At 45.4% G+C, this 144179-nt stretch overlaps 3 protein-coding genes across 3 annotated transcripts in view; all 3 read left to right on the forward strand.

Annotated features, from left to right (window-relative positions):
* Nucleotides 1-5511: 5511 nt before the first annotated feature.
* LOC309830539 (O-acyltransferase like protein-like) lies at nucleotides 5512-69370 on the forward strand (the record flags this gene model as incomplete). Its single annotated transcript, XM_082667132.1, is given in 21 exon segments — nucleotides 5512-5652; nucleotides 5657-5663; nucleotides 22099-22238; nucleotides 23755-23833; nucleotides 33623-33764; nucleotides 35300-35526; nucleotides 39551-39661; nucleotides 39664-39675; nucleotides 39678-39728; nucleotides 40612-40714; nucleotides 48468-48504; nucleotides 48508-48569; nucleotides 54435-54600; nucleotides 56029-56108; nucleotides 60533-60646; nucleotides 63590-63641; nucleotides 64272-64381; nucleotides 64383-64444; nucleotides 68795-68875; nucleotides 68878-68936; nucleotides 69245-69370. Coding segments are annotated over 21 exon segments (1962 nt in total).
* A 22294-nt stretch (nucleotides 69371-91664) lies between these two features.
* SEC11C (SEC11 homolog C, signal peptidase complex subunit) lies at nucleotides 91665-106605 on the forward strand. The gene is made up of 6 exons (XM_082667908.1): nucleotides 91665-91840; nucleotides 98967-99076; nucleotides 101096-101245; nucleotides 103416-103535; nucleotides 105505-105562; nucleotides 106405-106605. Exons 1-6 carry the CDS (start codon nucleotides 91754-91756, stop codon nucleotides 106456-106458), a joined length of 579 nt encoding a protein of 192 aa, XP_082524034.1. The 5' UTR covers nucleotides 91665-91753; the 3' UTR covers nucleotides 106459-106605.
* A 33714-nt stretch (nucleotides 106606-140319) lies between these two features.
* The window catches only part of GRP (gastrin releasing peptide), a gene marked incomplete at both ends in the record, with an annotated part of 10617 nt that continues 6757 nt past the window's right edge, over nucleotides 140320-144179 (forward strand). Inside the window, 1 exon segment of the mRNA XM_082668245.1 lies at nucleotides 140320-140458. Within this exon segment, the coding sequence (XP_082524371.1) occupies nucleotides 140320-140458 (139 nt within the window).

A 144179-nucleotide genomic window follows, 5' to 3' on the forward strand; every position in this document is an offset into this window, starting at 1 on the left:
GTTAGTTTCCTTAAAAACTTGGCTTCTGCTTTTGCACAATGCAGTCTTTGCTTAAATGGATCCTTGAACCTTCTTGTTTGACTTTCTTTTTGCAGTGAGGAACCTCACATCCCTACAGAGTTAATCGTAAACCTTTGGGATATGACAATGTAAACTTATTTCTCTGCAAAGAGCCTCTTCTCCTGCTGCTAGAAGCCTCTGGACTAGCCAGTTGTAATTTTGTAGTCACCATTACTCCCAAAGCACTGATTCTGAACAGCCCAGTCTCGGTCCACATGTTTTGGGTGTAAGGCCGAATTTGAGACTTGGCTACTGTCAGTCTTCCCTAGCTAGTTTCCAAATTAAATTTATGAGGTTAATTTTGACTCAGAAAGCAACACTATTTATACTGTTTCACAGTATTTAAAGGAACTGATTATTTAATTTGCTTTGCTTTTTATCATAAGCTGCTATCCTTGAGCTTTTCTTATAGTTATAAGTGTAAATTACACTACCACGGCAAGTCTGTTTCTAAGCGCACTCCTTTGCAAGGTGATATTTTTATCTAGAGGCAGTCTATAATTAGAGTTCACCCTATCACACCTCCAACTCAGTTCCAGAAGGTGTGGGTTTAGCCTAAGAGTAATTGTCTGACCTTCAGGTCGAGTCAAGTTTAATTGGATCGGTTATTTCTGGAGAAGAAACATCATCTATTTTTTGAAAAAAACAAGGAAGGCAGAGATCCACTGACTGGAGAGAATGGTGTGAGGTTGATGTGAGTCAGAAAAAAGCAGAGTCGTATGTGTCAAAGGGAATGGCCCTGTCTTGGAAAGGGTAGAAGACACATCTCTAAGTAGGGGTGATGGACATTTATCTTGACTTTGTCAGTTCAGTATCTGATCCCTTTCTGGGGTTGGGAATCTACCATTGTATGAATCTCTGAGGGACGGATCTTGCCTCCTACTCCCGAAACCAGAAGGTCACTCTGCCTGACCCCCAGCAGCCTAACCTTAGGCATGGGATGACCAATACTTGGTCCAAATGATGCTCCTGCTTTGACTCTTGAGCGGGTGATACAACAAAGTAGGGACAGTTTAAATGTACTCATTCAGGTGGCACGGGGGCGATGGTCATGGTGATTGCAGATGGAGAATTACACAGAGCATTGCTTTTGTTGGTCGGTCAGGGCAAAGGAAGAACCAAGATCTGGAAGAAAAGAATGTAGACATTCCTCGGAATCTCTGCTAGTTGGGAACCAGTCTGCCTTCCGGGAACCACTGATCATCTTGGACCCAGGGGTGCCATTGTGGTGGGACATTTAGAAGCTTAATCCTTTCCTTCCCTCTTAATAAGACACCATCCAAGCAACATGACGATATCAATTATTTTATTCTAATATTTTATTGAAGTATAGTTGATTTACAGTGTTGTGTTAATTTCTGCTGTAGAGCAAAGTGATTCAGTTATACATATATACCTTCTTTTCATATTATTTTCCTTCATGGTTTAGCACAGGATATTGATATTGAGTATAGTTCCCTGTGCTATAGGGACAAGTAGCACCTTGCTGTTTATGCATCCTATGTCTACTAGTTTGCATCTGCTAATCCCAAACTCCCAATCCTTCCCTCCCGCACCCCTCCTCCTCCCATCACAGGACATGGTACTTGCTGATCCCTCTGCCTGGACTGCCTGCCCCTGTGGTTATTCCCACGGGGGCCTTTCCCCTTCCTTCAGCTTGGCTCTGAAGTCACCTGCTCAGAGGGATCTCCGGGTCACCTCCCTCAAAGTGCCCACGCCCACCAACAGCACACACCCGCTTCGACACTCTCCGTTTCTTTACCCGCGTTTTATTTTTCTTCCCAGCGCTAATCCCTCCTGCCACTGTATGCTGATTTGTTAACCCTGTGCCATCCTCTGGATGAAACATTCCAAGCTGCTCCATGAACTCTTGCCTGCTTTCTCATCCGCGTTCACCATCTCCTCTCATGGCAAGAGGCGTTTTTTGAAAATTTTGCAACCTGGGAGCAGCAGATATTAGTTTTCCCATCAGGTTGACCCTTACTCTTGTCAGCAAAGACAAATCCTTGTTTTCTCAAGTCCATTGCCAAATGATGAGAGGCCAAATGCTCTTTCCTTTTCTGTGGAGCTAGTTACTTGAATAAAATGACTGTGGCATTAATAACAGCATAAGCCAGTGATTGCCACTGCCTCGGGAAATGATAGAGGCTTGCTTTCAGGAAAGGAAGGCGTTACTTATTTTCATGTCCTATTTTTATGCCCAGCTCATTGCCTTGTGGAAAACAGGTGCTTAAAATGTCTTCATAAAACAGCTGAATCTCTTTGAAACTTGATTAGTCATAATTTTATTCCTTAAGGGTTGGGACAAACATTACAAGGATCTTGAAAAGTAGGATTCTCTTTTTCCTTTTTATTTAGGTGGAATTTAAAAAATCATTTAGGTGGTTTTTATTACTAATGATTAAAATGTGGATATGTGTTCCGCTCATTATATTTTGCCCCCAGTTGACAAAAGATGGAGTACTTCATACTGAATTCTAACAGCAATTTCATATTTTCAATAACTACACAATATCAACAACTGACTTGGAAATCAATCTAGGTTTCAGGGATTTTTCTGTTTAAGCATTCTTAAATATTCAAAGTACCTAAACCTCCGGTACTTTCACCCCTCCCCCTTCTTCACCTTTTTTTAACTTTGAAAGAGAGTTAAGCACAGGAGATACATACGGAATGGAGACCTTAAACACTGACTAATGTTTGTCTATCACTCTAACGTAATACTAGGAAACAACTGAGGTAGGCTGATTATGTGTTTTTATGAATTTACAAATGGGGAAAGTGAAGAGCTTAAACCCTGGTTTCTGGGGCCAAATTAGGTCCCTTTATTTTTATTTATTTATTTTTATTTATTTTTTTTTGCGGTACGCGGGCCTCTCACTGCTGTGGCCTCTCCCGTTGCGGAGCAGAGGCTCCGGACGCGCAGGCTCAGCGGCCATGGCTCACGGGCCCAGTCGCTCCGCGGCATGTGGGATCTTCCCGGACCGGGGCACGAACCCGTATCCCCTGCATCGGCAGGCGGACTCTCAACCACTGCGCCACCAGGGAAGCCCTAGGTCCCTTTTTTAATCCAAGTTGTTGCTTTCTCTGTGTAGTTCCAGATTGGATGTTATGCTTCATTTTTTGCACTGAAATTTCAGCTTCTACTTCAATTTAAGAACAGTCTCCCTGGTGCACAGTAACAACCAATGTATTCATGGCAGAAAATAATTTTGAAGGTAGACTCAGAGGGTTTCAAGGTCAGAGAAGACCTTAAAGGTAATTTTTATACAGACCCTTTGATGCTGAATCTTGTCTTTAACACTCTCATCCAGTGCTCAGCCACAATTTGGATACCTCCAAGGTTGGAGACCTCTATACCCCTGGAAAGAGCCCAGTTCATCTTTGGGTAGTTTTGAAGAGAAAGCTCTTTATTGTTTCAAAACCGTCCCTTTGTAACGTGGATCTAATGATCTGTCTTTTTCAAGGAGCTATTCACCAGTAGCATTGTAACTGTTTCAGCTTGTGTGCCTGAATCTTTTTCTTTAGGGCAATAGCAATAACAAAGAGTAATAATAAATCGCCAGTGTTTGTTACGGGTCTGCTATAGGTCAGACCCTGCAAGGCCCCCTTGTGTATACACTATCTGGGTGTCTGGTATATATATTATCATCTGCCATGTGTGTAGTAGGCATTTTGAATATAAGGAGAATAACAGCTAATTGTTTCGAGTATTTATGGTAAGCCAGATACTGGCAGTACTTTAAATATGTTAATTAAATCACACAGCAATTCCAAGAGGTAGAGGCTACTTGTTTTCCTAATTTTCCAGATGCAGTAACTGAGGCAGTGAGATTTCCCTGGGTCACACAGGAAGTGTCAGCTTTGGGTCTTAGCTATTATATGAATTGCCTCTCAGAAAAGCACAAAAGGTTAAAAAGGGCACACTGCCTGCCCAGATGGAGCATCTAGGCTGTAGGAGAGAGGGAAACAGAAAACAGATGCCTTCAGTGTGAGGAGATAAAGAGAATATGCCAGGCGAGTGGGGAGTACAGAGAACAGACACCTATTCTGACCCAAGGGGAAGTCCAGGAGGGCTTCCTGGACGAGAAGGCTTAGAAGAATAAGTAGGCTAGTAATGCTCAGGAGGAGGTGAGCTGGGTGAAGAGCACTGGGACAGAGGGCACAGCAGGAACAAAAGAACAGAGGTGAGAGACAGTGGAGTGTGTACAAGGAAGTGTGCTCTGGTCTGAATATTTGTGTCCCCCTAAAATCCAGATGTTGAAATCCTAACCCCTAAAGATGATAATAGGAGGTGGGGCCTTGGGGAAGTGATTAGGTCTTAAGGGTGGACCCCTCATGAATGGGATGGTTCTAACCAGTTCATGTCCTGTACTCCACGGCTGAAGGTTGTGCCCTGCCCCCTTCCCTGCCGTCGCATGAGGACACAGAAGGTGCTGGCTAAGACAGCAGGAGGAACTTTACCAGAGCAGCAACTTCATCTTGACTTCCCAGTCTCCAGAACTGTGAGCCCTAAGTTTCTGTTGTTTATAAGACACCCAGTCTGTGGTATTTTGTGATAGCAGCCCCAATGGACTCAGACAAAGGGTAGGGGTCTGGGAGGCTAGAGGCTGCTGTGAAGCTAGGAAGTACAACTGAGTCACAGTGGACGTTTTCCATCAGTGTAAACAAAATTTGCATCACATTTGAATTGTAATTAGCGAGGTTATTATTTAAGGGCAGGCTTTCTGGGAAGAAAATATTTACACCATGAGAAATCCAGATCCACACATTTTATGTTTTTTTAAAGTAGATGAACGCAGTTGCCACCGTCTTTTGTCAGCACCATTTGCTTCCCAGGACATGTGTCCTAAGCTCCCACAAGAGGACGGGTGTGTTTATTTGTCCTACCGCAAAGCCGTCTCTTTCCATGGGGGAGTTCATCACTCCCACGTGTGGCTTCCAAGTCCGGCAAACACATAAACAGATGAATACAAAGCCCAGGTGATGACGTAGAAGTCCTTCTTTGCTTATCATTTATCTGAATGTTATATAGGTTGGATTCACACTCATTCTCAGATAAAAACCAAATATTGCCACTTAACATCCTCGGTATATTTATTTTTTAAACCCAGAGGTATATACAAGACATCTAACTAGAGAAAATCTAGTTTTATCCATGTTAGCTGGAAATGTTAATCTGCATAACTAAAGGAAGCCAGGTGGTCAGCGGCCCTCACATCCACAGCACGATTTTGCTCAACAATAACAAGTTGTATACGAATCCGTTTCCATGGCTTGTTCATTGCAGCCGCTTTGCAGGTGGCGGAGGAGTCGCAGCCTGTCTCTGCATGTTAAGGGGTGAGAATGTCACATTTCCCCACCACACATTATAGACTAGTGTTTCATACATTTGAGGCTCTTTGTCTAAGAGGGGAGTTGTATCCTGACAGGTTAAGATCCTGACCAAAGATGGTCCTAACCTTACTATTTTGTCTTCTCTCTTTTCAGTTTCAACTGCCTTTTGTTTTTCCTGCAGGAAACATTTCTCTCAAGTGCCTGCAGGACACTGATGAATTCCTTTCTGATCTGAATTCAGTGGAACCCAAAGAATATGCTCAATAGTAGTTTTTTCCTAACCCGTTGGGTAGGTGGACACAGGGCAGACAGGTTTGGGCTGGGGGCTAGAAAAAGTCCTGAGAATTAAAAAACCCAGAACCAAATAGGAAAGAGAAGATGATCCTCAATTTATAAATTTCTCCAGGAATCAAGGAGGGAGGAGGAATTTTTATTGCAGAAGGCAATAGCGGGGGTGGTATTCTAGCCAGAAGGAATCTCGTGAGGACCCATCTCTTAATAAGACGAGGATTACTTGTAAACTGTATGATTTACTGTGTCTACTATTCTGAAGTTGATGACATTTCACTGTCATATAGGGGATGGCTTGGTTTATTTCTTTTTCTAGACATTTAGTCTGCTTTTGGTAAAGAATTGCTTCATTATTCAGGAAACAGGTCTTGCCCATTATATGTTGGATAGTAGATTCTGAGGAGTGTTCTGGTGACTGCATTGGCTCAAGCTGGAAGAAGTTCAATGGTAGCCAGGCCTCTTTGCGCGTGGTAGGGGTGGACCTCAGGCTGCTGTAATTATTTTTGTTAGTTTCCCCAAATTATTTTCACAAATAAAGGGACATATATTGCTATCTTCCTGAAGGAAAGGGGCAGGCAATCAGATTCATTTTCAGTGGGATAACCTCTCTAGGAGAATGATTCACTGTTGATGCTGATGTAAACCACTAACAAGGAAAAATGTAAAAACTCGCTCTTTCCAAAGCCAGAAACACTATCATAGCAATTTCCATTTCTGTTTTGTACGCATGACTAGTTTATTTTGTATTGGAAAACCTTTAGTACCATAATATACATTATAAAGAGAAAACAAAAGTTTTGATCTCATATTGAGTCATTCAAAATGGCACGTGGTTTGAAGCAAGTGCTGTTCTACACTGAATTATATGTCCTGATAGTTAATGAAACGGTGGGAGATATGAATCCAGTGGATTCAATAACCACCTTCAAGTTGTATTTTGGAATTGATTACGTTTTGCTACAACATTTGGTGTTGTTTGACAGGGAACATTCTGACAAACCCAGGGCAAATAAGCTGGCCAAGAAAATCCAGAAGGGTGCAATGATTTCTGGTGATGCGGTGGTGGTACCTACCGTCATCATTAGTCACAGCCTTTTTGATGCTTTATTTGTCTTATAAGTTACTCTAGTCATGTACCAACGATGTTTCATCTGTAGGCATCTGAAAGTTGAAATTCTTTTTTTTTTTCAGTTAAAAATATTTCCCTGTGTTGAATGGTCCAAGAAAGAATTGAATGATGTACATAAGTGGATAGATGACAATAACTTAATTTAACAGATGAATACTACTATCTAGTGTTTTAACTGATTTTCTTTCTGACGCACCCCAAAAACACTTGACATCGTTGCTTTGACATTTTGCCTGAGACTTTTTTTTTTTTTTTTTCGGTACGCGGGCCTCTCACTGTTGTGACCTCTCCCGTTGCGGCACAGGCTCCGGACGCGCAGGCTCAGCCGCCATGGCTCACGGGCCCAGCCGCTCCGCGGCATGTGGGATCTTCCCGGACCGGGGCACGAACCCATGTCCCCTGCATCGGCAGGCAGACTCTCAACCACTGCGCCACCAGGGAAGCCCCTGCCTGAGACTTTTGAGCGCAGAATGTAGTTCTGACCTTTGCTCTCAGCATGGTTTTCCTGGCAGTCATGTGGATGCAAAACTATGAGTCGATATTTAGAGAGTACTTTACATGGCAGGTACTGTCCCCAGCCCTATGCAAGAGTTGTCTCCCTTAGGCCTAATGCACCCCACCACCATGGGGAGGGTGTTATCATCACCTCTATTTTATAAACGAACCACGAAGTTGTAAAGTATCTTGCCGAAATAAGTGGCGCAGCTAGGATTTCAACCCAGATCATCTGATTCCCGAGCCTGCATTTTCAATCACTGCCTAAAGAAGCAGCCACCAGAGAAACAAGACCAAAGAAATAGTCATCAGCAAAAAAAGGAACGAAGCAGAGATACATGTATCGATACGGAGGGAATGTACTTAAGTAACATCAAGAGGAAAAAGTTGTAGAAGAATATGTACAGTATGTAAAGTTTAAAAGATGCAAATTGCGGTGCCCCGCCTCTTTGGGAGACGTATGTATGTAGTACAAATGGAAAGAAATTCATGAGAATGATAACCTCCAAATTCAGTTAGAGGTTGCCTTGCAGTGGGCATGGCGAGGGTGCAGATGTAATTGGGGACCCACCGGATCTCAAACGATGGGTCGAGTTGTGTTTTCTTTAAACTGGGTGATTGAAACATAGGTGTATCTTACTGTTTCTCTTTATGCCTTTTTAAGATATGAAATGTTGCATAATATTGTTTCAAAACTCCATCCCCAATCCAAAACACGGAGATGACAATAGGAGAACCTCTGAATATGGGTGGGGTCTGAGGAATAAAGTGGAGAGAAAGTGTTCTTGAAATTCAGGCTGACATGTTTTTCCACAAGGGAATTGGCATCGTTGCAGCTCAGGAGCAGGGAGAGAGCCTGATATTAGAGCCTGAGACAGACACTCGGTCTGGCAGTGGGAGGACGGATTAAGCAGCATAGAGCTTATGAGAAGGAAGAGTATAGTAATACACCTCCAAAGTGAAGTTTCCGTGCGTCCTTCCCACCATCCTTCTGCATTCACTGTCACGCCCACCATCTTAACGGGAACAGAATCCATCAAACAGTATTTGTGTGCTTTAATCTTGCCACGCTCTTGGGTCCCTGTCTGATTTTATCCCTTCTTTCATTGCTGAAGTCCTCAGGCCAGTGTTCTGGCCCCTCTGCTTCTTTTTATTTCATTTTTTTGCAGTACGTGGGCCTCTCACTGTTGTGGTCTCTCCCGTTGCGGAGCACAGGCTCCGGACGCGCAGGCTCAGCGGCCATGGCTCACGGGCCCAGCCGCTCCGCGCCATGTGGGATCCTCCGGGACCGGGGCATGAACTCGTGTCCCCTGCATCGGCAGGCGGACTCTCAACCACTGCGCCACCAGGGAAGTCCTGGCGCCTCTGCTTCTGATTTTGTTTTTGTTTTGTTTTTACACTCCATAATCCACAGAAATCTACACTGAATCCCTTATTACATATAAAAATTGCAGCCTAAAAGATCTCTGTAACCAAGTAGATACAACTTACATTATCAAGAAGAGAAAAATTAGATTGAAAACTATTGAGCATCTAGAAAATAAAATATTATGAACTAAAAATAATGCCTTTGAAAAATATTTAATGGTACGGAAGATAATCTTAGTATATTATTAAGGAAAACAATCAGGATACAAAACAATATGTATAATATAATACCTTTTTTGGAAAACATATAGAGATAACTCTGTGTATATGTGTGTGTGTATATGTAATATATATATTTATACATAAACATATATTTATAGAGACAGAGAGAGAGAGAGGTGCTATGTCTCTTTTGTAGAGAGAGATTGTCTATCTTGTTTTCCTTTGCAAACTCAAAACCTAGCACGGTGCCTGGAACTCAGAGTGTGTATTAGGTGTATACCACATCAATCACATATATATAAATGAATGATTAATAAAAGACTATGAAAACATGCAAAAAAAATCTCTGGCATCCTCCCTCCTGATTAACCATTTTTTTCTCTCAATTTTCTTTCTCCTTGACCACTGTGGTATTCACTTCCTTCTTAAAACTCATCTGTTTCTGATTCAGGGATGGTCCTTCCTGATGGGAATCCTTCTTCTCTCTCCTGCCCTTTCTCTCTCTACCTGATCGCCTGTACCTTCCCACCTGTTCCTTTCCTCATTGTACATTTCTTGTAAACGAATCACATTTTAGAGACAAGGTGTTGCCCACAGACGTCGTGTTGGGCTGGCAGTCCTGATGCCTGGGCTCTCATCCTGTTGAGGCCGATAGTCAGCTGTGCGGTTGGCTCTACCCAAGCCATGTCACTTTGCTGAACAAGTTTCCTCACCTATGAAGTGGAGAGGCTGTGTTTCCCAAAGTCTGAAAATCTACAGCAGCTTAAAACATGTTCTAATTCCTGCACCCACCAATCTGCTCCAGCCGGGGTTAAACGTTCAATCTGGTTGTCCAACACAGTGACTTTTAAGGGTTGAATCACATAAATTAACAGTTGAGTAAATTATGTTAAGAGCAAAAGGAATGAATACCCCAAATTCACCACTTCCTAACTGTTGTATGCACTTGACCATCATCTGTACTCTTGAACTGAGTCTGTGTGGTGGAAATGTATTGCTGTGCTACCGCACATCATCCTTTAAGCTCAAGTTCAGGGATCAGGCTGGGAGCTTGAAGTCTGCTGTGGTAGAAGTGTATTCACCACACAAGTCAGCAGTCACTGTAGGTCAGGGCTTGATGTTTTGTTGACTATCTAGGCTTCAGAAGTTGATGGAGAAAATGTTACAAATTAAAATAAAACTTAAACGTGTTATGTCTACAGCCTTTGCATTATAAATAGCACCCAAAAACTGTTATTCAGCAAAAACATTGCTCACATCATGGACACATGAGTGAAGTTCTGACATATATCTTTCTGGCTTCACATCCGTATTACTCATTAAGGTGGACAAAAAATATCACCCAACATTTATGTGGGGATGACACTCACTGGTGTCATAGGTAAAATCATAGGTTGGCTACAGATATGAGAGTTTGGCAAAAACTAGTGAACGCATTCTGTGAGAATCAGTTGGCTATATATGGAATTTATAACAAGGAATATTATTGATTTAATTATTATTTGTAATCTGTGCGTGTTATGGGCTGAATTGCATTCCTCCCAAATTCATATGTTGAGGACTTAATCCCAGTACTTCAGAATGTGACTGTACTTGGAGACAGGGTCGTTAAGGAGATAAGTAATGTGAAATGAGGTCATTGGGATGGGCCCTAATCTAATATGACAGGTGCTTTTATAAGAAGAGATTAGGACACAGACACACTCAGAGGGAAGGCCAAGTGAAGGTGCAGAGAAGGTATCCGTCTATAAGCCAAGGAGAGAGGCCTCAGCAGAAACCAACCCTGCCAACACCTTGATCTTGAACTTTTAGCCTCCATGACTGTGAGGAAATATATTTCTGTTGTTTAAGCCACCCAGTCTGTGGTATTTTGTAATGGTAGCCTGAGCAAAGTAATACACTATGCTATACATTCTTTATATCAGTATAATTTATGGTGTATGTGTGTGTGTATATATGTATATATATATTTTCCCCTCAATTTGGGGAGAGAGCAGATTATTAAACATTTATCTTCACTGCCCGGCTCCACCCCACTGCTAGCAAAACCTATAGGAGCTGGACTTTTTTTTTTTTGGCTGCATTGGGTCTTCATTGCTGTGCACGGGCTTTCTCTAGTTGCAGCGAATGGGGGCTACTCTTCGTTGTGGTACACGGGCTTCTCATTGTGGTGGCTTCTCTTGTTGCAGAGCACAGGCTCTAGGCATGTGGGCTTCAGTAGTTGTGGCATGTGGGCTCAGTAGTTGCGGCATGTGGGCTCAGTAGTTGCAGTGCAAGGGCTCTAGGGCACATGGGCTTCAGTAGTTGTGGTGCACGGGCTCAGTAGTTGTGGCACGCGGGCTGAGTTGCTCCGTGGCATGTGGGATCTTCCCCGACCAGGGCTCGAACCCATGTCCCCTGCATTGGCAGGCAGATTCTTAAGCACTGCGCCACCAGGGAAGTCCCTAGGAGCTGGACTTAAGAATCTGAATTTTAAGGAAGCTTCTTACCTGATTCTGATCATTGTGATGGTCAGCTGAAAATACGGATGTCAGTTTTACTGGTAATTACTGGTGAAAACATACGTCAGACAAGATTCCAAAAGTAGACAAAAAACCCACCCCCCTGTATTAATTTGCTAGGGCTGCTGTAACTAAGTACCACAGACTGAGGGGCTTAAACAAGGGAAATTTATTTTCTCACAGCTCTGGAGGCTGGAAGTTCAAGATCAGGATGCTGGTAGGGTTGGTTTCCTCTGTGACCTCTCTCCTTGGCTTGCAGATGGCCAGTGACCACCTTCTCCCTGGTGTCTCTCTGTGTGTCCAAATATCCTTTTATACAGACACCAGTCAGATTGGATCAGGGCCCACTCTAACAGCCTCATTTTAACCTAAAAACCCCTTTTCGGGACTTCCCTGGTGGTCCAGTGGGTAAGACTCCAAGCTCCCAATGCAGGGGGCCTGGGTTCGATCCCTGGTTGGGGAACTCGATCCCACATGCATGCCACAGCTAAGAGTCCACATGCCACAACTAAGGAGTCCACATGCCACAACTAAGAAGACTGCATGTCACAACTAAAAAGATCCTGCATGCTGCAACTAAGACCCGGTGCAGCCAAAATAAATAAATAAACAAATAAATAAATAAATATTAACCTAATCACCTCCTTTTAAAGGCCCTATCTCCAAATGTAGTCACATTCTGAGGTGCTGGGGGTTAGGGCTTCAACATATGAATATCGGGATGTGGGGAGGTGGGTGTATCAGATCAGCCCATACACCCTGTAAAAGCCCATTTTGGAATTCTAGCCTCTAGAACTATACGATAAATAACATATGTTGTTTTAAGCCACAGAGTTACAACAATCAAAGTTACCTTTTTTTACAGCAGCCACAGGAAACCCATAGACTTGCAGGAAGCTCACTTTGACTAGTGTGGCCACACATCCCGGTGACCCCATTTCTTACAGTTTTTCCTACCCTTTTGTTCTATCTCCACTTTTGGTTCTCCACTTCCAACATCTACTTGTTTTCCTTGCTATGTTTTCAATATTGGACTCCAATATAAAATGGTGAATTTATTTAGTAAATATGTGATCCTTATTAAATATATGTGGAGGTAGGAGTATATCTCTATATCCATATATCCTTTTCAGTTATTCTAATCTGGGAACTGACTGCCTTTGGCTTTATCATATGTGTTCTAGGATAATGATTTCACGTCTCTTGTCTGAATATCTTGTCTCGTTCCATCTTTTCTCTGGAGGAAGAGCACCTGGAAACTAAGAAGGGTGTATGCCCTTCTATGTTGGCAGTTGGTATAAATGTATATAATTTAAAAAGCAGATGACCAGACCACACAATAGAAAAACTATTGAAAAGGGGCTCTGAAGTCATGTTGTGTGTCTTTTGGTCCCATCAGGCATCCGATCAGTTATTTCTTCAGGTCTTTCCATGGCCTACTGTGTTCTCCAATTTCCACCCTCCTGGCGTCCTGTCTCTCCATAAACTTGTCATACCTTCCCCAAGCACATGCCTGCTGCTTCTCTCTAGGCTCGTAGCTTCCCCAGCCACACCTCACAAGCTAGTTAGTAGCATCCTTGGCTTGGATTAGAATCCCCACTCTGAGAGCGTTGCGGGTTGAACTGTGTCCTCCAAAAAGATATGTTGAATCCCGAGCCCCTGGTACCATGGATTTGTGATCCTATTTGGAAATAGGCTCTTTATAGATGTAATCAAGTTAAGATGAGGTCATGCTGGATTTGGAAGAGTCCTAACCCAGTGACTGGTGTCCTTATGAGGGAACTACACACGCAGACACAGAGACACACAGGGAGAATTGATGCGTAATGACTGAGGCAGAGATTGAAGTGATGTGTCTAGAAGCCAAGGAACGCCAAGGACTGCCTGCAACCACCAGGAGCGCGGAGAGAGGAGTGGGCAGACTCTCCTCCAGAAGGAACCAACCCCGCTGACCCCTTGATTTCAGACTTCTAGTCTCCAGAACTGTGGGACAAAAAATTTCTGTTGTTTCAAGCCACCCAGTTGGTGGAAATTTGTTAAGACAGCCCTAGGAAACAAATGCAGGGAGCTGTGGCCTCTCAAAACCACCATCCAGAAGAAAAAAGCATGTGTTTATTATCTGAGACAAAAATAAAAAAGCAAAACAAGCAGTCTCAGGTAGGTCCTGGAATTCATTTTCCTTGCGATGTACCAGGCCCACCCATGGTCATTTCATCAAGTCCAAGCATACCCATTTGTAGCACTGTCTGCAGTGGAGGCCTTTCAGAGGGCATCTATTTATATGGAATTAAAACTTTGCTTAGCATATCGAGGGCCTGATGTTTTCACGTGATGTCTGCATTTTCCTGTACTTTGTTCCTGGGAAGGAGGCGGGTGGAGGGAGGCTTCTGGTTCCCAAGCAGCCTGCAGGGTTTTTCATTTCCTGTTTTCTCTAATCTCCTCACAGTCTTGAAACCTTCCCCAAGCAGCTACTTTTGCTATGAAGCTTTCTTAACCCTTCAAGTCCCTTCTCCCTGGTCCTCATGCCTCAGCCCACCCTGACGGCTGGGTTGCCGAACTTCCTACTCTGATCACTTACTCCCTTGGTTTCATGTTTATCTCTTGAGGTGATTATTTCATGTCGCCTATCTGTGTGTCTCATCCTCTCCCCTGGAAGCCAAGGCCTGTGGTTACACTCCTGGCATAGGAGGTAATCCATAGGTGGCACTCACTGGGCGAGCCAATCACTGGCCCCAGCCCTGCCTTTGTTCTGTGGTCATCAGTGGAGGACTGACCATCTGCATGAGTTGCGTTCTCAGAATGTCACCTCTTTTCCCATCTGGCTGCCAGTCTAGAGGGCATTTTACTCAAGCCCAGCCTCTCCACGGGTGCTGGAGCTAGGGGAAGAAAAGATGCTGAAACCAAGAAAATCTCAGAATAGAGAAAGGGTGACACAAGGGGCTTCACTGAAATTTCTGGGTTAGCTGGATTTCAAATATCCATGTTGTGGTAGGCTGAAACATGGATCCCCAAAGATATCTCATTCTAATCCCTGGAACCTGTGAATATTACCTTATATGGAAGCAAGAGCTATGCAGATATGTTTAAGTTAAAGATTTTGAGATGAGGAGTTTATCCTGGCTTACCCAGATGGGCCCTAAATGCAATCACATGTATCCTTAGAAGATGGAGGCAGAGGTGGAGGGAGATTTGACATACAGAGGAGAAGGTGACGTGACCACAGAGGCAGAGATCGGAGCGATGCGGCCACAAGCCAAGGGATGCAGGCAGCCACCAGAAGCTGGAAGAGGCAAAGGACGGACTTTCCCCTGAAGCCTCCAGAGGGAGCACAGCCCTGCTCACACCTTGATTTTGACTCAGTGACACACCTTGATTTTGACTCAGTGCTACTGATTTTGGACTTCTGGCCTCCAAAACTGTGAGAGAGTAAATTTCTGTGCCACCAAGTTTGTGGTAATTTGTAATAGCAGTCACAGGAAACTAATACACATACTATTCTCGTTCTTGAAGTCCAAGATTAATAGTTGGTCAGATGCAAGGGGGACTGCCAAGAGGTGTTTGTGAAGAGCCTGCTTCAGGAACCTGGATATCAAATTGACAGCACATTCCGATCTTTTATCCACAAGGAGACCACTGACAACTGATGCTTAGCATTTAATGTGTATCCAACGCAGGGCAAGGACTGTTCAATTCTAGTTTAAAAAAATCTGCAGTGTAACACAGCCATCTGGTAGGTGCTTAATAAATATTTGCTGTCAATGCTGAAGATGATCACTGCTTACAGGATTTGTTTGTGGCTCAGCATTCTAGAAGCTTCTGGTGGCTTCACCTTCCTGATGTAAGTGCATCCATATTTTAAAATTTAAGACCATTGACCAAGGCCTCTCTTTCGTTCGTTTAAACCCAGAAATTAATCAATTCTGCATTTTAATATCCGCATATCGTTGCCAAGAAAGAAAATGTGTCTGCTAATTAGCTCGGCAGAATTGAAACAAATTGTTTTTAATCTTTTGGAAATGAAAACTTGGAACAACTGCCATGCAATTTGAAGTAACAGGTGGGCTTAATCATTAGCTTATTCTATCCTTCCCTCCCGTGACAATCACAATGTATTTAGATTTGGACAGTGCCCATGGCCTGGCATCTCAGGTTCTTAACAGACACTAATTAAGGATAAGGCAGGAAAAGAACAACCTGTCCATTCGATTTCATAACCAGAAAGGAAGCAAATGCAACTGAAAATCTGCACAGCATACAGAATAACCTCAGGTAGAAAACCCTAAATCCAATCCATTTACAAAGCAAAACACCAATTGGAAAGAGAACTAGCGTTTAATCTTCTCAAGTGAAGAATTAGGTGTCTCTCTACATTTGTCCTTCAGGGATTTATCCAAGGGTCAAGAAAGGCTCTTATAGTCCCAGATCCTTAAACTTTAGGCTATCAAGTTTGGAATACTCAGTGATGGAGAAGGGCATTTGGAAATCATGCAGTCTATTTATAATAAATGCATCCAGTTTTGTTTCTGACACACAGAGGACCTTACAATACATTTGTGGAGCTGGATTTGGGGCATTTGCACTTAGTTTTTTCAAAATTTAATTCGGTTAACTCAGCAAATGTTTATTGACCTCCTCCTCTGAAATATCTACTGATGAAGACACAGCCCCTCCCTCACAGGGGAGACAGGCCAACAGCTACAGGCCTTCTAGTCTGATACACTAAGCTAGAGTCTGGGCTGCTTCCTGGGCAGACCATCTTTCAGCCCAGACTCAAAGGATGATTCAGCATTTGCCAGGCAGACAGGAAGGAGGGACATTCCAGGCAGAAAGACAGACAAGTGCGGGCCTGGTGCGTTCTGTAAAATGGAGCAGAGGAAATGGCCATGGGTGTGGGACGATGAAACTACAGGCAGGTCTGGTCACGAAAGGCCTTTTAAACCGAGCTTGGAGTCTGGAATTAATCTGAAAGAGCACAGCACTCAAGGCTAGCGGCACATAGCATCTCCTGGGAACATTTCAAAAACAATTAATGCCCAGGCCTCACCCCTGACCAATTAAGTCATTCTTTGTGAGGGTGGAGCCTGGGCTTTAGTGTTTTTTAAAAATTGCCCCAGGTGATTCTAATGTCTGCCCAGGATTGAAAATCCCCTCTCTAGATAGGAGATCTGCAAAGGTTTCCTCTAAAGAACCAGATAGTAAATATTTTCAGTTTTGTGGGCCCTACAGCCTCTGTTGCAACTACTCAACCTTGCCTGTATTAGTAAAGCAGCATTGACAATATGTAAACAAATGAGATGGCTGTATTCCAATAAAACTACTTACAAAAATAGCAGGGCCATAGTTTGCCAACTCCTACTCTAGAGGATGGAACGAGTATCTTTGAAGAATTTTTGAAAATATTGATTTAAAAATTCTGTTCATATTTTATTGTTTATACACTATATTTGTTAAATATGTGATTCTATTCTCATTGTAAAAGTATGGAAACAGGGCTTCCCTGGTGGCGCAGTGGTTGAGAGTCTGCCTGCCGATGCAGGGGACACAGGTTCGTGCCCTGGTCCGGGAAGATCCCACATGCCACGGGGTGGCTGGGCCCGTGAGCCATGGCCGCTGAGCCTGCGCGTCCGGAGCCTGTGCTCCACAACGGGAGAGGCCACAGCAGTGAGAGGCCCGCGTACCGCAAACAAACAAACAAGAAGAATGGAAACAATACAGACAAATCTCAAGTCTTTCTTGTTCACTCATTCAATTCTTAGTCCCCTTTCTGGATAACAGCTGTTTAGCAATAGGTGTGTATCCTTCTAGAACTTTCTCCATGCATTTTTGTTCATCTATATCTACCAGAAAGATATTGTTTTGTTTTGTAAAATTGAAAAATATATTTATTGTTCTTAATCTTTTTTTTTTTCCATGTTACAGTGTCTTGGAGCATTTCCCACAGCAGCAAATATAGATCTATCTCATTTTAGTTGTTGCCTATGAACATTTAACTTTTTCCTGCTGAACGATTTGAAACTACTGACATTAAACTGTTTTTGCCCCATAAAATGGATCTTTCATGTGGTTCAACCTAACAGTTTGTGTCCATTTTTCTGCTTTTACAAGCATTAATGCCACAAGCATCTGGCAGTTCTCTGCTCATATGTGTTTCCCTGGAGCAGATTCTGAGATGGTGAATTGCTGGGCCACTGGGGATACGGTTAGAAAGGAACCTTCGGTTAAACCACAGACAACAACCCTGACAACCTTCAGCAAAAAGGGGAGTTTATCGGCAGACGATGGGCAGCTCACAGAAGGGAGAGAAAGGCCTGCTAGGCTTGAAACTGGTCACTGGACCAGTGAGGTCCAAACAGCCTCCACAGTGGTGCACGTTCTACAGCCTCTGAGGAAACCACCTGTGGATGAATGAAGCCCAAGCTTCTCTTCAGGCCTTGACTCACTCCACACTAGTCGTGGGACCTCATGTCACAGGGACAGGAGGGCAGCGCAGGAGTGGCCTCCAGGGCTCCCATCAGCTTCCATAATGAGAGGACACAGCACCTTGATATTTTTTCAAGACTCCATGCAGTTGGAAAGTGACAATTTTCTAAAAGAAAATTTAGTTGCTGTTAGGAAGGAGATTAGCTCCCAGGAGGCCGGATTGAGAGAACTATTTCTTCATATTCTTACCAACATTCAGTTTTATCAACCTTCTAAATTTTTACCAATCAGATGGCTAGAAAAACTTGGTGTCTAATTGTGGTTTCTTGGTGAGACTGAACAACTTTCTTATATTTATTGGTCACTTGGATTTCCTTCTCCAAGAGTTGCCTGTTCATATCCTTAGCAGGTTTTAAATCAGTTTCTTTGACTTTTTAAAAATTACTGATTCGTGTTTGTTTTGGGTTTTTCTTCTTTTGGCCACACCGCACAGCTTGTGGGATCTTAGTTTCCCGACCAGAGATCGAACCTGGGCCCACAGCAGTAAAAGTGCCAAGTCTTAAACACTGGACCGCTAGAGAAGTCCCCCCAAATTACTGATTTGTAAATCAACCATACTCCAATATAAATGCAAAAAAATAATGAAAAAAATAAAAATAAAAATGACTGATTTGTAAGGGCTTTTTATATGATCAGAATACAATTCTTTATCCGAGTTATTAATACAGTAAATATGACCTCTCCCTTAAGAGTTACGTTTTAACTTTGTTCATGGTGCCTTGGAAGCGTTGTAAGGAGAGGAGGGATGTGGTCAGTCTTGTGACTCAGGCAGTTTAGCTTAAAAGTTGAGCGCTGGCTACAAGTCACTGTGGATACCAGCTCTAAGGTTCTGGGTGTGGTCAGAGCCAAGGAGGGTCACATTCACGGGAGGGAAAAGGGGAAAGTAAGTTTCGCTCATCACAGCAATAACCTGGAATACGTGGAAGCATAAAAATGAGGCCATTGATAACAGACACCCACTGGGTGAGCCCAAGTGGCCAGAGCAGCAGAACTTGCCAGAAGAGGAGAGGGTTCATGGTGAAAGTCAGTTTACCCTGGGCAGCTCAGCAAGGACCATTTGCCCAATTATGGCCAGAAGGTTTTCAAAATAACATACTACTTTCTTTTCTTTCTTTTTTTTTTTTTTTTTTTTTTGCGGTACGCGGACCTTTCACTGTTGTGGCCTCTCCCGTTGCGGAGCACAGGCTCCGGACGCGCAGGCTCAGCGGCCATGGCTCACGGGCCCAGCCGCTCCGCGGCATGTGGGATCTTCCCGGACCGGGGCACGAACCCGTGTCCCCTGCATGGGCAGGCGGACTCTCAAACACTGCACCACCAGGGAAGCCCAACATATCACTTTCTTAAAGAGCACTCATGTAAGCAAACTGCAGTTCCTTCAACCTGATTTCTACATCACACCTTGGGAACACAATTATTAGTAAAGACAGAGACAGAAAGGCAAGAGGAGCTGTATAATTTTCCCAGCTGTATTTGGGCTTTCCTCCCCACTCACTCTAAGGAAGATCATTATCTTTAGCTATACATAAGAACCGACATACCAAACTGACAAACAAAAACAGGGTCTTTTTGTATATCTTAGAGGGCAAGAAGTTATGGGTTCAGGTTAAAATGGGTTTGAACACACAGCTCTGATCCTTATTAGCTGCTTTGAATACTCAGCTCTGATTCTTGCTAGCAATTAAAAAGAGGTAGATTTGTATTGCTGTGTATATTACTTATCATCTCTGTGCTTCGGTTTTCTTACTTGTTCTATCACTCAATAATGATGTGACCCTGGGCGAGTGACTTGACCTCCCTATGCCTCAGAAATTAACATTGGTACGTGTGTGTGTATAGCTCTATGTCATTTTAGCACATGTGTAGATTTGTGTAACTCATACCACGATCAAGGCCATAACTATCCATCACCACATCCCTCTTGTTCCTGCTTTATAGACGTATGCAGCCCCTTCCCCCCACCATCACTAACCCTTGGCAAACAGTTATAATTACAGTAAATTTGACTGTAACTTTGATTCCAAAACTAGAAAAGGAAAAAAAAATAGTGGTCTAAAGATTAGAAAGAAAGAAATAAGAAGGTAGAACTATTAAGAAAGTTCAGCAAATTCTCCAGATACCAGAACAAATTACAAAAATCGATAGCATTTTTCCACACCAGCAACAGTCAGTTGGAAAATAAAATTGAAAATAAAACACTGAGGAAAATAGCCAACTCTACACTACCTAGGAATTGTTTACGTAATCTGTGTTAAGATTATCAAGGAAAAATATAAAGTTATAAATAAGGACACAAAAGAAGATTTTAGTAAATTGCATGACATCCAATGATAGCTTGATACAACAATGATGTCAATTTCCCCCATATAACCTATAAATAAATTTGAAGCGATTTCAATCAGTATTCTAGTTGGATGTTTTGAGGAACTCAATAAACTTTTTCTGAGATTTTCTGCAATTTCTAAAAATTTTCTGAAATTTTCTGAATATGAATTTTCTGGATACGAATTTTCTGAAATTTGAATGATTAACAGTCCACAAATATTAACTAGCTCAACTTTGAAAAGATGACTAAAGGCTGCATACTTAATATACCTCAAATCCGTAATAATAAAAACCATAGGGTTCTGGTATTAGAATCAGACTGGCTTCGTAGGCATGTGACCTTTGCAGTCACACTGTGCCCCACACATAAGAGGGCCCCATGCTTCCTTTAGCGTGATTTGGTGTCACCATCTTGAAATGCTTAATTAATTTTTAAACAAGAGGTCCTGCATTTTCATTCTGTATTAGCCCTGCAAATTATGTAGTCAGTCTTGACTAGAACAAAGATTGTTCAAGACTAGAACAAAAATTACAGGCTCAAAAGAACAGATTTCTATCCAAAAAGGAAACCAATAGATAAAGAACTGACAGATAACTGACTGAGAGTAAGTATTTTCGATAACTCAGGTAGAATAGGACCAATATATAGAATGATAAGGAGCTCTTGCAAATCAAGAAAAGAAAATTCATTAAGAAGTGGGCAAAGGATACAAACAGGTACTTTACAAGAAGAGAAAATTTAAATAGCTTAGCTATTTTAAACAAAAATAACCTGACTTATTTGTAATTTGATAGACAAAAATCTAAACAATTGGATATCATTTTATATCCATTAACCACCAAAAATGGGAAAGCTGGACGATGCAAAGAAGAGATAGGAGTCAGCATCCCTGGGGATGTAGATTGGGGCAGTCACTCTGGAGCACAATCCGGTGGGATTTACACAGTATCTGTGTACCTTCTGATCCAGCAAGCCCACTCACAGGTGTGTATATCTGAGCTAAAGCCTCACGTAGGTTTATACAGGGATACGTATGAGGAGTTTGTCCCTGTGTGTTTTTGTGTGTTAGAGGCCATCTATGGGTCCATCACCCGGGGAATAGCTAAGTCTAAGATGGTGATGAGTTATTATACAGAAATCAGAAGCTCTGGACTCGATGAGCACAGTAACACCAGCTCTGAGCTACATATGTGGAAGCAGGAGATCTGAAGCACAAGCCCATTCATATAAATTACAAATACATAAAATAAAAACACCTACAGATGAGACGATATATATCAAACATGGGGGTGGGGGGAATTGGGGGAAGGGAAAGAGAAAGGGAGAGATGAAAAAAGAGGAAAGGAAATGAATTATTTAAAATGAAGGGGAAGAGGACATATACAAGCACAAACTAATAAAATAGGAGCTTTACAGGACCAGGGCTAGAGAGGCGTTAACCGTGGAACTTGATTACTGCCCGCTTTTACTCCCAAGATTAAAAAACAAACAAACAATCAAAAACCTCTCTCCAAAATAAGGTCCTACAAAATTGGATTAAAAAATTTTAAGACATGAGTATTTTCTCCTGGCTGTATGGAGGAGAAAGAAAAGTTACCAAATTTTAGTTACATCTTTTTTACTCCCCCAAAGCATTTATTTTTTAAAAGATTTCAAACACTTCCTTTTTTCAGCAACAGGTCATGTGTGAGAACATACATCATGGTTCTCCTCAGTGAAGAGAGGGGCTGTGGGTGCAGAATGCGGACCCAAGAGTGCCATCTGAATACTTGCCTCTTCTTTTTTCGATCATTTAAATTTTAGAGGTTTAGGAGGTGGAGCTGAATGCCAATAAATTCATTTGAAAGCGACACAAGGAAGCTAAATTTGCCCACTTTTGCTTTGAAATTCAGTGTATGACCCTTTCGGGAAGCTGGGAAGCAATATTTTTAATGGAAATGTGGACAGGCTGGGATCTTCCAGTGAGTGTCTCTCCACCCACGCTCCATCGGGGCGTTTCCAAGGGCAGTCCTGCAAGCTTCACGTCCTGCATGTGAGCGTGGGATCTACACACACACTCTTAAAAGACTGGTGAACATGGGACTCATGATATGAAACCTGATACAACTCCACTGGTTGCTTATCTTCATTGAAAAAACAACAAACTATTAAGATGTTTTGCAAAAATTTAAATTTTAAACAGTTGGTGGAAACTTGCTTGCATGTCCTGAGTATGGGATATTATAGGAGGTAGTTGTCCACAAACCAAACAGGTCTTCAGATGTTCCTCCTACCACATTGCATGGGACAAGACCTCTGGATGACCTTTGTGGGGAATCCAAGGTCAAGTTCCAGCCAATATTCCTGAGCATTAACTCCTGACTCACCATCAGTGTTTGGAATACCAAAGGAAATGGACTTCCCATTACCCATAATCCTTTCCCAGAAACAGAGCTCTGAGACGTGAATCTGAGGTTATCCTAGCAGATGGGTTGGAACTTTTACAAATACATCACTAAATAGGTTGACTGAGGTCACAGGACTCACTATCTTCAAAGCATGTTAATTCTTTTACTTTTGGGGGGAAAAAGCTAGGAACAGCACAGCCTCCTATTAAATACAAAGATATACTTTATGCCTGGCACACAACACTAAGAGAAAATACATTCCTAGTTGGCTAATAACAGTTGTATAAAATAACAATAAGAAAACCAAGCTGTTCGATGTTAATGCTATAAAATGGTCTTACAATTGTTAACCAATGAAGATAGGGAGATTATCACCCAGCTCCATCTGTCACGCTGAAAATTTGACAATGATTGCTTGAGGGTTCATATCCTATTTTCAAAGCAGACTAATGATTTTGATATCAGAGCAAAAGGTGAAACGTACACAATCATGTAAATTATATGCTTAGAAGAAGCATCCCAGCAGTTTTTATTTATAACTTGATCTTTGCTTTATTGGGACCGGCATTCTCATTTTTGGCTTTTTTATTAATAAAATCTTTACTTGGTACATTGTGTCCTGCTACAAAGAAATGACAGGTTGGCAAATTTGTTGAAAATTGTACGAGTTGTTAACTCTTAATGACCTGTAATATAGGAGAGAGATGAACTGGGGCAGACTACCCCACACTAGAGGCTGCTTTTTTTTTTTCTTTTAATTTTTAAAATTTTTTGGCCACACCGTGGGGCATGAGAGATCTTAGTTCCCCAGCCAGGGATCAAACCTGTGCCCCTTGCATTGGGAGCACAGAGTCTTGACCACTGGACTGCCAGGGAAGTCCTGAGGCTGCTTTCTAAATAAGCAGTTACGTTAACCCTTGGAGCATATTTTTATTTAAATATGGGTGCATGTGATGTTCTGTAAGTTGACTTGAAATACTCTGTAATGGAAAAACCATCTCCAAAGAAGTCAGCAAACTTTTCTTCTTTCAATAACTTCTCTTTTCCTTCTCCCAATCTGCTGGATTCATGGGTAGTACAGCAGCAGCCTTACTTAGGAACGATCGTGCATATATTCTATGAATACTAACGTTAAAGAACATTGTGGCATTGTGTTCCCAGGATGGAGCTGACTACAGCGTGAGCGTGTGTGTCCCCAATTCTTGTGCTGAAGAAGATGTGACTGAGATGTCTTGGCTGGGTAGGTGCAATAGAATACCCAGTGAACCTGTTGTCTCAGCATCAAGTTTGAAAACCCCCAGCCCCTTGGAGCCTCTTGGCCATTCTCTTGGGATTGAACCAAACTTTCATCCTGCTAAATCCAATAAACCGAGACTAATAGAGTTTGGGGGTCTTGGGAGTGGGTGGAGAGGAGGAGAAAGACATTAAAGAGAAGGTAGGAGCTGAATCTTTATGTAATAACATTTTTATTTTTTTTTTTTGCGGTACGCGGGCCTCTCACTGTTGTGGCCTCTCCCGTTGTGGAGCACAGGCTCCGGACGCGCAGGCTCAGTGGCCATGGCTCACGGGCCCAGCCGCTCCGCGGCATGTGGGATCCTCCCGGACCGGGGCACGAACCCGTGTCCCCTGTATCGGCAGGCAGACTCTCAACCACTGCGCCACCAGGGAAGCCCTATGTAATAACATTTTAAACTTAATCTTCCCTCACTGCCTTAATCAGCCTCAGCTGCCTGGTTAGGTCTGAAGGAAGGAGCTGGATGGTATCTGGTTTCCATATTGTGAGGGTTCTCTGCTGTGGCCCATGTGTGGAAATCAGTCAGGTGCCAAATCCGGAAAGACGTTCTAAACTGGGATCGTGTGAAGCCAATGTGTTGTGATGGATTAATGCTAAGCGGCCAGCATTTGGTCCTGGTTTGCACCTCCCAGCTGTGTGATCCTGGGCAAATCACTTAATCTCTCCCTGCTCCAGCCTCTTCCTCTGTACAAAGAGGGGTAGACCATGTTGTTCAGTCTGGCCCCAACTCTCTGCAGGCTTACAGTCCCCTTCTGAATTTAGCCAAGTGGAATGAAAACATTTTAGTCCACATGGAAACTGGTTAGATTTCCTCGAAGTCTTTCAAAATTTTCAAAGGAAGAGCTTTAAAGCCTAAAATTTTTGCTGCGAGTGTCTTCTGTACTTATTCTTGTCATCCATCCAAATAAGAACTAACGTGACACATTAAAAGGAAGACATTGTTTCTCTACATACAGAAACTTCCAACACCAAATGTGTGGGTTTCCTCCTCACATTATGAAATTGTGACACCAAGTATCTGGAGGTGGTGCTGACCCCACAAATGAAGGGCTCAGTTTCACATCACTGCTCCCCACTTCAGACACCAATTGTGTAAGTATTGGGTCCTGAGGTTACCCACTACTTCTGTCCGACTTGGCTACAAATCAGGGGCTCCCATGACTCTGATCCTGATTCCCAGGATCCTCTCCTCGGGTTTGATAATTTGCTGTAATGGCTCACAGAACTCAGGCAAACACATGACTTACTATTACTGGCTTATTATAACGAATAAAACTCAGGAATAGCCAAGTGGAAGAGATACAGAGGGCAAGGTATGATGAAAGGGGCAAGAGATTCCACGCCCTCTCAGTGTGTACCACCCTCCCAACACCCCAGTGTGTTCATCAGCCTGGAAGCTCTCTGAACCCCTTTGTTAAGGGTTTTTATGAAGGGTCCATTATGTAGGCATGATTGATTAAATCACCGCCTATTGGTGAGTAACTCAATCCCCAGCCCCTCTCTTCTCCCCAGAGGTTGGGGATGGGTCTGAAACTCCCAACCCTCTAATCACATGGTTGGTTCCTCTGACAACTAGCCCCTCTCCTCCAAGAGTCACGTTATTAGCTTAAACTCAAGTGTGGTTGAAAGGGGCTTATAATGAATAACAACAGATGCTCCTCTCAGCCCTTCACTTGGGAAATTCCAAGGCTTTAGGAGTTCTGTACCAGGAACTGGGGATGAAGACCAAATATATATTTCTTATTATATCACAATATCACACATGGTATTAAAAGCCTCTTTTAAGTGTTGATATTGCAGTTAGTTTTCTTTTTCTTTTTTAATACATTTTTATTTATTTATTTTTGGCTGCGTTGGGTCTTTGTTGCTGCGTGCGGGCTTTCTCTAGATGCGGCGACCGGGGGCTACTCTTTGTTGCGGTGCGCAGGCTTCTCATTGCGGTGGCTTCTCTTGTTGCAGAGCACAGGCTCTAGGCGTGTGGTCTTCAGTAGTTGTGGCGTGTGGGCTCAGTAGTTGCGGCACATGGGCTCAGTAGTTGTGGTGCTCGGGCTTAGTTGCTCCACCACATGTGGGATCTTCCTGGCCTAGGGCTCGAACCCATGTCCCCTGCATTGGCAGGCGGATTCTTAACCTCTGCGCCACCAGGGAAGCCTGCAGTTAGTTTTCAATAACCTTAAATTGTCCTCTGAATTTATGATTATCCCAACAGCTTCAGGTACATTACCTCTCTATCTAAACCAAATATTTCAGGTGGTATTAAAAAGAAAACAAAACAAAACAAAAAAAGAGAAAGCCAGTTGTTATATATCAAATTTAAATTTCAGTTCTTGTTGAATAAGCCATAAATATCCTAGAAACAAAGAAAAACTTGCAGAGTTGTTATTATATTAGCATAGCAAGTGAATAAATGAATCTCTAATGAGTTAACGGTCATTATTATTTAAGAGATTCATCTGTTAGTCTAGTTTTTCTGCCTAATGCTAAGCTTATTAGCTAGAGTTGATATTAGAATAAAATGGAAGGTTGGAAATTATTATCAATACAAAGATATTTTGATGATTTCTCTCTGAGGAATTAGAAAAATAAAGGGCCCTGATTAAGGTGAGCAGAGTTGACTTGGGCAAATGTATTAGTGGAATTTAGTCCTCACTGCCAAGGTGTTTATCCAGCTTCTACACAGAGGCAGCAGATAGCAATGGGAGCATCTGTGCCCAGGGGAAGAGGTCCCCATCTGGAAAGGATTTGTCAGCTAGCCCTTAAAGCTTTTTGATGGGTTGCCAATATTTCCATTACAGATGTGGAGGCAACCAGCTCAGCAGTAGCTGTTTGTGTGGATTTTTTCATCTAGATCACGAGGGTAGGAGTCAACATGAGGGGAAGACTGGCAGAGAAGCCAAGAAGAAATGAGCCTGGTGTAGCAGAGAGAAGGACTATTCTGGGCAGGTCAGAACATACTGATTTTAGGCAAAAAAGTGCATAGCGTGGCTGCCATAGGGTGTTATAAAATTTCAACCAACAGACTTTGAGTTCCTGATAATGAAAATATGGAGCACCAGAGGGTCTAGATAAGATTTGGGTGTGATGATCCCAAACCTAGTCATAGGCTAGTTCCCTAACAAGTCACGTCTGCCTATTTTAGCACCACTTACTGTGTTCTGTTTCCTAGGGTTCTTGTAACAAAATACCACCAACTGGGTGGCTTACAAGCCATCACTCCCATCTGGCCTCCATCATCAGGTCGTGTTCTTCCCTGTGTGTCTCTCTGTGTCCAAATTTCCCTCTTTGTGTAAAGACACCGGTCACACTGGACTTAGGACCTACCCTCACCTAGTAATCAAACCATGGACCTCAGATTGGGACTTGAATACAAGTGCTGGGACTCAAGCCCGGCCAGAACCCAGATTGGGATTTGAACCCATGGTCTTTTAATTGAGATCACGCACCTGGTCGCAGGACTTAATGAAGCTCAGGTTCTTGATGTCTCCTCTCAGAAAGAATTCAGTGAGAGACAAAGTGATAGGTAAGAAGTGGGTTTATTTAGAGAGAAACACACTCCACAGACCGAGTGTGGCCCATCGTGGCCCATCTCAGAGGGTGAGAGGCCCCGAAATATGGGGTCGTTAGTTTTTATGGGCTGGGTAATTTCATAGGCTAATGAGTGGGAAGATTTTTCCAAGTATTTTGGGGAAGGGGTGGAGATTTCCAGGAATTGGGCCTCTGCCCACTTTTTGATCTTTGATGGTCGGCTTCGGAATGTCGTGGCGCTGGTGGGTGTGTCACTTCGATTATGCTAATGTATTACAATATTGTATAATGAGACTTAAGGTCCACTGGAAGTCAAATCTTCTGCCACCTTGGACCTAGTTGGTTCTAACCAGTTTTTGTCATGTCCTATGCCTGTGTCATGTTTTTAAAGGTTGTGCCCTGCCCCCTTCCCTCCTGTTTCATTATGACCTCTTAAAGTTGATTACCTCTGCAAAGACCCTATTTCCAAATAAGGTCACATTGGCAGTGTTACCAAACTCAAGAGTTCCCAGGGTGGCAGCGGGGGTGGAGGAGTGTTAGGGTTTGAAATTTTTGGAGTGGATACAATTCAATCCAGAACACTACCTAATACCTAGCTGCTCATTTGGCTCGGTTATCTGAGGTCCTTTAACCATGACAGGGAGTTGGGAAGGTGGTGACTTAGAGACAGATTAACAGGAGAAAATCAAATTTGATTATGGACATTCTGGGGCTCCAGGAGACTATGGGACAAGTTAGGCCATTGAGGCTTATGTGCCCTCTGAGAGAAGGAGAATCAGGGAGGGGTTTGGGGCTTCAGAGGGAAGGAAGGCAATTTACAGGAAGGTGAAAAAGGACAGGTGTTTGGTAAACAAATGCTTGCTAGGCCCTGCAGAGACAACTGACACAGAGAGGAATTTTAACAGACTTTGCTGGGTTTCTTCCTGTCCACACCCCTAGTTCCTATTATACTATAGTTATCTATGGTGATGATCCCTCTCTGGAACATGTTCCCTATCTACATTCTTCTTGGCAGTTAGGACAAAGGTCAAAGCCTCTTCCTGAGACTTTTGCGCCTTGATTGTCTTTAGCTTGAAATAATCTGCGTGCCAAAGAGACACATTTTGGGGTGGCATGTTTCGCTCCTCTGCGCTGTTCTCTTTCCTATGCTCTGTGAGGCCGACTGCATCTCACTTTGCCTACTATAATTAGAATTAGGAGGTCTAGATAGTGGAACAATGGTGTTAGCACTGCAAGGGCTGATTTCTTGCCCCACTGCTATCTCTCATGGATTTCCCTGAGCACTGATTGAGAAAATGGACCTATTTTAATAAGAATAACTTGAATTACCCCCAGAAGTGCCTTTCCAACTAAGGACTCAAAAGGAACCCAAAACATTTCACAGAATACCATTTTCTGTTCTCAGTTTAATTCCAGAAATATTTATTGAGCACTTTATCTGGCCTTTGTGTGAGACATCACGTGTGTGTGCTGGGGGAGGATCAAAAGGATTGGGAGTTACTCATTTTGGGAAACCTACAATTAGTTAGGAAGAAGCGTCTGTGTGCCTGAGCTGTTGGGAAACACTGTCAGGAAAGAGATGCTCAGGTCTCACATTGAGCGCTGGGGGCAGGCACACTTGGAGAGGAGCTTTGGGGTGAGGGGCAATGGGGGCAGGGAGAGCCATGCTGGGTAAAAAGGAAACATTTATAAGGAGGGCTTGAGCTGGCCTATGGTTTTTTTTTTTTTTTGCGGTACGCAGGCGTCTCACTGTTGTGGCCTCTCCCGTTGCGGAGCACAGGCTCCGGACGCGTAGGCTCAGGGGCCATGGCTCACGGACCCAGCCGCTCCGCGGCATGTGGGATCTTCCTGGACCGGGGCACGAACCCATGTCCCCTGCATCGGCAGGCAGACTCTCAACCACTGCGCCACCAGGGAAGCCTGAGCTGGCCTATGTTAGTGCAGAGGTTGGAGGGTGGGGTGTGCTGAAATCTTGGAAACAGATCATTTATTTGGTTTCAAGCAAAGGTTTCGTATTCCCCTGTGTAGACCTGGAATCTGGTGCACTTAAGGGTGATTGAATGTGCAGGGGCTGCCAGTCGGTTTTATTTACTATGGCAGGACAGAGACTCAGGTATGGGTGCTTCCTCTCAGTGCTCCTGGGACCTGAGGACATTGACTTGGGTCACTTGGTGACATTGGACAAGCCCAGGGAGCCCAACCGTCCTTGTGGAGTCCAATTCTGAGAGTCTTGGCCTGGTTCCCAGCCCAAGTGCTGCCCCACTGAGCATAGCGTTTGGTGAGTCTCTGGGTTAGTTTGCTGGGGCTGCTTTAACAAAGTACCTCAGGCTGGGTGGCTTAGACAACAGAAATTTATTTCTCACATTTTTTGGCAGCTGGAGGTCCTAGATCGAGGTGTCACAGGGCTGGTCTCTCCCGAGGCCTCTCTCCTTGGTGTGCAGACAGCCACCTTCTCGCTGTTTCCTCACGTGGTCTTTCCTCTGCGTGTACACATGAGTGTGTCCAAATTTCCTCTTCACATAAGGACACCAGTCAGATTGGATTAGGGCCCACGTCAATGGAATATTTAACTTTATCACCCCTCTAAAAGAGTCACATTCGGAGGTACTAGGGGGATAGGGTTTCAACATATGAATTTGGGGTGGGAGATTCAATTCAGTCCATAACAGTTTCTTCTCCAAGTCCCTTTGAACTTGATTTTGGACCTCTAGGGTTCAATTATGTTCTATTCATTGTCCTGCTCTTCTGACCCTTAGGCTCCCTGGAGTCTTGTAATCAGCATGAGAGGCACTTTGCAGGAAGGGGGAGTGATGCCTGCAATGCAGCCCTCAGACCTAGCCAAGCAGGGTCCTATCCTGGACTCCATATTTAAGGGACGCCACACTTCTCTGGCCTTCCTCTGGCTGTGTCCTCCCCATGGGATGAGATGCTGCAGGGCCAATGGGACATTGCCCCCCTGGAGCCTGCCCCTTGTCTTCCAGTCCGCACTCTTGAGTGTCTAGGACCTGGGAATTGCAGTGGGGGTGGGCCTAGGGGGTGGAGCTTAGGTTGTCCATACTCCTGCCCATAAGGCAGTTGGTGGTATAGGAACAGAGCATCTGAGGGGAAAATGGGTGGGACCAGAGCTGGGGGGGAGGGGGTGGGATCCTGCAGAAGCCCCCATGTACTCCCGACCCAGGCCCAAGGTAGAAGGGATGAGGCTGAGTGTCTGGGGGACCTAAGCTGATGACGCCTTCAGTGTAACCATGCTTAACCCTTTCTGTGATCTCCCCCAACACATGTACACACACACACACAGACACACACACACTTACAGCACTATTCTGGGTTTTTGGTTGGGTCAGAGCTATTTAGAGGTTTAAAAGTCACTGCCAAACTACAGGATGGTATGGTGATGGAGTGGGGCAGAGCCAGGAATGTCATTTAGTTAGTACACTGCCTGGAATTTCTTTGGGGTTAGGGGGGCAGTGTTCACCCCATGGATGAAGAAGTTATCACCTTCCAGGTTTGCCCGCTTAGCAGTGAGGACCTGGATCTCCCGTGTCCTTCAGAGTCTGGACACTGTTGCCCAACGCTTCAGGTTTCATCCACAGACAAACTGCTGACTGTGCGGACAGGGGATCCTCCGGGATAGCTGAGGTGATGTCTATTCTCACTTGCTTTCATCGGCTTCGGGGCCAGTGAGGCAGTTCCTCTATGATTTAGACGCAGAAAGAGTATGATTTGGGACAACTGGGGTACATTTTCCAGCTGCTGCGAAACCTGTGCTTCTTGAAAAGGGAGGCTTCAGATCTAACAAAAAACACACTTTTAAAAACAAAGGGAGGTGAAGAAAATGGAATCTCGAAGCCCAGAAGTATAGTTTATCATTTTATTCCTAATTCTGTTGTTTTGGACACTTTGTGGCATAGAGGGCCCTTAATTAAAGTAAAAAAAAAAGTTTTTTTCAATAGTGTAGATAAACTACAAAGCGTTTACATCTTGATTTGGGATCTTCCCATGACCTCCAATATGTGCTGTGCAGTTAAAGGGGACAAGGAAGGTTATGGTGGCTGTGGCTTTGCAGGATGTCCACAGACGGTCACCACAGGCAAGGGCTGGGCTTTCCTTTGCAGGCCAGAGAAGCTGGTTTTCTCAGTTCATCCGGAGTCCGCAGGCTGGGGTCCTGATCAACCGGCCAGAGGCTCTTGAGCGGTTCACTGAAAAAACAAAACTCCAGTTGATTCTTTTAAAATTAGAATAGAACTTCAAAGGGGAACAGACTTGTCAGCTTGTCAGTACACTTTTGTTTCAGGGTGAGAGTTTATTGGGGAAATTAAAATATTGAATACTACCAGGAAGTAGCTCGGGGAGCAATTCAAAGTGATTGGAATTGGATAAAGGAATTCTGCGCTGTGTCCCCCGTAGGGATCCCCTGATGGAGCTCCCTTACTCTTGGCCAGCGCTGAGGACCCCCCAACATCTCCTGCTTCTTGTCTCCACCCTTAACAGGTGACAATAAGACTCACAAGGAATCACACATTTTTAACCTTTTAGTGCCCTATTTGGACATTTCAGAAACCCTCTGGTCACACTCATGGGAACAGTGGGTGCTGGAGGTGGAAGGGACATGAGAATATATTGTGTCCAACCCACCCTTCCTCATTACATACATGAGAAAATGAGACCCAGAGGGCTGAAGTGACTTGCCCAGAGTCACACAGCAAGGTGGCTTGAACCCAAAACTCCTGAATGCGAGTCTAGTGGTGTGGTGAGATGAGGTAGCTTGAGGGGATAAAAAGACCACATCCTTCAAGTTCATACAGACCTGGGGTGAGCTCTGGCCCTGCCACTCAGCAGCAATCATAATAAAGACAACCAACGTTTACTGAGCTCTCACTCAAGGCCAGGTACTTTCTGAGTTCTCGCCACATTTCATTTTTATAACAACCCTGTGAAGTAGGTATCTCCATTTTACCAAGGGGGAAACTGAGGCACAGGGCAATTAAACTAACTCACCCATGGTCAGATTGTCAAGGGTGAATGCAGGCTCCCAGACTGCAGATCCTGTATTCTTTTTTTTTTTTTTTTTTTTTTTGCGGTACGCGGGCCTCTCACCGTTGTGGCCTCTCCCGTTGCGGAGCACAGGCTCTGGACGCGCAGGCTCAGTGGCCATGGCTCATGGGCCCAGCCGCTCTGTGGCATGTGGGATCTTCCCGGACCGGGACACGAACCCGCGTCCCCTGCATCGGCAGGCGGACTCTCAACCACTGCGCCACCAGGGAAGCCCCGATCCTGTATTCTTAACCACTACGTTCAAATTCATAAACTTATCTGAGGAGAATTTTCCTTGTCTGTAAAATAAGGTACATAATAGCTCCTTATAGGGATGTTGACAAAGTAGAAATAATGAACAAGACCTGCCTCATAGTAAGTGGGCATTTAATAAACAGCAGTGTTTTTTGTTATTTTATAACCAGTGTTGCTATTTTATTAGACCACGCTGTGCCCCCCATCCTTTGCTGAGATTTTGGAAGTCCCCTGGTCTGGTAAAGTGTGCACCCCAATTAGCAGCAGGAACACCTGGAAACTTGTTAGAAAGGCAAATTCTCTGGCCCCACCCCAGACCTACCGGCTCAGAGCTTGCAGGGAGGGGAGGCGGGAAGCGATCTGTTTACCAGGCCCTTCAGGTAATTCTGAGGCACGCTAAAGCTTGAGACCTCTGCTGCCTAGTCTTAGCACTTGTATCTTTACGAACTATTTCTCGTGGTGACTAATTAACTGTGTCCTAAGTTGGTGCATCTTATCTTCAATATCAGGCAGCACCTTTCCCCAGCTCGTGCCTTCCACCCTATTTTTCCATCTCATGTCGCATATATCTCTCTTGTGGAGACCTGCTCACAGAAAGATTTGAGCCAGCAATGAGGCTTTTGTGGATTGCCATTCCCAGTTCTGAGTGCTGGGAAAAGATGCAGAGCCCGGGCAGGCTGAGGATTCAGGAGACCCGTGGTCCACCTCCAGCTGGGCTAAGAGTTCCTAATTCTGTGAGTTTCTGCACCTTTGAGCTCTAATTTCCCCATGTGTAAATCAGATATATTAAAAGCTAGCTGCCCTTTTTAATGTCAAAGTTTGATTTTGAAATAATAAATATGAAAGCTCTTGGAAAAGCATCAAGTATTTATTACGAAGTAAAGTGTTGCTAATGCAATCTTTTTTTTTTCTTCTTGGTAGATATTTTAAGATTCAGAAATGCTTCATTTCTGGCTCCTTCTCTCCCTGTCTTTACAATAAATTCTTTCTCCTCATCTGGTGGGGGTGTGGCCAGATGTGCTACTGGATTATTCCTCCTGGACATGTCTGTTGCCATGTGTCTGTGAGTACAGGCATCTCAGGTACCGGGCTGGGATGTGCACGTTGGACTGTTTTATCAGCTTTTGCTCACTAGCTACACTTGGCCATTTCATTTTCATTCATTGAATGATGTCTCATCACCATTTACTTTAGTTATTTATTTATTTTAAAGGTGAATTTTAATTTAATTAATTTATTTATTTATTTTGGTTGAGTTGGGTCTTCATTGCTGTGCACGGGCTTTCTCTAGTTGCGGCCAGCGGGGGCTCCTCTTCGTTGCAGTGCGCGGGCTTCTCATTGCGGTGGCTTCTCTTGTTGCAGAGCATGGGCTCTAGGCGCACGGGCTTCAGTAGTTGTGGCTCACAGGCTTAGTTCCTCCGTGGCATGTGGGATCATCCCCGAGCAGGGTTCGAACCCGTGTCCCCTGCATTGGCAGACAGATGGCGCCTCCAGGGAAGTCCACCATTTACTTTAAACAAGAAAATTCAAACGTGTTCCAGAGGGAGCCAGCCACACACAAATGTGATGGGCTTTGGGGATCACTGAGAAATGTATTCCATCCCCAGATATTCCTGTTCCTATCATGTGACACTGAAGATGAATTTCTTTTATTTGAGGCATCGCTTCTTCCCCAAACACCTCAGCAAACTTGCCTGTTAAGTCTTAGTTGCATCTGACACTGTTTCTTAGGACAAACTAATGGCAGTAGGCTTGCTGGCCCAGAGGTCAGATCTTTTATAAGGTGCTTTCCTAAAAACCTCATTATTCTGCCCTCAGTAGGAGATGCCCATGTCTGTTTCGTTATCCTGCCACCAACATCAGAAGCTCCCTTTATGAAAACTGGTGCGGGGCTTCCCTGGTGGCGCAGTGGTTGAGAGTCCGCCTGCCGATGCAGGGGACACGGGTTCGTGCCCCGGTCCAGGAGGATCCCACATGCCGCGGAGCGGCTGGGCCCGTGAGCCATGGCCGCTGAGCCTGCGCGTCCGGAGCCTGTGCTCCGCAACGGGAGAGGCCACAACAGTGAGAGGTCCACGTACTGTAAAAAAAAAACAAAAAAACAAACAAAAAAAACTGGTGCCAATTTGATAGATTCATAAATCGGTTTACTTTACATTTAAAAAAAATTGGTAATAAGGGTTTTTCTTTCTAAGTCTACCTGCTATTCATACTCTTCACTCCCTTTTCTATGTCTGTGTTAGTTGGGTTCTTACTGATTTTTTAAAGTTCGTTCTACAGATGAAGGATATGACTCAGTCATATCAGCTGCAAATCTCTTCCTCAATGTGTTGGTTGCTTTTTGTTTGTTATGATTTTTTTTTTTTTACAATTATAATAAGGACTTTAGTGAAATCCATTCATCTTTGACTTTGTAATTTCTTTCATTATCTTTTCTTAGAAAGCCACTCCTAACCCTTAAGCCTCTTAACGTTTGCCTACATTTCAGTAGGGGGCTGGAGAGGGCTTTTTTCCCCTGGGCTCTTTTCTCTGCATCTTACTGTGGTACTGTGGTGCTGGGGTGAGGTCAGGCTTGGTCACATGTGTGTCATCTCCCTGCAGGTTCCTCACCTTGCTGGGCCTCACCCTTCCTCTGGCTGGAACTGTCTACGTGGCAGCCACCAGGTGGAGGTCAGACCGCAAGGCATCACCCACACACGGAGCACATTCGGCCACTTACGGGAGTCTGCCTTTGAGAGAGCGGGTGAGGAGTGAGCAAAGAAACACAATCCAACGGACTGATTGCCTTGCCCATCCCTCACTGTCAGGAACCCCGAGCAGAGGGAAAAGTAGGTATTTATTATTTCAAGACCGCTCATGAGAGGTGACTTAGATGACGACACTATTAGAAAATAATCCCTGCAGAGCTGGGGTCTAGTGATGCCCGAGGGCTTCTAAAAGCTGGAGTGAAGGTTGGGTCTCTACTCTTCACAGTTCAGTCTTTGTTTAGCATCAGTGTGTTCAGGCGAGGTCGCTGAAAATGCTGCTTTCTTTCTTAGCTACAATTATCCAGTGTGTTTTTGTGCAACTCAGAGTCTAGGTCAGAACAGAGATTGGGTTGCACTATGGTAATCCTCTAAGGGACCATCCCATGAGCACGATGTCTATTTTCAGTGTCACAGCTACACAGATGACTCACAGAACCTTCCTGGCATTCCTGAGGTAAATGATTTACACATAAGCTGAAGCCAGGGGAGTGACTGTGCAAAAAACAGGAGGGGATTACAATGGAAATAGACAACCTGGCACAGCGTAGTGACAGGCTGGGTAGGGATAAGTCACAGCGGGTTGTGATTTAGTTAAAAATCGAGAGCGTTACCTTTATTTCCACCTGCGCATATGGCAAGGCAAATACACACACACATTCTGAAACAACAATAGCCTCACATGCAAGTAATTTTAGAAGATGTGGAATAATTTTTGTCAGAGCCTCTGAGGTCCACGCGATTGTCCTTCCTTTACTCCAACGAGAGGGAAAAAAACAAAACAAAATTTCAGTGACTGGACCAGAAGAATAGGAATATGTGCTCGAGTAGCTGCAGGGAACACATCCAGTGGGGAAGGCACAGTGATGACTTTATCAGATGCTATTTGGATCTTCAGGCAAAAACAAAGACAGCAGCAACATCAACAAAAAACCCCAACAATGAGAAAAACAGCAAAAGCATGTTTGTATAAAGATGATATAATATAAGTGCTGAGAAGGCTTAGAGGTCCCTGTGCAACCTCCTTCCCAAATCGGAAGCCCTCGGAACCCATCGTGATGGGAAGTTTCATCGTCAGGCTTCTGCACGGCGGCAATCCCTGCTGCCCTATAATTTCTACTCTTGGGCCCTGGTTTTTGCCCTCTGGGGTCTCAGAAAATAAATCTACTTACTCTCTTGTTTCTATTACGACCCTGTCAGATGTTGAGGACAGTTTTGATGGGCTCCCCCAAGCCTCAGACCTCTCCATTATTTCTCACCTCACGTGGTTCAAGAACTCTCTATGCTCCCTGGCAGCCATCTAGAAGGTTCCAGGGTGGGCGTGGCAGAAAGAGCATATGCTTAGCAAATCCCAGGCAAACCTGCCTTGGTTTCTAACTCTGCCCTTGGTCAGGTTGTTTGACCTCTAAGAACCTCAGTTTCCACATGTGTAAAATGGGGACATTTCATGGAATTTGTTGAAGGAATTCAATGAGATAATGTGTCCTCACCTTCTCCTAATTCGTTCCTCTTTTCCTTGTTCTTCCAGTTAAACCAGGAGAGGGAGGAATGGATAGGGGCTTTAATTGGTCAAGACCTCTTTCTAGACTGACCTTGCTGAGGTCAACTGGGTTCCGGGGTCCTGCCACATGCTTCTAATTGTCAGCTTGAGGGTGAGCCTACAGTCACCAAAATTCACCATTGCTTATCATTGGGTGAAAGGTTAACCCACAGAGCCTGCATTTTAAGACAAGCTCACAGGCAGACACACCTACTATGGTTCTAGGAATCAGCCCCTGAAACTTTAGGCTCTTCACCCAAAATAAGGCTCTCCCTGATTGGGACACTTAAGGTTGTGTTAACTTTTTCAGCAGCTACATTTAACTGTGGTCTCAAAATGGGGGGTTTCTGTGTTCCATTGCTGTAACAGTTTTTTTTTTTTTGTATTTAATACCATCAGAGTAAAATACCACATTCCTGAATGTTTGGAAATAATCAAGATGGAGAGACCCTTAGGTTCAGCATTTTTTTCTCTCTACTTTTACACTCACCAGGAAGTCAAATCAACATAAGACCACTGTGTCTTCTAGATGTTTAGAGCCAAATAGGGTATTTCGGATTCCTAGTTCTTTATACTCCAAATAATCATTGCATTTGCTTAGAATGGTTTCCTGTTACGTGAGCCTGTTGTTTACTATTTAGATGAGAAAAATACCAGTGAACTTTGAGGACATCTTCATGAAGTAAATAGCTATGGATTTTGGCCCCAGGGCTCTTACTCTGTGGTCTGTTGCTTAAAGTGGGCTCACAGTAATAATCACTGAGAAAATTCAGAAATTCGAAGCACTGTCACACCCATGTTTCTCAAACTTGGGTGAACACTAAAATCACCTGGAGGGCTTGTCACCACACAGATTCCCAGGCCCTGTCCCCTAAGACTCTGATTCTGTAGGTCTGGGGTGGAGCCTGGGACTGTGCATTTCTAACAAGTTCCCAGGGGATGCTGAAGCTTCCGGTCCAGACACCCCCACGCAGGTAACCGCATGCATGGCTTCACCTGACCCTCCCTGTGCTCCTGTGGTTTGTGATACTTTTCATTTACAAATGAGCGAAACGGAACTCAGAAAGGCTGTCTTCTCTATAGGTCAGTTATTTTCAGACGATCTGATAGCTACTGCTAGTTAAGTTCACCCGCAAGTAGAATTTAGATGAAAAAAAAAATAATGACAGCAAAATGTATTCAGTTCTTGCTTGCCAAGTTAGGCATTGGGCCAGATTTTGGACAAATATTGTTCTTGAATCCTTACAACAGCCCTGCCAAAAATGTGCTCGGTTTAAAAGTGAGGGAAGAGGTTCAGAGAGGTAAAGGAATGGGCAGAACTGGGCAAAGCCAGGCCCCGTGACTCTGCTTTGCAGTTTGTGGCTTCTCGGGGAACCGAGGGGAGCCAGGATACGAGGTATAGGACACTGCCGGTTGTGCTGTGACAATGCCAATTCCTGGGGAGAGAAAATTCTTCTAAATGGAAGGGTGCGTTTCGTGCCTTCAGGCAGACACATCTGAGAGCGACGACGCCAATGGAAGAACTCTTCTTTACAGCTGAAACCTCAAAATGCTAGTTAATTATGCTCTTCCATTTAAGAAATTGATTTAGATTTCCAGAGCTTGGTTATAAGCCAGATCTCGATTGTGAATAAGTTTCTATTCTGCAAGGACTTCTTCTGCCCACAATGTTTAAGGCACCCGGCTACGTCCTGGAGAAGAAATGAGTCTCTTGGAGCCGGCTTGAGTTTTGGAGGCTCCCGTTGCACAATTCCAGATACTTAATCGGCTCTCAGGACGAGCCAAGTCAAATTTGTTTTAAATTAAAGGGAATAAATTAAGTAGAAGGGATTCACCCTTCTTAAACAATAGGGCTTAAAAGAGTGAGTGGTAGTAGCTGTGACACTATCTTATTTGTTTTTCACAATAATCCCATGATTATAAGATCTACTTTGCTTCCCATTTTGCAGAGGTGGAAATTTAGGCCAGAGAAGTTAATTCGCTTGCCAGAGGTCACAGAGCTAATATGTGACAGCTAGATTCAGAGCCAGGCGTGTCCAACTAACGATAAGGTCTGCACCCTTACCTTCCGCTCCACCTGCCGCTCTGTTTTCATACCGTGACAGGTAGAGATGTTGTTGGCAAGTGACCCATTCTTGGGAAAGCACTGGGGATGCCATTTCAAGTGACACGCTGGCCTTATGGAGCATGTCATTTCTTAACGATGTCTAAATCTCCCTTGCCTCAACCCTTTGTAAACCAGGACTGGGTCGGGGGGTGGCAGGCGTTGGCATTTTGGGGACCGAGCTCGGGGAGCGTATTCTATACGGGACACTGGGGCACCAACCTCAGGTCAAGACTGTTAGGGAAAGTCAAGGTTCGTAGGGGAGGGAGACGAAGTCCAAAGGTCCACAGATAGATCAAGAGGGGACCACGGAGAACTGAGTTGAGCTTTCCAGGGTCGCAGGGAGGGAGCGTCCGTGTGGCGGCCAGGATCACTCGTTTGTGTCTTTTGCCTCTTGTCTGTGGGGCAGCGTGTGGACTGGTCTGGCTTTCAGGGTGGACAGTGACACCTTTGCTCCCGCCCAGGATTTCTAGGAGCCATGGACCGTGCTCTGAAATGCTTTTCTTGGCAGAAGAATGTGCCGGCCCTCTGGGCCACAGAGATGCCAGGAAGCACGTGCTCTGCCCTGAACGGCCTCTGATAATTGAGTTTCCTCTGTCGTGTCTGGGCACGCCGGTCAGCTGACCGCATGGCTGTCTTTGGGTGTGGAATGCTGAGGAATCTTTACACGAGCCGTCGAGGAAGAGAGGAGCTTTTGTGTAGGGGGATCACGTTGGGCCCTAGGGCGGGAGGCCGCAGCCTTCCACTCGAGCAGCCTTCCTTCTGTTTTAGAGACAGAGCCACGACTTCCCATAAATGCGTTTTCCAGGCCAGTGTCCAGTGGTTGTTTTATCTCCTCTTGGGTGTAAATCAGGCACCTGATGACCAGGTGAATAGTGATCACTGAGTATTGTATTTTCATCGTCCAAAGAGCTGGGTTCCCTCTATCATGATGAATAAATCCAGAAACTTTTTTCTTCTCTCCTGGAAAAATGGGCAAATATAAATAAATATTGGGCACTAGTGTGAAATCAGTGTTTTCTCGACTTTCTTTCTGCTGCTATACTCCTGACGCACTCCCATCAACAGAGTGGAACTCTCTAAGTGGGGACCAAACACACATATCAGAATTGAGGGGAGGGGCCTGCCCGGCGTGGTTTGAAGATCCTCCCGCGAGATCTGAACCAAGAGAAACAGGTGATGCTGCTATAGCCCCAGGGGCGCTGCTGGCCCTGTAGAGGCACAAAGGAGCGCAAAGCCCCGGTTACGATTAGCTACCTCAGACAGCATCTCTCTCTCTTTTCTTTTTAACTTTTTATTTTATATTGGAGTATAGCTGATTGAAGTATTTGTTGTTGTTGTTTGTTTGTTTGTTTTTCACCATCTCTTATTCCCAAGTTCTCCTCTTAAGTGAATTACGGGGATGCATAAAACCCTCTCAATACAACTGAAAGCTAAAGATGTTCTTCTTGCTTCTTCTGAAAAGATAAATCACACGATTTTCTTCCGTTAGATAAAAAGGTATTGCTTTTTATGTCTGTTACAGATAATGTGCTTGAATGGAAAGCCAGAGTCCTTAAAACTCCATTGTACCTTGATTCTCGGAGTGGCCCATTCTATCTCGGCGTCGACACAGTTTTCCTGATCAGGTAAAATGGTGTTTTCTCTGCTGTAGTGCTTGTGGCTGCTTGTTTGGGGATGTGTGGATGTGGATGTGTGGCTGTTCTCACTTTAGTGAGAACAATTGAATGGCTCACGTGGACTCACCTTGGCCTTTGCTTCTGTGCATCTCTGGACAGCACTGTTGTCACCGGTTCCTCTCTTTCATATCTTCAGTTTATTAAATGATTTAGGATGGCCCTCTAAAATGGGTCTTTTACAAAAGGTGGTTTTATTTATCAAAATTGTTTATTTCAGTGGTTCTCAAATTCTGGCTCATGGTGTGATGCAAATTCATGATCAAGTTGTCAGTTCTCACTACGGTGAAATGATGTGATATTACATAAAGCTATATTTAGTTAAATTAACTACTAAGAGGTAGATTTCCTTAAATGTTTGATAAATGTAAGGCACTGTGTTAAGTCCTTTGCAGCATTACCTCATTCAATCCTCATAATGTTCCTATACAGTAGGGACAACTGTTATAATAAAATCCCCAGTTTTTTCGCTCTTTTTCTGGTTGAAGTGAAATTCACGTCACATAAAATGAACCACTTAAAAGTGAATGATTCAGTGGCATTTAGTACGTTTACAATGTTGTACAACCACCACTTCTATCTCTTTTCATCATCACCAAAGAAAACCTCATACCCATTAAGCAGTTTCTCCCCAGTGCCCCCTACCTCCAGTTTTTGGAAATCTGCTGTCTGTGTCTGAGGATTTACCTGTTCTAGATATTTCATATCAATGGATCCCACGATATGTAGCCTTTTGTGCCTGGCTTCTTTCGCTTAGCATGATGTTTTTGAAGTTCACCTATGTTGTAGCACAAGTGTAGTACTTCGCTGCTTTTTAATGGGTGAGTCATATTCCTTGTATGGCTAGACCACAAAATCTCCATTTTTTTTCTTTTTTTTTTTTTTTTTTTTGCGGTACGCGGGCCTCTCACTGTTGTGGCCTCTCCCGTTGCGGAGCACAGGCTCCGGACGCGCAGGCTCAGCGGCCATGGCTCACGGGCCCAGCCGCTCCGCGGCATGTGGGATCCTCCCGGACCGGGGCACGAACCCGTGTCCCCTGCATCGGCAGGCGGACTCTCAGCCACTGCGCCACCAGGGAAGCCCCAAATCTCCATTTTAAAGATAAGAAAATTGAGACTAAAGAGGATAGTCCTGGTGGACCCATCGTCTAAACCCAGGCAATCCGACTGCAGAGTCTGTGTTCTAGCCACTGTGCTGGCCTGCCTCTACCTCCTTTGGGTTAAATATCTCTTCCTTCGTAGGGAGATGGTGCTGGCAGATGGAAGCTATTTTTATTAAATGCTAAGCATTCATCCATCCAACCGTGCTCTATTGAATGCCTGTTTGCCAGGCATTGTTCTAGGTCCTGAGGATACATCAATGGGTAAAACAAACAAGGGCTTCTCACGGGGCCTCCGTTTATGTCTCTGTGTGTGTGTGTGTGTGTGTGTGTGTGTGTGTGTGTGCGCGCGCGTGCATGATTGGCAATAAACAAATAAATAAACAAGAAACAATCTATAGTAATAAACATCAGGAAAGAAATAGAACAGGGGGTTGTAGCTGTTTAGACTAGGTCAGACAAGGCTTGTCTGATGAGAGGCTATTTGATCTGAGACCCAAATGGCAAGAAAGAGCCGGCCATGGGAAAATCAGGATGAGACAGTTTCAGGCAGAGGGAGTAACTAGTACCAAAGTCTACGGCAAGAGAGGGAGAGCCTTGTTAAAGGAGCAGGAGGAAGGCTGAAGCATGGTGAAGGTGGAGGAGATGAAGACAGGAGAGACAGGCAGGGCTGGACTGTGTAGGACCTTGCAGCAACGCTAAGGAGCTTGAACATGGGTCCTGGCGGACTGGGGAGTTGCTGGATTGCGTTAATTTGGAAAGTGATATGATCTGGCATTTTAAGAACAATCACGCTGGCTCCTGTGTTAATAATAGACCTAAGAAGGTCAAGAACAGAAGCAGGGAGGTCGATCAGGCGACTTTTGCCATATTTCAGATGAAAAATGATAAGCCTTGGACTGCAGTAGTGGTGGTTAGAATAGAGAGACAAGGTCATGTTCAAGAAATGTCTTAGAAGTGGAAATGTTAGGACCTGCTGATGGATTGGATGTGAAGTGTGAGAAAAAGAGAAGCGTTGAGGACCATTTCTGCTTTCTGCTTTGGTAACTGAGTGGGTGGTGATGGTATTCATTGAGACAGAGAACACTGGAGAAGCAGGGTTTGGAGGGGAAAATCAAGCTTTCTTTTTTGGACAAGTTAAGATAAAGGGACCTTTTAGACATCCATGTAGAGACGGTAAGTAAGCAGTTTGCTGTGTAAGTCTGGAGATCAGTGGAAATGTCAAGGTTGGAGATGGAAATCTTGGAGTTCTTGGGATCCATGCAGAATTTAAAGCCTTGGTACTGAATCCTAGGACCTCTGGTGTCCCAATCTGTAGAAGCTGGGAAAAAGGGGAGGAGCCCCAGAGGAGTCTGAGAATGAGGGACCTGTGAAATGGGAGGACAAGTAAGACACCTCAGGGACCAGGTAACCAAGAGAAGAGAGCAGTTCAAGAAGGAAGGGTGTGGTCTACGGGGCTCACGCTGGGGGAGTTGAATATGCCAAGAAGTGATCTTTGCCTTTGGCAACATGAAGGCCTCCTGGTGACCTTGTCCACAGTGCCTCCATGGAACGATGGAAGAGGAAGCCTGGCTGGATCGGGGCAAGGATGGAAGGATGTGGAGTCGCTGACTGGGGAGTGGGGCCAGATGGTTAGTGGGGATCAGAGAGGTCATTAAAGAGAGGCGATTCAAGGACATGTCTATGTAGGATGTTGGGAACGGCCGAAAAGGAAGGCACATACTGATGGGTGCTGGAGAGCTTGGTGTTGGCCAAACAACAGAGCCATCTTCTGATCGTGCCTCATTAAAAAAATTTTTTTACAAGTCCATGACATTAAAAAGTGTATGAGCAGGGCTTCCCTGGTGGCGCAGTGGTTGGGAGTCCGCCTGCCGATGCAGGGGACACGGGTTCGTGCCCCGGTCCGGGAAGATCCCACATGCCGTGGAGCGGCTGGGCCCGTGAGCCATGGCTGCTGAGCCTGCGCGTCCGGAGCCTGTGCTCCGCAACGGGAGAGGCCACAGCAGTGAGAGGCCCGTGTACCGCAGGCCTCTCAAAAAAAAAAAAAATGTGTATGAGCCACTGGCTTAGGTAAGAAGTAGCTCCCAAACAGGAATTACAAATAACCGTCCATTTTCTGCAGCACTTACTTTTCTGCTCTCCTGGTGTCTTGCTCCCTCTCCTCTTTCAGGTTTTTACTCAGATGTCACCTTCACAGCAGGCCTTCCTTGTCCTCTCTATTTATTTTATTTTATATATATTTTTAATTTTTAAAAATGTTTATACAATTTTTAAAATAAATTTATTTCTTTATTTAATTTATTTTTGGCTGCGTTGGGTCTTTGTTGTGGTGTGCGGGTTTCTCATCACGGTGGCTTCTCTTGTTGCAGATTACGGGCTCTAGGTGCACAGGTTTCAGTAGTTGTGGCGCACGGGCTTAGTCGCTCCGCAGCATGTGGGATCCTCCCGGACCAGGGCTCGAACCTGTGTACCCTGCATTGGCAGGCGGATTCTTAACCACTGCATCACCAGGGAAGTCCCAAAAACGTTTATACAGTTTTTAAAGGCGACTTTCCATTTGCAGCTATTACAAAATATTGGCTATATTCCTTGTGTTGTATAGTACATCCTTGAGCCTGTCTTATACCCAGTAGATTGTACCACCCTTCCCCACCCCATTTTGCCCCTCCCCTCTCTCCCCACTGGTAACCGGTAGTTTGTTCTCTCTATCTGTGAGTCTGCTTCTTTTCTGTTATATTCACCAGTTTGTTGCATTTTTTTAGATTCCACATATAAGACTTCATGTGTCCTGATTTATCGTTTTTCTTTATCTAACAGACTGTAGATGCCACTTTATTTATATATTTATATATTTATTTTCTGTCTCTCTCCACTGGACTAGAAGGCAGGATATGTCTCTGCTTTGGGTACTGCTGTTATCAGCGCCTAAAGCAGTGCTAGGCTTTTAGTACTGCTCAATAAGTAGTTGTCGAAATGACTTCTTAATTGTTTAATGACTCTGGCGCGGTAGGTTCTTGGGGGTAATGCAGAGGAAGTAGGGCACAGAATGAGCTGAGACCTGACCACTAGGGCAGCAGCTCGTGCTCGGAGGTGGCCAGAGTGACAACAGAGAGTAGCCCAGACGGGCAAGAGGCAGAGTCCACCGTCTGCACTGAACAAGGCCATGATATGGGAACCACTGGGCACCAGACATTCCAAGAGGGCATAGCTGGGTCTAACCAGGCAGTTGAAGTCCAAGTGCAGGGTGGGAGGCTCTGGAGAGGGTGGGGAGGTCCGCCCAGGGGACAGCAGTTCAAAGACCAGAGCTCTGTTCCCTGCAAGGAGACTAGTAAGAACAAGAAAAGGACGCCTTAGGCTGGCTAGGACTGGTTGGCAGAGCTCCAAGTCCGCGGAGGGGAGCTGGCGAGGACAGATCAGGATGGCTGGAACCAAAGCAAAACTCAAGCTGGAGACTTGCCACTAGGAGGGAAGAATGAAGGGCACGAAAGGCCACTGGTCATCCCAGGGCCATCAGTGGGAATCAGAGACAACAGAGAGCCATTGGGTCAGCCCTGAGTTATCCACAACACAGGCCAAGGCCACAGAGATTTCAGATGTCCAAGAAAACTACAAAAAAGCACTGTTTTTATTATAAAGGTAACCTACCTGACCCTGGGCTCAGTCTGGGGCCCAGGGAGTGCTTGCTTTTATCAGTGCTCCTCAGAATATGGTCTCTTCCAGAATCATCTGGAAGCTTGTCAGAAATGCAGATTCTCGGGCCCCACCCCAGGTCCACTGAATCAGGCACTCTGACTGTAACAAGCCCTCCAGGTGATGCTGCTGCCCGCTAACATCTGAGAACCGCCGTGCCAGCCCTGGCGTGAAAAGCTGAGAGTGGCAGAGTGGGAGCCAACAGATCCTGACACAGTGCAAGAGATGACATACGTTTCTTTTTTCTTTATTCCTATTTGCTTGTGTTTCTCATTGTCAGTCTCAGTAACTGTTTTTTCTTTTCCCCTTCCAATTTTCATTTTATTACTTTAGAAAGTGCACATCGTCTTTTAAATAAAACTTTCATTTGAACAATGGAAATATTACTAACAGTGATATGTAGTATTGCCATTGTGCTAAGAGATTAAAGTCTTTTATCTCATACAAATCTCACAATGAACCTATAAAGTTGGAAGCAATATCGGGCCCACTTTTACAGATAAGGAGGTTGATGTTTAGAGATGAAATAACTTGCCCAAGTCCTCCCAACTAGGGAAGTTAGAATCAGAACTGAAACATAATGTTTTTTCATGGCAAATCTATGTCTTAATCACTGTCACTAATATATTTACACAGTAATACTAAACACTTCTGATGATCACTGGTGATGGTTTTGGAATCCTTTTCTATCTCTCAGGCTGACTTCATACATCTGTGTTGCAGGATTTTATTCTTTCCCAGTCTGTTTAGGTCACTGGGTCTTTTGAGCCTCCTGGAACGAGTTCTCTTGTTCAGAGTGTGTTTTCCTGCCAGGCTTTCTCTTTGTTCTGTCTCTGTGAACTTAGGATGGTGCATGCCCGCACACAGAGTGAGACCCTGATTCATTCTTTCCGGAAATTAAGAGGCGGCTGGAATCAGAATTGGCTGTGCTACTTCCTCAACTCAGCGCTCTCTTTTACATGTCTCTATAAATTTTGTTCCTATTATAGTGAATCCAATTTGCTACATCTCTAAAGAAACTCTTGCTGGAAGAGAATAAAGGCATTCTCCAAGCCTCCCTGATCCCTTCCAAATCCTGCCCAACACATACACAGCCTTATTTTGCAAGAGGAAACACATTTGTTCTTTTTTTAAAAAAAATTTATTTATTGGGCTTCCCTGGTGGCGCAGTGGTTGAGAGTCCGCCTGCCAATGCAGGGGACACGGGTTCGTGCCCTGGTCCGGGAAGATCCCACGTGCCGCAGAGCGGCTGGGCCCGTGAGCCATGGCTGCTGAGCCTGCGCGTCCGGAGCCTGTGCTCCGCAACGGGAGAGGCCGCAGCAGTGAGAGGCCCGCGTACAGAAAAAAAAAAAAAAAAAATTATTTATTTATTTTTGGCTGCACTGGGTCTTCGTTGCCGCACGCGGGCTTTCCCTAGTTGCGGTGAGCGAGGGCTACTCTTCGTCGTGGTGCACGGGCTTCTCATTGTGGTGGTTTCTCTTGTTGTGGAGCACGGGCTCTAGGCATGCGGGCTTCAGTAGTTGTGGCTCACAGGCTCAGTAGTTGTGGTGCACAGGCTTAGTTGCTCCGCGGCATGTGGGATCTTCATGGACCAGGGCGCGAACCCGTGTCCCCTGCACTGGCAGGCGGATTCTTAACCACTGCGCCACCAGGGAAGTCCAACACGTTTGTTCTTTAGTGAAACACCCACAAGGGTCATTGCTATAAGTGTCAAAAGATTGGGAAACTCAAAAGGTACAAACTCGCAGTGATGAGACCAATAAGTACCAGGGATGTAATGTACAACATGGTAAGCATAATGAGCACGGCTGTGTGTTTTATATGAAAGTTGTTCAGAGAGGAAATCCTAAGAGTTCTCATCGCAAGGAAAACAATTTTTTTTCTATTTCTTTAATTTTGTGTCTCTATGAGATGATGGATGTTTGCTGACCTTATTGTGATCATTGCTCCATGACGTATGTGAATCAAATCCTTATGCTGTACACCTTAAATTTATACTGTGCTGTGTGTCAATAATAACTCAACAAAACTGGGGAAAAAATGGTTGGGAAGCTCACTCACATACTTGCTTACCATCAAGTTATAACCCAAAGGCATCGCCTCAGTTTCTTTAGCTGAACGTTCTGGGTAATGAATTTGTCATCAGGATACGTTGGTTAAGAAGAATTCTAACTGGGATCTTGGGCAGCCCACTTAGGCTTTGAGTCTCAATTTCCTGACTAGGTAAGCAGGGATGGTAATATTTTCCCTTTTGCCTAGCAGGGCTGTTTATTCATCTATTCAGTCATTCACTCAACAAACATTTACTGCAGAGTTGTTTGGTATGGCTGGAGAAGCAAAACCAACACCATTAGTGAAAGTGCTTTGAAAATGATGTGACACTACAGAAATGGAAAGCCTTGATGTTATTACTTCAAAAGACCAATGTGGTAGTTATTAGTGTCAATCACCAAGTATTTCTGGCTCTCCTCCCTCCAGGTACTTGGTAACATTCCACTTCCTGGCCCCATGATGCTTGGGTGGGCTCCATCACTAGGTTTGACGCATGAGTAGTACCTGGTCTTACTATTATGCTAACAACTTTAAGCACGTCACGTCTGGGCTAGAACGTTTACTTATTAACTTGAGGCCCTCCAGAACGCTCTTGTCCTATGTCCTCTACCATGGTCACTGCTGAACTAGCAGTTAGTGGCCGCTCCATCAGCCTGCCTCCCATAGTGAGGAAGTTGCTGAGCCCAAGGTGACTGGCCATGGACGTGTACCATGAACAAGAAAAAAAACATAATGGTTTTAAGACTTGAAGATGTTTTATTACTGCAGCGTAACTTACTGTGTCCTGAGAGAGACAACCAAATTAACCCATGAACTGTATCACTGATAAATCATTCCTGTGATCTATTCTTCTCTTTCTTTCAGTGGCTGGTTAAGTGCAAGGTCCTTTTTAAAGATGCATTAGAATTCAGACAAAGGAATAACCCCTAAAGTCATACTCAGATACTTTCTCAGTTGCCTGACAAAGTAGGTTATTTATATAACTTCTTAATTCATTATTGCTATGTAATCATTTATTAATTTTTAGTCTTTAACCCTCTTTTGAAAGAATTTTCCAAGAAAAATAAACTGAGAAAAATAATTTTCTTCCTTAAATACGGTTGCTCTTGCTGGTATAATGGCTTTTGCCAGTGGAAGATACCAGTATTCATGGTACTTTTTTTTTTAGATTTTATTTTAGTTTATTTTAAATTTATTTATTTTATTTATTTATTTTTGACTGCATTGGGTCTTCATTGCTGCACGTGGGCTTTTCTCCATTTGCGGCAAGTGGGGACTACTCTTCGTTGCGGTGCGCGGGCTTCTCATTGTGGTGGATTCTCTTGCTGCGGAGCACAGGCTCTAGGCACGCAGGCTTCAGTAGTTGTGGCTCGCGGGCTCAGTAGTTGTGGCTTGTGGGCTCTAGAGTGCAGGCTCAGTAGTTGTGGCGCACAGGCTTAGTTGCTCCGTGGCATGTGGGATCTTCTCAGACCAGGGCTCTGGTGTTCCCTGCATTGGCAGGCAGATTCTTAACCACTGTGCAACCAGGGAAGCCTTATTTTTGGTATTTGTCCTAGTAGAACTTGAACTATATTAAACCAGCAAAAACACCCTTATTCCTCAGCTGACGGACAGCAGGTTTCAATAAACATACAGTCAGATTCTCATGGAATCTATGTTCGACAGAATTTGTATGGCTCATATAAATTAATAGCAATTGGATCCTGTAAATAAGAGACTAATGGTAATGATAAAAATAGAATAAGATACAACTGGGAGAGGGGCTGTTTGAAGCTTGGGACGATGGTCATTCCACTGTCAAGCAGAACTAATGTGTGGTTGGTCGGAGCAGAAAGGAATACAATATTGGGACAGAATATGGAACCAATGGGATAGCAGAGTGGCAGTGATGTAATGAGACAGCAGAAGTTTGAGGAGAAAAGGGAACTTCAACTCATGTAACCCAAACCCTTTATTTATACACTTTCTACATCATGGTTTGTTGCTGAGCCCAGATCTCATTACTTAGGGTCTATGGCTCTCTTGTTACACTGCACTGTCACAAAACAGGAAGGGAAGCTTTGAAACAATCTTCTGGGTTCGTCAAATGGACTAGGTAGGGTCTGACTCTCGTCTGCCTGGGCTTGAATTCTGGCTCAATCATTTACCAGCTGTGTGACCTTGAGTAAGTGTCTCAACCTTTCTGTGCTTGAGTTTTCTCATCTCAAAAATGAAAATAGGGACTTCCCTGGTGGTCTGGTGGTAAAGAATCTGCCTTCCAATGCAGGGGACACGGGTTCGATCCCTGGTCGGGGAACTAAGATCCCACATGCTGAGGGGCAACTAAGCCCGCATGCCACGACTACTGAGCCCGCATGGCTCAATGAGAGAGCCTGAGTGCCACAAACTACAGCGCCCACGCGCTCTGGAGCCCGCACGCCACAACTATAGAGAGAAAAAATTTTAAAAACCTGCACGCCACTACTTGAGAGAACCCGCGTGCCACAACAAAGAGCCCGCGTGACGCGGCAGAAGATCCCACGTGCCCCAAGCTCTATTAAATCTAGTCCTCGTTCTGAATGCTTGACGGAATGCTTACTCTTTCAATATCTTTTGGGCACGTGGCACTGGGTTGAGTAGCCTGTCCTGCCCTGTGATCTTCTGGAGGAGAGGGACTGGCATGCCGGCCAAGGGTTCTTAGTGACAAATGCCAAGATGGGTTGTTAGGGGTTGGGGTGTGGGATCCAATGGCCTGGTGGGTTCTGCCTGGGACTCTTGCTTCAGAAGAAAACTCCTGGAGCTGCGGATTGAAGAGCAAGATGTGTTTTACTAGGCAGATAAAGCAGTCGTGGGGGGCAGAGGGAGCACAGGGCGGGGGGGTGGTGAGGTGGTGAGGCCTCATGGAGCAAAGATGGCGGCGAGGATCCCAGCGAGTAACTTGTTGCAGGATGTGCACTGGCGATGGGCAGTGGGAATGGAGAGGGGGCCGATCAAGGACACTCCGATTTTCCAGCTCAAGCGATATGGAGGATGGTAATGAATTCTTGAGATGGGGAGTGCTGGAAGAGTGCCAGATGGGAGCCAGGAAGAGAGTGAGTCCAACCCGGGACGAAACTTTGTCACTGCTGAGGGCCCGGGTTCAATCCCTGGTTGGGAAGCTAAGATCCCACGAGCCGAGTGGTGTGGCTAAAAAATCAAACAAACACACCAAAAATAAAACAAAATGAACACACACACAAAAGAAAAATAAGGGAAGCGTCACCAACCTTAAAACACCCTCTTTAAGGTAAACCCAGTGAACAAGCAGCCCTGCTCCTGGCTATTCTGATGTTCTCATTCATGATGGCAAGACTCACTGTTCTTACTCAATTATGATTTATTACTTGCCTTTTTAACTCCAAGAAGAGTGGAAGTAAGATCATTTGCTCACTCGCTCTTTCTGTATTTATTGAGGGTCCAGTATGTACCAGGCGCCGTTCTAGGCTCTGAGGATTCAGCAGTTGAGAAGCCATGCAAGTACCTCTGGCGTGGGGGTTACAGTCTAGTGACTAGAGATAGACAATAGATAAATAAACAAATATGCAACACTAAGTTGCAATATGCAAATCCATTTATAATAGGTCGGTGATGATAAGAGCCACAAAGTGATAATTTGGAGAAGGAAGAAAGACAGAGGGTCTTCCTCCGGAAAGGTAGTCAGGGAAGGTGACGTTTATCGAGAACCCTGAAGGAATTAAAGGAATGTTCTAAGCAAAAAAAATTCCGTGAGCAAAGAAGGATCCATGGAAGGGAACCAAGAGCAAATGTCTTGAGGTGGGAGCCGTGGTTGATGTGTTTGCAGAATCTCAAAGAGCCCAGAGGTGCCAGAGTGGAGCAAGTGTCTTGCAGAACAGAAGGAATGAGGGCAGAGAGGTGGAGGGGAGGGGAGGGGAGGGGAGCAGATGGCCCAGGTCTGTAGGGCCAGTGGGCTGTCTTTAGGACTTTCCATTTATTCTGAGAGCAGAAGCCTTCGGAGGATTCCTGTAGGGGAGTGGCATGGTCAGATTTACATTTTGCAAGCATCACTCTGGCCGCAGGGCAGAGAATAGACTGGGGAGAGGGCAGAAGAGGGGGGCCCACGTGCGGGCTACTGCAAGTTATAGAAAAGGCGAAAACCCAGTTTCTAGGCGTAAGCCCTTACAGATGTTATCTCACGGGAACGAGGAGAGTAGAGGCTCCCGACCCTTACAGCTGTGTGATTATTCCAACTAGGAGCCACATGTTAAAAATTAGTTTAGTAGATTAAAAAAATTGTTGATAATAATGTCTAACTAAAACAGAGGTCACGTACTAAAAATAAAGGCACCCCTTCCAGTCTTACCTCCCACAGGACACCTGTGTTAACAGTTTCTTATGAATTCATTCTTGCAGGGATTTTCCACGTATTGTTTACACGTACTTTCCCCACCCCGTCCCATGCCCCCATGAATAGGATTACACTTAATGCAGCATTAGTTTGCGCATAGCTTTTTTTATTTAATGATTTAGTGCTGGCATATTTGCATGAAAGGGCTCACCTCACTGATTTTAAGGTTGCCTGGGATGACGCCATGTGGGTGGCCCATCCACCACGTATTTAACCGGTCCCCATGAATGGGCATGAAGGTAATTTCCAAGTTTTTTGCAATCTTAGACGATGATGCAAAGTCTATACATTTTTGCGCGGTTGTCTGGGCACGTCTGCAGGGTAAATTCCTACAAGTGGAATCCATGATTTGGTGCATCTAACGTTCTGATGGATATCTTCCAATGGACTTTCCCACCAGCCAGGAACGAGAAGGCCTGCTTCTCACACCCCCGTGACACTGGCTGGTGTCACACTTTTTAGTCTTTGAAAACCCACTTTGACTTTAAAACTTCAAGGTCGGACAAAAATGAAGCGCATGTACATTTATATGACGCTTCCCACATTTCAGTTTTCTTATCGATCTCCTTTGATTCTCAGAAAATCTTAGGAGGCAGGAACCATCCTCCTTCTTAGAAGAATTTAAGGAACAATCGGCCCCCTTTTCCACAGAAGAGCAAAGGGAGAAATTATATGATTTTCTCAGTGTGAAAAATTTAGACAAAACTAGAAATCATGTTTCACGTTCCTTCCCCTGTACCTCCCCAGGCACAGTCCACCCAGCAGCCGCCACCCACCCCCACTGGCCCCAGCTCGGAGGCTGCCTGGGGCTGGACACTGGCCTCTACCCTGCCCTCTCCTGAGGACATCTGACCTGAACTCTGGTTCAGAGGGGAGCAGGGGGCTGACTTCCTCTCCCTGGGGAGATGGAGGGGACAGATGGTGGGAAGGGATGCCGGGAGGTGAGAGCCTGAGGGCTGTGGGAGCAGCTGCAAAGCAGCGTGGTCAGATGCCTCATCTGGCAGGACCCAGGACCCAGTGAGGACTCTGTGGCTGTCGCCTGAGCTGATCTGGGAAGTTGAATCTTGGCATAGCTGGCGTGCATTCTCTCTGAATCGGATCAGCAATTTCAGCTCTGTTCCCCAATACCCGCCACTCCCCCGCCCACCTGGCGCTCTCTGTGAAGGATGTCATCACTGTGGGGAGGAGAAGAGTCCCACAGGTCGGGTCTGGGCGCAGACCAGAGGCAGGGTGCTGACCCCTATCTCTGCGGGGGGTTGCTCCTCCAGCAGCCCTGCCCTGCCCTCCCTGTCTGTCATACCCCACCCCAGGCCCTGACGCCCCTTCCGAGATGTTCAGAGGTGCTGCTGGGCCACGTGCTCTATCCTTGTTGCACAGACCTGCAGTCTTACATATGTTCTTTAAAAAAAGAGGGCTCTGATGGAAGCCCACCCAGAATCCACGCCAGAATTGCACATGCCTCCCACGGTGTCCAATAGGGGCCACCAGAGACGGGTGGACCAGTGAGATGTACTACAAGTGTGTAATACACATCGGCTTTTAAAGACTTGGTAAGGGAGTTCCCTGGTGGTCTAGTGGTTAGGACTCTGCACTCTCACTGCCGTGGTCTGGGTTCAGTCCCTGGCCCGGGAACTGAGATCCCACAAGCCGCATGGTGCGGCTAAACAAAGACTTAGTAAAAGAAAAATAATGTAAAATAGCTCAATATTTTTTTATATCGGTTATCTGTTGAAATGATAATATTTTGAATATATTGGCTAAAAAAGTATGTTATTAAAATGAATTGTACTTTTGACTTTTTAAAATGTGGCCACTAGAAGATGTTAACCAAGTGGCCGACCTGTCTCCAATTATATTCTATCGAACAGCTCCGGTCTAGACGTCTAGTGCCTTATTCATCATCATTGTAGCGGCTGCAAATCCTGCTTGGAAGCAGGTAGTGTATGAGGGAGGAAGGAAGAAATAAAGTGAGGAAGGGAGGGAGGAGAAGAGGGAGACTGGAAAGTGATTTTCATCTAGGGAGGCCTCGTGGAAGGAGCATGCCACAATGTCAGATCTCGGTACTGCTACGTGGTTGGACCATCTGGGGCAAGTGACTCAAACTTCTCTGAGCTATAATTTCCCCATTAGTAGAATCGAGGTCATAGTTACCTGACAGGAGTATTTTGAGGTTTAGGAAGCTCCTAGCACAGTGGCTGACACGTACGACTTGCTCCGTGAATAACAGTAGTTTTGCATAAGTAGCACCTGCGCCAGCACAAGACAGGAGCTCAAGAAAAGCTTTTGAACCCACAAATGTATGCAGGTTTGGGGGGTGTGGGGAGGTGGTCACCCACGCAGTACAATCTGTTTTCGAACATCTTATCTGTCACCGCTATGTGCCCACCCGGGGGACCGAATGGAACCTCTGTGGAGAGTCACCCTCTTGCCCAGCTTTTTCCTGCCAGGTTGCAGCCTCTTCACCTGTATTCAGCGTGCTTTTCGGTTAGATTGTTCTCCCTTGTGCCCTGGAGACCCGTCTGGGAAGTGCCCGAGTTCCACCTGGAGAACGGCCAGCAAGCGTGGTGGCCGAATTTGCTGTTGCTAGATAACTTCCTGTCGGTCCAGGATGCGGTGAGTTTTAAGTCATTGGCCGTGAAAGGGCAGAGAGGTGCAATCCGGTGTCTCCCTTCACATGGTTTGGTGAACTTTCCCAGAGCCAACCTGAGTCTGATCCGCTTTCTTCTGGCATATTCTCTGGAGTAATAGTGATGCTGTGGGTGGGAAGACTAGCCTCTGGTGATGGGGTGGGAGTTACGGCACCATCCCTGACGGGGCACTTGCTGTGAAAGCGGAGCGGGGGCAGGGGAGTGGGTCTGGGGGGACAGCCATCTCGGTGCCTGCCCCGGACGCAGCCGCCCGCTGCTCCGTCACGGTCCGTGTCGCCCCAGGGGGAAGGACACTTTCTTCACCTCCGCCCAGAGAACCAGTAATGAGATGGAACGCCGCACCACCCCCTCCCCAGAATGAATTCTATCCCATGCCCAGCAGGATCTGACAGAGCAACAACGTCTGTATATGTTGGTCATGGCTTCCTTAAAGCCCTAGTTGCCTCCTAATGAGCCTGGAGCAACTGGAAGTGAAATAGCTGTAATTAAACCATGTCACTGCTTTCGCCTTGAAAGCACAGCTGAAAGGAGCATCGCTACAGCGCGGCTGCATAACTGCTGGCCAGCCAGACGGCTGCCTCTAGTTCACAAGTGCCCAGCAGCTTCGACGGGGTGTACATCACTGTCTAACTGCCTTCCTGTGGACCCACGTCTGTGACGGGGTCCAGGAGGAGAGGCTGGGCTGTTTTCCCAGAGTCAGACTGGCTTGGGCCATACGTGGGACAAGGAAAGCTGTCACTTGTCTTGGATAAGTCTGGTCTCCCTGGGGCCGAGGGCATGGGAGGGGAGGCCAAGGCGCCTTTTATCTCTGAAGCCCTGGAGAGAACTGCCCACAGGAATTGCCTCACATTGAGTTAGAAATACAGGTAACCGCCTGGTGGCTTTGGCCGGCCGATCTCCTGTCAATCATGCGTGGGACCTCTGGGGTTTCCCACAAAAGCTCGCCTGCAGCCAGGCCTCCGTTCTAAATGAACACATTCTCTCCACCTGGAGTTGCGGGAGGGCAGGAAGGCAAGGAAGAGAGAACAACATCGACCCTCTGACTCCAGCGCACCGTAAGGATAATTAATCCTTACATCTGTGAAACGTGATGGAATTTAGTTCCCACCACTGTCCTGGGAGATTAGCTATTATTGTTGTTTTCAACAAGAGAGAAAATTTGTCTGAATTTCCAGTTTGTAAAATGGTAATAATATCTACTCCCCCGGGATTGTTATAACGATTAGCTGAGATGAGGTATGTGAAATGTCTGTAACTCAAAGTCCTTTCTGTTCCCATGGAAATTTCGCCCACCCGCCTGCTGAGTTCCTCCTCCTGGTCCAGGAAGGCGAACCGATGCGGAGCAGAGCTGGTACATGAAGGAGAGAAGTGAGCTTTGCTGGTTTCTTTCCAGTGCAACGGCTGGACGTGGGATCTTGCCAATGACTTTCAGTTCCATCTCGTGACGCCGGTGATCGTCTTCATCCACGGAAAGGGAGTCTAATTGGAGCAAGTGTTTCTCCCCGTGTGGCCTCTTCATAAAACTGTTCAGAGAGTCTCCAGTTCTGGGCAAAGCAGCTTTTACGATTTAGGAAACGAACTTTCCAGAAGAGTGAGGACACCAAACCCGCCACTGTTTACTTCTTCTGAGTTCTCCTCTAATCTTTGTCCTACACAATCAGTCTGTATTTTTGCAGAGTTATAATCAGTGTGTCTGTCATATCCGGTCTCAGTTTTTTCCATTTCACTGTTCTTAGAAACATTTCCGCATCTGGACATGACCTGCTTACTTGTTAGTTTCAGGATTTATATACCATTTTTTATGGTGGGCACCTAGATTGTTTCCAATTTTTTAAAAAATTATTATATATATATTTATTTATTTATGGCTGCATTGGGTCTTCGTTGCTGCACGGGGGCTTTCTCTAGTTGCGGTGAGCGGGGGCTACTCTTCGTTGTGGTGCGCGGGCTTCTCATTGCAGTGGCTTCTCTTGTTGTGGGGCATGGGCTTTAGGTGCGCGGGCTTCAGTAGTTGTGGCTTGCGGGCTCTAGAGCGCAGGCTCCGTAGTTGTGGCGCACGGGCTTAGTTGCTCCGCGGCATGTGGGATCTTCCTGGACCAGGGCTCGAACCCGTGTCCCCTGCATTGGCAGGCGGATTCTTAACCACTGCGCCACCAGGGAAGTCCCTGTTTCCAATTTTTTATGATTATGAATGGCACCTCAACGAATGTCTTTGAACATATGCTACTTTTTCCTCTTCTGTACTTATTTCCTTGCGGGGTTATTTCCAAGTGGAATTACTAGGTCAAAGGGTAGGAACAATTTTGCAGTGCTTGTTACATATTGTGAGATTACTCTTCAGAAAGGTGGAGTAATTTATAGTGTCCCAAGCAATGCATCAGTGTACCTGCTTCCCCACGTTGGATGTTTATCACCTTAATTTTTGTTAGTTTTAGAAAAACTCTTAAGGCCTCAGTAATTCACGGGAGAATTATAGTTTGTGGACTGTGCATGCCATATTTTAAAAGATTTATTATTCTTTTTGTTAAAATACATGTTCAATTTAAGAAACATTGGAAAATATTAGGATAAAAAAGGGAAAAAACAATCACCTTAGACCTGTTTCCTCACTTAAGGAGAGGTGATTTTGCTATCCATATTTTGATGTTTATTCTTCTGATCTTTTATTTTGCACAGTTTTTTATACATGAAAGGATTCTGCATATATACTTTAGATCTTTCTTCTAATAGTTTTACGATATAAGCATTTTCCCATTTTATTTATTTTTTAAGTTAACATACTTTTAATGTCTGTATAACATTCCATTTCATGCATGAACTATGGTTTACCTATATCTTCCCCTAGTGTTAAATACTTAGATTATTTCCAATTTTGTAAATAACAGTCTCATAAACATTTTCGTGGTAACCATTTGTCTCCAACGCTGACATTTCTAGAATGCATATCCTTAAGAAGAATTACTGGGTCAAAGGGCACGAGTCTTTTGGGCTTTTGAAGTATGATGACAAATTGCTTTCCTTAAAGGCTGTATCAATTTTCAGTCCTCTGGCCATCTAATTACACCATTGCCAATATGGACTATTAATAATTTAAAAAAACCCCAAATGAAAACCTTGTTATTTTAAGATATGTAAGAAAAATTCATTTTTCACATCTGATTTGTAAGTCTTTGATTACTAACAGTGGAGCTGAATTCCAAATATGTGTTGACCAGCTCTGTTTCACGATTACCTGTTAATGCCCTTTGCAAGGAGACATTTAAATCACAGGCTGACCCATGATGTTGCCCACTCCAGCCACATGCAAGGACTCAAGTATCCTGGGCAAGGAAAATGCATCCAGTTTTGTTTTTTTTTTGTTTGTTTGTTTTGTTTTGGTGGCGCTGCACGGCATGCGGGATCTTAGTTCCCCAACCAGGGATCAAACCCATGCCCCCTGCACTGGGAGTGTGGAGTCTTAACCACTGGACTGCCAGGGAAGTCCTTCCAAATTTTCATGTATCCTAAGAATTGAATACTTTTTAAAAAGGCAGATCTGTCTATTTACATGCACATCTGAAGCACGTGAAGCTTCCTGACTTCAAATGTAGAGAGTTTTTGGCTGGCCACTTATAAAACATTGTTCCATGCTTCCACTAGGTACAGAGGTAGTTTGCTGGTATAGTGAGCTTGAGTCAGAGGACGTGGTTCAAATCATGACTGATAAATTACCAGCGGGGGGACCCAGTGTAAGTCGCTGGGCTCTCATCTTCATTGTTCATGTCTATGAGATGGAGACGATGCACTTCACATCAGGGCCAGAGGAGAAAGCGAGATCATACATATGGGAGCTAGCACAGTGCCCTCTGTGATGGGCTATGACTGCTGGAAGGGTTCTGGAGACATGGCGGGTGCCTGCAGGTACAGGGGGGCAGGTGCGTGGCTCGGCCAGCCCTGAAGCCCCAGCCAAGCAGAAAGGGCGAGCCTCTCCTGGCTCCCTCCGAGGTGCACTGGCAGCAGGATGCCCTGACTGCTGGTCAGGTGTTTAGTGGAGAAAGGGTTGGTTTCTTCTGAGGCCTCTCTCCTTGGCTTGTAGGTGGCTGTCTTCTCCCTGGGTCATCACACGGTCTTCCCTCTGGGGTATCTGTGTCCGAATCTCCTCTTCTTATAAGGACACCAGTCATATTGGATTAGGGTCCACCCCAATGACCTCATTTCACCTTAATTATCTCTTAAAGACCCCATCTCCAAATAGAGTCACACTCTGAGGACCCAGGGTTTAGAATGTGGTTGGATGGGTGCGGGAGGGGGGGCGGACACAATCCAGCCCATAATAGCCTGTATTAGGAAGCTTTTATTAGAGTCTTTGTAGCGGTGGTAGGTAGTGGAGACCTGTCTGACTCCTGAGAAGAGGTACCATGGTTTGGGCTCCAGTCCTTCAGGGAGTTAAACAAATATTTCCTTGGGTGGATGTGGGTTTTTACTGGATGGCCTGACTGAATGGTTTACCACCCACAGAGGACAGTGAGTTCTTAGTACCTCCCCACTCTAGACCTGGTGGGAACCTACTTGAGTGTCCTTATGACTGAGGCATCCTGGCCCCAATGTCAGCATCTTTCCGAGAGGCTGTCATGGAAGGTAGATTTCAATTCCTCAGCTAAAAACCAGCATTACCCAAACTTGCGACTATGCTACTACATTTAGCCTCTAAATGGAAAGAGGTATAAAAGGTAGGGCTTTTGTTCCTTCAGATAACACACTCTTATAGAATTCTAGTAATTCAAGGAGGACTGAACTGGAGGGTCTGGCAAAAGGCACGGTAAACATACAGCATTGTTACCATACCTTCCCTGCCCACACTCATGGCAGACATTACTAGTCAATCACTGCACCACTGAGCTAGGATTCCTCTTCCATTCCAAGCATTAACACTAAACTAGAATTGCCACTCTAGATAAAAATAATTTGCTCCCTGTATCACTGTGGTGTTAAGCAATTGGTATCTCATCCCTTCCTCGTGAAGAACCATGGCAACTTCGAGCACTGGAATAGGACTGCTAAAGGCAGGCTTGTGCTGGTTGGTTTGGCACTCATGTTTGACAATTCTTCCATAGCACTGCAGAGCCTCCTGGTCCCAGCCCTCACAATTCCAAGTAGATACAACCAAACATTGCCTTGCTCTGAACCTGTGTCCCGAAATCTCATTTCCTGCCCCAGAACTGCCCACATACTACAGCTGGGACTCCTTCAGAAACCCTCTCAGCCTTACACGTGCAGAGTCCCAGACTGTGGAGGAGTTAATTTTTGTGGGGCCACCTTTGACCCAAGGGGGTATAGAAGACAGTAGGAAAATGCTTCTTTCTTTCATCCCCCAGGACAGTTTTGAGTTGGCTCCACAGAACATTCTGGCATTGGCCACCATGATACTGCATCTTTGCATTGGCCTTCCTGCTTCCCTATTCCAACCCCATCCCTTATTCCTACCTCCACATGAAGTACCTGCACCCTGATATCTGTCAGATTCTCCGTTCGGGTGGGTGGAGGGTCCCTGTGTCCCACCTGCGCCTGTCTCCTGAATCAACCACCACGTCTGTCCATACAGTGCTTCATGGGTGGCAAGGGAGATTCCCAAGCATGGTCTCCTTTTGAGCTGCACAGTAAGTTTCAGGGTGAAGATGAAGAAATTCAAGTTCAAGGCCCTGCCCGGGGCCCGGCAGCTAGTAAATGGTCAAGACTAAAGGCTAACTGAGGCTCTCTAACTCCAACCCAGCTCCGGCCCCACTCGACCACAGCTGCGCCCATGGCAGCCTCTCTCAAAGGCAGGCTGGCAGGAAGCACCTCTGATTGCCAAGGTTGCAAGTCTTTCGTGTCCACACATTTTGCGGTGAAGGAAAGTGAACGTCCTTTCTTCTTTGCAGAAATCAACACACCCTTGTCCTCCTCGGGGCCACGCTGTTCTTGGCATCTTTCACCGCCTCTGCTCTGCTCACACTGGCTTATAACCTTCCGGTAGCAGCTCCGTCAGAAGCAAGGTAACCGCGGTTCCCAGCCCGCCCTGCTCTATCCCTCGCCTGCCCTCGGACTGTCCAGGACCTCCCAGGCAGGGCTGCTGTATGGATGCCAGGCTCTTTGCACTGTGCACATCGGCTCCTGGAAAAACTCCTGGGTGGGAACTGTTCGGCCTTGACGGGAAGGTTGATTGCGTGTTTGTTTCCAAACTTCTGAACCTTTCAACTTGTGCTGGGGGTCTGCTCTGAAAACACAGGGAACTCACTGTTGCCCATTGAAATACTTCTCGGAGGAAAGGAGCGCCCTCAAGTGGCCGTACTGCGTTTCTCCTCCAGCGGCGAACTGCCGCTGGGAATCTCTATTATGGAATAGATAGACTGAAATTTAAGGAAGCTGGGGTTACCTCTTCAAGGTCACACGCCTAGTAAGTGATACGGTTGTGAGCTGAACCTGGGACCTTACCCACTATGCTATTTTGCCTTTCCAATGGGGGTATATATAACACTTCTTCCTTATAACCACCCTGAGTCTTCTACAGGAAAAACTGATAAGATTTCCTGCTAATCTATTCTCAAGGCCGCAGTCAAAGAGATGAAAATGAAAATCGGATCCTGTCAGTCATCTGCTCAAATTCCTCCATTGGTCTCAAGGCAGAATCCCTGTCTGACCTCATCTATCACTTCCCTGCTTGCTGACTCAGGACCAGCCATGCTGGCCTCCTTCCTTCCACACACCCAACATGCTCCCTCCTCAGGGCCTTTGCACTTGCCATTCCCTCACTGGAGAATACTTTCCTTTAGAACCTAGATCTTGGCAGGGCTAGCTCCTTCACTTCCTACAGGTGTCTGTGCATACATCACCTTCTCAGAGCAACCTTCACTGACCTCCTGATGTAAAATAGCCCAGAACCGTGTCTGGCGCAAAAGTGCTCAAAATGCATTGTGAGTGGAATAGATGAATGAATGAATGACTGACTACACCCCAGGCCTTTTGACCAGGGAAGCATCATGCCCTTCTCGTCATGACATCAGCCTCTGTGGGCATAGCCAGGTGACCGAGAAGGAGGCTGGCCCCTGTGTAGCCCAGCGGTTCTCAACTCCAGACGCAAATGAGAGTCACCTGGGGAGATTTGAAATCCCACTGATGCTTCCAGCAAGCGCCATCCTGGACCAGTGGAGTCAGAATCTCCGGGGGTGTGGCCCAAGCAACCGAATTTTGTAAGTGCTTCCATGAAGAGGTTCACTCCTTTCAGAAGAGGTTCACCTCTGGGAACCACATTTTTAGAGCTATCCCAGCATACCAGCCACCAGAAACAACTATTTAAAATTGGGCTTCCCTGGTGGTGCAGTGGTTAAGAGTCCACCTGCCGATGCAGGGGACACGGGTTCGTGCCCCGGTCCGGGAAGATCCCACATGCCGCGGAGCGGCTGGGCCCGTGAGCCATGGCCTCTGAGCCTGCGCGTCCGGAGCCTGTGCTCCGCAATGGGAGAGGCCACAGCAGTGAGAGGCTCGCGTACCACCAAAAAAAAAAAAAAAAAATCCAACCCACCTAACCATGAAGTTCCAGAAGAGGGGTTTGCCATTGCCATCCTACTGGGTGTGTTTCCCCGTATCAGTGGTTTCTCTGGCTCTGTACCAAGGCTCTGACAGGTGGGATGCCTCCTCCTCGTTGCCCACTCCTCCCCATGCGATCACCCACCAAGCCCCGCAGGTTGTTTCTCCTGCCATCCTCTCATAGCCTTTCCAAATGACCTTGTTGAAGCTCGTCTCATCTCTTACTTGGATTTCTTCACTAGTTTTATTGCTTCTTGTCTTCTTGATGTCAAATCCACCCACAGGGCAATCTATTTAAAATACTACCTTGGCCTTGAACTGTGCAAAACCTTTTCATATGACTTTTGTTGATCCATAAGACCTTGAGGGCAGAACATGTCTTATTTACCTCTGAATTTCTAGCACCTGGTTCTGAAATCACTCAATAAATGAATGACAGATAATTTGCTTCTCAATGGAAGAAAGGCCAAGAATTCCCTTGCATTATTAGGGGGCAATGCTGACCCCAAATCCCCACTGCTAGGCCCTACCTTGGTTTGCCTAGGTCTTGTGGGTACCTCACCTAAACGTTCTAGAGATGAGGCACTGGTCCTTGGAAAATCTCGTGTTGCTCATAGCAGGAACAGGAGCTAGGGCTTTATTGGAAGGAATGGATACACAGGTGCTACATGTGTATTTTCCTATAGGTTGGAGTTATGATATTCCCCTGAAAATGCACAATTCAGTTGTAGATTAAAACAAAGGACCATTCAAGAGGTGCTTTAGCGTAGTCCAGGTTCATGGTGCCCAGGGAGAAACTGGATGTGAGCAGAGGGGAAAACCTAAGATGATGACGGGGCATTTGGGAACCACTCAGAGGACCAGGTCAGGACCAGGGAGCATGGAGCTAGAACCCAAGTCAAGCAGAGCTGGAGGAATGACTTCGATGGGATGAGTAGGCCAAGTACCAACTGTAGAAGCCAGAAAATAAGAACACAGAGTCCCAGCTGGAGGCAGCTGAGGCACGTTCCACGTGGTAGGAATAAGTCAGTGTGCATTCTGAGTAAGAGTGAAGGGACCCTAGGCTAAGAGGAGCTTGTGGAGAGCCCCTGAGGAAGTAACTTTGTGCCCTGTAGCCGGGGCCTAGGGCAGGAATCTGAGACCCAAGGAGGGGAGAGCTTCTCTTTAGAGACAAGATGGTAGAGTGATAAGATGCTAGTTCAGGTTGATGTAGATGTCATCATAGCACCTTGAGAACTGGAACAGAGAAGCAAGAGAGACCCTTGGAAGATAGGTCTGGGCCTAAAAAGGTCAAGTAAGGTGACATCTAAGATCTTGAACTGAGCCCAGTAATAGGATTTAACTCACGGGGCTATTCTGTGGGCTGGAAACATCTCCATTCTCCCATTCCTTCCGCCATTTTATGTCCCTAGGGACAGGTGCAGCCCAGGTACAGGCTGTGTGCCGGGGCCGCTCACGTTTATGGTAGGGGCCAGAAGCAATCACGGAGCCGTATTTGGCTAAGGAACAGAAGGGGAGGTTAGGAGTGGTGGGAGTGGGTTAGAGCATTACTTTTTTCTTTTAACTTTCATCCAAAAATGACTCAAGAGTCACCATAAGTCGCAAAAATACTAGAGGAGATCTCGTGTACCCTTTTGACCTGCGTTTCCCCACCAGGAATGTGTTAAGGTAACTGTGGCACAGGATCACAACCAAGACATTGACACTGACATTGACACAATCCATAGACCTTAGATCCACCAGTTTCATGTGCACTCGTCTGTGTGTGTGTATAGTTCTGTGCAATTTTAGCACGTCTGTAGATTTGTGTAACCATCACCACCACAATCAAGGTACAGAACTCCTCTGCCACCAAAAAGGTCACCCTTGTGCTGCCTCTTCATGGCCACACCCCCCCACTGTCCCCTACCCCATCCCGATCCTCACCCCAGTAACCGCTAATCTGAACTTTCTATTCGGTCAGATTTGGTCATTGACTGAGGTTTACAAATAGACCCCTAAAGTCACTAATAACACACAGAAAGTGAGCGTAAAAAGAATTAAACACACAACGGCCCAAACGGGCTGTGAACGGTGGCTTTCCTTTCCCTGTAGGCGCAGGCTCTGCTGCGGTGGATTTGCTCTCTGTCGACCCTGTCCCTAGTGGCTGCCCTGGCATATACGGTGGGTGACGCGTCCGCCGCCTCTTCAGTTGCCGCTGCCGTCACCAGGCCCTCCACCGGCCCCCGCGGGCTGGGTATTGTTCGCGCGTCAGGAGGGCTACGGAAGTAGGATGCAGTGATGCAGCACGGGGCTTGCTCCGGGCTCACACACTGGCCTGTTAAAGGCGACGGTGTGAAAACATATGTACCCAGAGAGACTTTTATTTGCTACTGAATGACTGATAGTGACTCAAAAACATCTATCTGTTTATATACTTGGGGAAACCCACTCACATATTCTGGTTTAGATGTTTACACTGGTTTATATACAAATGCAGGTTCTGAAAGAAAAATTTGCAGCCTCTCCAATGAAGCTAGTTTAGAAATTGGAAAAGAACAGGTAGGGGGTAATGTCGTGAGAAAAAAAATTACCAGTGCTGGGACAAGAGTACTGACCACACCCAGCCTGGGCTTTGGTCTCCTCATCTGAGCGTAGAGACTGAAGAGTTGGCAACATCCCCTTCAGCCCTTTGATGACTGGGGACACTGTTTCTGTTGAGCCTGGCTTTCAGAGTCAGGCAGAAAAAGAGCTTAAATGGAAAGAAAGGGATCATCTCCAGATTAGAAATGTCTATTCAAGTCACTCGACCTTTTCCCCCATTCCTCTCTATTTGGCATGAGGTGCTTGAGGTGTCAGCAAATGACAGAGAAAGGCTGGCGGGATTCACCCAGCAAAGGTTCTGGCCCTGCACTGCCCAGAAGCCCTGAAATCACGGAATCAGAGCCAGGTGGAGGCAACACAACTTTATACCCCTGGGAGATAATCAGGGTGAGTTTAAACTTTGGCCTGTGAACCCAAACCCGTTAACCTCAGCAAAGGTGGCTGGAGAAACCTGATGAAGTGAACATAAAGTCCTGCTTACTGAGCACAAGCTTATGCCAGGCCCCGTGGAGAACTTCACTCCTGTGGTCTCGGGCAATACTGGCCACGCCGCTACAGGTAGAGCTATAATTAGCTCTGTTTCTCAGTGAGGAAAATGGTGCCTGGAGATGAAGCAGCGTGTGAAGGTCACTCAGCTAGAAAGTGAGCCCAGGCCTGAGGGCACCGCCCACAGCCCCTGCTCTTCATTTCTCTACACTAGCCACGCCCACCCCCAAGATGTTTGATTGTTCAAATTGTTCTTGAGTTTTATGAGTATATAATGATGAGGGAGTTGTTCTTTAACTTCAATTTTTTTTTTAAATATATTTTTTATTTATTTATTTTTGGCTGCGTTGGGTCTTCGTTGCTGCGCGCAGGCTTTCTCTAGTTGCACTGAGCAGGGGCTACTCTTTCTTGTGGTGCAAGGGCTTCTCATTGTGGTGGCTTCTCTTGTTGCGGAGCACGGGCTCTAGGTCCGCGGGCTTCAGTAGTTGCAGCACACGGGCTCAGTAGTTGTGGCTCATGGGCTCTAGAGCGCAGCCTCAGTAGTTGTGGTGCACGGGCTTTGTTGCTCCGCGGCATGTGGGATCTTCCCGGGCCAGGGCTCGAACCCGTGTCCCCTTCATTGGCAGGTGGATTCCCAACCACTGCGCCACCAAGGAAACCCTAACTTCAATTTAAAAAGCTTTCCCTTCTATGGAGAAATGATGTTAAAGAGGAATTGGGTTGCGTTCTCCTTGACTGATGTATTTGCATTTATGGGCATCTGTTTGGATCACATGACCTCCACTTGGTGACAGTGACCCTGAGCTGTTGACAGAGCCTCAGAACATAAACAACTGCTCCCCCTGGCCTGGTACAGGCCACCTCTGATGTGGTGACAAACAGCACAGTATTCCTGTCTAATGTGACAGTCCTGCTGGGTCAAACTGGTTAATGTCCATCAGGATTAGAGAGGAGTGACTTAGGTTAAGTTAGAATGTGAAACAAATTTGCAGTTTTACCAGTACAGTGGAGCTAGTAAATACTATCAGTCATTAGCCTGAGTGTGTATAATACATACCTCTTTTAATCCAAATGATGAATAAGCCCTCTGGCTCATTCTTGAGCAATTTATCATTCAAAGGTGTATTGTTATTAGCCAACCACAATTATAGGTGTGACTGATGTTCTAGGTTTGTATCTCCAACACTATCTGTAAGATACCAAGACTGATTAGTAGGTCAATGTAGGAGGTGATGGGTTAGATAAATTTTTAAAAAATGTGTCCACCTGATGACCTTTAGAAAAGTATACTTATAAAAGAACATGTTTTTCTTCTTCATAATTTTACTTATTTATTTTATTGAAGTATAGTTGATGTACAACATTATATAAGGTACAGTTGTACAATACACTGATTCACAATTTTTAAAGATTATACTCCATTTATAGTTATTATAAAATATTGGCTACATTCCCTGTGTTGTACAATATATCCTTGTAGCTTATTTGATATGTAATAGTTTGTACCTCTTGATCCTCTACCCCTATCTTGCCTCTCCCCCCTTCCTTCTCCCCACAGGTAACCACTAGTTTGTGCTGTATATCTGAGTCTGCTTCTTTTTTGTTATATTCACTAGTTTATTGTGTTTTTTAGATTCCACATATAGATCATATCATACGGTACTTGTCTTTCTCTGTCTGAATTATTTCACTCAGCATAATACCCTCCAAGTCCATCCATGTTATCACAAATGGCAAGATTTGATTCTTTTTTATGGCTGAGTAGTATTCCATTTTATGTATACACCACATCTTCTTTATCCATTCATCTGTTGATGGGCACTTAGGTTGCTTCCATATCTTGCCAATTGTAAATAATGCTGCTATGAATACTGGGGTGCATGTATCTTTCCAAATTAGTGTTTTGGGTTTTTTTTGGATATATACCCAGTAGTGGAATTGCTGGGTCATGTGGTCATGTTTGAGGAAGAAGACGTATTCAGTTGAGACTGTCAGGACAAGAAGGGATTTTGATGGTTCAGATCATCTTTTCCATCATCTTCAGTCATGGCCAAGGCAGACCATGCTGGTCTTGTTGAGTTGCAAGAGTCACCTTCTGACCATGTCACTCCTTCGATTAAAACTTCTCAGTGCTGGGACTTCCCTGGTGGTCCAGTGGTTAGGACTCTGTGCTTACACTGCTGAGGATGTGGGTTTGATCCCTGGTCAGGAAACTAAGATCCTGCAAGCCGTGCAGTGAGGCCAAAAATTAAAAGAAAAAAAAAAAATCAGGGGTGGGAGGGTAACTGGATTAGGGGTTCATTTGCAGATATGTGGTACAAAAGCACTCCAGGCAGAGGGGATGCTAAGGCAGCGATCTTCAGTCTGGAATATGTTTAGTGGGTGAGACGAACAGCAAGAAGACCAGTGAGATAGGGATCAAAGGTCAAGGCAGGAGAGAGATGGGAATGAGGACAGAGAAGAAGGTAGTGGTCAGGTCATGCAGGGCCTTCAAGGCCATGGGGAAGAAGCTGGATTTTATTCTAAATGCCATGTGACGTGATCTGGTTTATGATTTTAAAAGATTACTCTGGATGTTTTCTTTTCTTTCTTTTTTCTTTTTTTTTGTGGCTTGAAACAACAGAAATTGATTCTCTCACAGTTCTGGAGGCTAGAAATTCAAAATCAAGGTGTTGGCAAGGTCCTTCTGGAAGCTCTGAGGGGGAATCTCTTCCATCCTCTCCTGTGTCCTCAGCATGCCTTGACTTGTGGGCGCATCACTCCAATCTCTGTCTCCATCTTCACATGGCCATCTCCCTGTGTCTCTCCTCTGTGTCTGTGTCTCCCCTCTGTGTCTGTGTCTCCTTTTCTGTCTGTCACAAGGACACTTTGGATTTAGGGCCCACCCTAATCTAGGATGATCTCAACACCCATTACTTACCTTAATTACATCTGCAAAACCCTTATTTCCAGTTCTGAGGTTCCAGGTGGACAAAGCTTTGGGGAGACCACTATCCAACCCACTGCAGAGAGCCATTGGTCTTATTCAGAGAGGGATTTCTCATTGTTTTAAATTTTCATTCATTTAACTTAAATAGCCATGAGTAGCTTGTAGGTCTCATATGGGACACCCAGTTGTAGAAGATATACCAAGTTACAGAAGGCGAAGGGTCTGAGGCCAGACAATGTTAACAGCCTCGTCCCAAGGCCCAGCAGCTCGTGTTGTGCGCCTTGAATCAGAACCCAGGTTAGCAAAGGGACTTTGCATCTTGTTTTATATGTGGAATGTTTTGTGCTCAGAGGTTGAAACCCACTAAGGATTAAACTGGCCGTAAACTCAATGTTAGTGTCCCTTATTATTACTTTCATATTGCTGCAATGGGAAGTTGGGTTTTTTTTGTTTTTGTTTGTTTCAGTACGTGCTCTTAAAAATTATAATGAAAAAGACCTTCTTAGTAGAAAGTTCACAGCCTTAGGGGCAGAACCCAGAGGGAGCAGTGATGACACAGCATCTTCCCAGACCCAGGGAGGGCCTCGAAGCTCCATGAATGGGTGCCTATTCCCTCCAGGTCTGGTGCACCGGCTGCTTTCCTGGGATAGCTGGAGCTTCCTGGCCAGCATGAGCTACGCTTGCTACTTGGTGCACCCATCTTCATCATCCTCTACAATGGGCTTCAGGAGATGCTTATTCACTACACCGACATCAACATGGTGAGGCAGCCCCAGCTCTCAGCTCGTTGTAGCAACACAATTTGCTCTCCCCGGAACAATGCAAACTATTGGCTTCATTAGAACCTTATTTTCTGTTTGTTTGTTTGTCAAAAGCCTATTGTTCTTTGTTTTATTGAAGGGAGGGCTTCAGCACAGGATAATAGCTTTCTTTTCTTCTCTTTATCTTTAAAGTTTAGGGCTGTTTGTCTTACAGATCTGTTTCATATAGCCAGGATGGTACACTTATTCCAAATGCAATAGGAATCTTGTAGTAAGACTGTGTCCACTCTGCCCCTCTTTCTCTCTAGTTCTGTCTTTTCTCTGGACACTGTTTGCCGACCTTCATCACTGGGCTGGCCCTGACGCTGTTCATTGAGAAACCATGTCAGGAACTGAAGCGGTGCCTGCTGGGATCAGCGCCTGCAGGGCCGTGAGCTTCCTGTAAAACCCGAAAGAGTGGATGGCCCTTTGTGGGTGCTGATGAGTAAAGGCAAGTGTGGTCTTGTTTATGTAACGAAGGCTTGTGTTCCCAAAAAGGAGTGTGAATCTGATTTTTGTGAATGTTTAAGGTATACAAGTTCTTTAATATATAAAACAGTTCCGAGTGTTTACTATATAAAAGAGCTCTGCGTTAATCTGTTTAGTAGCACAATAATTGCCCTCCAATGTAACTTTTTAGCAAAAAAATCTGTATTTTGGGGGTCTCATACTGCATGTATTTTCTATATCCGTGATCATAGGAGAACATCAAATGTAGTGAATTTAATGTACTTCAGGCTTTAATGCTCACTTTTCTTGGTAAAATCACAGTATGTCGTTTTGTACATTATAATTGTTTTTGTGTTATTATGATACCTTTGTGGACTCGTAACTTTATCCTGGATGGTATGACCCACTGGTGTGCACAGTTCATGGGTTTGTCATTATAGGTGTTTCAAACCTTGTTCATTTTACAAGGTGGTCTATTTTTGTTTTTTTGTTTGTTTTTGCTTTTGTTTTGTTTTGTTTTTTGGCCGCGCTGCACGGCTTAGTTCCCTGACCAGGGATTGAACTCAGGCCACGGCAGTGAAAGTGTCGAGTCCTAACTACTGGACTGCTGGGGAATTCCCGAGATGGTCTATGTTATGAGTTGAATTGTGTCCCCTGAAAAAGACATGAAGTCCTAAACCCCTGGTACCTTAGAAAGTGACCTTATTTGGAAATAAGGTAGTCAAGTTAAAATGAGATCATGGAGGTTGGGGAGTGGGTGGCCCTAATCCAGTATGACTGGTGTCCTTATTAAAAGGGGAAATCTGGGCACAGAGACAGATGTGTACAGAGGGAAGATGATGTGAAGACACAGGGAGAAGATGGCCATTGGCAAGCCAAAGAATACCAAGGATTGCCAGCAGACACAGAAGCTGGAAGAGGCAAGGAAGGATTCTCCCCTAGAATCCTCAGAGAGAGCATGGCCCTGGTGACACCTTAATTTAGGACTTCCAGCCTCCAGGACAATGAGATGATACATTTCTGTTGTTTTCAACCAGCCAGTTTGTGGTGCTCTGTTACAGAAGCCCTAGCAAATGAACACAGTCCCTCAACACAACCTCTAATAGAGAAGGAAGAGACCCTAGTAAGTGGCTTCTATCCCCTCGGTTTCCAGCAAAGAGGTAGAGAGATGGGAGAGACTTGTAAGGCCAAGTGGAGACCATGGATGTCCCAGTTTTCAGGCTTGTGTTCCTTCCTGGGTGTGTAATTTCTTCTTTTTTGGGGTGTGTGTGTGTGTGTGTGTGTAATTCATGTTGACCGTCCCTACTTACATATGTCTAACATCACTTATAATAACGCCTTTTGTGTACTTAATAATCAAAGGATTTATTAACAACCATGGGGTTACCAGGAGCTTATTGGCACAGAATGCTCCCCATCTGTATAGGATCGCTCTCTCTTTTTTTTTTTTTTGCCGTACGGGGGCCTCTCACTGCTGTGGCCTCTCCCGTTGCGGAGCACAGGCTCCGGACGCGCAGGCCCAGCGGCCATGGCTCATGGGCCCAGCCGCTCCGCGGCATGTGGGATCTTCCCGAACCGGGGCACGAACCCGCGTCCCCTGCGACGGCAGGCGGACTCTCAACCACTGCGCCACCAGGGAAGCCCTGTATAGGCTCTCTTTGCCTTCAAGTGGATTTGCAAGGAAGACCGCTGGGGTGAGGAGGGCTGCAAACCCCACATCCTTTGACAGGGCAGTTGACAGCTAATCTTGTCCTTTTCCAGGCGGCCTTGGGGAACGAGCCACATTTCCCCGAGGTCTGATCTGCTCTGCTGGCAGAATCTGACCTGAGTGAGAAGCCAAGTCCCACCCGGGGGACAAGTCTGTAATAAAACGCGCACCAAGTTGGCTTTTTGGGCGACTGTGAAGTTCATTGGGTTCCTCGGGAGCCCCCTGGTGGCCGATTCGGCACCTGCGCCCTCTGACTTAATTAATTAGGCCTCAGAGGAGAAGTTGAGGGTGGGTGACATTTACAGAAGGAACACTGCGATCCCGATGGACCCCAGTGGGAAATGACTCGCCTGCCAACATTGCTCGGCAGTCCAATTGCCAAGTGCTTCTAGTTATGAGGCAGGAAACCCGGGGCCCTTGGAAACAGCTTTCCAACAATTACCAACAAAGCCTTTGAACGTTTTTTTTAATAAGAAAACAATATTCTCCCCACGATTGCAATTTCACAAAACATAAAGTAGGGATAAAGAAGTCCAGTTTTGTTCTGGCTCTTGTTTCAACCCAGAATTCCCTAGAAGTTTAAGATTTATAGAATGTGTGGAACTTATTTGATTCTATAACAAACTGTAAAAAAGCGTATGACATTTATGGGACCACTGGAAATTTAAGCCCTGCCTGGGTATTTAATGATATTAAGGACTTATTAATCTTTTAATGTGATAATGGCATTGTGGTTACGTGTTTTTAGAGTGATTATCTGTTAGATGCCTACTGAAATATTTATGGACAAAATGATATAAAATGTAGTATTTATCTCAAAATAATATTGGGAAGAGGTGGGATAGATGAAACAAAATTGGCCATTTAGTGATAGTTTTTGAAGCTGGTGATGGGTACATGGGACCTCATTACACTATTTTCTTTATTTTTCTGTGTGTTTGAAGTGTGTATAATAACAAAGTCAAACAAGTTTATAGAGGCAGCAGGATGGGAGTATAGTGTCAATTGATGGGTGTCTCCTCTAATTCTTCCTAAATTCTGAAATCCGTGTTTCATCCCCACATACCTACCTGTGGATAAAAATAGGTCACATCAACAGTATAGGATCACTCCCCAGCAGATCTAAGGGAGCTCAGCCCTCCTTAAATTCCTCCTGACTGGTTTCCGGAGAGTCCAGGGACATCTTGCTTGTTTTGAGAACACCTGGGCTCTGCTATTTCCTTTTTTAATGAGCAGGCCCTCCTCAGCTGCACCACCCCTCCCCTCCCTGCTATCAGAGCTGCTGCTGAGAGCTGCTGGCGGTGGCCAGAGCCTCCTACACCCGCTGATGTCCCCACGCCACCCTCCAAAGCATGCCGCCTCCTCCCATGACTTGTCTGTGCAGGATGTGGGCTGAGTTGCCTTGGTGCTCAGGGCCACCGTGTCCATTCTGAGCACAAACGGTCTCCACAAATGCCACAAGCAGATAAATCCCCGTGCCCCGACTTGAGCCATCTGTGCTTTCTCATTCAGGCTTTGACGCAGGGCTGCTGGGCGCTCATCGTGTTTTTATAGAAACTGCTCTTGCAATTTCCCTCTTTCTAATATACGTCTGTCTCTCTTGGATGCCCTAAGTCTATGGCCACTGGTATGGAGGCGACCTATGTGGCAATCACTTCCTCTTTACGTTTGTCCTGTTCACCAGTACGTCTCTACCTCACCACCATGACTGGCACACAGTTGGTGTTAAAGAAGTGTCAGTTGACACAGTGATGGAATCAACCCTTTCTTCCTTTAGATGAGTTTTTTTGTGTTTTTTTTTCAGGAGCCTTCTTTTACAGATAGGCAGGCTCTCTCAACGAGGTTTCAGATATGTTCAATTTTATAGGAATCTTCCCCCAAATGACCCAACCAGACCCCTTCCAGGGAAGCTCAAAGTTGAGAAGCCCCAGGGCATTTGAAGGGGTGAGAAGCCTTTATAACTTTAGTCCCTTGACCCCGAGTGGAATTTAAATCAACGCTGTGCTGATATAGGCTGAGAGGCAGCCACTTTTGATAACCTACCCACATTTGTGTCCCCTCCTCTCTTGCAAAACAAACTCTTAAGTTGTTCTAGTATCAATGTGCCCAGACAGAGGGAAAGTTTCATATTTAGTATAAGACAATTTCATCTTCCCGTGTGCCTTTGCCGATGGTTGGTCCAAGTGTGGTCATGTGACTCAGCTCTGACCAATGAGGTGTAAGGAGAAGTGTGCTGGAGATTTCTAGGAAAGATTGTCTTCCCTGAGTATGGAGGAGGGTGGAGCTTCAAGGAGACAGTCCTTTCTGTCCTCACCTCTATTAATCTTGTGAGAGTACAGTGTTATTTAGAGTTGTTCCTGTCACTATTAGGTACTATTTTTTCATTTTTCTTTTTTTAAAATTAAGATATAATTTGCATAGAGTAAAATTCAAGCATAAAAGTACATGTTACTGTGAGTTTTGACAAATGCATACAGTTGTGTAATCACCACCAAAAGCAAGATATAGAAGAATTCCATCACCCCTCAAAATTTCTGGAGTTCTTTTATAGTCAACCTCTGTTCCCACCCCCAACCCTTAGCAACTATCCACTTCTCATTTCTGTAGTTTTGTTTTTTCCAGATGTATTTATTTTTAAATGTTTATTTTTTTAATATAAAATATTCCAAATATTCAAACAAGCTAAAAAATGAAACAATGGGTACCCCACATAGCCATCTTGCCTAATAAACGTAGGTTAACATTTTGCCACTTTTCCTTTGGATGTGTTTCTTTTTGTTTAAAAAATAAAACATTGTGAGCACAATGATAGATCTCCCTGCATCCCATTTGCTTCTCCCTTCTCATCCAAGTTTCATCCACATTTTTTTTTAGATTTTTTTTTGATATGGAACATTTTTAAAGTCTTTATTGAATTTTGTTACAATACTGTGTCTGTTTTAAGTTTTGGTTCTTTGGTCATGAGGCAGGTGGGATCTTAGCTCCCCGGCCAGGGATCGAACACACACCCCCTGCATTGGAAGGCAAAGACTTAACCACTGGACCACCAGGGAAGGCCCCACATTTTTATATTTTTACTAATAACATGCATGTGTCTATCAATGGTATATAGTACTTTGTTTTCAAACACTATATAATTTGATCCATACCGTAATATCCTTTTGAAATATGATTTTCCCCTTTAAACACCTAGCTAGCCCATCACTTTGAATGCGAATGGTGTTCTGTTGTGTGCATGTGTGCTTTAAATGTTTAGCAGTTCACCACTTGGTAGGTAGATATCGGTTTGTTTTCAGTTTTTCGTTATTGCAAACATGTTTGTAACCAACTCCTTGTATGTGTTTCCTCGTGGAGATACATTCGTTTTCCAGGGTATATAGTCAGGAGAGTCATTGCAGAGTTATAGGGTGTATGTATACTCAACCTTACCTGATAATGACACAGTTTCCTAAAGTGATTTTCCAAATTTACACCTTCACTAGTGGTGATTGGGGATAGACACTATGACTCAGAGAGCCTCCCCAACACTTGGTACTATTGACCTGTTAAGTTCCTGTTAAATCCCAGATGAGTCTATAGTAGCATCTCGTCACTTCACTTTGCATGTCCCTGGCTACCAATGGGCTTGAGCATTTTCCATGTGTGTTTTGGCCATTTAGAGTTTCCCCTTCTCAGGCTGCCTGACTATCTTTTTCCTATTCTGCTATTGGGTGTTTGTCTTTTTTTTTTTTTTTTTCGGTACGCGGGCCTCTCATTGCTGTGGCTTCTCCCGTTGTGGAGCACAGGCTCCGGACGCGCAGGCTCAGCGGCCATGGCTCACGGGCCCAGCCACTCCGCGGCACGTGGGATCCTCCCGGACCGGGGCACGAACCCGTGTCCCCTGCATCGGCAGGTGGACTCTCAACCACTGCGCCACCAGGGAAGCCCGGGTGTTTGTCTTTTTATTATTGATTCTGAGATGTCCTTTATGTATTCTGAAGACTAATCCTTTATCGATTGTGCTGCAAATACGTTCTCCCAGGCTGCGGAAACTTCCTATAGGATATGAATGCTTTACCTTTTAATGCACGCAAAATTATCAATCCTTTCCTTTTGGCTTGCACTTTTCGGATCTTGTTCATGAAATCCATAGAAATGTTCTTTTGTATTTTTTCCATGGGGGGAGAAAAGCTTCCATGTAAGTTCCTGATCTCATGCTGCTGCGAGTTCTTTGAGCTCTTTGTAAGGTGGATTTGTAAGGTTAGAGCAGTCCTCGATAGGGGAGGGTGGTCGTTTTGTCTCTCCAGGGAAGCTTTGGCAATGTCTGCAGACATCTGTGTTGTTTTTTGGTGGCTGGAAGCCATGGATGCTGTTAAACATCCTACAATGCACAGGATAGCCACCTCCCAACCCCAATCGCAGAAATATCCAATAAAAAAATGTCCGTAGTGCCCAGGTTGAGAAACTCTGAGTTAGAGAACAACAGTGATGATGGCTGGGTTCACACAAACCAGGACCCTCACATTCAAAGCTCCTGTGTGGGGAGGACTGAGGTCGTGTCTGGGGCTGTCAGCACTTAGACAAGTAACACTGGGTCATTCTGTGTTGAACTTGGTAAATATGCCCAAGCCAAGTGCGTTAAACCTACACAGGAGGGAACTTGACCGAATCTGCCAAACAACCTAATATTTGCTCTGATCACAGTAGGAGGGGCGGCGGTGCTGCCAGAGCTCTTTAATCAGGCCTTACTGCCATGCTAATGAGCCCCAGAATGTATTATGTGCTGTTTCTGGAAAGGCACAGCATGTATCATATTTTCTGGTCCCAAACAAGTTATCGGTTCGCTTCGTTGTTCATTAAAAAAATCGTGCTCTCCACCCTGATGTGGTGTCAGCATGCCTCTGTTCCTTTCTCTGAAAAATGATGGAATTTGACAAGATTCATGGTTCTCAGATGCTGCTCTGTGTAGGCCGCTTGCAGCAGAGTCACCTGAGGTGCTTTTAAAAAATACAGGATAGGGCTTCCCTGGTGGCGCAGTGGTTGAGAGTCCGCCTGCCGATGCAGGGGACACGGGTTCGTGCCCCAAGATCCCACACGCCGCGAAGCGGCTGGGCCCGTGAGCCATGGCCGCTGAGCCTGTGCGTCCGGAGCCTGTGCTCCGCAACGGGAGAGGCCACAACAGGGAGAGGCCCGCGTACCGCAAAAAAAAAAAAAAAAAATACAGGATAAACTCCTGGAGATTGACAGCTTGGGTGGGACTCAGTAATCTGGACTTTCCTCAAAACTTCCTGAAGCTTTCTAATGAGTAACGGTGGTTTGGTTTGTTTTGTTTTGCTTTTTTGCCTCGCCGTGTGGCATGCGGGATCTTAGCTCCCCGACCAGGGATCGAACCTGCACCCCCTGCAGTGGAAGCGCGGAGTCTTAACCACTAGACCACCAGGGAAATCCTACTAAAGGTGGTTTTGAACCACTGGACTCAATGAGTGGTAGGACTGGTTCTACATCATAGAGTCTGGATTTATGACATTCATGAGTGAATAGCAACTTTGCCAAAACATGAACAGACTTTGATTCAAAGTGAGCTTTCTTGTGCCTGAAGAGGGTCCTTAAAAGGTTTTCCTCGGGAGCCATCCTCAGCCTTTCAAGCCCTGAACATCCTTTGGCCAAAGGTCTCTGCCATTGTGAGTTCATGAAGGGATTTGGGGACGCCGGCTCCGTGCAGCAGACTCCGTTCATTCATGGACACAGGGGGGCATTCATTCACCCACTCCTCTGTACATTCATCAAGCGTTTATTAGCCCCTGCTCTGAGCCAGGCACTGTGTGAAGCACCAGGGATACACCGTCGACAAGCACAGGTGCAATTTCTGCTCTCCTTGCTCTTACAGTGTCCTGCGGTGAGGGTGACAATAAACCACGCCCCAGGTACCTAATGACAATGACCTGAGAGCTCTGAAAGCCTGATCCTAAGTGGGAGGCTGGAGATAGAATTTCTGGGAAACTAGCCTTAAACTGGGATTTAAAAAACAATAATAAGCAATATTTGTTGAGGGCTCGTGACATGCCAAGTACTGTTCTAAGCACTTGACAGAAACCAAGGCTGATTTAATACCAACACAGACTCTGAAATAAGTATCACTCTCATCCTCATTTGCACATGGAGACACTGAGCCATGGAGATACATACCCGAGGCCACAGCCAGGTGGGGGAACCGGATAGAAGTCCGGGCAGTTTGAGTCCGGAGCCCACACTTGTGGCCACCGTGTTCTGGTGGCTTTCAGATGGGTAGAGTTAACCTCTCAGGGGGTTTATGGAAAATTCTCTCCGGAAGTTTGTCTGCGGCAGCGTGACATGGGCTTTGAAGGTGGGAATGATTTAGCGTGTTTGTAGTCCTTGAGGGTTTTGAGAGGAATTTTGTGTTTTCTCAACACTTGAAGGAGAAAGAGGACCAAGGAAGCTTAAGGGAGGGTCTTACCATGAGCCCTGGGAAGCCAGGGCTCCTCTGAATGTGCTGCCTCCTCCATAGCTTTGCTCGGTGTCCCCGCATCCCCCCAGGAGGCCCCTCGCTCCCTCCCGGTTCTGCAGACATGCTCAGGGTCTTCACGGCTCTGGGTCAGAAAACGCAGAGGAGCCTTGAAGAGGTTAGCAACCTGTGGTTTCCAGATCTGCACTGGGAATGGGATGCACTTGTGACTAGACAGCTGGTAATTCTTCCTCTGGCATCAAATGAGGCTCATGGCCTCAGAAAGCCTTCTCAGATATGGAGGAGCCCCATCCTAGGAAATGTCTTATTTTACAGAGACTGGACCTGAGGCAAATGTGTTTCAGGACACACAGCAAATCGGTGTCTGACGTGAGCAATCAACCAAGTCCAGTGAAGGAGTTTCTTTTATTCTAACTAGATCTGCACTGGAAGGGTGATCATACCCCATGATCTCACTTTATAAAATCCTAGGAGGGGGCTTCCCTGGTGGTGCAGTGGTTAAGAATCCTCCTGCCAATGCAGGGGACACGGGTTCGAGCCCTGGAACAGGAAGACCCCACATGCCGTGGAGCAACTAAGCCCGTGCGCCACAACTACTGAGCCTGTGCTCTAGAGCCTGCGAGCCACAACTACTGAGGCCACGTGCCACAACTACTGAAGCCCATGCGCCTACAGCCCGTGCTCTGCAACAAGAGAAGCCACCGCAATGAGAAGCCCGCGCACCGCAAGGAAGAGTAGCCCCCGCCCGCCACAACTAGAGGAAGCCCGCGCACAGCAACAAAGACCCAGTGCAGCCAAAAATAAATAAAATAAATGAATGAATGAATGAATGAATGAATGAATAAATAAACAAATAAATAAAAATCCTAGGAGGGATTTTATAAGGGTCTGTCTTATAAGGGTCAGGAGCCTGTTAACCATCTAGATATTCTACCCTTCAGTGCCTGCTGTTGGGAGTGTTAGAAAAACACTATTTAGCCAATCATCAAATGTTAAGGGTCCAAAATATTGTGTTCCGGCGTGGCCTGACCTGTAGACATTTGGTTGGAGAAGTAACCATTCCCAGCTCCAGACATTTGATTTGTCAGTTACTATTCGGTACAGAGAAATGAGGCAGGTTGCAATGACCCTGCCGAAGGGGATAACAAGGTTGAGAGTGTCTAGGTTTAAGCAAGTATCATCAGGACTTCATCAAGGAGTAGGTGGGGAGCTGGCGGCAGAGGGACGCAATGGGAATGCGAGTAGCAGTGTCTGCCTGAGTGGCTGCAGACAGCTATACACTGGAGGGAACAGGAGAATGCCTTCTGCACTTTGCAATGGATTTGCAAGGAGAGCTCCTCTCTCCCCAGACTGTGCCGTCCCAGCTGGGAGTCTAGGAGTTGTGTCTCCTTTGAGCATGGCCTGAATCTCAGCCCTGTCTCAGAGAGGAGTGGCTCGTTAGCAGAGATCTCCAGCATTTTTTCCCCAGCTGCCTGACTTCCGTGTCATGATGCTGGTTCCTGCGATGGCAAAGAGGGTGCTTTAGGGCTCAACCCACTCTGCTCCTGGATGGGAATATTTCTCACGGGAACATCGAGGCTACGCCAACCTGGCAGATGGTTCTCCTGAAGTGTAAGGCTCCACCTTGCTGCTGGGGGACTTCTGCCCCTAAGAAGAGATTATTCCTGGGGCCAGTTACTAGGGAAGAGGAAGTCCTAAGACTGGAAAACAGAACTAAGAAGGCAGAATATAGTTAAGAGAGAGAGAGAGAGACCTCAAATGCTTTCCTTTGTTCAAGGCTACATTGTCACAAAGTTTAGTGAAGGTAAGAATTACCTGGGGATTTTGACAAAAATCAGGTTCCTGATTCCTGCTTGTTTGCAGGTGATCATAAAGCACGTGATTCTGATGACCACACTTCAGGAAACGCTGATATTGACACTAAGGGGCGGGATGTTCCAAAACGTGGTCCTAGGGGTATAGGATGTTAAATCAGCGCCCACCACATGGACAGGGATGAGAAGAAGGAAAGCGCTAGCGTCAGGAGGCTTCCGCCGCCGGGCACCTCCCCCTATGGTGCTGTTACCAGAGCAACAGGAGCTGCAAAATCTCGATGCCTCCCTTGCTTCCGCCTCTATCTCCAGAAACTCAGTGCTTGCTCCTGAAAAAGCTCATCAACAAGGTGACCTGTTGGCTGCACAGGGAGAGACTGGCTGACATCCAAAGTACCAGACATCTTTGCTCTCCTGATTACTAAGGACCTCATATGCAGTGGTGCTTTTTGGTGACAGTCAATTATTGTCACACGTGGGGCTCATTCTGCGAGGATTTTACACGTAACTTTCCCGCACACGGTGTCGATACTTCCTCTAGTCTTGCTGCTTCCAAGCTTCCAATCGTCCAGCCAGATGGTCAGTTGCTGCCCAGGAATTAGTGAAGAACCCTATGTCTGACCATCTCTCCTTTAAGGAAGTTGAAGTTCTGCTCATTGCAAGGATTTCTTTGTCCTGCAGGGCTACCCCTGACTGGGGCTATAATACCACATCAGTCTTCTGCCATGTTTCAGAATCAACCTCTTCTTCTTAGTTATCTGGTCCTGGGGAACCACCTATGAAAAGCCATGGCCAGGAAGCTGCCACAGAGAACCAAGCAGGTCCAAGAGGTTTTCCAGCAGATACTACAGAAGCAGCAGAGTTTTTGTGTTTATCTCACTTCTGCCTTCCAAATCTCTCCTCGAATATTAAATCAGTGCCCAGGACACGTGTGCAAACTGAGATTCGGGAATAACCCCACAGTCCCACGGCTCCTCTACGCCAGTGGTTCTTAAACTTTTGATCTCGTGACCTCCTAACACCTTCAGAATTATCTGGCGTCCCATAGAGCCTTTGTTTATTATGAGGGTTATACCTATTGATATTACTGTATTAGAAACTAAAATTGAAAATTTTTAATATTATTTAAATACAACAATAAATTTATTACATGCTAACATAACATATTAGCATATGTTATTAGCATAACATATTAGCAATATTTTTATGAAAAAGTACCTATATTTTCAAAACCAAGAATTAGTGAGAAGAATGCCATTGTGTCACAGTTGTGCAAATCTCTGTAATGTCCAGTTTAACGGAAGATATATCTGCTTCTTCTATCGTCTACTACTTTCAGTCTATTGCAATATCACACATCGTGTAGATTCTGGAAAACTCCAGCGTATACTCACGAGTGAATGGGAGGATAAAAAAGGACATAATGTCTTAGTATTATTATGCAAATAGTTTTGACCTTGTGGATCCCCTGGAAGGCTCTCGGGGACTCTGGGTTGTGGGGTGATGGGTGGGTACCAAGATCACATTTTGAGAATCACTGCTCTAAATAATATGCAAATTAAAGCAATAAATGACTCTGGTCATAAATATATCCTGCCTAACAGAGGGTCTCTGTGATAAAGCCCAACACAACAGCTACTGAGCAGGAATTTATAATTTGCAAAAATGAAGGACATGGTAAGATACATGCAGATACTCATATACATACAACATAGATATATGATATAACGGACATATATATTCATAGACGAAAACATGTTTTCTTTCTTACCTTCCAAATTTTCTCTTAACATAGCCTAGAAAAATCACTATTACCTTCCTCGATGATTTCTCTTACCTCCTCTGCTCGCAAAACATTATAAAACGATGGGTCTTCCCTGGTGGCGCAGTGGTTGAGAGTCCGCCTGCCAATGCGGGGGGCGCGGGTTCGTGCCCCGGTCTGGGAGGATCCCACGTGCCGCGGAGCGGCTGGGCCCGTGAGCCATGGCCGCTGGGCCTGCGCGGCCGGAGCCTGTGATCCGCAACGGGAGAGGCCACAACAGTGAGAGGCCCGAGTAATGCAAAAAAAAAAAAAAAAAAAAAAAAATTATGAAACAAGCACAACAGTTTCAGACCTGTGGGTCTGTGTCATGGCAGACTTTCATCATCTTTCCTCCCTTTGGTGGGAGAAGTCAATTCCTGGGCTCTGGTTGCTTTGATCTGAAGAAATAGACGTGCAGAATCCAAGAGAAAGCCTTAGTTGCAGGTGTTCAGGTGGCCACTAGAGGGCAGCACCTGAGGGAACAGGGCCGGGCTCCATTGCCTTTTGAAACTCACCAGAAGCTTCCTAGAAAAACTGCAGACTTGAACTGTGAATTAGAAGCATCCGAGGATTCATGGTTTCCAGGCTACTGGGAAATTTTGATTGTCGTGAGGACCAAAATAAGGTTTCTACTTAATCCTTTTGGAAATATATCTATGATTTCTAACCTAATATATCCGATATTTTCCAACTGAAAACAGCTTATGTCTTTTCAGTGATTTCCACTGCCTTCTTCCTGAGGAAGTTGAAATGAAACTAATGTTTCATTTTTTGTTTTCAATCGTTAATATGAGGACTGCCTGTCTGACTTGACCTCAAAGTTCCTGCATCTTTTAATACCCATTGCATCAGACAAATGCCTGGATGTGCCCTCCCCACCTCCACCCCCACCCGAGCTGAGGGATGATGCTGGCTGGACCTTCATTCTTGGTGACGGAGACGTCGTGGAGGGCACTGGTGCTCCTGGTGAGAGGACGGCTTGGGGAACTGCTCAGCTCCAGGCTGCTCTGGGTGTTCCAGGACCTCTGATCAAAGCCGACCATGGGGGTCAGCTCAGAGATATCACATACCCAGGGAAACATGGAACCCACACCCACTTGAGGAGCGAGGAAAGGTTCAAGTGCCTCTGGGACCACTTGGGATCAGATGCTCAAGACTTGGTGCCCTCTGGTGTTGCCCAGCCCTCAGCCTGATTTCCACAGTCCCCCTTAAAATCTTCATTGGTACACCTTTGGGTCTTGAATGGAGTCCTGCAACATTGACGATGAAGCTGTCCTTGGTATCACAATGATACAAAAGTGCAGAGTGACACTGGCTAAGGCAGAGCTTCGTCTAAGCAAGTACTTCTTTCTAGCCTGGTCCCTGTAGCAGCAGCAGCACCCGGGAACATGCTCGAAATGCAAATTCTCAGTTTCCACCCCAGACCACCTGCATCAGAAACTCTGGGGATGGAGCCCAGCAATCAGTGTTTCCACAGCCCCTCGGGATAGTTCTGATGCGCACTCAAGTTTAAGAACCAGCAAAGCCATATTTAAATGGTTTGTTCATGGGTGCAAAGCCAGATGAAGCTGGAAGTAAATGACAGAGAAAACGAAAGTGAGAATATAAAAAAAGAATCAAAGCAGAGAAGAGAAACATTTTCAAGCAAGTGTAGAGGAAGAGAGCTCCCTGCCTGGGTGTGTGAGAAACGATAGGTTGCACCTGCTCTAGAACATTGTCAGCAGTTGAATATCTATCCAGAGCTTTCCACCCTGCTATGGCAAATGTATCCGGCTAAAAACAACTCTTGGGTTAGTGACCTTTTATTCAGCTAACATTAGTCCTCTCATGGCCTCCAATGCACACAGAGAAATTGGAGAACTGATGAAAATCTTTAAAGTCTACTAAACACCAAAGCCTTCCCAAACACTGTGTGCTTTTCAGGGTGAGTTGCTTTTTATTGGGATTTCAGATTATTGAAAGGTTATCTGCCTCCTGTTCCTATAGGGATTTAAATAAAACAAAAGAGAGGAGCACATGCTGTGATATGTGATGTGTGCTTTCTTCCCTCCACTGGCCGGGCCTGGCTGACTGCCGCTGTGGACAGTCAGGGGGAAGATTCCGAAGCGCTTCCCGAAAGGAAGCTGCTTCCCGATCAGCAGCTCCCTGCACCTGGAATGAGAACGTTCACCGGCGTGAAGTGATACCTTCCAGGTCTTTGCGGCTCTCGCTGCCAGAGGGGCGTGTGGCTGCCTTGTGCCTCAGTTTCTTTTTCTGGAAAGTGACCACTTTGGGGTGTTCCTACCCCAGACAGCCACTGTGCCCCTTCTGTTCATCTTTATTCCTTTTCTCTCCTCTCATTACTATCTGGCCCTTTTCTGTTTGACAGCTATCCCTACTCCTTGAGTTTCTCTCCTGGATCCAGCAAATGGAGTTTTTTCTTCCACTTGTAATTTCCTCTTTTTCTCCATTCTCATTTCTATCTCACTCTAATTCCTGCCTCATTCTTCCCACTGATCTTGTCACCTTTTCCATCTTTGTGAGAGAGACTGTGCTGTTTTGTTTTGTTTTGTTTTTTGTTTTGTTTTTTGCGGTACGCGGGCCTCTCACTGTTGTGGCCTCTCCCGTTGCGGAGCACAGGCTCTGGACGCGCAGGCTCAGTGGCCATGGCTCACGGGCCCAGCCGCTCCGCGGCATGTGGGATCTTCCCGGACCGGGGCATGAACCCGTGTCCCCTGCATCGGCAGGCGGACTCTCAACCACTGTGCCACCAGGGAAGCCCTATGTCCTACTTTTTAAATCTGTTCCTTTGTTCCCCAAGGTCTGTCCTTGTCCCATCATAGACAGCCAAAGATGAGTTACCCACTTTGGGGGATAAGAGACTGAGGTGAGTTAGTTTCAAAATCTGAGACTAAGGTGGTGAATTCTTGACTTCTAAGATCAAAGTTACCATTCCGATGTAAAACCAAAAAGTTATGAAGGGGGATGCTATCTAGCGTAATCAATTTTTCTTTGAAGCCCCTTCAGAATTCTAAGTGAGAGAATGGAGAGGAAAGTTTAGAGGAGAATCAGTAGAGATTACAAAGGGCTGTCTTTGCATCTACCCCCTTCCATCTGAGTCCTGAAGGTGGAGCAACATTAGATATATGCTTTTTCTAAGATGGAGAATTCCAGAGCAGAAGTGCCTCACCTGAATACCCACTTGGGCGTCAGAAGCACTCGGGAAGTTAGCCAAGAAAGACCAAAAGAGAGCGAACTGTGGACCCAAAGAAGCCTGGGGCTTGAGGTGACGCACATGCATATGAAGCCCGGAGGCCACGACGGGCACTTCAGTGGGAGCAGTGAGGACAGAAGCCAATGACTCAGCAGTGGAAGAGGTCACATCTAAGGGCTGGATGAGACAGACTACATTTCCAAAGATGCTAGAACAGGTGTGAGACAGATCAAGAGGGAGAAGCAGATGCAAACAACGGCTCCTGAAACTCAGGGTATGCGTCCCTTACCTCAGTTGCCATCTGGGGAAGCAATGAAGTGGGTAGGAGAGAATGTTTCAAAAATCTCAAAGTGACCTAGTTTTAAAACTCAAAGTGACTACATTAAGTTTCTGCAAACCAGGAAGAAAGGGGCTTTACTATAACTTTTCTAAGTTATAGGAATATAGATTTTTATTCCCCGGCAGCCATGACTGTGAGACTTAACAGTTGCCATGAAACATTGGAGGTCACAACTTTGTTTCTATAGATGAGGAAACTGTGTCCCAAGGAGAAAGATGGGTGATTCATGGTGACACTGCTATGTGTGGGCACAGCCAGGAGGACAGCCCAGAACTCCTGAGTCTTATTCCAGGGTACCCAGCATCACAGAGGGTTGCTTCCTGTGTCTATCAAACTCTTGCAGAACGTATCAGCCTCACAGATGTAGCAAATGTAAGAAAACATCTCTCCAGCTTTTTTTAAAAACATAGAACATACAGTTAAGCTTAGAAGCCAAATTTCACTGTCTCATGATGGTCAAGTAACAGGGGACATAAATCAAAATGAGCATTTTTGGCTAATGAATGTCATCTTCCTCCCTCCCTCCCTCCCTCTTTCTCTCCCTCTTGCTCTCTCTCTCTCTCCCTCCCCCTCCCCACCCTCTCTCCTTCCTACTCCTGACACATTTCTTAGCATACAATTCCTCAAGGCTGGTTGTAACAACCTTAAATCACAGGGAGGCGTTCAGAAGACTCAGCTGGGATACAAGAGGGTGGCAGTTTGAGAAGTGGTGTATTTTGACAGGAGCGCTTAGGTATCCGAGGGGGAGAGAGATTGAGGAGGGGGGAGAGGCAGCCCAGATTTCCACCTTCTGATGATGACATCCCTGGGTAACAGTGCAGTCCTTCTGAGCCATATCCTTCCACAGATGCAGAATGCAGTGAAGGCAGAGTGCAGCTCAGAAAGCTGGTGTCTGGTACCATGAACCAGGTGCAGCTGACTCAGATCTGAGATGATGAGACTCATTCCTACCCAGCCAGGCTCCAGTGTTCCTGCCGGGGTTGACAAGATTCCAAGTCATCTGTCAGATGTCTTCCTGTTTGTCTTCCATTTGAGTCCCATTTCTCTCCGTGAAGCACAAGTAGAGCCGAGATTCCTCAGTGTTCGTGGTGCAGGGCTGACGCTGGTTTCCAACACCATTGGTCTGTAGGTGGCAACTTGAACTTACGAACTGAAAGTTGAAACTCCCACCTGGAACTATGTCTGCTCATGCAGTCCTGGGGGGTTTCAAAGGGCAGAAAAGAGCAGAGGACAGGCTGCACCACCCGGAGTACCTGTTTGGATTTGTCAGACCTAGAGAATTTAGGAGCTGTTCAATAATGTTTCAATAGAGGCTTGATGGTTGTCCAGTCTTTCGGAGGGGATGCCCCCTGTGGGTTGAAATTTGACCCAGATGGATTCTGAATCCCTTTGAAGTATTAGAGGTTGTGATTCTAAATGGAGCAGTTGGTCAATAGCTGGGTGATTAAGGCTCCAAAATCACCCATGGCTGAAGCACACAGAGTATTTTGTTTGAAACGTAGGACCGTTCTGTGACTGTAGAGTCACACCAAGAATTGCCTCGGGGCTCCACTTTACTTTGGGTTGACAAGATGTCAATATCTGACCATTATGTTAAATATAATTCCTTAAAGCCCAGTACAACAATCTAAGTGTTTTGCCCCCTCCAAGTTCAGCTAATAGTGTGACACTGAAAAGTCATCTCTCTCTCTGAGCCTTATGCTCGCCATCGAAGAGGCAAAAGGCTTTCAAGTGTGTGATTTCTATGGTCTCTTCCAAACTGGACAGCCCACGACTGTCTAAAATCTCTATTGTATGGAATTAGAAATCAGCCTTTCTGGAATGAATTCAAAATTTTAAATGTTCATACTTTTTGGCTCAGTAATTCAGTTTCTAGGCATTTTATCTTATAGAACGAGCAAGACACACACATATACATATACACTCACTGCAGCATAAATTAAAAACAAATGAACAAGGGAGAAGAGACTGGGGTTGGAAGACTACGCTTCAAGCTCAGGGCAGGAAACTTCTCCCATCTTGTTAGTTTCCATTCCCACTTGAGAATCTATTGCTGCTGCACCTACCTATCCTTGTAGTTCGGGTGGGTCATAAAATACCTAGGACGTGATGGAAAATTCGGGCTGCATGGTCGACTGATGTACCCCAGTTGGGCTTTCAGGATCTTCGGAGGACCAATACAGAAGTTGTTTCTCAAGAGGAGAGTAGGTATCTATGGGAGTCCCCTGAGTGTCCAGTGGTTAGGACTTGACGCTTTCACTGACGCGGCTGGGCCTCAGTCCCTGGTTGGGGAACGCACAAGCCGAGGGGCATTGCCAAAATAATAAGAAGAAGAATAGGTGTCTGCAGAGGAGGGCATACATTAACTCCAAAATCCTAGAAGTCTGCTCTGTGATGCTCTTTTGGTGCGTTCTGGAGTTTTCAAAGAGCATTCTTATTTGCCACAACACTTTGATGTTGTGTTATAACCCTTTATTATTGTATCTGTTGGCTCATACAATCTAAGTGGTAGAGCAGCTTACACTGGAGCTGAAGTTGCTGCAAAATCTTCTCTTGTCATGGTTCCCTCTTAAAACTGGCAGCCTTATGGTCACTTTGTAGGTGGGGCAACATAACACACTCAAAGGGGTCTGCGTTGACTCCAAATTCTAAAAATACCCCCCAGTGTTGTTCTCTTTATTCATGGTAATTGTTTAGATGTGCAGCAACTGGTCTTTCACCTTGAAAGGGATATCTCAACACGATCCAGACTATTGAACTTCCAGAAACTTCACTAAGATGGCAAAAGTGAACATTTTTTTTCTCATTCCCTCTAGGGAGTGAGGCAACATGCAAGGCACCAAAAGTACTTACTACCTCCTTGGAGTTCCCTGGTGGTCCTGTGGTTAGGATTCTGAGCTTTCACTACCATGGCCTGGGGCCTGGGTTCAATCCCTGGTGGGGGAACTGAGATCCCACAACCTGCATGGTGCAGCCGAAAAAAAAAGGTACTTATACCACATGTTCATCAGCTCCAGCCAGTGTAATTTGATCAATGTAATGGAACAATGTGATGTTTTTCAGAGTGTCATGGTGTGTCAAGAGTGTCAAGATCTCTGGAAACAACATTATGGCAGAGAGCAGGAAAGTTGACATAATTCCAAGGCAAGACTATGAAGGTATACTGATGGCCTTGCCAGGTAAAAGCAAATTGCATATGGTGGTCCTTACAAATTGGCATGGAAAAAAGACTTATTTAGGACAATAGCTGCATACCAAGTGCCAGGGGCTGTGTTGATTTGCTCATGGAAAAAGTGTGGGATAGCGGCTACAATTGGAGTCACCACCTGATTAAGTTTACAGTAGTCCATAGCCATTCTCCAAGATCCATGCAACTTCTTTTTTTTTCTTTTCTTTTCTTTTTTCTTTTTTTTTTTTTAAACTTTTTTCTTGTTCTGCATGAAACTTCTGCACAGGCTGAACATGTGAGTTAATGGAGATGTGATGGATATCACCATCCCTGCATCTTGTAATCCTTTAATGGTGGCCTGGATCACTGTAACTCCCCCAGGGATGGGATTTTGCTTCTGGCTTAGTATCTTGGTAGGGAAGGGACAATCTTTTGGCTTTTACTTAGCTCTTCCTACGATAATGGCCCTTACTGGATCAGAGAGAGAACGTGGGGATTCTTAGATTGGGGAAGTATATCTTTTCCAAATACACATCCAAGAACTGAGGAAATGGACCACAGGTGAGTCCATACACCAACAAGTTCCACTGTGAGTCAAATTTGAGCTAAGACTTAGTCTATCACCTGATCACTATAAGCTCCTACTTTGACTTGTGGGCACAGTCACATTTTAGGTCTCTAGGAATACAAAGTCAATTCAGAGACAATGTAGAGTGATCTCCCAAAGACCTGGGTATTTCCTCTTCCTCAGTGTGCAGTCACTCCTGTATGTAGCTGTAGGTCCTAGGCAAAGAGTTAAGATATATGCCACCTGATCATGGAGAAGTTCTCTGAGGTGTGACAGACTGGGGCTGGGAAGGAGGAAGCTGGTACTGAGGAGACTCCCTGGGAAGCTACACCCTGGAGTGCTACTTACACTTGCTAGGGAACCATCCTTTGTGGCGCTGAGGAGACTTGTTGGAGGCTGAGGATCGCTGGGTGTCTCACATGCCACTGGAACAAATGTATAATGGCATGTGTCCATTATACATCACTATAGCATCAGACAAAGTAGTTTCACTGCCCTCTGTGCTCTGCCTATTCATTGTCCCCACTAACCCCTGGCAACCATCGATCTTTTTCCTGTCTCCATAGTTTTGACTTTTCCAGAATGTCATATAGTGGGAATCATATCATAGGTAGCCTTTTCAAATTGGCTTCTTTCACTTAGTAGAATGCATTTAAGTTTCCTTCATATCTTTTCATGTCTTGGTAGCTCATCTCTTTTTAGCATTGAATAATATTCCACTGTCTGGATGTATCACAGTTTGTTTCTCCATTTGACCACTGAAGGATATCTTGGTTGCTTCTTAGTTTTGACAATTATGAGTAAAGCTGCTATAAACATTCATGGGCAGGTTTTGCGTGGACATAGGTTTTCAACTCTTTTGGGTAAATACCAAGGAGCATGATTGCTGGATCTTATAGTTAAGACTATGTAAGAAATTAACAAACTGTCTTCCAAAGTGACTGTAACCAATGTAGTTTTTAGTTTATGGATAAGGAAAAGGGTTCATGGAAGTTAATCAACTAGTCCAAGATTGGAAGGTACCTGGGGATTTCCACTCAATGTCGTTCTGCTTTGCTCCTTACCCAGTGCTCAACATATGCAGGAGCATGGAGGCAAAGTCTGAAGGATGTGCCCTAAGGATATTGGATGGGTAAAACCTGGGCACCACGTTTGTTGGTCACAGCGAATGTGAATTCTCACCCTTCTCCCGCAAACCTGCTCTGCCTATAGCTTTCCTTGCCTCAGTTGAGGGCAACTCTATCCTTCCAGTTCCTCAGGCTAAAAACCCTGGAGTCAGCCTTAACTTCTTTTCTTCTCTCATAATCTGTATCTATTCTTTCAAAAAATCCTGAGGACTCTACCTTCAAAATATATCCAGAATCTGAACACATCTAAATACTTTCATTTCTACCATCTTGGTTCCAGCAGCTGTTAGTGCTGGTTTTAATGATCACCCTATCTTCCTGATTGACTGATGACAATTGTATATTATACATCTGATGTTTGGAAAATTTTTATGCAGATTAGCTTCTGGCTCCATACCTCTCAAACCTTGTTTCTTTTCTATTATCCACATACTTCCAAGGCCAGGTGCTGTAGGAGACCCTCATATCAGGATACCACCTCTAGTGCAACTTCCTGCCACGATGTCAGGTGAATTGGTACAGCGGGTGGTAGTATTCCTAGAAGCCATTCCTACAAAAGGATGACAGGAAATAGCCATGAACCACAGAAATATATCTACTAAACCCGAACTAAATGTATCTCCAACTCAACCTCTCCTTAGTTGGATCCTCAAAATGTTCCTTGTCCCTCCAGCATGAAGGGAAGTATGATGGAGGGGAAGTTGGAATGCAAAGAAATGGGAATCAACCAATAGCGATTCAAATATCTTGTTTTTTTAATATTTAAAAAAATATTTATTTATTTATTTGGCTGCACCGGGTCTTGGTTGTGGCACATGGGATCTTCGTTGCCGTGTGGGACCTAGTTCCCAGCATGTGGGACCTAGTTCCCTGATCAGGGATCAAACCCGGGCCCCCTGCACTAGGAGCGTGGAGTCTTAACCACTGGACCACCGGGGAAGTCCCAAATATCTTGCTTTTTAAACTCTTACAAAACCATATGACCATTTTTCTTCAAGGCTTCAGAAGGGGCCTCTGCAAGTGAAGTGTCCCGAAGTGTACGTTTCAGTAGCTTCCTGGTAAGTCAACTTGTAGGTTATTTTAAATTGCCACCTGCTCCCTTCCCACAGAGCTTCTCCTCTCTCTTATCTGCTTTTCCTACTTCCATAGCACCACCGCTCCTTAAGTACTGTATAACTTATTTATTATGTTTCCCGCTGCTAGATGTTCATTGTTTCTTGTGTCTAGAATAGGGCTAGGTGCATAGTAGATGCTCCAAAAAATTTGCGAATAAATGAATGAAATAAATAATGCATAAATGAGTGAGTGAATAAACTAAATATAATCTAGGATCAGGATTACCATAATCCAGTATTTGGAAATTTAAAAATTTGAGTTCTATTCCAGACTCTGCCACTTTACCTTGACCATGTCATTTAACCTTTCTGGGCTTCTGTTTCCTCGTGCATAAAATTAATTGGCTATTTTTTCATTCAATTAACATCCGTTGCGACACAGCTATGATCAGAGGATACATCATTGTATTCTCTTGTTTCCTTGCTTTCAAATCCTGTTACTCTTGCAGAGCGCGGAACTCGGAGGCTTCAAAATTCCCGCCTCTTCCAGGCCCCGCCCACCCGCCAAGCCCCTGTGTAGACTCCTCCCCTAGTCCGCACAGCCTGCCCCCTTGCAGAAGCCCCGCCTTCCCTAGTCGCAGTCATCCAATGGCCTAGATACACGGCTAGGTGAATACCGAGGGCTTTAGGTGTCCTCCTGGCGCCTGACCAGAGTCTTGGGGAATTCGGTTGCTCTTGAGCAGTCACTTCCCCGAGCTGGCCGAGCCATATGCAGCATCACCAGCTCCCCGAGGTTCCCTCGCAAGGGTCAGACGAGGCTCCCGAGCCCGGTCGCCCCAGTCTCTGGGAGCCCTGGGTCTTCACTGGACGAGGCTCTCGGCGCGCGGAATTCTGGGAGTGGTAGTTTTCTTCCTCCTGGTTCCTTCCAGGTACACTGGTGGCTAAGACTCGCAGGACTACGATTCCCAGACGCCCGAGCGAGTCTCAGGTCACGTGGCCGGCAAGGCCGTTGGGCGGGGGCCTGGCCGGTGCTCCGCAGCTGTCTGTGACACCCGGACCCCGCGGGCCGCTTCGGCCCCCCAGAGAGCCCGGCATGGTACGCGCGGGCGCCGTGGGGTCGCATCTTCCTGCGTCCGGCTTGGACATCTTTGGGGATCTGAGGAAGATGAACAAGCGCCAGGTAACGGAGTCCCGCGTGGGGGGCGCGTCCGGAAGCCGCGACCGGCTGAGACAGCGGCGAGTCGGAGCTCCCCGGATGGGGCTCCCGCAAGGACAGCGCCCCGCGACTGGGGCCGGTGGCGACCCGAGGCTCCCGCCCTGGGCTCTCGGAGGCCCTGGGTTCAAATCCGCACAGACCCACGTGTGGGCACTTAATCGCACTGACAAAAGCGCAATTAGGGGAGCGTAGCCCGGAAGGGGAAGAGAATAGGAACCCCGTCCTTTGGAGGTCGTGTGGTTGAGAAAGCGGGGAGAGATGACTCTACCGCGAGTGACAGCCTTCTGCACGTATTTGAAGGGCCATCCCGTGGAAAAGGGAACAGATTTCTCGGGGGGGTTTCTGAGGCCTGAGGTCCTGAAGGAGGCTGCCCGCGGATGGAAGTGGCAGAAAAGCAGGCAAAAGGGGAGAACTTCCTAGCGATGGGAGCTGTCCAGTAATGCCTCCCGACGCGGTTTCTTCCCATCCCGGGGAGTGTTTTCCCGGCCAGGCTTTGGGACTAAATAAAACTCCTCGTGCGGGAGAGCTCACTGGTGGTGCTCCATCATTGTGGACTGAATCAGTGTTCCAAAAGGGATTCCAGATGTCTTCTCTAACTTCATTCTTGGATTCCGTGGTCTGGCAGCACCTTGAATATCGGAGGCAGCTAGCGTGGGGTCTTTGGGCGACTGGAGTTGATTTCTCACCCCTCTGGGAGAGGGCCTCGGAAGAAGACTTCCTTTATGCCTCTCCTTAGCCCGACCCCCGACCCCGTCCCCCTCTCTCTTTCTTTTTTCCGAGTAGAATTTCAGACTAGTGCAGTAGCGTGGGGGAATTTGGTGACTTGAATCTCATGAACTGTGTTGAGAACCTGGTTGCTTCTAGGTGTGCATGTTAGTTGAGCTCCTGGGAATTTCTGTGATTAAGATGAGTTGTGGCAGAGATTATCGCTATCTGGAAAAACCAACAGCTAATGCCCTGAACATTGATGTGGTTTACAAGAAAATCCTCCAGGAAGTAGAGCTTTACTTAAAAAAAATCTAGACTTAATTGGGTAGGTTTTAAAAATGTCTCTAAAATTGGTACCGATTACCGACTGCAGACTATCAATGAACGCCTTCTGGTGAATCTGTCAATCGCTAAGCCAGTTTGCCTTTTGAAAGCTCTGTATATTCCCACTCTCAGTGATAAGGCCCGTTAGTAGCTGGTTGCATTGTCTGTATTTTGCTAGTCTTCTAATTAAAATTCAGAAGCTCAAATCTGCTGCCTCCTTGTCCTTTTTGTTTTTTGTTTTTTTTAAAGCTTTGTCCTTTTGCTTTTTTCTTTTTCCCTCCACAATAGCATCCTGTGACACCTTGTCAGGCATGCTCGCTCCACCAGTCTTGGAAGAGGGACCTCCTTTTTCTGCTGCCCTTGCTTACAGTTAATTAAGGAAAGAGCCACATGCAAAAACAAGGACTCTTTGTTTCTGCAGTGAGAAAGAGAGGAAGAAAAACAGCCACTGGCATTTCTGCTGCTCTGTCAGCCACAATATCTGGTCTGAAACGTTTGTTTAAAACCCGTAGACATTGGCTATTTCATCTTTGCTTGACAAAGACTGTGAGCTTGCTTCTAAACTCTGCTGGGATGATTAAGTGCCAAGCATACAGAGTTGGTAGGCAAAGATGAACAATAAGAAAAGGCACCAGTGAAATGTGGGGTGTATATTTCCAATCAGCTTGTCAGTAGTTCCATCAAAATTACATTTTCTAGATTCCAGGATTTCAGTCCTAGACTTAGATACTAGGTCCCTTAAAGATAGGGTGCTGGAAGGGTGATGTGTGGTTTTGCAGTTAGCTTGATTGTTAGGTTTCTATATAATTGGCTATCTCTTGAGCAAATAAATGTCTTGCTCAGAGAAGTTTTTTTTTTAGGAATTGATTTTATTTCCTCTCAAAGAATTTTTCAAGCATAGAAAATCATACTGGAAAATATATTCTCAGTACGTGGTCTTTATTAGATAAGTGGCAATATTGTATAATTTTCTTTTATCAGGGTGGAGCCCGATGGTTTGAAAACGTGTATAAAGATGGCAGTCTCTATAGAAAACCATGCCTTGGGGCTTTCCTAATCAGAGCTGCAGTTCATAATGCAACAGCAGTTCTTTACTAAATCCTTTAGGTCAAGCAGAGCAGGTGGTGAAGTTTTTGAACGTGAACGCCAGTGAACAACTTCTGCTTCAGGCTGATGTGGCTAGCAAGGCTGATTTTACTTTAAGCAACCGTTTAACATATTATAGCCCAACACTTGAACAATGTCCGTTTAGCACTCCAGTTTCCTTTTTTGCTCTCCTGGGAATTTAATTTAATTTGATAATTTGCTATTGACAGTTAAGCCAAGGAGTTAAAAAAATGGTATGTAACTTTAATTTTGAATTACATTTATTATCCTATTTTCATTTATTACATCGAAATATGTTATTTTAATGCACCTTTTGTCCCCACTTTTGTAACCTTCACGATTACCTCAAATTACATACTTGCACACAGTTGTAATTTTAGCAAGAGACAGTTTTGAGCTTTGCTTTTCTTTTCCTTCCTATCATATCAGAATGTTTTCATGTTTTGTCACACTCTTCAAAATGATTATTTTAACGGCCTCTATCTTGTCAAATTGCTCTTCCTTTAAATACTTCCCTACCCCCTCCCAGATTTTGAAATTAATCTATGCTCATCATAGGAATTTTAAAGACTAGAGAGTAGTTTAAAGTAGTTTAAATAAGACAGTCCCATCATTCATAATTCCACCATGCTAAGATAGACTCTTAGCATCTTGGGGGATCTCCTTGTGTTTGCTTTATAAACTGTTAAACAGTTTGGGGAGATCCTACTGCAGCCTACATTTTTCACTCAATATGTCTTGAGTGTTTCGTCCTGCCATTAAAGTTCTTTATTCATTGTTTCGAATAGTGCAGTAATTTGCCGTTATTTACTCAGTCATTTCTCTGTTGTTGCTCATTTATTTCCCTTTCCCTTTAAAAATAAGACTGTGATAAGTATCTTTGGGCCGTAATTCCCTATCTGCCTTTAGGTTTAAACTGGTTTAAACTGAATTCCTAGAAGTAGGGTTACTGGGCCAAGAGCAACCTCTTGATACTAATGCTTGACACTAAATTGCTTTCAGAATGGTTATATCAACTTGCATCCCCACCACTGGAATATATGCTTGCCACGCTCTGAGTATTAGCATTAAAACACACACACACGCACACACACACACACACACACACACACACACACACACACAAATAAACAAAAAACCTTTACATTTACTAGGCCGAAAAGGGGCAAGGGGGAGGCAGGATTTGGTTTAAACACTTTGTGTTTATTCGCCACTTATGTTTCTTCTTTGGAATATTAATAGTTTTAAGCTTGTACTTCTTTTTTGTTGTTGCGATTTTAGTGTTTTTCTTACTACTAGTTTATATGTGCCCACCGTGTATTTCTCACTATTTATTCAACAAACTGAATACTTACTTTTTCCCAGGCCTGTGTTGAACATTGGGGACACAGCTGTGAACAAGGCTGAAATGATCCTTGCCTTTGTGGAACTTACAGTTTAGTGTGAAAGATGCATTAAATAATTATATGCATAATTATCAAGGTGATGGATGGTATAAAGAAATACAGGATGCAGTGAGAATATATAGCAGGAGGACACAGGCTGGTCTATAGCAGAGGTTGGCAAACTCCAGCCCACTGCCCGTTTTTATAAATAAAGTTTTATTGGAATTCGGCCATGTTCATTCTTTTACGTATTGTCTGTAGCTGCTTTCCCACTACAATGGTAGAGTTGAGTCATTTCAACAGAGATGATAAGGCCCATAAACCTAAAATATGTATTACCTGGCCCTTTACAGAAAAAGTTTGCTAACTCCTGGTCTAATAGGTCAGGGAGGGCTTCCCTTGGGAACTGATGTTTAAAGTAGGACTTAAAGGTGAGTGAGTGTTAGGTGTGCTAAGGAGAGCCTCCTGGGCCACGACAGTAGCCGGTGAAGGTCCTGGAGTGGAAAGGAGCGTGTGCTTTCTGAATCACTGACAGAGCCCGCCAGTGGAGCTGGAGTGCAGTGAGCTTTACTAGCTGACACTGGAGAGGAGAGGCCATATATCAGACAGGGACTTAGAGATCATATTCACGCATGGAGTGTGGGATGCAATCAAAGAGCCTTATGCAGGGCATAGAGATGAGCCGATGACCAGAGGTGCATTTGAAAACCAGTGCTGAGTGTAGCGTGGAGCACGCGTCGGAAGATGCACGCGTGGACATCGGGAGCCTGCTTAGGAGGTGCTCGCAGTGTCCGACGGGCTGTGCTGGTGACTTAGATGAGCGTGGTGGCAATGGGAATAGAAGGAACTGAACAAATGCCAGACATATTTAGAAGATAGAGAGGATAGAACAAATGGGTGGGGGGGTGACTGCAGACAGCTGGGTGGATGGGAATGCCATGTATTGAGATGAGATCACGAGCACTGAAGCCTTTTTGCAGAAGCTAAGTTCAGTTTTGACCGTGTTGGGTTGGTGCTGCCTTTACAGACATCCGAGTGAGACTGTCAGGGAGGCAGTTGGAAATCTCAGTATTGGGAGCAGTTAGCATGATGGTGCCAGTGCCGGCATTTGAAGGTCCAGTTAGAGGAGGAGGAACTGGCAGGAAGATTAGAAAGAAAGTGGTCGGAGGGTGGACAGTGTGCTATCCTGGAAGCCAGGGGCGGAGAGCTTGTAGAAGTGATCATCTGTGTTGACAGCTGCCAAAAGGTCAGCAATGTGAGGACTGACAGTTGTCCGTTGGATTTAGTGAGCATGTGACTGGGTGTGTAGGCTGAGGGGTGACTGTAGATGGAGAGGAAGAGGAGAAACCTGGGGTAGAAGCTCCTGAGGTTTGGCTGTGAAGAGAGAGTGTAGAAGCCTTACGGAGGATGTGAGGTGGAAGGAGGACTGAAGGTGGGAGAGACTGAAGCCCAGGGGAGGGAGAAGGTGTAGAACAGTGGTCCAGCCTCTGTGCATCAGGACCACCTGCGAGCCGTTTGAGAAACAGGGATGCCAGCACCCCTCCCCTCCCATTGGTTCCATCGGTCTTGGATGGAGACCAGGTGTACCGTGTTCCAAAGGCTCTCCAGGTGATTCTAACGTGCAGCCAAGGCTGAGAACCAATGGTAGAGAACAGCGGTTCTCACACTGTGGTCCCTGGACCAGCAGCTTCAGGGTCACCTGGGAACTTGTTTGAAATGCAAATTCTCAGGCCCCACGTGGGGATGCTAGTGCACACTGAAGTTTGAGAACCGCTGCTGTAAAGGCTGGTCTACACTTTCAAAGTCAGAAGCGTGTAAATCCACCTGCCACATGCCTCCTGGGCCTTCCTGAGTGTCTTCAGCCCCCATTTCTCCAGGCCTTGTGCATTTTTAAGACTATTTAAAACTATATTTAAACTGTGCTTAAAACTGCATTTTAAACTGTATTCGATCCTCAAAAAGAGTCCATAACCCTGCATTCTGTCTCAGTTAAAATTATATTTGGATATTTGAGGAAAACAGTACTGTCCGGAGCCATGTGATCTGAGTCCTAGCTGGAAAGCTAGCAGGTAGTTAAGACGGGACCTAACCTACCTAATCTCACTTGCTCTGAAACACCACTAAAACTGTATATAGTAAAGGGATTTTAAAAAGTCATCAGTTACTCCAAGATAGGAAGCCCAGAAAGGGAAACAAGAGCAATCAAATACTAGAAGCTGGAAAACAGAAGAGTGGCAACTGACAGCTGGAACCAGCAGTGGGGGGACGTGGAGGAATAAGTCTCCACTGCTTACGCTGCAGATGCCGCCAAGACTCAAGGGCTGGCAGTCCCAGGTGTCTCCAGAATGCGCGGGAGGGGGAAGGGGAGGTGGGGCTCAAATGAGTGAGCTGGGCAGAAATGCTGAGACGCAGTTAGAGCCCAGGCTGTCCTCTCCGACTCTACTCAGAGGTTTCCCCTCGCGGGTAGAGGTCTGGAAGCTTCTTCTCTGGAGGGGTAGACAGAAGGTCTTGGAGTAAGGCGGCTGCCAGGCCTCATGGGGGCTGCACGCTGCATGCTGAGGGTGGAGAGACGGAGGTGGGTGGTGGAGGCCCCTGGAGGGCCGGAGTCCGGCCGTGTAGGCGAACACACAGGCCAGAAGAGCAGGCTCACGCGCCCGGGGGGAGGGGCTACTTGAGCTAGAGACATGGTGGGGGATTGAGTAGTTTCAGGGCCAGGTATGCCGCTGAGAGTGGACGGTTCAGGTGGAGGGAGAGGGTCATTGGAGGCGAGGAGGCCCAGGAATTGAGACACCAGAGTGTTGGGTGGGCCATCCACGCTCTTCAGATCACCCAGAGCAAGTGCAGGAGGCAGGCCGAGGCAGGTGCCACAGTCGGAGCCGTCCTGGGGCACAGTGAGGGCGGGCAGCCCTGTGGGCCCTCTGTGGTCTCCGGTGGAGCGAGGGCGGCTTAGAACTAGATGCGGACTCAGTGGCCTTCCTGCCGTGTTCTTAACCAAATGTTTGATGCTCATCATTTAAAACATTTATGAAAACCCTAAACATCTAGGTGTTTCCAGTTTCTGTTCACTTTTGAATTGTAATTTCCGATGCAGAGTAACCTCGTGTAGGACAGAGTGCTGGAAGACTAGGATTCTGCACCCTCATTCGGGACCCTTCTGGCCGTGGGGCTGAGGAGTGTTCTGGGTGAGCTGTGGGCATGTCGGGGCTCTCAGGTTAGACCTCCGCCCTCTGCACTAGAGCGGGAGGCCAAGCCATAGAACCTGAGTGGTGGGTCCCCTCAGGGTTGAAGGTTCTGGGGGATTCTGGAGAGGTAAGAGTCGTACAGAGGCCTTAACAAAGCAGGTCCCACAGATTACTCTGGTTTTTAATTTTTTTCCTTTTCTCTCATGGAAGGAGAGAAGATACATGGGCATTCCATGGTCAGAAGTTGAAATTCTACCTAATTTTGTAGCTTGTGTGAACTAGTTTCATGTCCTAAAATAACAGCTTTTTTTTTTAAAACAAGCTTTGGGTTAGTGAATATTCTGTCACCGGTTCTTACTTTTGGTTTGGCCTTTTTCATTCCAGCTCTATTACCAGGTCTTAAACTTTGCCATGATTGTGTCTTCTGCGCTCATGATCTGGAAAGGCCTGATCGTCCTCACTGGCAGCGAGAGTCCCATCGTGGTGGTGCTGAGGTGGGTCCTGCCAGCTGTCCTACTGCTGCCCAGGACCCAGGAGCAGCGTGGACAACCCAAACTCGGTGTTTTAATTGGATAAAGTTTTAGAGTTTTCTTTCTTGATACCTGTTTTGAGAAGGTTTCTTTTTTTTTTTGGCTTTTGTTGAAAAATCTTTTTCAATAGACAGTTGAGGCCTTTCATCATGTTGATGCTTGTGGTCCAGTGCAATGTGATTCACTTTCATGTTTTAATCCATGTTAAATGACATTTTAATAAGATAGTAATAATGCATTATTTGTGTACACATTGATTTTTAAACATAACTAATTTAAAACTCTTACTTGGTTCTCTTTGTCCCGCATGGGCAGGGAGTCTGTGCCCAGCATGGTGTCTGGTGTTTGCTTAGGTTTCTTCAGCAGCGCTGTGGTAGCTGACTCCTCTCTTCTCAAGACTCTCAAGACTTTTACTCTTAGAAAGCACAGCGTATTCATCTTAGAACAGTTTATACTTTAACTTCCCAGAGCCATGAAGTCATCCAAGGGGAAAAACTTAACAATCAACTTGAAATTAAATAGCGTGTTTGTGAGCCCTTAGGTGCTTGGAGATGCTCTGCTCACGGTGCCTTAGATCGCTGAGTCTCCCGGCAGTGGGAGTGGAGCCCTGTTGTTCCACGGGGAGCAGCGGGCTGGAGCAGTGACGCGGGCCGGGTCACCGCTGGCCAGAGCGGGAGAACCAGCACGCAGGCTTCTTGGCCCCCAAGCCAGTGCCCTTTCCCTCCTCTGGGCCCCGCTGTCACGTGATGGGGCAACAGCTCTGGCCCGGGCTTCACCAGGCCACCCTTCTGTGGCTGGCCAAGGGGCCTGCTTCTAGAGATGCAGCATTTTCATAAACTTAGGAGCCTGAGGATGGCATGGTTCACACACAGAGCTGAGGGGGCCTCTAATTCACTGGTGTTTACACTGTGCTCCAGGGGTGCCCTAGGGTCCAGGTGGATGGGTTAGGAGGGAAAAGGTGACCAAGCTCACGGACTATAGACACCTTAGCCTTGCTTCGGTTGTGATAGCTCCACTTTTATGTACTTTATGTGACTATATTTTACCTGGTAAGATTTCATTTGAAGGAAGGATTTTAAGGCTTTTGAAAAAAAGAAAAAGTTAAGCCCCTCAAATTGAGATGGGCCCAACAAATATGGAAGCTGAGGTCCAACAAGGCCAAGTCGCCCGCATCTCACAGTTACTTTCGGCAGAGCCAGAACTCGGTCCGAGGTGTTCCAGCCCTTCTTCAATCACACAGACACACTGGCGTGCAGAGATTATTGTGAAATTGCAGTACATGGGGACTTTTTTTTTTTTAAAGCATCCTTTACAATTCTAAAGCAATTTGGCTTGTCAGTATAAACTGTTGACATCATGAGGGATGTGTGACCTTGGGGAACACTGACCTTGGGGGAATCCCTGGCCCTTGAGGAAAGCAAGAGTAAGTTGTTATAGTGAAACATTTCAAAGGACTGCCTTCCTAATGGGGCACGATAATGACTCTTGCTGCCAAACTTCAGCGTACTCATCCTGCCTCTGAGACTTGTTCAGGGAGTTTTTTTTTTAAAACTGCTGTCCTTGTTATCACAGACTGAGATGGTTTTCTAGAAACTTCTTCCCACTGCATGTCTTCAGGAATTTTGTCAAAGGAGTAAAGATGAAGCAGTAGGTGAAGAAATTATCCTAAGCATTTTAGCCATCATTGGCTTTTACTTCGAAGAGTCCACATTTTTCTTAGTTCTTTTTCTACCTAATACAAACTGCAGAGCGACCCGCTAGTGCCCTTTTCATACTCAAATCCAAGAAGAAATCGCTCCCTTTCTCACCATTATCACCTTGAGCCATCAGAAGGAAATTGCTGTGGTTTGTTTTATATCAGAGACCTGCTTGACTGTTGATGAAAGCGGATATTCTAAGTGGTATGTTTGTTGTATTCTTTATGGGTTGAAATATTCACCTGGTGTGAACATAATTCTGATGTGACTTTGTGTTTCTTTCCAGTGGCAGCATGGAGCCCGCCTTTCACAGGGGCGACCTTCTGTTCCTAACAAATTTCCGAGAAGACCCGATTAGAGCTGGTGAAATCGTTGTTTTTAAAGTCGAAGGCCGAGACATTCCAATAGTTCACAGAGTAATCAAAGTTCATGAAAAGTAAAGAGGCTTTACTTCTCTTTGGTTTTGTTTTGTAGACACAACTGTGGACAGTTTGAATGGTTGATTAGAAAGTAGCAGAAACACTGGATTATGTTCCTAGTTTTGCCATTTAGTAATTGGGTGACTTTGAACCTGCTACTTAACTGAGTCTGTAAGATGGGAATAATACTTTATCCACAGTAACCCACAGGGTGATTATGTGAATGAAATGAACTGATGTTTACTAAAGCACTTGAAAAACGAATTGCTGCACAATGTACACTGGAATGTATTCTTGCAGAATATTAGCTATTTGAAGGAGTCTCAAAGAAAATCAAATCTCATGGTAATTAAGAATAATTTTCGTAAGAGAATTATCTTCTGAAATGCAGAAAGCTACCTGTTTCTCAGTGTCACTTTGGACAAACTGGCATTCTCAGCAGTAATATTAGCCCTGGATGAATAAAAATTCCTTTCCCCATCTCTTCCCATGATTTGATCATTGCATATCCTGCATTAATTCTCCCCACCACAGATGGCTTTGCCTTTTCCTTAAATGCCAGTGATGACTTATTAAAACACTTCTTGGGAACCAGAAACAATGACTTCTAGCTCAAACGTATTAAGTTTCCATGAGAGAGTACAGTCACGTGATTAGCGAAAACGTTACATACGTGGTTATTCATTTACCTTTATGCAGCTTAGTATAGCATTTTACCTGCATGAGTTATGGGATTAAAGTTAGGTATATATATGTATTTTTTAAATAATGGAGCATTGCTCATTCTCTCTCTGTGTGTGTGTGTGTGTGTTTGTGTTTGTGTGTCTAACTATTTGTACATTTCTGGTATGAGATTCTTATTCCATTCACTGCTTCCAGGTATTCCCCAAAGTTGTTTGATACTAAAAATATTCACTTCATTTTACTCTAAACATTAGAATGATGTTTCAGTTTGTGTTAAAACACTGGTATTGCACTAACATTACCTTGTTAGTAGTACTTGTTAACTTACTGATGAAGAAATACGCTCAGTCATGATGCGACAGAACTCTCACCTGATTTTAAAACAATGTCCAAAGATGGGAAATTGTGCATTTCCTGTAGAGCTGCACTAGCCAATGAGTTCGCCACCCGCAATATATGGTTACTGAGCACTTGAAATGTAACTAGTGTGAAATATACACCAGGTTTCAAAGACTTAGTACCAAAAAAGACAGAGAGTATCTCAATAATAATTTTAGATTGATTATATGTTGAAGGAATACTTTTGATATATTGAGTTAAATAAAATATATTATTAAAATAAAAAAAAAACAAAGATGAGAAATTGTTCAAAGTTAAGGAAATAATGATGCTTTGCTTTCGTGAATTGTGAGAGATGGCCCGGGTTTTTCTACTCTTAATTTATTTTATAACCATGGCTACAAATCCGCTCGCTCTTTTGGGCGTGGTTTCAAATCTTTGTGGGCTTTTAATATTTTATCAGATTATTTAGTGCATTTTCTCATTTGTCTTATTGAAAAAAGACCCTCTTTGTAGCTCTATAAGGCTATAATATTGTGTTTCTAGTATCAAGGCTGTGTAAGCACCAGTTTACAATGTTTAAAATGAATCCCCCCTGTCTCTTTAACACAGTGGTTTTATGCCGTTTGTAATTCCTGTTTGTTTGCAAACTGGATTGTAATCCACTTTGCACAGTGGTGAAGGAAATAAGGCATTAACACATCCCACATTTGGTAAGGAAAAATAAGCTTGAGGAGAGCTAAGAGCACATTTGTGTTTGAATTACCTTGTGCTCAAATCTGTGTAATCTGGGACCAAGTTCATGTGTCGAGTGAAGAGGAATATAATCTGTGTTAACCAGTTGGTCTGTGGGGATGAAGAATGGATGGAAACAGATGCTGGAGCTAAGCATTGCCTTCCTGGTGCCCTTGTGCTTCGCCATGCTTTTTGGTTATCAGGGTAACTTAAGTGTTTTAGAATTTAAGTCTACAAAATTGTCATTAGATTTGTGCTTTAGTTGAATGGTTGTCTGCCAGCAAGCACCTTAGACCAAGAAAGATCAAGTTATCTTTGACTGCTTTTCTCAGTGCCCAAATCTGCCTGTGAAGTGTTGGCCAGGCTAATGCTTTTCTAACGATGCTGTGCTGAAAATAATTTTTGAAAGGACATTGTTTTGCTTTCCAGAGATAATGGAGACATCAAATTTCTGACTAAAGGAGATAATAATGAAGTTGACGATAGAGGCTTGTACAAAGAAGGCCAGAACTGGCTCGAAAAGAAGGATGTGGTGGGGAGAGCCAGAGGGTGAGTGAGGATTAACTTTTAAGTTATACAGAAGATTCAGAAACCAGAAAAATATTTAGAAACAAAGAAACCAAGGTTAATAGAATGATACATTACAGAGATTATACGTCAGGAGAGTTGTAAGCAGTTATTCTTTGTACTGTAAAGACTAAACAAAATTCAGAACTTCCTAAGGGCCTGAAATCTAACGCTGAATGCAAGTATGCTGTCTGTATCATGGGTTTAATTCTATTTTTGAAATAAATCCTCACCTAGAGATTATTTATAGATTTTAAATAACAATTATAAGAAATCCTTTCAGAAATAACTACTGTGTAACACTGTGATGAATATTCTAGGTATTCCTTGTACCTATATAGATGTGTGTATGCATATATAATTTTACATAGAAGAGTTTTATTTTTTCACCCAAGAGAAGGTTGCACATAGCTTTCTGTGTCAAATCTACACCTATATCTTTTTTTTTTTTTTTTTTTTTTTGCGGTACGCGGGCCTCTCACCGTTGTGGCCTCTCCCGTTGTGGAGCACAGGCTCCGGGCGCACAGGCTCAGCGGCCATGGCTCACGGGCCCAGCCGCTCCGCGGCACGTGGGATTCTCCCGGACCGGGGCACAAACCCGTGTCCCCTGCACCGGCAGGCAGACTCTCAACCACTGCGCCACCAGGGAAGCCCTACACCTATATCTTTTTAAACGACTGCATAATGTTCCTCTGAGAATCATAACTGATTTCACTAGTCCTCTTTTGGTCAACATTTAGATTATGTCCTGGTTTTTACTACTAAGAAAAGTTCTGTGATAAAATTTTTAATACCCACCTTTGCATAATTGTTCCAGCCATGAGTTCTACTTCTGATTGACACAGCAGAGAGTCTGTCCTGTTATTAAATACCAAAGGAGATTCTCCTCATCTCTTGGTGACCCTTTTTATATTTAACCCTTTCTAGAAATGTCTCCTTTCATTGAAATCCTACCAGCTGTGTAAGGCTGGAGAACACCGGTGACCATTTTCTAAGATGCAGCTTTATTCATCAGCTCGTAGTTTAAGGCCTCTTTCGACCCCTTTCCTCCCTCTGCTCACCTTTTAACCATTTCTCCTCTGTTGCAATAATCCCACCTGGATATCTGCAGGGAGATGACAGGGACCTGCAGCTGGTCAGTCCTGTATTTCTAGACACTCTGGTGAGAGGCTGTGTATAAGTGAGAGGTTGATGCCACTGATTTTCAAGCAGACTGGAGGGTACTAAGGGAGTGTTACCTTGTTTCCTATCAGTGACATGATGGACACTTGGGTCAAACTGATTCCATATTGACATTAATTTTGTCAGCATGATCATTGGCTGGTTTATCCTGGCTTATCCGCTCTGGGATCATAATCATGTTTGGGTATAAATTACGGGATTCACATTTGTGTCCACTGCCCAACCGACTTCTTTGTTACATCTGAAAAGTGCTGTGCAATGAAAATGATGAGGATTCCTTCAGTTACAAACTATTGGGTTGCCAAAAAGTTTGTTCAGGTTTTCCCGTAAGATTTAAACCCGAACGAACTTTTTGGCCAATCCAGTAATTATTCATGTGCTTTCAAAGCTCTCTCGCACAGCAGTTTATATATAGGCTATCTGAATCTTACATCTCTACTAAGAAAAATTAAGAACTCGATTTGCCCTTTCTGTTGTACAAGTGGCTCAACTAATTATTTTCATTCTGTTAGGGTGAAATGCAGCAAGTGAAGACAAGTAGCATCTCTAGATCCTAATTTGCCTTCTTAAAAAGTTGTCCTGGCTGTTAGCGCTAATGCTTTTTACTAATAAAACCTTCTGAGACAGGAGTGAATATTGTTTTATGGCCCCAATCAGTGTTGTTCCCAAGGAAGACGTTTTCCTATGCTGATTTATAGTGTTTTCAAGTATTGCTATCATTATATTACAAACACTTTTTACACTTCTGGCTTTTTATCCCACAATTTAGGTTTTTACCATATGTTGGTATGGTCACCATAATAATGAACGACTATCCAAAATTCAAGGTAGGAATTTATGTGTACGTCTTTATTTTTTAAGAAAATACTGGCGCTTTTATACATGCAGCTGTAAAGATGCAGTCTGTTAAGAATGTTCTGCTAGCTAATTCTTCTGCAGAGTATTTGTAGTTAATGACAAATTAATATACTCATTTTAATTATGTTTTAAATTATTGAAATTAATTATTGAAAGTAAGTACTTCCACCTTTTATGTTTATATAGTGTGTTCTAAAATGGCACCTATATAGTTTTTGCTTTTTATTATGGAAATCTTTAAACATATGAAAAAAGTTGTACAATAAGCCCAGTAATGCTTATCTCCCAACTTCAACAAAAATAGTATCCATAAGTATATATATATATATTTTTTGCGGTACGCGGGCCTCTCACTGTTGTGGCCTCTCCCGTTGTGGAGCACAGGCTCTGGACGCGCAGGCTCAGCGGCCATGGCTCACAGGCCCAGCCGCTCCATGGCATGTGGGATCCTCCCGGACCGGGGCATGAACCCGTGTCCCCTGCATCGGCAGGCGGACTCTCAACCGCTGCGCCACCAGGGAAGCCCCCATATGTTTTTTTAATCACTTGAAGCACAGTGGGAAACCTACACATGAATGAGTAGCACATTAGCAGTGTTTGTTGGGTGTGTGATCCTTGGTCCATCAATATATTTGGGGGTTTTAACTGTTACGTGTTATTGAACAGCTCATTTCGAGAACAAAGCATGTGGAAGAGGTCATCTTTTGATCCTGTCCTCAGTCCAGTATTGACCAGACTTTATCTGAATACATTTATAGACCAAATTTGTTTGTAGTCCTCACGGTAATTTTCCGCTGTGTTTTCTTTGCAGTACGCTCTTTTGGCTGTAATGGGTGCATATGTGTTACTAAAACGTGAATCCTAAAATGAAGGGCAATTCCTGGGACCAGACAGAAATAAATTCTGTTGAAAAAGAGAAAAGCTAATATATTTGCAATGTTCCACTTTCTGTATAAAAGGAAACAATGTGGAGACATTTTTGTCTTGTTTGAATAAACGATTCATCAGTGAAGATTGTTTTCTTTTGTGGACTCTGATTTGAGTGTGCTCAGTCTCTCTGCTTCTCGTGGTGATCATTCTAAACCAAGCTTGAGGGTCTGCAGCACTTCAAGAATCAGGCAGGCCGTCTCTGGGCCCGGCCTGCTAGTGGGATAATGTATAGTCCAAACGTGATATAGTTGTAACACCTGAGTTTCAAAAATAAAATTCTTCTCATAGCATTTCCACGAGAAACAGACAGGCCCTTAAAAGAAAATGATTTCTTATTTATTGAAGTGTAGTCTGATAAACGAATAAAACCTAAAACCTTTTTAGAAGGAAAGGTGTAATCTGCTTTGTTCTTGTGGCCTGGTGTATCTTGAGATGGTTGGATAAATTATTTGAAAAGTGTCTGATAAATTATGACAACGGTGTGTACTCCTTTGACAAACTGCTCGAAGCACAGAAGGGTAGAAGGGCTGTGTCCTTTGTCCCCTCAGTCTCCCTCTCCACTTCCCAGGGATCTCCACTGTTACAGTTCAGTTTCGTTATCTTTGCACTGTACACAGTCCTGAATATAAAATAGTCCCTCGTTAAACCTCTTTCAGACCCTCGTGTCCCAGCTGCTGCCTTAGGTGCTAGGGATACTGAGTCCCAGCCTGGATGGAGGTTCCAGTGTAGTAGAAGGAACAGGTGATAAACCGACGTGTGATTTCAGGAGGGACAGTTGCTGTGGGAAAGAAGCATATAGAGGGTGCTTTTCACATGGGTCAGGGGAGACCTCTGAGGAGGGGACGTAGAGCAGAGTTAAAAGAAACGAGAGGAGGGGGCTTTCCTGGTGGTCCAGTGGTTAAGACTCTGTGCTTCCACTACAGGGGGCAAGGGTGGGGCAAGGGTTTGGCTAAGGGTTCAATCCCTGGTTGGGGAACTAAGGGCCAAAGAAAAAAGAAAAAAATAGAAACACTCCCAGGGAACACTGGTGCTGCTGGTGCCCGGACCACACTGCAAAGTGTTAAGGGAATAAAAAGGAGGCCAGTGGTATTTTCAGATACTCTCTTCAGTTTTGCCAAAACGTTCTCTCTTCACCGAACAATACGATGTTGACATCCTTTTCAGTCAGAACTTAGAAATCTACCTCATTCTTTCAGGTTTGTTCATTTCTGATCTAACAATTTAGAATCCTGCCTGGTAGCTTAACCACCCATGGGCCTTGAGCATAACTTCCCTCAACCTCAACTGGAAGATGAGAACTGCTCTCACCTCCCTGCATGTCCCCAGGAACTAGTAGATGATTCCTTAGCCCAATGCTGCCCACGTACGCAGTTTGCACTCTGTACATGTCACCCGTGGTTACGTGTGTTTTCCTCTTCGGCATAACCTGTGCTTTCACACACCTGTACAGTCACTTTGTGACTGAGCTGTGATTTGGGGACGACCAGCAGGTGTGATCCGTGGCGGGCAGCCTGCCCTTTAATCCTTAATCGCTGCTAAAATAGGCTGTTGCAATAATGGACCTCATCCTGTTGAAATCAGTGAAGTGAAAGAAAAATTTACAGGATGCTTTCTAAAAACATTATTCTCTGGTGCCCTTTAATAAACTCTTTTTTAAGAAAAGTAGGTTTTTCATCCCTGAACTAAAGGTGGAATTTCAAATGTTGGGTCAAAACTTTATTATTTTATCATCTTTCTGGGGTTCTGTAGTTGGTTAATATAAACTTTAAAAAGCTCCGTAATGTGGCTAAGCTTTTCGGTAATCCTTTGAACATGCCTGACATTCTGAAATAAACTTTACAAAGACAGGTAAGAACCCAGACACAGTTCAGCCAGTGCCATTTGGTTGTGGCTTGTTAGAAAGTATGATCTCTTTTGGCCTTTTAGAGGCCACTGGTCTTTATCAAATGGAAATGATGGAAGTTAATGCTGGATCGATGTTCTTTTATCTGGAGTCTCAGTTGCAGCCTCGATGTCTGGAACGAGAACCAGGCCTGTATCTGGGCAGACAAAACTAGCACTGCGGTGTGGCAGTGGATTCACTGAGTAGAACCTCTTGCTGGGAGCTTCTGTATGCTTCTGGGACACACATTTCTCACGTGGTTGAGCAACTGCTTTTCCATTTCACGACAGCTTAGAAACCTCAAGGTGAAGGTGTCTGGTGGACACTGGCCAAGCAAGGATACCCACCGAGAAGGGAGAAGACCAAGTATAAAAAACAGTGGAAGGGACTTCCCTGGTGGCGCAGTGGTTGAGAGTCCGCCTGCCGATGCAGGAGACACAGGTTCGTGCCCCCGTCTGGGAAGATCCCATATGCCGCAGAGCGGCTGGGCCCGTGAGCCATGGCCGCTGAGCCTGCGCGTCCGGAGCCTGTGCTCCACAACGGGAGAGGCCACAGCAGTGAGAGGCCCGCGTACCGCAAAAAACAAACAAACAAACAAACAAACAAACAAAAAAAAAAACAGTGGAAGGATTTCAAGACACCACCTAGTGGAGGGACAGACAGCTCATGCTCAGCTCACAAAGGACTCTGATACACAAGGACACTTACACAGAAGCTAAATGGTGTTTGCTATTCTGTATTTTAAGATCGATTTAGGTTTCTATCAGAAACTGGAAATTTTCTACTGTGGAATTAAGCTTCCGTTTTTTAAAAAGGTTAGTGGTGGAACCTCTGATTTCCCAACCCACAGGTCTCAGTCCTGCCTTTTTCCCTTTGACAATGAATGTGTCAGTCCTGTGCAGATGCTAGACACACACACACCCTGAAACGACCAGATAGTGGGCTCTAAACTCCTCTATAAAATTTTTGCCACTGTCCCAAGCAAGCAAGCCTGGGCAGATGAAACATTCTTGCGAAGTGGAAGCGGTCTGACTTCTAAGTAAGCCAGGTAGAAGAGTCTTTAAATAAAGAAGCCAGCCTGGCGTCCGCTCCATTGAAAACTGCCCAGGTGGCTCCTGCGGCCAGGGTTGAAGCCCACTGAGAAACGTCCGCACAGATTAGTCAGGAGCAAATGTGATTAGGATGCTTGACTGTTCACATCTTCCATTTCGTCTTCATGAAGTCATTTGCAGATTGCATGGTAGGAAAAAGCCAGACATGCACCGTTTCTATGTGCTACCCTCTCCCCGCCCTTTCCCACACCCAGCTGATGCTAGCCATCTTGATTAACGGTCTCCGGGTTTCTGCTTCAGTACCTCGTCTTACTAAGTAGCCTTTGGCCCGGCACACGGGTCGGTCTGTTTAGTCTCAACCTGAAAATCCAGGCGGAGATCCATCCATCCCCACTCTGTGGGTTCAGCAGTTCGCTTAGTTTCCAGTGAGAGGCATGGGGACGGGGGGGTGCAGTGGAAAGAGGCTCTGGAGTCACCGTGGTTTAAGCCTTGCCTCCACCTACTAGATATGTAGCTTGTAACTGATGAGACTCAGTTTCCTTATGTCCAGAATGAGTGTCCAGGTGGGCGAAGGATTTGTTAGATGCTTGGTGTTCATCAAACAGGGCTTTACGCTTTCTTCCTCAAGGTCACTGGAGTTTGACCACTTAGAATTTGTTTATTTTTTAAGCCCCCATGTCCTCGTGAACGTTCTTCCCTATCGTTTTTGGCCGTGAATTCTACTACGTTTTCTCTGGATTTTAAATCTGCTTCCCTGCATTGTTGCAGACGTATCAATGGACATTTGCCCCCAGAGCCTTTGCTTTTAGCCACATGAAGCTTCAGGAAGATGTAGCAGAGGGGAAGACCCTTTGCCACGTGACCTTGGGGGCGAAGCCTTCTGTTGTAGTTTTCTCTGGGCTTCTTCCCCTTCAGCCCTCACCCAAACACTATCCACTACATGCCTCCTGTCAGGTGTAATCTTCTCCCTGCAGGTGTTTAGCTTTTGCCATATGGCAGGAATTTTGGGGAACAATTTAGAGCAGTTTTAGGTCCACAGCAAAATTGAATAGAAAGTACCAGACGTTCTCCCTGCCCCACAAACGCACAACCTCCCCTACTATCAAAGCCCCTACTCTCAAAGCCAGCATGGTAGTATATTTGTTACATTTATGAACCTACATTACACGAAGCTATCACCCAAATTCCATAGTTTACATCAGGGCTCACTGTTCTGGGTTTTTTTGAATTTTATTTATTTTTTTATACAGCAGGTTCTTACTAGTTATCCATTTTATACATATTAGTGTATACATGTCAATCCCAATCTCCCAATTCATCCCACCACCACCTCCCGCCCTCCACTTTCCCCCTTTGGTGTCCATACGTTTGTTCTCCACATCTGTGTCGCTACAGGGCTCACTCTTGGAGTTGTACATCTTATGAGTGTTGACAAATGTGTCATGACATGTATTCACCATTGTGGTGTCATACAGAATAGTTTTACTGCCCTAAAAACCTTCTGCCTATTCATCCATCCCTCCCCCCACCTCTAGCAACAACTGATCTTGGTCCTGTCTCCATAGTTTTGCCTTTTACAGAATATAAAACAAGCAACACCGCAAAACAGAAAAGAAAATCCTCTGGACACCCTGTCTACTCCACTCAGCGTTCTTTGGTTCTCTCAGGTGCTCTGGGGCCCCAGGTGGCCTCTCTGGGACCTCATGCCTTGAGGACATAGCTCCTAAACGAATATGCAAACAGTAGTAACTAATAGGGGCATATTGTCTACCTCTCAGGAGTATTTACATTTTAGTCATGAATTTGTGAAAAAGCTCAAGGCCTTACATGTGGGGTCATTACGGATGCCCGAGTAGCTGAGATAGAAAAATCAGAGGTTTGGAGGAGTGGGAGTTCCCCAAGTCTCTGGAATCACGCTTTTGCTTTGGTTACATGGCAGGGATTATGTCTGAGCTGATGCAGCCCTTGCACAGCTGCTCATAACCACGACCTGCTGAAAACGGATTTATGCAAAACGCCTGCCACCAACCCACCCTGCTGCCACACACACGCCCACGTGTGCAGGTAAGTGGCTTTTGATGGATTAGCTAGTTTAAAATTTCGGTCTGAAATTGGTTAAATAAAAAAAATCAAAATAACGAGTTTGTATCACTCAGGCAAGTGATACGAACTTACAAAATGGGAATCCCAGCGGGACTGTGACAGCTAAAATGTAAAAGGGAGGTTAAGGGCTTTAAGAGGAAACTTGAAAAACAAATAGCCGAAGATAGAAAGATCCAGGACACTCGGTGTGGGAGTGGAGTGCCACACAGCTGCTATAGTTCTTCCCTGCTCTAAGCTGGGCGCCCTGGGTCCGCAGGAGCCGCGCCAGGTCCCCTCCAGGGCCCTGCTTGGTTTTCCCATCAGAAAGGCCTCTCACTTGAACCCAGGCCCTGTGGCCATGACAGATGTGACAGGATGTCTGCCACCAGGACCTAAGCGCTTGGAGCCTCCGCTGCACTTCGGAGCCACATTCTCCTTCCCTCCGTCACTATTTCCAGTTTTTGCCAAGTGGGGAGCTAGGAAGAGGAGGAGGGAGAGGCCAGCAGTGCAAATGAAGCAGCTAGAGTAGGCCCAGGCGTTTGCATTTCTAACTTGAGTTTCTATATTAATTCTTCCGAGTTTGCCTTCCTCAGTGGTTTTCGGTCCTGGCCACCCATTAGAACCACATGGGCACTTTGAAGCATCAGGGTTTCCAGGTCCTGTCCCACACCGTTTGAAAGAGAGTCCTTGCAGGTGGGACCCGATGCTGCAGTTCTAAAGCTCCCAGGTGACTCCAGTGGGCAGCCGGGGCCTCGCTGGCTTGAGAGCAGCTTCCTTACCCTGCATGGCACAGGGTGTCCACGAAGCCGGTCAAGAATTCCTCTTGCGGAGATTTCTAGGGCAGGAGATCCCCGCATCCCAGCCCTCTCAGCTGCCAGAACGTCTGGAACCTGATTTACCCACCTGGCCTTTACCGTGGGGCGAATGCCTTTCCCGGAGAGCAGCCTTCTTCACCCACCTCCCCCTTGGAGCAATCTCACCAAATTCCTCCCTGCCTACAGCAGTCAACATCTGGGAGGGGTACTTGGGGCAGTGAATGGAGAAACTGGGGGCCGGGGTGGGGGGCGGGCACTTTGTTCCCTACCTGTATAGGTGTCTCTAAGTCAGTGCTTCCCAACCTTGACTCTGCATAGGAATCGCCTGGGCATCTTGTTAGAATGCAGATTCTGATTCAGGAGGCGGAGGGTAGGGTCTGAAACTGCATTTCTAACAAGCTCCTAGGTGGTGCTGATGCTGCCAGTTGGAATAGCAAGGCTCTAGGATGCTACTTCCCTCCACCCCTTTCTTGGAAGTTTTTGGGGTTTGGACCAACTGGGGTAGGTGGCTTCATAAGTTAGGGGACCAGGAATGAGGGGGCCTGGCATCCTTTACTTGGAGGGCATTATGCTAAGTGAAATGTCAGACAGAGAAAGACAAATACTGTATGATATCATTTACATGTGGAATCTAAATACTATTATTTTAAATTAAAAAATAAATCCTTCGGCCATGTCCTGTTTTTAGTGTCAAGTATAATACAAAGTTCCCTTGGTGGTTTTAGTGGGACCTTGGGAATTAATAAAGGGTCAGCACTCAACAGGATTCAATGCTGGGCCCTGCAGTATATGAAAGTGAGACCCCTTTGCGGAATTTAAATATATTTTCACTTGCTGAGGGGTTTATTAAATGACTTGTAGTAAACACCAAAGCTCTTGCTTTCTTGAGAAAAAATGAATATCCTTGTCAAAATGTCTAAATAGGGGCTTCCCTGGTGGCTCAGTGGTTAAGAGCCCACCTGCCAATGCAGGGGACACGGGTTTGAGCCCTGGTCTGGGAAGATCCCACATGCCATGGAGCAACTAAGCCCAAGCGCCACAACTACTGAGCCTGCGCTCTAGAGCCCGCGAGCCACAACTATTGAAGCCTGCGCGCCTAGAGCCTGTGCTCTGCAACAAGAGAAGCCACCGCAATGAGAAGCCCATGCACCGCAGTAAAGAGTAGCCCCTGCTCTGCAACTAGAGAAAGCCGGCGTGCAGCAACGAAGATCCAACGCAGCCAAAACAACAACAAAAAAAAGAAAAAAGTCTAAATAGGACATTAATAAATGTACTCCTTTAATCTCCCAGTGTTGAACAAAGGCTAATGTTGTTAGCTCTGACAAGTTTCAGTGGCTAAAATCAAATATAGACATAAAATAAAAAAATAAATACAACAAAATAGCAACTCAGATATCTGTGGAGTATTACAATGAAGACATCAGAGATTCTCTGTCTCACTGACCTTGGATTTGGTCCTTAAGAACGGTTTCCACCATCTTGGAACCAGAGACAGCTACAAATATGAAATCACACTTGTGACTCCTCCTTCCCTTACATATAATTTTTCGCAGCTGCCGTGTGAGTGGAATTAGGGAAGTCGAGTTAACTTTTGCATAGAGAAGATCAGGGTTCCAGCAGAGTGATATTGAAGAAGGGCGTATTTTGTTGGCGGGAAGGGAAGACCCGTAATGAAGTACCCTTTGGGAACTGCTGATGCGATCTGAGAGCCTGGGGAGAATCTGCCAAAATGGGAAGAGGGTTGGACTTTGGTGGCACTGATTGTTCAGGATTTGAAGACTTTCCCCTCATTACCAAGTCGTGCTGGCCTGCTGGGCTCTTGGCCATAAGTAGGCAGTGCTGGTCTGGGGTACAGTTCCCCAGGGACCACAGGGATCGAGAGTGCTATACGGTAGGGAAATGGAAACAGGGTCTCTGCCTAAAAGCAGCGTTTCCCCCGTGTGAAAAACGAAAGGCTGGAAAAAGCTGCCACAACAGGTGACAAGGTTTCTGTTTTCTCATAGCTGATGTCCGGGGAGGAAGGTGGGAAGACATAGACACATCCTTTTAAGAGGACCTGAGCTGAGCTGTGGCCTGATTCTGAAATATCCCTGAGGTCTTTGTAGGACCTGGTTCTGAATTGTTTGCTATGGAGATGTGGGGAGCCAGGAGAGACAGTAGCAGAACTAGGAGAGGCAGAGAGAAACTTCCCACAAAACAAGAGCCTAGAAAACGAAATTGGAAACTTGAACTCTAGGCAGAAAAATAAAATTTTGTGCAAATTTTATCAGGAAGATCAATTTCATCATTCATTCAATTTGAAATTAAAATAATATAACTAAATAAAAGAATTTTTAAGCTCATTATGTTGAGGATCTTTAAAGGCCCAGGAAGAAAAATCATTCATAGATATTAACAAAATATGACAAAACAATAACCAACCATAAATGAATGAACAGGAGTATATGAAAAATAAGCAATTGGAAATCTGAAAAATAAAAACTACGTGGTGATTATAATTGAAAAACTCAATGGATAGGTAAAACCTAGACTAGAAACAGGCAGAGTAAATGAAGATAATACTGTACAACAGAATGAAGGCCAGAGAGACAGAGACTGGGAAAGAAACAGAAGCTAGGTGGAGAGGCTCTAACCTGCACCAATAGAAATCCAAGAAAGCATGAAAGAGGAAATTCCAGAGCAGCATTATTTGAAGAACGAATAGGTAAGAAGAATAAAAGAAGAGTATTCTAGGACTGAATAAAGCTGTGGACTTCATACTAAAGGTATTCTCTGTGTACTGGGAAAAATAAATAAGATTCAATCCACACATACACACATTTTGGTGAAACCGAAGAACATCAATGATAAACAGAAAATCTTTGGCCTTATCAGAGAGAAATGACCTATTACCTATAAAGGAACACTTAGGTCGAAAGCCTGCTTCTCCTGAGCAGCAGTTGATTTTAGCAGTTAATGGGCAACGTGCTGGGGAAATATCTCTTAGCCTGGAATTCTGCTCAGCTTTAGTGTCGTACAAGTGTGGAGACAGATGCCTGACCTTTGTAGACAAAGACTAAGCTCACTACCCGTCGAGCCTCACAGAATAGCCACTGAGCAAGAAGAAATCCAGACAGAAAAACAAATGGAATCAAGAAACAGCAGCAAACACAGAAATAAACAAGCAATTGGTAGAAATCGGCTAACTCAATTAATTACTGATGACCAGAAGAAGAAAAATAAGCAAACTTTTGTGCATTTTATTCTTTTAAAGATGAAGTTCTGGATAATAATAAGAGGAAATAGGCATGAGTATATATCAGTTTCCCACTAGAATATCAACACCCAAGAGACAGGATTTTGCTTTGCCTCCTGCTGTACCTCCAAACATTAGCACAGTGCCTGTCACACAGGAGGTGTTCAGTAAGTGTTTGTTGACTGACTGACTGAATGAATGAATGAGGTACAGTAGAAGCAGACATTCAATGGGCAAGTCTACTCAGGTTTTTGCCTTGTTCTCGAGGGGACAAGAGATACTGATAAAAATAAGGTGAATGCTAAAAGGATAGAGATGCCATCAAGAGTATCAGAAAAAAGAGAAGAAAACAAAGAGAATATAGAAAACTGTATTAGCCCAACAGAAGGTAGAGGAGAAGAAAGAGAAGAAAAGTAAAAGCTGATAAAGAGAAACCAGAAAGTAGAAATAAGTTCAAATGTATTAGCACTAATCACAATAACTATAAATTGAACCAACCTACCTGTTAAAGGACAGAGACCATCAAAATGGATTAAACCAAATGAACAACAAACCAAAGCCAGAAATTTTCTAGAACAGTGAAAGGTTAAGAAGAAAAGTCTGGGAAATGATATTCAAGGCAGATATTAATTGGATGGAGCTTTTACAGTATTAATGACAAATAAAATAGAATTTAATTTTTTAAAAAGTTACTCAGGATAAAGAAAGACATTGCATCATGCTAAAAATCAATCCACAAGGTACAGTAAGCATAATCTTGTATGCACATAACATAAAACCCTCGCATATATAAAGTAAAAATTAAAAGAATCAGAAATTAACTAAAGCACAGTCAGCATGGAAGATTTTTTTTTTTTTTTTTGCGGTACGCGGGCCTCTCACTGTTGTGGCCCCTCCCGTTGCGGAGCACAGGCTCCGGAAGCGCAGGCTCAGCGGCCATGGCTCACGGGCCCAGCCGCTCCGCGGCATGTGGGATCTTCCCGGACCGGGGCACGAACCCGTGTCCCCTGCATCGGCAGGCGGACTCTCAACCACTGCGCCACCAGGGAAGCCCAGCATGGAAGATTTTTAACACATCTGTATTAGAAAGTGCCAGATCAAGTAAACAATGATTAGATAGTGTATGGAAGATTTGTTCAACATGATGAAAAAAATTTTGACATAAGAAATACAGATATAGAGGTCTGCTTCCAGTAAAAATAGATAATATGTATCCTTTAAAGAACACATGAAAAATTAAGAAAGGAATCACACATAAGGACCCAGTTTTCAAACAAATTTCAATTTTTAAAAGCAATTAAATGAAAAATCAACTGAAAAATTTAACATACTTGGAAACTAAAGCAGGCACTCTTAAAGAACTCATAGTTTAAAGATAATTCCATGATGGAAGTGGTAGGATAGTTAGAATTGGATCTCAATAATAGAATCATACACTGATGATATAAAAATTAATGAATTTTCAAATTTAAGATTCTTAAAAGACAGCAGAGAAAACCCAAAGAACAGAGAAGAAAATCATAAAATCAAGGGAAAATTAATAAAATAGAAAACGAAGAAATAGTAGTTTTGTTTAAAGGTCTAAGGCAAATATGACACAAGTGAAGATTTGTTAAATCTGTCTGGTATATACATGAAGTATATATTATATTATTCTGTACTTTTCTATGTGATTGAAAGAGTAAAGTAAAATACTGGGCACGAGGGGGCTGGAACGCTTTTGCCTAGATCACAATTTTGCCAACGTCAAGTTTACTCCAGATTCTCAGGGGCAGAGTCTGATTTTGGCCATTGGCTCTTCACTTGACCTGCCTGGGCTTTAGCTTTTTGGCGAAGACATCAGGTTGCTGTTTTTATTACAGAGAATGTGGCAGAAGAATATCCCTAAATTACTGCACCCATCCTTCTGTAAGTAGAGCTGAGGGAGTTTCTTTGCTAAAGCCATATGTACACTGAAGTAGCTGTCATAAGCCTCTACGGGATTGCCTTCACGGGTTTTATCTCTGTGCGTGAAAACATACGAGGGAATTAAAGGAAAATGATGTTAGGATTTTAAGGTGGAAAGGGACCTCCTGTCTGTCCTCTCTCCCATGGCAGGGAGGCCTTTTACAGTGTCAAGGAGCAGTGTGTTCTGTGGAACAACGGAGAAAGCTCAACGCTTATTGAACAGAAGTCCCTGGGACTCTCACCCACTGCTTTTAGCTTCTAAAGCAACACATCAAAAGTTTACTCACTTCCAAATGACAACCCTTCAAGTGTTGGAAAACAACAATCTGGTCCCTCTTCAGACTTCCCTCCTCCTGGCAGCATGTCCTCAGTTCCTTCAGAATGGAAAGAATCGAGCAATTCTTGACTACCTGTTATACATGCCAAGTGGCTTAGATGGAGGGTGTGATCATCTTCAAATTCCCTGTGAGTATCTGCATCGCAGATAGGGAAACTGTGGCTCAGGGAATTGAAATAACTTAGCCTAAGATCCTAAGGTTAATAAAGCAAGTTTGACTAAGCCCCTGGGCTTTCTGCTCCTCCACGCTGTTCGCGAGGTGTGTGGTCTTCGGGGGACCCTGCAGCCCACCCTGCCTTATGCTCCCTGCGTGCTCAAACATGCACCCAGGATGTGCTACTGAGAACTGGACATGACATCATGACTTCCAATAGCCCGTTAGAATATTTTACCTTACTCGATCCTCTCTCCAAACCACCGAATATGTAAGAAAGGCATTAGCTCTCACATATTACAGATCAGGAAACTGAGGCTCAGTACAATGGATGCCCCCCCTCCCTCCAGATCAACCAATCTTTAAGTGGAAGAATTGGGATGCAAACCCAAATCTTCACATTCAGCGTGTCTTTCCCGTTGCTCAAGATGCCCACCCATGATCCAGAATCTCACCAGCATTAAGAACTGGTCCACCCTAGTTAATCTGGACCTAAGTACCATAATTGTTAATACATGGCTCCAAATGGCCTTAGCTCCTTTAGCAGCCTATAGGACACTACTGCCTTATGCAGATTCTGTTAGGAAGTAGTCCCCCAAATCTCGTTTTACAAAAACTGCTGTGACATCACAGCTTCTCTTTGTGCCACCGAGTTTACATTGATCTTTGTGAAACTGCTTCTTTCCTCCATTCCAGTGGACTCTATTCCCAGCTCCTGCCCAGAAGAGTATTTTAGATTACCCCTGTGTCTTCCAATGCAGTAGATCCAATGTAGTTAGAACTGGGTAACCGGCACCCTTGACACGCCTCTGTTTGCTCTCACGGTGGATCTGTTGATGACACTGGGGAAAGCACACCACTGAGGACTGAGCCTGAGGGTGTGAGTTCCAAAAGCTCAGGGTCCTGAGGAAACACAGTTGCAGAGAAGGGAAATCGGTGTGTATTCAGATGCCACCACTGCACCATGACTGGGATAACTGTGGGTGTGTGCTGGGGGGAGCAGCCCCCCGGAGATATATTCTCTCTCTACAGTGGGGGCAGGTTGATGGATTTGGGGGGAATGAGACACACGTGGAGACATTCCCCCATATCCTCCTAACATAAAATCTTTCCCCTAGATAATTACAGACTGTGCTCAAGGTCACAGTGAAGGTCATTCAATACCAGTGTTTTTCCCCCGCCTTTGCCTCATCGGGGGAATTCAAGTTGCTTGGAAATATCCCATCGCAGCTGCCTGCCTTTGGAGCTTGCTCTCAACTGAAGGAGACCCCCTTTTCCAGCTCCACCCCACACTCAGCTTGCCTCTCTCTAATTGCTTAGCACTCTTTCCTTTTCCTGTCACCACGCTCTCCCAAACAGATGGTGTTTATAGACAGGAAAGAAGCGGAAGTTATTCAGCTGCAAGACTGGTAATCGATACCCAGAAACCGACCCTCTGAAGATGACAGTCAGAGGAGGGTCCTCATGGACGCAGCCACTAAAACAGCTCAGAGCAGAGACCGATGAGCCTGGCCTGGGCTGTGTCCCAGGGATAGGATGACAGCCTCTTGTTCTTGTAGCCAGTTAAGTGGGATAAACATATGTGTTTCCTGCTGGCTTTTCCCTATTTCTCCCTGGACTTTATGGCTGTGTGTGTGAAAGTTTTATGTTCGTGAAGCCAGAGGCAGAGACCCGCCTCTTCCTGAGCTGGTGGGCAATCACCCCACTAGGGGCTGTTTGTTGAACTCCTGCGTGATTGTACTCTGCTTCTCACGTGTTGTTGTGGAGACTCAAGAAAAATCCTCAGCTGCTCTTCAGTTGCTGAGAGGAGGCTGTGCTGTCAGGACAGTGGCCCTCTGAGAACTGTCCCAGGCAAAGGTAGAAATAAGACGAGAGGCAGAGAGGGAGTGAGGCGGGCAGTATATTAGTGTTGCTATATGGGAACTACGGAATATCGTTACATGTGGAATCTCACACACACACACACACACACACACACACACACGTATATTTGATGCCAGGAATCTTGGGTTCAGATGAAAGGGGGGTTTGGGTTTAAGATGAAAGAGGGCACTGATTTTGAACCAGCTGCCAGGAGGGTTGGAATGGAGGGAACCAGCAGTGCTTAGGGAGTGTGGGGTGGCATGGGGGCCCCAGGTGCTGAGGGAGATCATGGAAAAGGACATAGGTTCCCCTATAACCCCAGGATGGCGGGTTGCTAGGACAGACAGGTTTCCTAGTGGGTCAGGGCCCTGTGTGTAAAAGGGTCTGGCAAAGCATGGGATTCGGGGGCAGCCTCCAAATCTTAGCCAATTCCCATTTCAGGGACCTCTCTGTGTCCCCCTCTGCTTCCCCATAAAAAGGTAATTTCTCTTTTGGTCAATGCCTAAAATGTCTGTAGCAGAGAAATGCTTTTATACGGCAATTTGAGATAAGGCTTAAAACGCAGCAGGGCTCACAAAGGGAGGTGACACCACACAGAGGTGGAAGTACAGGCTTTGGATTCTGTGAGGCCTGGGATCCATCCCAGCTCTGACATTTGCTTCTGAGGTGATTTCTATCACTTTTTGAGCCTCATCTTCTTAATCTTTAAATTGAGGACTACAGTTTACACCTTCCTTGTAGGGATCAAAGGAGCCAATGCATTTTTTGTGCAGTCACGTTTGTAAACCATCAACAAATAGCAACTGGTACGAGTCCACCCATGCAAATGAGTGTAAAAGATTCATTCAACACATAAATGGCAGAATTTATATAAGAGAACATGAAAAGAGAACTCAGAGGAGATTGAGGGGCTTAGAGGCAGAGAAGGAGAAAGAGGGGAAAAGGAAAGGAACACAGCAGCCAAGGCTGGCAAATGAACACACAGGGATGCGCAGGCTCAGGGCCCTGCCCAGAGGCACTTCCGGGTCCCATGAGCGGGTCCAGGACGGCGACCAACCTCAGTGAAGGATGATCCTGCTGCCAGTTACGGAAGCAGGTGGCTCGGCTTCCAATCATATCTGTGGATTTTTGTCTTGAGGAAAGGAACCTCATTTCCAGGCCAAATACCAATTAAATAGATTCCAGGTTGAGACTGGTCTCTGCCCTCAAGCCATATACTGTATATGGGGATGGGGAGATTAAGTACCAGCAAACAATGAGAAGATGGTGACAGGTTGAACTGGCAGGTCCTGTGGACTAACGGTGCTTTGGTAGCAGGGACTCCAGGGCTGGGGCAGCCAGAGCAAGCGGAGAGGGCATTCCTGACAGCAGAACAGCAGGAATAAAACGGGGAGCCTGGATCACTCAGTGGGGGAGACCTGTTCCCCTGAATTAGGTGCTTGTGTGTGGCGTGGGATGAGTCATTCCCAGCCAAGGCCATACCTTGGGAAGGTCCTCACAGGGCGAAATTCAGAGTCGGGCTCCCAGGAGTGGTGAAAGACATGTTGATTTCTCAGGGGGTGGGGAAGGAATGAAGGGCATGGAAGGGCAGGAATGTCAAGGCAGCTTGTCCAGGAGGAGGGCGACACCTCAGAAAGGATAGGCAGGACATACTTGGGTGGGGTCTTGTCAGGTCAAAGCCCACACCTGAGTTAGGAAAACTGGGGTCTCACCAAGTGGATAGGAGTTTTCCTGCTTGGTCATTCCTTGTTTAAAGGGCTAAAGAATTCTACTGCTAATAAAAATATAACTTAACCTAGCTCTCCATAAAGATTACAAACTTTTGGGCTTCCATGGTGGCGCAGTGGTTAAGAATCCTCCTGCCAATGCAACGGACACGGGTTCGAGCCGGGGGCTGGGAAGATCCCACATGCCACGGAGCAATGAAGCCCGTGCACCACAGCTACGGAGCCTCCTGCGTTCTAGAGCCCATGAGCCACAACTACTGAAGCCTGTGTGCCTAGAGCCCGTGCTCTGCAATGAGAAGCCACCGCAATGAGAAGCCCACACACCACAACAAAGAGTAGCCCCAGCTCGCCACAAGTAGAGGAAGCCCAGGCGCAGCAACAAAGACCCAACTCAGCCAAAAATAAATAAATTTAAAAAAAAAAAGGTTACAAACTTTTGAGAAATCAGGTGATAAATCCACATATTAAAAAAAAAAAAAAGACTTTGAGCTGGTGTGCTTTCTGACTCCATTTTCTATCTATTTCCCTTCATTGCATCAAGCATGTGTGGACAGTCATGTCCTTTGGTGTCAGATCCTAGTATATTCAGATCTTATCAGCCCTGTCCTTTGGAAGTCACGGTAGCCACCATGTTGAGAGCTGAATGATGACAAATATGTGACAGTTTCCATCTTTCATTTTTTGTCATTTCCATACCTACTACTTTAATGGCAAAGCAATGAGATTACTGGCATTAAGCCACCACCGTCTTCCTATCCCCAAGCTCATTCCTGGATAATTTTGCCTGAGGTTGAAAAAAAAAAAAAAAAAAAAAAACCCAAACAGTAAAGCATCTGCTTTAAATTAGGAGGATATTCCTTGGTATTCATATTCTTAAAGTAAATTAAAATTGGTTCATCCGTCTTCTTTAGAATACACAGGAAACTCAAACGGTCGTGGATTTGGGGCTTGAATTAAAGAATTTCCTCATGGCCAGCTCTGCTGTTAATTCAACCTGTTTTCTTAGGATATTTAAGCCTCAGATCAAAAGTAAAACTCAACACCAAGGGAGAAATAGAGTCTGAGTTGCAATTAAATTTATGCCACTATTCAGTAATTATGGAAGGTGATTGGATCCCCTCTAGGCAAGCTGAAGCCAGGTTTGTAATCCCCACTCCATTCAGAAGGATTAACTGTTCATCTTAATTCAAAATCAATATAAACAGGCACTCTAGAGAGTCTGCCCGGGTACACTGGGCCTGGCACACCAATTTACTGACGGCACACCAATTTACTGACGGCAAACCAACTGTTTTACCAGTGAAGTCCCTGGTGAAAGGCCAAATATTTCAGACAAAAGTGAAACAAGTGAGGCCTCATCAGGTCCCAGTGACACAGCACTATTTTAAAGGTGTCCTCTGGGCAATTTGGAAATGATCAGGAAATTCTAAATGTGCGTGTCTTTAGACACAGAAATTCCATTCCTAGGGCTCTACCTTAGAGATACAAATCTGTACAAAGATCACGCACAAGGATGTTTATCACCATGTCATTTGCAATAACAAGAAGCGGGCAGTGACTTCAATAACAATCAATGACAGTACCTTCACACAAAGGGATAATATTTCTTCAGGAGAAGGTTGATTTCTAGGTAGTGACAGGAAAACATTCCTGGCATACTTTTTAGTGAATAAAGCAAGCTTCAGACTAGAATGTGATTCCAGTGGAAAATCAGAAAAAAGAAAAGCATCAAAGCATGCTGTTGTGTGGAAGAGTATACACCCTGTGGTCAGATTGCCTGGGCTCTAACTCCTGCTCTACTGCGCACCAGCTGGTCAGCATGAGCACGTGGAGGAGGCCTCGGTTTTCTCATCTGTAAACTGGAAACGGTAAGACTACCTGCCTTGTAGACACATGATAGGCTTTCAGATAAAGTATCAGACAAACTATTAATAATGATCAATTCTAGGGAGCTAGACTTGGGGGAGAGGAGAACTTTCTTTTGTTTTTAAACCGCATTCACTTCCAAATTGTTTTTCTTTGCACGAATGTTTAAACTGATTTTTTTAAAAAATGTTCTCTCTGAACTAGAAGCCATCTATCAACAGATGATGACTCTGGTTGCACCCTTGGTTGACTGAGGATTAGTGAAAGGTGAAGATATTTATCAGTTCAATCAGGACCCCAAGACACCCTGAGACTCTCCTCCTAGGAGAGAAAGCTCTTGGTCCACAGGACCCAACAGGTCCACTGAGAACCACAAAAATCTTACCACAAATGACTCTGTCCAGCTCCCCACACTAAGTGAGCTTGGTCTCCTATCAGCTCAAGACCACGTGGCTTGGATGACCCCAGCCCCTTAAAATGCCTGTCTAAGAAACAACACTGTCAAAGGGATTTATTGTTTTTTCAGGCTAAAACCTGACTATAGGTTCCTGACAGCTTTTTTCTTAGAGCAGTCACTTTAGAAAACTTACAATTATAAATCCTTTCTCTGCTCCTTTGAGATGTAAACCTTCTACCACCCAGAAATGTCTCCTCAAGGATCTGGGAGCCATCTCTTTGAAATGCAAACATCCAGGGAGAGAAGTACCCATGTCTCCTGGTCTTGTGGGAGGGGAGGGGCCTCACTTGGTGGGTGCCTTGCTCCAATTTGCAAACTACCTCCTGTCATAAAGATGTGAGAAGTCTGTTTCTCCTCTGGATAAGTGCCAATAAGCAAACACAGATGGCCTAATCACATTGACCACCTCCCCCCTTATATATCCTCTAGTACTTTTCTTTTAGCACAATCCAGTGTTTAGAAAGTCTCCCACCTCTTATTTTAGTGGTGTTGGGCTCAATGTTATACTACTGAAGTCTCTCCCCTACTGCAGTAGTCTCAATAAAATCTGTCTTGTCACCTTTAATTGCTATACACCTCTGTTTCTCTTTGACACCACTGTTGAGGGAGGACTTCATCAAAGGGAAAGCCATGACCATGGGGAAGGGAGGCCTTGGCATTTACCCTCGTGGTAATTACTTAATCTCTGCCCCCCAGTAACTACCAGAGGGAAAACTGGGTAGTTGTTGTTCACTACGCCAAAGACAGCTGAAATGTGAGTGAGGATTTCTCCCCCATATGAACATAAGCCCTTAAGTGAGTGCTTTACAAAGTACTGAGAAATGTGGTAAACTCTCAATATACAGCAGCTCTTTAAGTCCTCACAGTAACTGTATGAGATAGGTGTTATCTTCTCAAACTCGAAGCATCAGAAAGACTAAGAAGTTTGCTCAAGGTCACATAGCTCATAAGTAGCAAAGCCAGGTGTCAAACCCTAGTGTCTGTCTCCATAAGCTTTTGCATGGCCTAGATAAAAATCATGGTACAGACGTAGAGAATGGACTTGAGGACACGGGGAGGGGGAAGGGTAAGCGGCGACAAAGTGAGAGAGTGGCACGGACATATATACACAGCCAAATGTAAAACCGATAGCTAGTGGGAAGCAGCCGCATAGCACAGGGAGATCGCCTCGGTGCTTTGTGACCACCTAGAGGGGTGGGATAGGGAGGGTGGGAGGGAGGGAGACGCAAGAGGGAGGAGATACGGGGATATATGTATACGTATAGCTGATTCACTTTGTTATAAAGCAGAAACTAACACACCATTGGAAAGCAATTATACGCCAATAAGGATGTTAAAAAAAATCATGGTAGCTCTGCAGAGGAAGTATAGCTTAAATTCATGTTTAGGCTGGAAGGTTTCTTTTCCATGGAAAATAACTATGTCTTAGCGCATGTAATCAAAAAATAGCTGTACTCTAGCAATAACAACAACAGACACCTCTGTAATAAAACACTTAGCCTTTTTCCTCAAAACCGGATAAAATAAAAAGAAGAATGTATATATATGTATAACGGAGTCACTTTGCTGTACAGCAGAAATTAACACAACATTGTAAATCAACTATAATTGAATATAAAAAAAAAAACGGGCTTTCAGACCAGTGAAATAGGGTGGTCATGGTACAGATCTCAGAACCCTGCCCTTTTTTCTTCATTCTCTTTCTTAATGGTCTTTGAAATGCCTTCTCTTGAGTATTGTCTCACTCCCCAGCTAGAACATCAGCTCACACTGGGTAGGGATTTCAACTGTTTTGTTAACATCTGTATCCACAGTGTCTGTGGAAGTGCATGGCCCATGGCTGGCATCCAATAAGCACTTGTTGAAGGAAGGAAGAAAGGAGGATGGGAAGAAGGGAGGGAGGGAGGGAGAGAACTGAAGTGAGATTTAGAAATATGCTATCTCTAATTCAATCCCCCTCCCAACCAAACTTAACGCGGCCGTCCAGAGAGGTAAGTGACCAGCCAGAGGGAACAGGTCTCTTCACTCTTCAACTAGGTTAACTACTCCATCCTTCTTGGGTGGTGGTGAGGGGGGAGGAGAGGGGCAGATTTGAGAATAGCTTAGATTTTATGAGGTTTCTCAATCTCAGCACTATTGACATTTTGGGCCAGAAAACACTTAGAGCCACTCTAAGATGATTAACCACATTCCTGGCTTCTACCCTCTCAATGTCAGTAGCTCTGCCTCCACCACCCACCTCTGAGTTGTGACAACTGAAAATGTCTCTAGGCATTGCCAGTGTCTGGGGACAGAGGGATGGCGGTGGGGAACAGGGCAAAACTGGCCAAGGTCAAGAACCACTGGATTAGAAGATAATGTAACGATGAGTTACTAACTGGATAAGGAGTAATTAAACTCCAGTGCTTAAACAGAACTGGGGGACATCTCAGGCTTTCGGGGGCACTCAAAACCGTCGCATATACTGTGGAGAGAACCAGAATCTTGGGATCTGGGAAGGTTCCAAACTCCAGAAGCAGAGGAATATTTGTCAACATGATGACTCAGGAAATGAGTATTCTCATGGTCTGCCTGCCATTCCAGGTAAGAATTCAAGAAATTTAATAAGAAAATTGATCTGTGTGTGCATGGTGGAAGAGAATCTAATGAACAACAACCCAGGCAAATTCAAAAGCCTCAAATTATTCTCCCTAATAGCAGCACAGCCATTTTTGAACGCAATTATGGACTTGAAACCCCACAGGGGAATTCAGTGGAAATCATTTAAACATTTATTTGATGTGAAATATCTGACCCAAGCAATTCATAGAGCAATTAAAGAAGTAGGGTCTGGGAGATTTGACGGTAACATAGTTTTGGGTTTTGTTGACAAATGATCAGTAGAAGTAAAAATTAGTGGCATCTTAAATTAGATCTGAATGTGAATAAGAATCAAGGATCCCAGAGGGCTCAGTACAGGAAACTGTATTATCCAATAGACAGTGCTCATTAACAACCTAGAGGGGAAAGTAAATTTGACCTAGATTAAATTTGCAGATAATACAAAATGAGTGACAAATAGCAAATGCAGAAGATAAAGTTAAAATTACCAAAGACCTGGACGTTAGAGAATCTTGATCAGAACTGAATAAGATGGAATTTAATGAGAAAAGGGAGGCCATTACATGGTCAGGTTTGATCACACTTGACGGTCTGTGTAATCAGATAACACACAGGAGGGAGAGGTCGGGATGGTTGTGGATAAACTAAAGGGAAACTTGGTATTCCTCTAACACACCTTGGAAGGTTGGCTTAATAACTTAGCATATTGTGTCTGAAGGAGATTTTGCAGCAGAGGAAGTGGGATGTGGCAGGTATGAATCTGCTGCCCCTGCAATCTTAGTTCAGGGGTATAGAGGTTTGCTATAGGAAAATGGAAATCTGGGGAAGTTGATACTCTAGTAACGGCTGCAAGGTGATTCAGTGCTTTGCATCATCATCGCCTATTGAGTTCCTACAGATAGCCCAGATTCCGTCATAAGGACTTTATTTTGTTAAAAAAAATTTAAAACAAAGGCTGGTGAGCATTACTTTGTTACTTAAACATATACATATATATGTATATACATGTATATCGAAGAACAGAGCACTCCTAACAAAATATATAAGAGGAAGATAAAGACCAGTGTAATGGAGAAGACTTCTTTCCCTGATAACAGAGAATAATATAAAAGCACTTTAAAATGCTTCAGTTTTTTTCCTAGCTTTTAAAAAATATCCTGGGCTTCCCTGGTGGCGCAGTGGTTGAGAATCTGCCCACCAATGCAGGAGACATGGGTTTGAGCCCTGTTCTGGGAAGATCCCACATGCCGCGGAGCAACTAAGCCCGTGTGCCACCACTACTGAGCCCCCGTGTCACAACTACTGAAGTCTGCGTACCTAGAGCCCGTGCTCTGCAACAAAGAGAAGCCACCACAATGAGAAGCCTGCGCACCACAAGGAAGAGTAGCCCCCGCTCACCACAACTAGAGAAAGCCCGCATGCAGCAACGAAGACCCAATGCAAACAAAAATAAATAAATTTATTTAAAAAATAAAAATAAAGAAAATAAAAAATATCCTTACGATTTCCATGTTTTACAAGTGAGGAAACTGAGGCACAGAGAGGTTAAGTGTTTTGCCCAGGGCCAGGCAGGAACTGGCAGAGAGGGGATTATCAACCCATATTCCTTGAGGAACAACCTGTAACAGGGGGAATCTGTGAGAAAACCTAGAAGATTCCTGGCAAATCTGAGAGAAGTGGTAAATTCTATTTGAAGGCAAATTCTGTTTGTTGGCTCTAGTGAAAGAAACATGACAGGGCTTCCCTGGTGGCGCAGTGGTTGAGGGTCCGCCTGCCAATGCAGGGGACGCGGGTTCGTGTCCCGGTATGCGAGGATCCCACATGCCGCGGAGCAGCTGGGCCCGTGAGCCGTGGCCGCTGGGCCTGCGCATCCGGAGCCTGTGCTCCGCAATGGGAGAGGCCGCAGCAGTGAGAGGCCCGCGTACCGCAGGAAAAAAAAGAACAAACAAAAAAAACATGACATTTGCCTTCAATATGCTCCTGTCTCCTTTTTCAGAACCTCCCTATATTGGTTAGGGATTTATTTGGCTGTAAGAAAAACCTTATTCACAGTGGCTTAAACAAATAGGGGTTGATCTGCCACAAATAACAAGAAGACAGAAGTAGATACTGGTGATGATTTCCCATTTCAGCAATGCCTGGGCTGACGTCTCTGTGTGTTTCTTGGTCTTTCTCTCATGGTTGCAAGATGGTGCCAGAGCTGGGTGGAGTGTCTACGTTCAAGGCAGGAAGGAGGTGGGAGGTTCCTTCACCATGAAGGCAGAAGCTTTCCCAGAAGCCACCACAAGCTGACTTCCACTAAGGTCCCCTTGGCCAAAATGGGTCACATGAGCACACCTGCCTGGGAAGCGATTTGGAAAGCAGGAAACAGGATTGTTATGACTGAGTTGAAGCAGCCATTGGGTAGGCAACTATATGTATCTACAATGACCTCCTTCTCTCTTCCTTTCCCCTCAGCCAAGCAACCTGATTCCGGCAGTGCCTTGGTCTGAGCAGCTGACATGTTCTGGCTAAAGTGTAAGCCAGCAAAGAGCTAAGATGTGCCGATTTCTAGTGTTGATTTTCAGTAGAGTGTTTCCCAAGGACCTTAAATCACAAATCTGTAGGAATGGGTCTGGAAAGCCATCCCTTTGCAGGGGCCAGCATTCATGGAGGGATTTGAATGTTCACCAGGGTAAATATCTACCAGGCATTTTTGGCCAGTAAACAAAGTCAGAATTAGAGACATCCCAAACATACAGTAATAACTGGATCATTCAAACAGGGAGAACTGGCTTCTGTACCAGGAGCGGATGCTGGGCAGCTTTTCAGAAAGTGAAACATATGATTACTATACCACCAAGGAATTCACTCCCCGGTATTTACTCAGGAGAAATGATGTTACATATGTCTACACAAAGACATGAATGTTCATACAGCTTTATTCATAATAGCCAAAACACAAACAGACAAAAACCAAGAGAACCAACCCCCCCCCTCCATTGGGAACAACCCAAGTACCCATCAACTGGATACCGGTGAATGAGGAAACAAATTGAGAAACAGCCACACAGTGGAATACTATTTATTAGTAGAAAGGAACCAACATCGAGTACATGCAATGATGTGCCTGAATCTCAAAAGCTTTATGGTAAATGAAAGACACCAGATGCAAAAGACAACATACTGTACAATGCCATTTATATGAAATTCTAGAAAAGACAAAACTGATATGTACGAACAGAAAGTTTATCAGTGATTTACTGGAATTTTGGGGGGTGATGGAAATGTTCAGATCTTGATTGTGGTGGTTGCATATATTTGTCAAAACTCAAAAAAGTATACTCTTAAAATGGGGCACTTTAATATGTAAATGGTACCTCAGTAAAGTTGATTTTTGTTTTTAAAATCCTATCTATGTCTGCATTTTCATCTTTTCCTCTTCCTTCTACCCCTCCTCTTCTTCCTCCTCCTTCTTCTTTTTCTTCTTCCTTTTGTTTCCTTTGTTCCTAGCCAAGTTCCTTTTGGAAAATTCCAACTTTATTGGGCAGAACTTCAAGAAAAGTGGTATTTGCCCAATACTTACAAGAAATGCAGAATGCCTTAGAGATTAGAGGGCATTCATGGCAGTTACCCACATTTGACAACAGGGAGAGACAGGATGATGGTTAATTTTATGTGTCAACTTGGCTAGGTCCCAGTACCCAGATATTTGATAAAACATTATTCTAGGTGTTTCTGTGAAGGTATTTTTTAGATGAGATTAACATTGAAATCAGTATACTTTGAGTAAAGCAGATGGCCTTCCATTATATGGGTGGGCCTCATCCAATCAGTCGAAGGCTTTACGAGAAAAAGACCGAACTCCCCCAAGCAAAAAGGAATACTGCCCGCAGTCTGCCTTTGGACTCTGCAGCTCTTCCCTGGGTCTTCAGCCTGCTGGTCTACCCCATCAGATTTGGTCTTGCCAAGCCTTCGCCATTAATTCTTTAAAACCTCTATCTATTGATCAATCGATCAATTGATATAGTTATAGATATGGATATCTGTGTGTTTGTATCTGCGTATATAAACACATACACACATCCTGTTGGTTCTGTCTCTCTGGAGAACCGTGACTAAAGCAGACAGGTAAGACAGACAGAGCTGTGAAATTAGGTAAAGCTCTAGGCTCTCAAAATACAAGTTGCTGCACAAGGGCTAGCAATGAAGAGTTGTGTGCACCACACTCCCAGGCTTCTAATGCCAGCTCCTTGACCATGGACAAGCGCTTACATTCTCTAAGACTCTTCCTCCCCGCAAAAGGGAAAAATAAAATCATCTCTTCATTAATAAGCATTAAATGAGATATTGATACAAAGCAATTCTCACTTTAGCATAGACGATATTGACTACAAGAGGGTTGCACAGTTAAGCTTCTCGACTTCTGGAGCACTGCTCTTTGCCTGTACTTGGATACCTATATAGTATCCCCTCCTTTGTCTTAAATGACAACCAAACTGTCCACACTACTTTGAACTTTAAGAGGACGAACACTAAACTTGGATTCAAATTCCAATTTTGGTAGAAAGGAGTATTTAACTTATCAAATTAAAACTTCTTCGTATTGTATGAAAATAGTTCACTCGAGTGTGTATCTGTTATATATTGGTCATCAAAAGAGCACTTTGCCTAAAAGAAAGAACTGACAAGTGTGCAAAATGTATACAATCCTTTGTGAAACTGTAGTTTATCATTAGTTTGTATCTGTAAGTTACTGTTATAAATATTTCCTGTATTTTTTACTGTTATAATATTGGTGCTATGATAAGTGGTCTTAAGCAACTTCCAGATAGTTCATTTGAGCTGACCTATTACCGTCATCACTGTTGGCAGTGGGCACTCATGCCCCATGACACTGCTCTACCATCAGGACCCACCTCTTCCCCCGTGTTCCCAGGGGGCTGTGCCGGGAGGCTCCACGTGTGTACATGGCTCACCAGACACCCTCGTTTCTGCGGTAATGTAATGTGCTGGTCTGAATACCTGGGTGCCACAGCGCTAGATGCCATCAAGAGGAGTACGAGAGAGAGACAAATGTATGTTGATTCGATAAGTCAAATCAGATTAAACTAATGGAATTTCAGAGATTTTCCTGAATAATATTTTCCTTATGAACTTGCTACTAAACTCGGTTGCAGCTTGGCCTGCCTGGAGTTGAGAGACTCTGGTCCGGAGAAGTTGGCAGGCTGGGGGGACGGTGATTTGGAGATAACCCCATGTCCCATGTGTGCAGTTGGCTCTTCACACAGAGTTTATAAAATGGTTCACATTCATGATCTTTTTTATTCTTGTCCTTACAAATATCCCAGGGGAGTGGCAGGATGAGGAACACAGCCTCTGTGGATAGGTCCTTAGAAGAAAGAACCAGAGTCGCTCAAGCCCAGAACTGCCCTGCCCTTTGTACCATCACCAGCTCTGCCCTCGGCCTCCTGCTGCCTTGGTGCTCAACTCTCTACTACCTGAGGGGTAGGGGCAACATCTGAAGCCTTCCAGCCTTCCAGGCACATTTGACCTGGCACAGGCGGCTGCTTGTACAGTAGCTTTCATTTCCCCAGGAAGCCAAGTGACATAGGCATATACCTGTGGAAAGTTCTGGAAAATAGTGCCCCTTGCTCACTGGATCCTCTGATCAATGCTCAGCACCCGTGTCTCTCACTTTCTCAACTTTAAAGGGAACACAAAAAGATACATGCACCCTTATGTTCATAGTCGCACTATTTACAATGGCCAAGATATGGAAGCAACTTCAAAGTCCATCAAAAGATGAATGGGTAAAGAAGATGTAGTACGGGGCTTCCCTGGTGGCACAGTGGTTGAGAGTCCGCCTGCCGATGCAGGGGACATGGGTTCGTGCCCCGGTCCGGGAAGATCCCATGTGCCGCAGAGCTGCTGGGCCCGTGAGCCATGGCTGCTGAGCCTGCGCGTCCGGAGCCTGTGCTCCGCAACGGGAGAGGCCACAGCAGTGAGAGGCCCACGTACCTCAAAAAAAAAAAAAGAAGGTGTAGTACATATATACAATGGAATACTACTCAGCCATAAAAAAGAATGAAATAATGCCATTTGTAGCAAGCTGGATGGACCTAGAGATTTATTTATTTATTATATATTTTTGGCCGCATTGGGTCTTTGTTGCTGCGCGTGGACTTTCTCTAGTTGTGGTGAGCAGGGGTACTCTTCATTGCGGTAAATGGGCTTCTCACTGCAGTGGCTTCACTTGTTGTGGAGCACGGGCTCTAGGTGTGTGAGCTTCAGTTGTTGCAGCACGTGGGCCCAGTAGTTGTGGCTCATGGGATTAGTTGCCCCACAGCATGTGGGATGTTCCCAGACCAGGGATCAAACCCTTGTCCCCTGCACTGACAGGCAGATTCTTGACAACTGCGCCACCAGGGAAGTCCCAGACCTAGAGATTATTACACTAAGTGAAGTAAGTCAGACAGAGAGACAAATATATATCACTTATATGTGGAAACCAAAAAAAAAAAAAAAAGTGATACAAATGGACTTACAAAACAGAAATAGACTCACAGACATAGAAAACAAACTTATGGTTACCAAAGGGGAAAGGTGGGGAGAGGGATAAATTTGGAATTTAGGATTAACAGATACACATTACTATATATAAAATAGAAAAACAAGGACGTACTCTATAGCACAGGGAACTATATTCAATATCTATCTGTATATATATATAAAACTGAATCACGTTGCTGTACACCTGAAACACTGTAAATCAACTATGCTTCAATAAAAAGTAATAAATAGGGCTTCCCTGGTGGCGCAGTGATTGAGACTCCGCCTGCCGATGCAGGGGACACGGGTTCGTGCCCCGGTCCGGGAAGATCCCACATGCCGCGAAGCGGCTGGGCCCGTGAGCCATGGCCGCTGAGCCTGTGCGTCCGGAGCCTGTGCTCTGCAACGGGAGAGGCCACAACAGTGAGAGACTCGCGTACCGCAAAAAAAAAAAAAAAAAAAAAAAAGTAATAAATAAATAAAGGGAACACTGGAGGATGTTTAGATCAGTCAGGATGGGAGAGGAGGTGCAGTCCTTGCATCTGAGTGAGCATTGACAATACAGAACGAAGAGAAGAATGCAGCAGGCACGATGGGGTCTGTAAATATGCGGGGGTGTCAGGAGGACCGGGCAGGGCAGAAGAGGACCACGTGATCCACACAATGAGGGAAGCTAGAGAGACACTATGAGGAAGTAAGTTCACTCTAAGGAAGAGTTTTCCAACATCAGTAGTCTCCAAAGATGAGAAGAAGTGAGTTCTCCAGCACTGGAGACGTTCAAGTGAGAGCACAGGAGCACCTGGCAAGGAAGGAGTTAAGGATGAGAAGTTGGGCTAGGTCAGCCCCCCAGCAGGGGGTGATTTTCCCCCACCAAGGAAATCCTGCAATGTCTGCAGACTTTTAGGTTGTCACACTGAGACATGCTACTAACATCTACTGAGTAGAGGCCAGGGGTGCTGCTAAATACCTTACAATGTCCAGGACAGACCCCACAACAAAGAACTATCTGTCCCCAAATCTGAACAGCGCTGAGAAACCCTGGAGTAGATAAACTGGAAGTCTGGAGCCTAATTTAATATTTTTAAAATAAATTTATTTACTTATTTTATTTTTGGCTGCGTTGGGTCTTTGCCACACGCGGGCTTTCTCTAGTTGCGGCAAGCGGGGGCTACTCTTCGTTGAGGTGCGCAGGCTTCTCATTGCGGTGGCTTCTCTTGTTGCGGAGCACGGGCTCTAGGCATGCGGGCTCAGTAGTTGTGGCTCATGGGCTCTAGAGTGCAGGCTCAGTAGTTGTGGCGCTCGGGCTTAGTTGCTCTGTGTCATGTGGGATCTTCCCAGACCAGGGCTCGAACCTGTGTCCCCTGCATTGGCAGGCAGATTCTTAACCACTGCACCACCAGGGAAGCCCCCAAGGCTGGAGTCTAGGGTAATCGCCCCTGCAATCTGTCCAGGAGCTCAGAAGACCATGGAAGGTAATAGTGAAATGCCAGAAATAACTGGATTTCAAGGAAGATTGCAAAGTAGGATGTTCACGTTGACATCAGAAATATATTTGCAGTTTCAGACACTGAGGGCTACATTTTGGGACTCTGGCCATCCCTGCTGTAGCCCAAACTATGAGCATGTTATTCTCCAAAAAGCAAATTTATATGTTCCCACCACTTCCACCCACTTCCACGTACAAGTTGCAAAACGATGTCCACAGATCTAGAGGTGGGTGGGCGTGGGGTGGGGAATAGCTGAAAACAAGCAAAGGGAGGAATCTGCAATGAGGTTTCACCCAAATACCTCTAAAAATTATTCCCAATATCTCCTCTAAAATTATTTTAATATACTTTTTATCCTTCTGGGTGATGAAATTTATCGACCCCCAGAAAAGTCCTGTAACTACAAAGAAACTCATTTTTGCCAGACTTATCACACTCAGAGCTTGAAAATCAGATGGCTCTGAGGTTGACTCTGTCAGTTACCATTGGGTCATTGGGCAAGTTAGTTAACCCTCCTGTGCCTCAGTTTCCTCATCTATAAAACAGGACAAATAACATCTATGTCATAGGACAGCTGTGAGGGTTACACGAGTAAGTGCACAGTGCCGGGTACATGCCAGATGCTCACTGAGCAGCAGCTGTTATTCGTGTGATTATCTCTGGGAGATCTAAATAGCATGTGACATTGGGGTTAGGCATTGAGCAAGAAAATTATGCCGTCTTGACACTCACACCTGAGATAAAAATTAGCTTGCCCTGGGCTTCCCTGGTGGCGCAGCGGTTGAGAGTCCGCCTGCCGATGCAGGGGACACGGGTTCGTGCCCCGGTCCGGCAAGATCCCACAGGCTGCAGAGCGGTTGGGCCCGTGAGCCATGGCCGCTGAGGCTGTGCGTCCGCAGCCTGTGCTCCGCAACGGGAGAGGCCGCAACAGTGAGAGGCCCGCGTACCGGAAAAAAAAAAAAAAAATTAGCTTGCCCTAATTATAGTTCTCCATAATTATTAATTAAAACAAATAAGTAGCTGTCAGTCAACAGATACACACCCTAGGGAGGGAGATATTACCAATTTATAGATGAAGAAACTGAGATGCAGATGCTAAGTCACTGGCCTGGTAACATAGTTGCTCCTAAGTGGCAGAGGCAGAATTAGAACCCACGTGCTTGCAGGACGCCAATGCCTCCTTGTTCCTTTCCATTTGCCTTCACAGCCTGCTTCCTTGGCTTTGGACTGGATCTGGGGATCTTGGAGCATCTCACTGCAGCAAGACCTGTCCTCAAAGCCTTCATAGGCACCAAGGTATAAATGACCAGTGACAGCAAAAACAGCCCCCTAAACCTTAAGACTCCTAACCTAGACTCCACTTAGGGCAAAGATAGAGACGCATGTGCTATTTTCAATATTTCAAAAAGCCATACATTGGGGGAATTTCCTGGCAGTCCAGTGGTTAGGACTTGGTGCTCTCACTGCTGGGGCCCTGGGTTCCATCCCTGGTCGGGGAACTAAAATCCCATAAGTCGCGTGGTGTGGCAAAAAAAAAAAAAAAAAGCCATACATTTACCCCTGATGAAGCTGAAAAGATGAATTAAGATGCAATGTTTCACTGATTTAAGCTGGAATGACATCTACTCTCTAGGTAATACTGGTGACTTCAACCTGATTAGAAATTCTGATGGACAGACAGTTCCTATGTCTTTGATGAGTAAAAATGAGAAATCTAAGCAATATGGCTTGTTTCACAGTAAAAAGTCCATCAAAACCTAAACTACGTGGAAGAGAATAATAAAAAAAATGCCCTTACTTGGACGTATATACACTATCAAATGTAAAATAGATAGCTAGTGGGAAGCAGCTGCATAGCACAGGGATATCAGCTCGGTGCTTTGTGACCACCTAGAGGGGTGGGATAGGGAGGGTGGGAGGGAGATGCAAGAGGGAGGGGATATGGGATATGTGTATATGTATAGTTGATTCACTTTGTTATAAAGCAGAAACTAACATATTATTGTAAAGCAATTATACTCCAATAAAGATGTTAAAAAAAAAAAGCCCTTTCCAATGTCTCGGAGTCACTGAGCTAAAAAGAAACAACAGACGTCATGAAATATCAGGCACAAGACAGCATGTGCCTGAGGATCTGGGGAGCAGGGCCGTTGTGTATGATACCCACACCTTCTTTTCAGGGAACACTGTCCTGCCCAGAGCCCTGTGGAGTGGACGCTGCCACATCTGCCACCATGTGTCCTAGCCTCTATAAGAGTGGACTGGACACTGTGGACTCACTCATCTCTAAGCTGTTGGGCAATCTAGAACACGTATAGCTGGGTCACAATAATGAGCTGGGTCTCTCGTGTTTCTCTCCTGGAAACCAGGAGTTGGGGAACTGAGAGATGGAGGCAGTTTCCAGCAGAGGTGCAAGACAGGAGGCCAGGACCCCAGCCCACCCCACACAGGTGCAAAAAATGTCAGTGAAATATCACGGCTGCTGGCTACATAGATCTTTTGTGGAAACAGCTAAAGGGCTAAGATCCATTTATTATAGAAAGACTAGACTAAACATTCCCAAATGGGGAATCCAACGAAGGGGTACCCTAATTTGTGCCACAGTGATAAGAGGGTGCAATGCCGCCCTGAGCCTAAGGGGTGCTGGTATGGTAGTTAGCAAGAGATTCTCTAAGGGACGTAGAACTCTGGGGCAGAGGAGACGGGCCGGAGACCCAGTCTTTCCTCTCCATGAGGGGAGGTTTTACTTTATTAAATAAAATTTGTAAGACCTCCACGTGCCTGAGGAACCCTAGGCTGGTTCTGTCTGTTTATCAGCCGTCCATCCAACTCCACTTACTCCTTCTTCCGCAGCGGTGCAGTCAGAGCCAGGCGCCTGACTGATTATCAGGGCTACAGCTCCCAGCCTCTCTTGCAGCTCCCTGTGGCTGAGTTTTTACCGATTAAAATATGAGCAGAAAAGATGAGTGGTACGTGTGGGCTGGTATATTAAGAGAGTGGCGCGCCTCCCCATTTGCCCTGTCGTGCCAGCTGCTATCTAGGCCATGCAGGCAGGGACAGTACACTTAGTGCTAATTAAGTGTGGTCCATGCATCAGCTGCTCATCCTTGAACCGTTTGTAACCCATCCACAGCAAGATAAAGAGCTTATGCCAGAATGCAAATCAACAGCACTAAATGCAAATCATTAAACACAGTGTTCAGCTGACAAAGCAAGATATTCTCGATGAAGGAAGCAATGCATTGATTTACATCCTGACACAAGCTCCTTATCTCCTTACAGAACATCCCTTTGAGGAGCAGAGCGCTAGGGAGGGGTAGAGGCACAGGATGGAATGAACCTGGGTTCCTGAATATCTACGTGGAACAGAGCGCTGAGCTATAACAAAGAAGGGGAACAAGTCAGCCCTATCTGGCAGGGCTGTGGTTAAGATTTTAAAAGCGATATGAAAAGATACCCAGCCAGGATCTACTGGGGCTCATTCAGTACTGGCTGAATGAAACCTGCAATGGTTTCTTTCTCTAACTTGTCACAATCCATTGTCTTTTCTGGTTAGAGGACTGGACTCAGGCTGCTATACCTGGAGGACAATGCAGCATTCACATCTCTTGAGTCCCTGTTCTGTACCTTGGACTGGGTCAGACACTGTGGATTCAGCCCTGAGCAAAGACTGACACACTCTCTGCCCTTGTGGGATGCCAAAGCAAATGACACGTCTAAGCCCGAGACCGGCTGCAGAAAGCCTGTAGACTAGGGTGCTTAGAGCAAGAGCTGAAGTGAATGGAGGAACCTGGGTAGCTCCTGGTCTGCTATAGACCCGAGTGTGTTGCCTGAATTTGCACTTTCTGCAGAGCTGTTCCCCCACTTCATTGTATTTACAGTAGTTTTCCCTTGGTCTCATAGTGGGAAAAACGTCATTAAAAGATTCTAAAATAATCTTGATTAAACTAAGGGGAAAGGACATTTTTCTATAACTTAGTCTGGAGAGAGAAAGGTTTTCCAAAGGCCCAAGGTTGCAAAAGCCATTTAGACCCAAGCATTTCTTAGGTTAGTTGTTCATTCTTCAAATCGTTGAACACCACTGTGATCCAGGCTCTTTGCAGACACACAGGGGAACAAGACCGAGTCCCTGTGCTCCTGCAAGCTCATGGCCAAGTGGGAAGTGGGAAGCCTACGTATGATCACCTGACTGTGGAACATGTGCTTACTAATGAGCAGAGCCTGGGAACCCAGAAGGATGGAGTCCAAGCCCATTGTAGGTTTTTTTCCCCCTTGATTTTCACTTGGGGTATTCCCTCAGGATAGTATTACTCTATTGCTTGGCTAATAATAGTGATCTTGAAATTAGCATTTAACCTTCTAGCCAGACACATGCATGGAAATACTCTTCCAAGCCCAAGGATGCTCAGTCATGCAATAGGCACATATCCTCTAAGAACGGCACAGATGTATTGAATCACCAGAGGTATTGAATCACCAGATATCCCAAAAGACGTATGATTTCAACCTAATTGGTATCAACGCCCAGTATTGACATGGAACACCAGCGGGAACCAACCAGCAAGGCAATTCACCAGCACTCAGTGAGGAATTGGCATGCGGGAACACACCAACACACCCCTGGCTCTGACAGCCGAATCGTGGGCAACCGCATCCTACCCGCTTCTATTCACTGTTGCATTGCTATGGTGCCCACCCCCTTTGTATCCATGGCATTGACAGCCTCGGGAGTTGGGCCGGTGACCATTCCTCGTATCTGAGAACAGAAGGAGAAGGGGAAGGTTGGGCAGCTCTAGAGAAGTGTGTAAATGGCAGCTTAGGGACAGTTTGAGCTTTCTGGTAGAGGCGGCCTAGGGAAATCGCCGCAGAAGCTTCTTCTGTTATGTGGATGCCGTATGCTGGTGCAGGGAACCAGGAGTATAGTAAAACTATTGTTAGTATTGTAGCTCCGATAACGTTACATGTCTTTCCTGCTCCAGCCTCCATCGCACCCTACAAGCGGGCAGGGACGCCTCCGAAACCCCAGGTGGGGTGAGGGTCTTGCGGCGGTGAAGCGGCGGCGCTCTGTGGGAGGGAGCAAAGGTCGCGAGGTTCATGGGCAGGGACCGCGAGGAGGGAGGTGGTCCACAAAGGGGGAAAGTCTGAGAATCAGAGGTGCTTTGCATTCCGGGCTCCGGTCCCCTCTAGCAAAGCCCAGCCTAAAAACATCCATCCTTGGCGCACATCCCTCTCTATCTCCCCCACCCCAGCTGCGCCCCTCGCCCCTGGGGTCAGGCCGCGGAGTCACTGCTCCTCCTCGAAGGATCCGAAGGCAGCTAACGCGGGAGGCGCCCCGGTGAGGCTGGGGAGGGAAGAGTTCCCTAAATTGTGCTGGAGCGAAGGCGTCGAGGATAGGAAGAACTGACCCAGGCTGGGGAAGGCGGACGGGGCTACGAGGGAGAGAGAGAGGGGACAATGTACGCTCAGCCTGTTCATCGCTCGGCAGGAAGATGGATGATTTTCGGAGACCGTTGTCCCCGCGCTCCGGCTCGCTCCAGGGAGACGTCAGAGCGCTGGGGTCGGCGGTGGAGGATCCCCCTGCGCCCCCGCCCGGGCTTGCATATAAAGTCGGGGCGTCGTGGAGGCTGCAGCAGCGGCGCTGGCGGCGGCGGCGGCGGCGGCGCTCCTCTGAGGTCCCGGTCCTCCCGTCTCTCCTCTGCAGTGGAAGCGCACTCTCCGCCCAGTCTCGCCGCGGCGCTCCGAGGGCTTCCCGCCGGGACCATGCGCGGCCGCGACTTCCCGCTCGTCCTGCTGGCTCTGGTCCTCTGCCAGGCGCCCCGGGGACCGGCCGCCCCGGTGTCGGCGGGCGGAGGGACCCTGCTGGCCAAGATGTACCCGCGCGGCAACCACTGGGCGGTGGGTGAGTGTCCGGCGCGCTCTAGTCCTGGCGGGACCAGCCAGCCGAGGGGGCCAGTCTCCCCATCTCTCAGCTTTTCTGCGGCTCTGCGTTGGGGGCTGGGTTTTGCTCCGACCTTTCCACTCAGACGCCAACCCCGTTCTCCCAAAACTCCACCCTGCCCTTCAGTATCCCGGGAAGCCGTCGGTCCCTCGGCAGCCTCCGGCTGGTCCCTCGGTCCTTTCCCGCTCTCTTCCCTCCCCCGCAGGACACCCGAGCCAGCGCGCAGCTCTCCAAAATCCCAGCCGTACGCGGAGATCACCCTCCCTCCGCATCTCCCAGCACCTCCTTTTATCCGTCTAATCACAACCCTGTCTGGCACGGTTCTCTCCCTGAACAATTTTGGGGAGCTGGGTCCCCGAGCGCGTCTCGGAGCCCTGGTCCAGCCTGGCGGCTGCGCCTTTACCCCCGACAAAGCCACAGGTGTGGGACACAGGGCGCAGCGCCCACCCTGGGTTTCAAATCTGTTTGGCAATCAGCGCCTGAATCCCACCTCTGTTTGGGGCTCGCCTGAATTTCCTCAGTCCTTCTTTGCCTTGCAGCGATTTTCTTTTCCCTGCCCTTTTGCCCAACCCTCCCTCCTTCCATCCGGCAGGCTCGGTGCTCCGGGAATCACACGTGGTCTCCACGCTGATCCCGGGTCTCTGTCCCCGAAGTCCTCGCTTTTCTCCGCCTCTCTTGACCCGAAACCTCACGCTCTCCCCTAGCTCCTTCCCTCTTTCCCCTGCCTACAAGTCCTGCTTTCCAGGCACGGGCTTGGAGGTTCTCTCGTCCCGGCCCCCCGGAACCGCAGCGGCTTGGACCGGGTCTCGGGCCGCGGAGCGCGCACCCGCTTGCTTCCCCGCAGCTGGGAGGCAGGTAGCGGCCCCGCTGCTTCTCGCTGCTCCAGCGTCACCCCGGGGCTCTCGGCCGCGCCGAGCAGAGCCTCTAGCAAATGTTGCCAAGCGTTCGACTTCCTCAGACAGCTCCCCACACAGCCATCTACAGCAGCCCTAGCCTTTCCCGGGAAGCCGGTCGGTCCCTAGAGAGATTTAAGGCGGTGTGTGTGTGTGTGTGTGTGTGTGTGTGTGTGTGTGTGTGTGTGTGTGTACGTGTGCGTTTCACGATTTCCTTAGTCATCTACTTAGAAGTAGGGGAGGGTGTGTTGGAAAGATACTTGCTAATTCAACTCTCAGAGGATTTACAGGCTCTCGGGGTGAAGACTAGGATGAATTTAGAAGATGGGGTGAAGCTAGAACTGCGCGTCCTCAGCTCCTGTGCGCTGTGTAGGTTTCCCTCAGAGAAATGGAGCGCTCTGGGTTGCGACAGAGTAGTTTTCATTATTACTGAAAGAATCATTTGCCAAGTCTTGGCAACCCCAGGGATGAAAGTATTTGTCATCTTTGAGGGACACCCGGAACCCAGGAGCCTGGTATAGAGAGGAAGGGTTGGGATGGGTGAAAACCCTTGCACTTCCAGAGAGAAGGATACTTAGAAGATGTTAAAGAAGCCAAACCTAGAATCGAATCGATGCTTAAAAAGGGCTCCTGGGAGTTTAGATCAAGTGGCCATTGTTCAGTGCGGCCAGCGGCCAGTGGGCTGGGAAGGTGGAAAGAAACTTCCAGATTTCCAGCCTCTTTTGCTCATCCATGTTTTTGTACTAAATATATATATATATATTTTTAAATTATTTATTTATTTATTTATTTGCGGTACGCGGGCCTCTCACTGCTGTGGCCTCTTCCCTTGCGGAGCACAGGCTCCGGACGCACAGGCTCAGCGGCCATGGCTCACGGGCCCAGCCGCTCCGCGGCACGTGGGATCCTCCGGAACCGGGGCACGAACCCATGTCCCCTGCATCGGCCGGCGGACTCTCAACCACTGCGCCACCAGGGAAGCCCTAAAAAGACTTATTGTTAATGTAACCCTTGCAGGCTAAACGCAGGACAAGAGAGTTAGCTGGGAAGCTATAATCATGGTATTTCTGATGCAAGCCAACGTGATTCCAGAGCACATCAGTCCCCAGGTCTTTCGGGTGTCGGCCATTTCATCACCCTTCATGGTGGTACTTGGGCATTCCCAGCCCCAAAGTGTACTGACCAGTGACACCCCCAAATTGTCTTATTCTCTTATTTGTTCTCGAACACACTCTTTTTCCTTTTTCTCCCTTGACTGTGCAGATTTGATGAAGAACAAGGGAAAGAGGGAGGTGACATAGAAAATTGCATTTAGATTTAAGATGACATTGCAGTGGCACAAGTTTGCTTTGGGTGGACATGCCCTCTGTTGGAATGCGAGCATTCATAAGCATGAATGCCATGTTAGATTTTAAATTGAGGTTTCTGCCCTAAGTAAATTCCTGTCCTCCTCAGTCACTGAAGACATGGAGGTTAGTTTTAATTAAGGTTAGTTTTAATTAATGCAAACGAAAGCTACATATTGCTGTCTGTGAAGAAGCTGTTAGCACAAACTTGCAGGTTTGTTAAGTGAATTGCTTCTTCCAGCTGAGAGAAACGTGATGTGGCCATGGAAAAACAAGTTAGACTGAAAACGTAACCAATTCTTATCTGTCTCGATGTTCATGGAGATGTTTTGTGTGCCGTGAAAATATAGGTCAACACTAACACTGGTAACTATCCCCTGTGCACCCATGAAATGTTTCTGCTCGTGGTTCTAACTCTGATGTGGAGCGTGCCGTGGAGGGTTGAATGCTGAGCACCAGTGTTCAGCTGCAGAATGGTGTTACATGATTGTGCTACCCGAGCTACTGTGAAATACAGCTGAAGTATCACTCCAGAAAAACTAGCTCTTAATACTCAACGCTTTCTGTCTTAATGGATATTTTCTGAAGTTAGGATAATCTTCAAGTATGGAGCTCAAGAAAATTCTTTTCTGTTGCAAACCTGCCATTTTAGTGGTATTTTTACGTGATTAAAGAGGACAAAAGCTTCCCCCCTACGCCTGGCAAGGTTTTATTTTTTCAAGTGCTTATCTTTTAATCTCCATTATTATTATATGGATACATAACAAATGATGATGGGAGAAGAGATGGAAGTGGGCATAGCGTCCACGTTGCCATGGAGACGATTATTTGGTTGACGTTAGCTAGCTAAGAAGTGCATTAGGACCCAGGGAACGTGTGCTTCCCTGGGACGTTCTAGATGGCGCACTTTCCTTAGAAAAAAGAAAAACATCTGTGGTCTAGGGGAGGGAGTCTGAACACCCATCCACCAAATATGCAAATACTGAAATTCAGTACAAGGTCCCAAAGATCTATGTTAAATCACCCACAGAATGGAGGCCCATTTTAGCCTTCCATTGTAGAAAAGTCACAGAATTCTTCAAGCATGACAAAAATGAAGTTATTTGTAAAAACATCTCCATCATCCCTCTGCTTCATTGCCAATAACGCCTTTCTCATTTCCAGCATCCTAACCAGATGATAGACAATGACCGAGGACAAGAGCAACTGAGGTTATTACTGGGAGCATCAGATTCTAATCCCACTTTCCCATTATCATGATTTGATTTCCTCCATATTTCTAAGCCAAATGATTTGCTACTTCCTGGGAGGTTGTGGAACATAATCATTGTGATGGCTAAATGCAGAGTTATTTAGTAGATATCTGGGTACCAAGTTTACCAAGCAGATAAGTGAGGAGCCAGTTTTTCAAGATTCCAATGCTTCAGTTGGGACAGTGTCCTT

Source organism: Grampus griseus, assembly GCF_964374135.1.
Source record: "Grampus griseus genome assembly, chromosome: 12".
NCBI lineage: Eukaryota > Metazoa > Chordata > Mammalia > Artiodactyla > Delphinidae > Grampus > Grampus griseus.

Bases quoted from the DNA above. Each gene is read 5' to 3' on its own strand.
- SEC11C (XM_082667908.1), top strand. From the start codon at position 91,754: ATGGTACGCGCGGGCGCCGTGGGGTCGCATCTTCCTGCGTCCGGCTTG. The intron at 99,077-101,095 runs GTGGGTCCTGCC...GTTTCTTTCCAG, and splicing joins CCCATCGTGGTGGTGCTGAG to TGGCAGCATGGAGCCCGCCT. The intron at 103,536-105,504 runs GTGAGTGAGGAT...CCCACAATTTAG, and splicing joins GTGGTGGGGAGAGCCAGAGG to GTTTTTACCATATGTTGGTA.